General features: G+C 37.5%; 1 protein-coding gene across 2 annotated transcripts; it reads left to right on the top strand.

Moving 5' to 3' along the window:
* The first annotated feature begins 41,696 nt into the window (after positions 1-41,696).
* On the top strand, positions 41,697-110,052 carry MUC2 (mucin 2, oligomeric mucus/gel-forming). Of its 2 annotated transcripts, XM_039362291.1 has the most exons (50): positions 41,697-41,794; positions 42,889-43,153; positions 45,507-45,621; positions 46,433-46,523; positions 48,204-48,313; positions 48,531-48,747; positions 50,788-50,913; positions 51,732-51,849; positions 52,683-52,821; positions 54,576-54,686; positions 57,535-57,604; positions 58,047-58,184; positions 58,969-59,133; positions 59,736-59,830; positions 60,924-61,050; positions 61,811-62,066; positions 62,987-63,042; positions 64,464-64,564; positions 65,096-65,247; positions 65,410-65,548; positions 67,015-67,119; positions 67,691-67,873; positions 69,373-69,615; positions 70,540-70,696; positions 71,429-71,560; positions 72,286-72,436; positions 74,255-74,298; positions 76,706-76,903; positions 77,059-77,085; positions 77,190-77,210; positions 77,990-78,007; positions 79,757-82,690; positions 85,423-85,595; positions 87,554-87,734; positions 89,167-89,414; positions 93,580-93,763; positions 94,175-94,373; positions 95,113-95,291; positions 96,619-96,688; positions 97,305-97,405; positions 97,612-97,643; positions 98,391-98,571; positions 98,950-99,054; positions 99,968-100,008; positions 101,444-101,566; positions 103,015-103,113; positions 104,516-104,644; positions 105,994-106,033; positions 107,181-107,310; positions 109,387-110,052. In XM_039362291.1, the coding sequence occupies exons 1-50, from the start codon at positions 41,725-41,727 to the stop codon at positions 109,667-109,669; spliced, it is 9,372 nt and encodes a 3,123-aa protein (XP_039218225.1). In that variant the 5' UTR covers positions 41,697-41,724; the 3' UTR covers positions 109,670-110,052. The 2 variants fall into 2 exon arrangements, with proteins under 2 accessions (XP_039218225.1, XP_039218226.1); XM_039362292.1 differs by lacking the exon at positions 77,990-78,007.
* Positions 110,053-144,179: the final 34,127 nt, after the last annotated feature.

The raw sequence follows: 144,179 nt of genomic DNA, 5'->3' as shown, positions 1-144,179 counted from the left end.
AGGGGTGTGGGTCTACACATATGTTGTACGTAGTATGTTTTAGGTGTGTGTCATGTATGTTTTTCACTTTGAGAGTGGGCAACTAAATTTCATTTTTGATATGTGCCGTTGTGCCCACAGTAAAAAAAATGACAATAAAGGTTGTCTTGTCTTGTCTTGGTTTACTTTCTCATTTTTCTAAATGTTCAAATCTTTCAAAAGAATACTGCAGAAAAATGCACTTGGACATGCTTTTTCCACACGTAAACCTGGAAGTTGATTTTTTTCTAATATAATATGTTTCCAATGTTTTAACAAGATTTATCAATACAAAATGGGCAGAGATACAAGTAGGCAGCAAATGAATTAATTTTCCCTTCAGAACCATGATAGGTACACTATGACTTTTTACAACTGTCTGATACAGATTTCCAATGTATAGTCAAAGTACCGTTATACAGTTTAAACAAATACCAATGGTATATCATTTTATAAAAATTCTCTTTAAGATTATAACATAAAGTGAATTCTAATCCCTTTATCTACATATACTCCCATTGTTCCATTTGTATATTATACCCAAAGTTTTAGCCTGTTTATCATACATTCTTTCAGTTGTTCATCTTGTGTTTCAAATTTCAGTAAGCATTTTATTTATTTCCAGAAGCTTTAGTTTTGTACTCTTTCTAACTCAGCAGAATAAAAATGAAAATAAAATTATGTGAAGGGCGTTGGGACTCCATTTAGCTGTCACCATGATAACTCTCTAAACATTTAACAGAATAGGGCTGAATTTGAAATGATAGGAGAAGCCAGCAAATGAAATATTGCATTTGAAAATGGGGCAGATCTGGCTGATTTCTGAAGAGAAAAGACATGCATAGAAATGAAATTCCTGCTGTTGGGAGAGACAGTTGGGAGATGTCTCAAAATGTTGCCCACTGTTCCATTCAACGGCCTCCTCACTCCTGATCATGTGACCAGAGCAGAATTTATACAGTCCATTTCACAGTGCACATATACACAAATGCACATAGCGATTCAATGGAAGGAGAGATCAGAAACATAATATAGTATGAATGAACATGGCAACACCTGTGCAAATATTCCGGGGTTTTAACCAGAAATTTCAGAAAATGTGGTTAATCCTGGCTTTTTGATCAATTAAAAGGCGGGTCCCTTAGGGTTCTGATTTCATTAAAAACAAATGGGAATAGAGGTGTATAATATTAGGTTTTTGAGATTCATATTGACCAGACATTGGTTAGTATCAAGCCTCAGCCTTCTTAACTTCAATCTTAATTATACTAATCATTTGCTATCAATGTAATGGATATTTTTATTATTTTTTATTTACTAAGGTTCAAAGACCACAAATGATAAAAATCCAGAAAAATCTGTGACCTAGTTTAATTTTCAGAGAAAAGCAATTAGTTTACTATGAATTTGGAAACTTAGATACAGTAGAACCTTTTATACAGAAAAGAGAGATATCAACCAATTTGAAAGACTGCAAAGATTTTCAGAAGTACCAAAAAAAAAAAAAAAGAAAGAAAAGAAAAGATCATGAAAAGATATACTTAAGGAGCTGATAGTATGTGACAAATTTCTTCAAAGTACCACAAAATAGAGAGCTGGAAATTAAAAAAAAAAAACCCAGCCTTTTCTGTTTGTGCAGCAAAATGGATCTCTTTCATGAAAATAACCACACACACAAACACACACACACACACAAAACATTGGTGACAGTTTATTTTGCAGTTGCTACATGCCACAATGGTCAACAAATAGCAGTGTTGTATTACTTGTGTTCCTACCTTTTACTGATTCTTTATAATTTTGTATCTTAAGAAACCAATACCACAACTGAACAACAGAGTTTCAATGTTTGTGAAAGAAGGAGGTGTTTGGAAAACAAGACAACTATCTCCCAGAGGGCAGCAGGGGAAAATGCTGATAGTTGGTGTGGGAAAGGTCCTATGGCAATAATGTCAGAATTTGAATATTATTGGCTTTTCATTGGTAGAATCCTTGGTCTCATTCCATATTCCATCTCCTCATATTTTTTACCTCCTGTCAGATACATTGACATCATGCCACTTTGTCTTCACCCATTTTAAAATGTTCTAAGGGGCAAGTTTCAAGTCTCTCCTCACAGAGGGTGGCTGGGTTTTGTTTAAACCACTGGGAAACTAAACAAGCCATGCCGTGACTGTGAGGATGGGGTTGGGGATGCTGCCTTGAGGTCACACTTGTACTCTCCTACTTGCCCCTGTTCTTAGTTCAACCATAGATCCCTCCATAATTCTACTGCTGGGTATTCTCTTTTTGTGTTGATGAATGTGTCCATATGGTTTTAAGTCAGACTTAATTCTTATTGTCTGGCCCAAGAATACACAACTGACTTTATGCCAAAGGTAGGATTAGAATTCATACACTCCTGGTTTCTAGTCTGGTGCCTTAAACACAGCACCAAACTGACTCTTGGATATACCACTCTTCAATGCCTTGGTAAGGCCACACTTGGAATACTGCATCCAGTTTTGGTCACCACGATGTAAAAAAGATGTTGAGACTCTAGAAAGAGTACAGAGAAGAGCAACAAAGATGATTAGGGGACTGGAGGCTAAAACATATCAGGAACGGTTGCGAGAATTGGGTATGTCTAGTTTAACGAAGAGAAGGACAAGGGGGGACATGATAGCAGTATTCCAATATCTCAGGGGCTGCCATAAAGAAGAGGGAATTAAGCTATTTTCCAAAGCACCTGAAGGCAGGACAAGAAGCAACGGGTGGAAACTAATCAAGGAGAGAAGCAACCTAGAACTAAGGAGAAACTTCCTGACAGTGATAACAATTAATCAGTGGAACAGCTTGCCTCCAGAAGCAGTAAATGCTCCAACACTGGAAGTTTTTAAGAAGAGACTGGACAGCCATTTGTCCGAAATGGTGTAGGGTTTCCTGCCCGAGCAGGGGGTTGGACTAGATGACCTCCAAGGTCCCTTCCAACTTTACTATTATTATTATTATTATTACTACAATTTAATTTGTGAGGGCTTGAGAGGGATGTGAAATAATTCTTTTAACTCTAGCCATTCAGTTCCATAATCTTATTCCAGGGTTCCAGTTTTCATAAGGAGAAGGTATAGTAAAATCTCTAGAGCCAGCTTTTAGGCGTGCAGATGATTGTACATTATGCCACAAGATAATATAGAAGTACTATAATGTGGAAAATGCACACTGATCTACTTCAATCTTACACAAAGTTCTTTTCTTTAATAAAAAGGTTACATTTTTGTATCATGCCTGTTTTGACTATATTCAATGTATCTTAAACATTTAATATTTAATGTCAGTTCTCATCTACTTTAACTTTTTTTTAAAATCCCATCTCCCAAGATTATACACTGCTTATTGTGGACTGAAATACAATATATGAACCATGATTTTATAGAATTTAAGTTAAAAACCTCAGCAACAACTTGACATAATATAGACCCTTCTGCTGTGAAATGCTAGTTAAAATGAAACTCTTCATTTTTAATATAGCAATCTGGGTTACTAGTCCTTGAAGTAGCATTTCTCGTCTATATTTTTACCTATTCCCCACATGTTGGAAAAGAATACAATGAATCTTAAACTCATATAAAATATAATTCTGTAGCTGTAAAATCAGATAATTTTTTTTCCTTAAAAGAAGGAAGAGAGTTCTGAGGGAAGAGATTATCGTCAGCAAACCTATCATTTCAAATCTATTTCCTTTTATTTAAGAATGCAGGCAACTCAGGTAAAGGTCTTCTAACCGGAGCTTTATTCATCATCAACAGGACCTTGTGGTAAATTGAGAAAAAAAGGTCTGTGGTCCACACCCAGGCCACCTCACAAACACAGCAACATTTTTATCAGTTCATGACCAGCAGCTGTTACACATTTCATTGGAATCCTGAACATTTGTTTGTTCTTTTAAGAAAAAAAAAAAAACTAGAAATTGACATGGAAGAGCTATCTAACTCAATCTGTTTACATCCTGTCATAAATACCTGCAATAAAACTACTTTCTTTACCAATTGGCCATGAAATCCTTTTGCTTGCTCTCTTTCAAGGAAAACAGGCAAATTACAAGATGGTCAGAAATGAAAATATAAACTGCAAGTTTTTTCAGTCTCTGTTTCCTTGTCTCTTTCAAATGTGTCAGTCACTGCATTTATATTGTACTATAAGCATTGTCTCTGTATGTACATATGCGGTGCATTACACTTTTTCCAAATAAAGTGGGAAGGGATGATGCTGGGGAGCATCCTTTGTTTGCCTATTTTGAGCAAAATGTTGGGTAAAGCTGGATTCCATTTGTCTCTGTTTGGATTGGAACTTGTTCAGGGAAGTATAATGTCCCCGCCTGTAATTCTTAATCTGAGTTCCATCTAGGTAGTCTTTGAATTACCAGCATTTGTTTAGTGACTGTTCAAAATTACAACAGCACTGAAAAAAGGTCTGTGGTCCACACCCAGGCCACCTCACAAACACCGCAACATTTTTATCAGTTCATGACCAGCAGCTATTAAACATTTCATTGAAATCCTGAACATTTATTTTTTGTTCCTTTAAGAAAAAAAAAAACCTAGAAATTGTCATGGAAGAGCGTATCTAACTCCATCTGTTTACCTACATTCAAATAAAGAGGTACATGCTATTGATCTGCCCTTTTAATGAAAATATCATATCTTCATCAGAATTCTCTGAAAAGGGTTATCTCTGTTTGGATTGGAACTTGTTCAGGGAAGTATAATGTCCCCCGCCCATCATTGTTAATCTGAGTTCCATATAGGTAATCTTCGAATTACCAGCATTTGTTTAGTGACAATAGTACTGAATAAAGTGACTTATGGCCAGTTCTCACACTTATGACTTTTGCAGCATCCCCAGAGTCATGTGATCAAATTGCGGGCATTTGACAACTTTCATCAACCTGGGCTAATGTGGTCCCCATTTGTGACCTTCCTAACTGGCTTCCAACAAGCAAAATTCAGGGGGGGAATTGGATTAATTTAATAACCACACGATGCACTTAACTGCAGTGATTTGCTTAACAACTGTGGCAAAAAAAGGTTGTAAAATTGAGTGCAATTGACTTAGCAACAGAAGTTCTGGTCCCAGTTGTAAGTACTAGCAGCTGTAGCCAGCTTACCAAAATACAGTGGACAATAGATTCAATAGATTCAAGTTATGAGACAGATCAGATTAATTAATTTATTCCAGATAAGCATCATAATATAAATAATATTTACAATTTCCCTTGTGATGTAGCACTGGCTGTTTAGAATTCTAACAATAGTTATAATTGAGTAGAATTTGAAATATAAAAGGTATTTTACTTCAAAAGTAGATGGCAAAAAATGTTTCTAGCTCCATTTCTCAATAACTTGATGGATTATCAAAGGGATTGAAACACAAAGTCAACGTTGGTCAACATTAATCACATTCAGAAAGATGTTTAGCTTTCTACCGGTAGTAGGTTACAGGCTGAGAACTATTTTGATTCTGGGGTTCCAATTAATTCTTTAACAAGTACTTTGTTACAAACTATATCAATTCCATTTTGTTAAAAATTACTGAAACTAAAATATTTTCTGAAAATGTTATTATGGACTATCAAATAAAATCAGTCTTTACTATGGTCACAGTATAGGAGGATAGGGAACAATTATTTAGGAAGTATGAAGCAGTAGGTGTGAACTTAAATGGACTCCAGAAGATGGTAGAGGACAGGAAGACCTGGAGGAACGTTGTCCATGGGGTCGCGATGGGTCGGACATGACTTTGCAATTAACAACAACAACAAATACAAATAGATGTAAAACATAATATTTATAAATAGCAATGACCCCCCCACATACACCTATACAGATGTATGTTTATAGTTTGTGTTAAGTGTGTCCTTTTAAAAGAAATATATTCTGCTAAAAGCAATGAATATGTAGCACTATATGCTTTAACTGTTATCATTGGTTGCTTAGATTTAAGGTACTCTTTAATCATTCTTCTCAAAGTTAGAAAGAGTGTATTGAAAAATACTTAAAGTCAACTAAAATTGGCAGAAGCTATCCAGCACTTTGATATCTTTATTATCAGTTCTGAATCTGGTTGTTCTATCTGTTGTCATTAGTTTGATGTTTTATGTTGCAACAAGATTGTAAAGTTTTTATATCAGCTCCTGGCTTGGGCATCTCTCCCCTGATTCTCTCTTTCTGTAGTCACAGAAAACTTCCATCTAGACAGAGAGTCCTAAAGTATATGAAATCAGCCAGTCCCATAATATGCCACTATAGGACAAGAAGGTTTGATTGCACGTTGGACTTCAGCCAACACCATCAGAAGATATTTTACTTTTATTTTATGGGCCCTGTGATCAGAGTATATTAGCATTAGATATTTCTTAATAAATGACTTTTATGCAAATAGGTAGCATTCCCTGCAGTTAGTGTAAGTTAAAAAAAAATCAGATGCCCACAAGCTGAGTTTAATTGCTGATGATTATATGAAGAAGAATTTCCTTGGCAGTTGTACAAAAGTGGTTCCCATTGGCTTCTTCCAGAGTGTTTGTTTCACTTTCCAATTGAGGTTACAGTCCTGGAATTTTGAGGCAGCCCTCCATCCAAGTTCCAGTTATGACTGACCCTGATTAACTTCTGAGATCAGCCAAAGATAGCTAGAAGCTGCCATCAACTTTAGATACTTTGCACTATTAAGTATTGTTAATTACAGAATGTATACATCTAAATGTAATCATTTCTTCATGTATATTAAAGTTCCCATCATATTTTATCTCTGGTACTTTTCTGTTTATTCAGTAACTATTATCAAGTCATAATGTTTCAAATGAGGAAATCTACTAAACCATCCCTATTCAAATAAAATCCTTATTGATGACACATTTTCGTATGATTTAGACATTAACAATAAAGGTCATACTAAAAATGCAAATAGCAGCTGGAAAGCACATATGTAATTTAAAAATAGCTCAGTTATTAGGCGTTTTTCTCTTACACCCTCTTTGACTGTGCCTGTAAATTGCGAAATGACTTAGACAAACTATGTACACTTGAAGTGATAAATAAGCTTTTTATACATTGCAATAGAAATTCAAATAATAAAATACAGAATTGGAAAAATAATGTATGTGAGACAATTAATGTCTAGGATGTCTCAAATAAGAGTGCTGTTTTTATTTTACCAATGAACATTAAGAAAGGATAATTAATGTTTCTTAAATATTGAACTGAAAGCACTCTTGGGCAGGATCCTTATGGATTCAGTGGAGTTTCTGGCAAGCAGTCTGGGAAAATCTAGCTAGAAAAATCCCTTTCAGATCTGATGCTTGAGATGGATGTCTCATTCTGCCTCCTGCTAGGAATGGACTTGCCTAAAACAGTAGTGGTTGCAACAGCATTACAACTAGCAAAACAATCTTGAGTATAATATTCCCCAAAGACTGTAAAAAAACCTGATACATTTACTATTTGGATTATTTTCTCAGGCTAAGAAAGTGCATAGTGTAAACTATTTCCATAAACAAATCGATTGAAAAAATTCTGGAGAGGTTTAATATATTGAAATACAGGCTTGTTGAACATAATAGAGGAAACTGACTGATTGAGACAACAGTGCAAAAACCAAAATAATACCTACAAGCGTCCATGTAGAAAATCATTCTGAGTGGCAAAGAAATTAGCAGTATGATATAAACTGAATGGAAATGGTTTGTTTTGTTTCTAGTCGGAGAAAGGATATGTATTTCAAATGTTCTTTTGCAATAATACGTGAAAGTTATAAAATTCATCTATCCATATTTCAGATAGACCAGAAGAAGCAGAGGTAAAGTGAGGCAATATGAAGAATGAGATCTTAATATATGAAAGATAGGGACATACTACTTTCAATTGCAATGCTGCTGGATTCTGATTGGTAAACATCCCAAGAAACAGCTGGTCGAGGTCAAGAGGCAATCCTGATAAAATGATCTCTGACTGCTATACAGAAATGGATTTGGAGAAATAGAGAGGAGAAACTTCAGTGGAATTTTGATTTCAATCTTCTGATGCACATCCATGTCAAATCTTAGGGCTTTTAGGGCAGGAAGCATATATTCTCAAGCCGGGTTCAGGCTTTGACACCCACAGTGCATTTTTACTTATATAATATGTATCAGGTTTTTTTTGTGTAATATAGTCAGCTTCCACTCAGATAAAAGTGTATATAATAAACGTTGCAGATGATCCCACTCTTTCATCTGCAGTGGAAACTCCATGAGTGACAAATGAGTGGGACATTCAAATAAAGAGGTACACAGTATTGATTTGCCTTTTTAATGAAAATAACATGTCCTCATCAGAATTCTCTGAAAAGGGTTTTATTACATAAAATGGGCTGGGTAGGAGAAGGACATAATGCAATTTTATTTTATTTTTTAAAAAAGGTAAAATCTTTTTTGAAAAGACCCTCTTCCTCATGTATGTAACTATCCATACCCTAATCAGCCTGAAAACAATTGGTCCAAGCAATGTGCATTGCTGAGTTTACCTGGCTAAGAAGGAAAAATTTCCGCCTGATTTTTCAATACTGTTTATGTCTAAGCAGCTCAGAAATAAAGGACACCTGCAAACTGAACAGTAACCTGAGTCAGTTTTTAAACAATTGTGCTCACGAAAACGTATGTAAAAGCACTGGAACAACAGAGTTCCAATGTTTGTGAAAGAAGGAGGTGTTTGGAAAAAAGGAGAACTACTTCCAAGAGGGCAGCAGGGGAAAATAATAATAATAATAATAATAATAATAATAATAATAATAATAATAATAATAATAATAATAACCCCCAGTGAGGCACTACCTTGACGTGGTTGTGGGGCTTGTGTACTCTGAGGAAGATGAGAGCTATGCCAGAGGTTCAACCATACTGGACAGGTCTCATCAGAGGAGTCAGACAAAGAGTGTCTCTCCCATAAAAAATATGGTGAGACGTAAATTGCAGAATGCCATACCGACTCGGACGTCGCCCGGGTTAACAAGGTCCGCACTAGATATTGGAGTTCCTGGATATCTGGTGAAAAATGGGTTACAGGACTCAGGACTGTTGGCTGAGCAACCAGGGCCAGCAGCTGCAGAACTACTGGAAGAAAAGGTGTTTACCCGTCGCAGATACACAGTGATGGAAAACAAAGAATAATGATCTGTTACTACAGATCAAGTCCAACAAGAAGAGGATATCTAAAACGAATGCACCAGTTCTGGAAAGAACAACATCCAGAATCAGAAATAACAGAACAGAGACTAGCAGATCAACGCCGATTTATAACACGAAATAAAGTATTCACAGAAACAGAATTGGACGAACTGCAAAGGTTTACCCAGGGCAAAGAAATCAAAGCCTTACAAGAAGTAATTCAGAATGTAGAGGCAAACCAGGGGGAGTTGGCAGTGAAGGAATCCAGCAGAGATATACAACTGTTCTCATTTGGAAACTAGGCACCTCTTCCTCAGGAAGAACAAAACCCTCTAACTAAAGAAATAAAAGAATTGAAACAAAGAATAACTGAGCATCTAGAACAAGCACAAAAACAACAGAATAAGGCTACCTGCATTGAAGCTTGTTCCAAAGAAACAGCTAGCACAAGCATTAAAAGATGCAAATACTGCAATAGCAAGTATAAGCACCAATTCACTGCAAGAAACAAACCAATTAATGTACAGCACAGCTGCAGTTATAACAGAATACCTGGGATGTAAAATCAACAAAAAAGAAAAACAAACAAACAGTGCACCACAAAAATGGAAGGTTAGACTAGAAAATAAGATCAGCAAGTTAAGATCACATGCAAGCAAGCTAGAACAGATGAAAGAAAAGAAGCTGAAGAACAAGAAGACCAAAGAATACCTAATCAAGAAATACCACTTAGAAACAAGGAAGATCAAGGAAGCACTGGAAATAATAAAGCAACAAATAACAGCTATAGCCAGGAAAATCAGTAGATATGAAGCTCGAATTGCAAACTATAGGCAGAACCTCCAATTTCAATCCAATCAGAAACGTTTCTACCAATCCATCAATGGAGAAACTGCAAGGAATCAGTCAGTACCTGACAAGGAAGAAACAGTGCAATTCTGGAAGCAGATATGGGATAACCCAAAGAAATACAACAAGGATGCGGCTTGGTTAAAAGAGGTGGATGCAAATAAAACAGAAGTTGAAATGAAAGAACTAGTAATAACAACAAAAATGGTAGAAAAAAGAGCAAAGAAAATAAAAAATTGGTCAGCACCAGGTGAAGATGAACTGCATGGGTTTTGGTTGAAACATCTAACTGTTATACACCCACTCATTGCCAAGCAATTCAACAATATACTACAAGGAGGAGAAATTGAAAAGTGGCTAACAACTGGGAAAACCTACCTAATAATGAAAAATCCAGCAAGAGGGACAACACCAGGTAACTATAGGCCAATTACCTGCTTACCAACAACTTTCAAATTACTAACTGGTGTGGTAGCTGATGCAGTACAACAGCATCTAGTTGAAAACAATCTCTTTCCACCTGAGCAGAAAGGAAACCGCCCCAATAGCAGAGGAACAAAAGATCAACTCCTAATAGACAAAATGATCTTGGAAAACTGCAAGAGAAGGAAGACCAACCTGAATGTGGCATGGATTGACTACAAAAAGGCATTTGACTCTCTGCCACATGATTGGATAATCAAGTGCCTAGAAATAACAGGAGTCAGTAGAAACATCAGAAAATTTGTACAAAAATCGATGGCACAATGGAAGACACAGTTGCAGATCAATGGTGAAAGCTGGGAGAGGTTAATATCAAGAGAGGAATATTTCAAGGAGATTCATTATCACCATTACTATTTGTTATTGCACTGTTTCCTCTGTCAACAATACTGAATAACTCAGGACATGGCTATCAAACATCAAAAACATCTGCCAGACTATCCCACCTCCTTTACATGGATGATCTGAAGCTGTATGGAAAAACATCATCTGAAATAGAATCGCTGCTCAACACTGTCCGTATATATAGCCAAGATATTGTAATGGAGTTTGGCTTGGACAAATGTGCCACACTTACTATCAAACAAGGAAAAATAGTGAAAACTGAAGGAATCAAGATGCCCCACGAAAATAACATTAAGAGTCTGGATGAGGAAGAGTACTACAAATACTTGGGTATCCTTCAAGCTGACAACATCAAGCACACTGAAGTCAAGAAAAAGATTAGAGGTGAATACATCAAGAGAGTGAAGAAGATCTTAAAATCCAAATTCAATGGAGGAAATACCATAAAGGCAATCAACACCTGGGCAATCCCAGTCATTAGGTACACAGCTGGAATAGTGGACTGGACTCAAGCAGAACTAAAAGCAATGGATAGGCAGACCAGAAAAATAATGACAATGAATCATGCCCTTCATCCACGCAGTGACATTGATAGACTTTATCTACCAAGGCAAATAGGTGGGCGTGGAATGCTACAAGTACATCAGATGGTTGAAGAAGAAAAAATGGCTTTGGAAGAATATCTGAAGAACAATGATGAAGATGCACTGAAATTAGTATATCAGGAAGGCTTACTAACTACTGGAGAGACCAAACTGGCCTACAAGAAAGACCAAATGAAGAACAGAATAGAGGCATGGGAAGACAAAGCACTACATGGCCAATACATAAAAAAATAGCTGGGAAAGCAGATAATAATAAAACCTGGCAATGGCTAAGAGCAGGAAAATTGAAGAAAGAGACCGAGGGACTAATTCTGGCTGCACAAGACCAAGCCTTAAGGACAAATGCATACAAAGTCAAAATTGAGAAGACAGCAACAGACAGTAAGTGCCGCCTATGCAAAGAAGCTGAAGAAACAGTGGACCACTTGATAAGCTGTTGCAAGAAGATTGCACAGACTGATTACAAGCAGCGACATGACAAAGTAGCAACAATGGTGCATTGGAAGATCTGCAAAAAATATCATTTGCCTGTAAGCAAAAACTGGTGGGATCATAAAATAGAGAAAGTCATAGAAAATGATAAAATTAAACTGCTCTGGGACTTCAGAATTCAAACAGACAAGCACCTGCAACATAACACCCCAGACTTAACAATTGTCGATAAGAAAGACAAAAAAGTCTGGATAGTGGACGTGGCAGTGCCTGGAGACAGCAGAATAGAAGAGAAAGAACTGGAGAAGATAACAAAATACAAAGACCTACAAATAGAAATAGAAAGACTGTGGCAAAAGCAAGCAAGGGTAGTACCAATAGTCATAGGCTCCTTGGGTGCAATCCCAAAACAACTGGAGCACCACTTGAACACCATTGGCATTGACAAATTTGCTATTAGTCAATTGCAAAAGGCGGCCTTATTAGGAACTGCTTCCATCCTGCGACGATACCTGTAATACCATCAAACATCCACATCTGCCTATCCCAGGTCCTGGGTAAGGACTCGATAGGTAGACAAAATGCCAAATCCAGTCTGAACATCTGGCTGACTGTGCGATGATTGAGAATAATAATAATAATAATAATAATGGAGGAAATACCATAAAGGCAATCAACACCTGGGCAATCCCAGTCATTAGGTACACAGCTGGAATAATGGACTGGACTCAAGCAGAACTAAAACCAATGGATAGGAAGACCAGAAAAATAATGACAATGAATCATGCCCTTCATCCACGCAGTGACATTGACAGACTTTATCTACCAAAGCAAATAGGTGGGCATGGAATGCTACAAGTACATCAGATGGTTGAAGAAGAAAAAATGGCTTTGGAAGAGTATCTGAAGAACAATGTGAAGATGTACTGAAATTAGTATATCAGGAAGGTTTACTGACTACTGGAGAGACCAAACTGGCCTACAAGAAAGACCAAATGAAGAACAGAATAGAGGCATGGGAAGACAAAGCACTACATGGCCAATACATAAAAAAATAGCTGGGAAAGCAGATATTAACAAGACCTGGCAATGGCTAAGAACAGGAAAATTGAAGAAAGAGACCGAGGGACTAATTCTGGCTGCACAAGACCAAGCCTTAAGGACAAATGCATACAAAGTCAAAATTGAGAAGACAGCAAAAGACAGTAAGTGCCGCCTATGCAAAGAAGCTGACGAAACAGTGGACCACTTGGTAAGCTGTTGCAAGAAGATTGCACAAACTGATTACAAGCAGCGGCATGACAAAGTAGCAACAACGGTGCATTGGAAGATCTGCAAAAAATATCATTTGCCTGTAAGCAAAAACTGGTGGGATCATAAAATAGGGAAAGTCATAGAAAATGATAAAATTAAACTGCTCTGGGACTTCAGAATTCAAACAGACAAGCACTTGCAACATAACACCCCAGACTTAACAATTGTCGATAAGAAAGACAAAAAAGTTTGGATAGTGGACGTGGCAGTGCCTGGAGATAGCAGAATAGAAGAGAAAGAACTGGAGAAGATAACAAAATACAAAGACCTAAAAATAGAAATAGAAAGACTGTGGCAAAAGCAAGCAAGGGTAGTACCAATAGTCATAGGCTCCTTGGGTGCAATTCCAAAACAACTGGAGCACCACTTGAACACCATTGGCATTGAAAAATTCGCTATTAGTCAATTGCAAAAGGCAGCCTTATTAGGAACTGCTTCCATCCTTCGACGATATCTGTAATACCATCAAACATCCACATCTGCCTATCCCAGGTCCTGGGTAAGGACTCGATAGGTAGACAAAATGCCAAATCCAGTCTGAACATCTGGCTGACTATGCGATGATCCATAATAATGATAATGATAATGATAATGATAATAATAATAATAATAATAATAATAATAAAGTTGGAAGGGACCTTGGAGATCATCTAGTCCAACCCCCTGCTCAGGCAGGAAACCCTATACCATTTCAGACAAATGGCTGTCCAGTCTTTTCTTAAAAACTTCCAGTGTTGGAGCATTCATCACTTCTGGAGGCAGGTTGTTCCACTGGTTAATTGTTCTAACTGTCAGGAAGTTTCTCCTTAGTTCTAGGTTGCTTCTCTCCTTGATTAGTTTCCAAAATGCTGATAGTTGGTGTGGGAAAGGTCCTATGGTAATAATGTCAGAATCTGAATATTATTGGCTCTTCATTGGTAGAATCCTTGGTCTCATTCCATATTCCATCTCCTCACATTTTTCACCTCCTGTCAGATACATTGACATCATGCCACTTTGTCTTCACCCATTTTAAAATGTTCTAAGGAGCAAGTTTCAAGTCTCTCCTCACAGAGGGTGGCTGGGTTTTGTTTAAACCACTGGGAAACTAAACAAGCCATGCCGTGACTGTGAGGATGAGGTTGGGGATGCTGCCTTGAGGTCACACTTGTACTCTCCTACTTGCCCCTGTTCTTAGTTCAACCATAGATCCCTCCATAATTCTACTGCTGGGTATTCTCTTTTTGTGTTGATGAATGTGTCCATATGGTTTTAAGTCAGACTTGATTCTTATTGTCTGGCCCAAGAATACACAACTGACTTTATGCCAAAGGTAGGATTAGAATTCATACACTCCTGGTTTCTAGCCCGGTGCCTTAAACACAGCACCAAACTGACTCTTGAATATACTCATAGATTACTACAATTTAATTTGTGAGGGCTTGAGAGGGATGTGAAATAATTCTTTTAACTCTAGCCATTCAGTTCCATAATCTTATTCAGGGTTCCAGTTTTCATAAGGAGAAGGTATAGTAAAATCTCTAGAGCCAGCTTTTAGGCGTGCAGATGATTGTACATTATGCCACAAGATAATATAGAAGTACTATAATGTGGAAAATGCACACTGATCTACTTCAATCTTACACAAAGTTCTTTTCTTTAATAAAAAGGTTACATTTTTGTATCATGCCTGTTTTGACTATATTCAATGTATCTTAAACATTTAATATTTAATGTCAGTTCTCATCTACTTTAACTTTTTTAAAAATCCCTTCTCCCAAGATTATATGCTGCTTATTGTGGACTGAAATACAATATATGAACCATGATTTTATAGAATTTAAGTTAAAAATCTCAGCAACAACTTAACATAATATAGGCCCTTCTGCTGTGAAATGCTAGTTAAAATGAAACTCTTCATTTTTAATATAGCAATCTGGGTTACTAGTCCTTGAGGTAGCATTTCTCATCTATATTTTTACCTATTCCCCACAGGTTGGAAAAGAATACAGTGAATCTTAAACTCATATAAAATATAATTCTGTATTTGTAAAATCAGATATTTTTTTTCCTTAAAAGAAGGAAGAGAGTTCTGAGGGAAGAGATTATCATCAGCAAACCTATCATTTCAAATCTATTTCCTTTTATTTAAGAATACAGGCAGCTCAGGTAAAGGTCTTCTAACCGGAGCTTTATTCATCATCAACAGGACCTTGTCGTAAATTGAGAAAAAAAGGTCTGTGGTCCACACCCAGGCCACCTCACAAACATGGCAACATATTTATCAGTTCATATAAGCAGCTGTTACACATTTCATTGGAATCCTGAGCATTTATTTTTTGTTCCTTTAAGAAAAAAAAACCTAGAAATTGTCATGGAAGAGCGTAGCTAACTCCATCTGTTTACCTACATTCAAATAAAGAGGTACATGCTATTGATCTGCCCTTTTAATGAAAATATCATATCTTCATCAGAATTCACTGAAAAGGGTTATCTCTGTTTGGATTGGAACTTGTTCAGGGAAGTATAATGTCCCCCGCCCATCATTGTTAATCTGAGTTCCATATAGGTAATCTTCGAATTACCAGCATTTGTTTAGTGACAATAGTACTGAATAAAGTGACTTATGGCCAGTTCTCACACTTATGACTTTTGCAGCATCCCCAGAGTCATGTGATCAAATTGCAGGCATTTGACAACTTGGCATGGTTTTACAGTGGTTGCACCAACCTGGGCTAATGTGGTCCCCATTTGTGACCTTCCTAACTGGCTTCCAACAAGCAAAATTCAGGGGGGGAATTGGATTAATTTAATAACCACACGATGCACTTAACTGCAGTGATTTGCTTAACAACTGTGGCAAAAAAAGGTTGTAAAATTGAGTGCAATTGACTTAGCAACAGAAGTTCTGGTCCCAGTTATAAGTACTAGCAGCTGTAGCCAGCTTACCAAAATACAGTGGACAATAGATTCAATAGATTCAAGTTATGAGACAAATCAGATTAATTAATTTATTCCAGATAAGCATCATAATATAAATAATATTTACAATTTCTCTTGTGATGTAGCACTGGCTGTTTAGAATTCTAACAATGGTTATAATTGAGTAGAATTTGATATTTAAAAGGTATTTTACTTCAAAAGTAGATGGCAAAAAATGTTTCTAGCTCCATTTCTCAATAACTTGATGGATTATCAAAGGGATTGAAACACAAAGTCAACGTTGGTCAACATTAATCACATTCAGAAAGATGTTTAGCTTTCTACCGGTAGTGGGTTACAGAGTGAGAACTATTTTGATTCTGGGGTTCCAATTAATTCTTTAACAAGTACTTCATTACAAACTATATCAATTCCATTTTGTTAGAAATTACTAAAGCTGATTCCATTAAAATATTTTCTGAAATTTTTATTATGAACTATCAAATCAAATCGGTCTTTACTATGGTCAAAGATCAGTATAAGAGGATAGGGAACAATTATTTAGGAAGTATTATAAAAATAGATGTAAAGCATAATATTTATAAATAGCAATGACCCCCCCCACACACAAACACCCATACACATGTATGTTTATATGTTTGTCTTAAGTGTGTACTTTTAAAAGAAATATATTCTCCTAAAAGCAACAAATATGTAGCACTATTTGCTTTAACTGTTATCATTGGTTGCTTAGATTTAAGGTACTCTTTAATCATTCTTCTCAAAGTTAGAAAGAATGTATTGAAAAATGCTTAAGTCAACTAAAATTGGCAGAAGCTATCCAGCACTTTGATATCTTTATTATCAGTTCTGAATCTGGTTGTTCTATCTGTTGTCATTAGTTTGATGTTTTATGTTTCAACAAGATTGTAAAGTTTTTATATCAGCTCCTGGCTTGGGCATGTCTCCCCTGATTCTCTCTTTCTGTAGTCACAGAAAAATTCCATCTAGACAGAGAGTCCTAAAGCATATGAAATCAGCCAGTCCCATAATATGCCACTATAGGACAAGAAGGTTTGATTGCATGTTGGACTTCAGCCAACACCATCAGAAGATATTTTACTTTTATTTTATGGGCCCTGTGATCAGAGTACATTAGTGTTGTGTCCCAAGCCTGCAAAAGCAGGCTCGGGACGTTGCATTGGTCCCAGGCATTCCAAAAGCTGCTGGGGACCAGACTGAGCGGCGCCGGCCTTGTGCACATGCACAAGGCATGAAAATGCTCTGTTACTTGGTTGGCCATTTTGTCCGGGTCTCAGGTCACATAAAGAGGCCTGCGTGCCTGTTGCCTGTTGTTCGGATGTCGCTTAAGAGAATAAAGAACTGTTGAACTTAGCCATGGTTGTTCATCATTTGCAAGCGAATTGAGTATTTAACACTGGCGACGAGGATGGGATCCTTTGCAAACTAAGAGAAAGTTTTAAGTCCTGAAGAGGGAAGACGGCATCTGAATCAGCGTCCCAGCCTGCCAGTATAGCGTCGCTGGAGGGTGAGCACGGCTAAAGGATCCTTTCCCTAAATAGAAGTTTGCAGAGGAGTGAATGGTGAAGGTAGTAAAAGTAGTATGGTGAAGGTTGGTCGTTTGTCTGATTTTGATGTCTCACACCCAGAGAGATGGAAATCCTACATTGCAAGGGTGGAGAATTATTTCAGAGTAAATCAAATTAGAGAGGATGGCTTGAAGGCTGCAACCCTTTTGTTTGTCTGTGGACAGGAAGCTTTTGAAATCGCAGAGAATCTGGTGGCCCCTGCACCTCTGGAGTCAGTAACATATACTGCTTTGAAGAAAATGCTAAAGGAACACTTCCAGCCAAATGTGGTCTGTTATTGCTTGGAGGCACGCATTCGAGCAGAGAGACCAGAGGCTGGATGAATCTGCTATGGATTTTATTGAGGCCTTAAGGCAAGCAGCCAGACTATGTGAGTTCAAGGATCTGAAAGAGAAGCTGCAAGATCGCTTCGTATGTGGTTTAAGGAACAGAGACTTACAGCAGAAGAATTTTTGCAAAAGAAGATGTCTCTTTCCAAGATGAGAGATAACAGCTGAGGAAGCAGCAGGCAGGGCTGTGAAGACCCTATGGCCCATCAAGAGCCCTCCAGAGACAGCTACCGTCCATCAAGAGGATGTCAGAGAAGGATCGGAAGCGGATCCTGAAAAAGAGGTGGATAGACTTTACCAGCCAGCTGGAAGGAGGCAGAAGGAATGTCCGGACAAGGCCCCAGCATCTCTTCAATACTTCAGGTGCAGAGGATGCCACAAGCAGCTGACTGCAGATTCCAGTCTGCCATTTGCAGAGCTTGTGGCAGGCAAGGCCACATCGCATCCGTCTGTTTGGGTCGCCAGAAGGTCCAACCTTGTGAAGAATTTCATCTGAAAAGTACCAGGGTCCCCAGCCAACATAGGGTGGGTTTCTGCACATCGCACAGGAGTATTTTAAGGACAGGGACACATAAGCCCCTTAAGAAGAAGCTTTCCATCAACTTAAGGCTGCAAGGAGTTCCCTTATCAATGGAGTTGGACACTGGGTCCGCTCTCTCCATTATTTCTATTAACATATTCAAAAGGATATGCAGCTGCAGTGGCCTTTGAGTTAAACTCAGGCCATCCAATCTAATACTTACAGATTTTCAGAATTCTATGGTGTGTGTTAAGGGGGAGGCCACCCTTAGAGTACAGCATAAGGATTTTGAAGATCCCCTAGATGTAGTGGTTGTTGGGGGTGAATGTACGAGTCTTATTGGACTCGATTGGTTCGAGGCTCTGGGAATCCAGGTAACTGGGCTGCACCATTTGCAAACATTTAGTCTTGCAGAAGTCTGCAAGGAGTTTAGTTCAGAGCTAGGATCCTACAGGGGGCCCCAATTTCACTACGGTTAGACCCAACCATCACGACCATCAGGGTTAAGCCTAGGAGGGTACCTTTTGCCCCCAAAGGCAAGATTGATGCTGAGCTGGAAAAATTGCTCCAGCAGGGCATTTTAGAACCTGTAGATTCTAGTCCATGGGAGACCCCCATAGTAACACCTCTAAAGACTAATGGGGACATACGTATATGTGCAGACTACAAGTGCACACTGAATAAGGTGCTACAACAGCATGCTTATCCAGTGCCTGTGGTAAGTCACATTCTGGCCTCCCTCAAGGGGGGGCGCATTTTTGCGAAGCTTGACCTGGCACAGGCCTATCAACAGCTACCTGTTGATGAGGCAGCTGCTGAGGCCCAGATTATTGTAACTCACAGGGGGGCCTTCAAGGTCAAGAGACTGCAATTTGGGGTAAATGTAGCCTCTGGCATATTCCAAAGTGTCATGGAGAGCACACTTCGAGGTATTCCTGGGGTCTGTCCCTACTTTGATGATGTCCTCATTGCTGGGGAGTCATCTCAAAATTTAGCAGAGAGATTAAGGACTGTCTTGCTTTGTTTTCGAAAAGCAGGCCTGAAACTAAAGAAGAATAAATGTAAGATAGGAGTCACTTCTACTGACTTCTTAGGATTCAGGATAGATGCTCAAGGCATTCACCCTGCGGAAACTAAATTGCAAGCTATTCAACAGGCCCCAATCCCTAAGTCTAAGAGTGAGCTGCAAGCCTTCTTGGGGCTATTAAACTTTTACCATGCATTTCTCCCACATAAAGCTGCAGTAGCAGAGCCTTTACACAGGCTCTTAGACAAGCAGACCTTGTGGCAGTGGACCAAAGTCCATGAAAAGAGTTTCAATGAGGTTAAAGCCTTGCTCACTTCTAATGCTGTTTTAGCGCATTTCAATGAGCAACTGCCTGTTTGCATCACATGCGATGCATCTCCTTATGGGGTTGGAGCTGTACTCAGCCATGTGAAGGCTGATGGGACACAGGTCCCTGTGGCCTATTACTCAAGGACTCTGTCTTCTGCAGAGTGGAATTATGCTCAAATTGACAGAGAAGCCTTGGCCATAGTGGCTGGCATTAAGAAATTTCATGATTTCTTATATGGTCGCCATTTCATGGTCTATACTGACCATAAGCCTCTGCTGGGGTTGTTTACCACTAACAAACAGACCCCACATATCATTTCTCCTCGTATGCTGAGATGGTCCGTTTTCCTGTCAGCATATGACTATGCCTTAGTCCACAAACCAGGAAAAGAAATAGGCCATGCAGATGGCCTGAGCAGATTATCTTTGAACCAGTTAGAGCCAGATCCAGCTCCAGCCATTAATATTCTGTCCATTCAGGAATTACCTGAGTCTCCCCTCAATGCTAGGGATGTAGCTGCAGAAACTGCCACTGATCACATGCTTACATGCGTACTGACATGGGTGTTGTTAGGATGGCCTGACAAGTGCCCAGATACTGAGTTCCAAAGCTTCTGGCACAAGAAGCATGAGTTTTCCACTTTCAAGGGCTGCCTGTTATGGGGTAGCAGGGTAGTGATCCCAGGCTCATTGAGGTCTAAAATCTTGAGGGACATCCTGGAATTGTCAGGATGAAAGTGCTTGTGCGCAGCCATCTTTGGTGGCCTGGGCTTGATAAAGCCATCGAGGCCCAGGTGCATGGGTGCCAAGTGTGCCAACAGTCTGGGCCTGAAATGCCTCAGGCTCCAGTACATAGGTGAGAGGAAACTCAAACCCCATGGTCTAGGGTGCATATAGATTATGCTGGGTCCTTTCAGGGGCAATTCTTCCTGGTTGTTGTTCATAGCCATTCCAAATGGCTAGAGGTTGTTCCTGTTTCCTCCACTACTACTGCCAGGACCATCCAGGTGTTGAGAGGAATTTTTGCATCACACAGTCTTCCAGATATTCTGGTTTCAGATAATGGCCCTCAATTTACCTCTTCTGAATTCCAGGCTTTTCTTCAGGCCAATCTGATCTGGCATGCAAATTTGGCTCCCTTCCACCCTTCTCCAACGGACTGGCAGAGAGAATGGTGTGCACCACCAAAGATGCCCTCAAGAAACTGACTTACGGTAACTGGCATCACAGGTTAGCAGATTTCCTTCTTACACACAGCACCATACCATGCACTGCTACAGGGAAGAGCCCTGCTGAACTCCACTGGGGTCACTGCCTCTTCACTAAACTGGACAGGTTGCCCCCTGACCGGGTGGCTTCACAGGTGTCACAACCGCGGGCACCTAGGAGACTACAAGTGGGTGATCCAGTCTGGGCATGGAACTATGGGCCTGGTCATCTCTGGGTCACAGCTGTGGTCTGCAAGGTCTCTGGGCAGCTGTCCTACAAAGGTGCCTTGGGAGACGGCCGTATTCTTCATAGACACATCAACCAACTGCGTTGGAGACTGGACTCTCACCCTTCCGCCACTGGCTCTGCTCTGGGGGGGCAGGAGGACCATAACATGCATTCTGAGGTTCAGTTTCACAGGCCTAACAGGCCATCACTAGCCGCTATTGAGGCTATTTGGGAGTCATCCCAAGGTTCCACAAGTGCTCCTAACAGGAAATCGCTGGATAGGGGGTCATCCCACACATCCATAATCACTCCAGACAGGGAGTCACACCGGGGGTATCCACAGTATTCACATATGTCAGATAGTGCTCCAGACAGGGAGACTGACCGGGGGTATCCACACAAATCACGAACAGCAAGAGAACAAGAATTCCATCAGAGGCGCTGGTCCAATTCTGCAATTGCTCCCAGAAGGAGGTCAACAGCAAAGGGGGTTGCCATGGAGGCGACTCCTGACTCTGGCACCTTGGGCACGTGCTTGGGGGCCACAGAGTACTGGGGCACTTTCGCTATCCAGCACTCTTCATCTGCTGGCCTAGGGTTTGAGGGACAGTGTTCCAAGAAGGGTCCATTGCGGACCCGGGGACTTCCACCCCTCCAAAGTATGCTGGCTTGGACTTAGAGAGTCCAGCCAGCCAGCAGATGGGTGGGTCAACCGGGTATTTGGGGCAGCAAAGTCCTGGCCTGCCTAGCCTGGTAGGCAAGCAGGTAGGCTAGGCACCCTTACCGGGGTCCCCGGGAAATTTAAGGCAGCCACACACTGGCCTGCCTCACCTGGTAGGTGAGAAAGGGGGGCAGGCAATTTCTCATGGCCCTAGGAGGTTGCAGCAGGCCAAGTGCCCACCCAAACTTTTTAGAGAATTTATGCAGTTGCTGTCAAGTTCCAAGGGTTCTGTTCATAAGGGCTCTGAATTAGGGTAGATTATTTTGTATTATTTTTTGATTTTGGATACATTTAGGCTTAACAAAATTGAAGGGGTTTTGCCTGAGGGTAGCCTCGAGTATTCCACATTCCTTGCATTTGATTTGAGAAACTATATAACACTCTCCCATTGTATGATGTACCTGTGTGTGCACAGATATGTTCCATCTAGGGGGGAGGGGTATTGTGTCCTGAGCCTGCAAAAGCAGGCTTGGGATGTTGCATTCCAAAAGCTGCCTGCGATCATACTGAGCGGCGCCGGCCTTGCAAGCATGCGCAAGGCACAAAAACGCTCTGTTACTTTGTTGGCCATTTTGTTCGGGTCTCCGGTCACATAAAGAGGCCTGCTGCCTGTTGTTCGGGTGTCGCTTAAGAGAATAAAGAACTGTTGAACTTCTCCATGGCTGTTCACCATTCGCAAGCAAATGGAGTATTTAACAATTAGCATTAGATATTTCTTAATGAATGACTTTTTATGCAAATAGGTAGCATTCCCTGCAGTTAGTATAAGTAAAAAAAAATCAGATGCCCACAAGCTGAGTTCAATTGCTGATGGTTATATGAAGAAGAATTTCCTTGGCAGTTGTACAAAAGTGGTTCCCTTTGGCTTCTTCCAGAGTGTTTGTTTCACTTTCCAATTGAGGTTACAGTCCTGGAATTTTGAGGCAGCCCTCCATCCAAATTCCAGTTATGACTGCCCTGATTAACTTCTGAGATCAGCCAAATGGCTGAGATCAGCAATGTATGGCTGATCCTTATGTATGTAACTATCCATACCCTAATCAGCCTGAAAATGACTGGTCCAAGCAATGTGCATTGCTGAGTTTCCCTGGCTAAGAAGGAAAAATTTCCGCCTGATTTTTCAATACTGTTTATGTCACAGCAGCTCAGAAATAAAGGACACCTGCAAACTGAATAGTAACCTGAGTCAGTTTTTAACAATTGTGCTCACGAAAAGGTATGTAAAAGTGCTGGTTTCTGGCTGGAGCTCAAGGATCCTCTCCCTGTTTCAAATTGTGCCTTCTCCTTTTACTGCTTTTGTGCATAGACTGAAATTTTTAGTTGCAGAGGAAGCCACAGAGGCTTCTGGAAAAACCAGTGTCACCAGCAGGATTACAATACTCACATAGCAACAAACAAAAAAAGTGGCTTTCTCCCTCTCCCACATGTTTGAAATGCTACTCTAGGACCTCTGGCAAGGATTGTTAATCTACCTGGCATGTGTCCTCTTGTTTTAGGGCTGCCACAAACTGCCTCACCAACTTTCTCCAACCTCTAACTGCTGAGAAACAATAGTGCAATTTCAATTCCTCCCCCCACCCCCTGAATAAAAATAGCATATAAATCTTTTTTTAGGCTTAATACAGTGCACATTATACTCAGATCACCACTTTTCCATCTCTAAACCCCCCAAAATTCATTTCTCAAACTGGAATGATATATATTAGCTTCGAGTCTACGAAGTTTGCTTCTGCCTAGAGAGCTGCCAACATAAGCAGGACTCCTTAAAGCTGAAGCCATTGCATGGGTCAATATTGTTGAATTGTGGCTAAAACTTGTTAATTGTCCTGTAGGCTTATCTCCATATGAGTTAGAGGATCCTTCATTACGAAAAGGAAAAAGGGTTTAGGAGAAGCTATATTACTGCAGTCTTTCCCTTCATTCACTGATCACAATTAGGTGCAATTCAGCCAGATTTTTTTTTTTAAAAAAAATGTGTGTGTTTGATGAGGAAGAACAAACTAAGGATAGTTGGATCCCTCTGATGTCTATTTAGGTCTCAGGTTATCAGACATAACTCCACCATAGAGCTCAGTCAAATTACTATACCAAAACTGGGATGTGTGCTGACTCTTACATGTTGTAATGTCTTGCAAAGTATAATTTTAGAAAATTCCAGAACATCCCATACAATGAATGTCTTTGTCATTGTAAAAATGGAGCCCACTGAAACACGTGATCATTACTATCAGTCCTACCACAAAGCACATCACAAACTTTCTATATTTTTATTACATCCTTCTTGCACTACTTCCTTTTATCTCTGCTATCTTTTACCAGATCAGAGTGATGCACAGCCTTACAATGTGGCCTCATTTTGTCTAATAGCTGGCAAAATCCATCAGAATCTAGCTAGGAACAGTTCAAACTGATTCCATTCAATTTGACTCTAGATTCGTTTTAAACCATGTTTTCTGTTATTAACCATATTTCATTAATCTTATTCTGTTATGTTATTCCAATCTGGTCAGTGATTAAAATAAAACCATTGATGTTATAATGTTATGAAGTCATTATCTCATCTCCTGAGGCTTTGGTCTGGCCTCATTTTTTTATGGTATAGTTTTATTACAGTATAAATAAAGTGAATTTATGGGTTCAACAAAGAAAAAGAAAAATGTGTCCACCTACATAAGAGAAGTGTGTTTGAAGCCTTCTTTTTATTCCTGTCTAATTATGAAGCAAGTTTATTCAAACTGCTGGATCCAACCTAGAACTGCAATTGTTTTGATTGTTTCTGACACAAGAAAAATATGTTTTTATTGTTCTAGGTATTGTAATAAATTCATGTGTTGATCTTTTAAACATTGCCATTTGGGGAAAAAAAGTTACACAGCCTGTTGTTTGTACTGTTTTATTGTCACAATCTTGGGTGTTCTCAGAAAAATCTAAGCAGGGTTGTATCCAGTTAGAAATTTAACAGAAGCTACTGAAGCGAGTGGTGCAGCATGAACTACAATGGCGAAAATTGGCTGCTTGTCAGAATTCGACATCGCACATCCGGAATGATGGGAATCATACGTTGCAAGAGTAGAGAACTATTTTAGGGTTAACCAAGTTTGTGAAGATGGGCTGAAGGCTGCCACATTGTTGTGTGTATGCAGCCAAGAGACTTTTGAAATTGCTGAAAACCTCGTGGCTCCTGCTTCACTGGAAGGTGTAACACACACAGACTTAAAGAAACTTCTAAAGGAACATTTTCAGACCAAGCTGTCCGTCATTGCATGGAGGCACACGTTTGAACAAAGGGATCAGAGGGCAGGAGAATCTGCTAAGGACTTTATTGCAGCATTGAGGTGAGCAGCTAGATCGTGTGAATTTAAAGATTTAGAGGAAAGACTGCGTGATCGTTTTGTGTGTGGACTGAGAAATAGAGACTTACAGCAAAGGATCTTTGCAAAAGAAGACATTTCATTCCAAGATGCTCTACAAGAAGTTACAGCAGAGGAAGCAGCAGGTGGTAAAAAACATGTGGCCCACCAGAAGCTCTCCAGAGACTGTTGCTGTCCACCAGGAGAATGTGCAAGAAGATTTGGAAGAGGTTCCTGAAGATGAATAAACTCTACCAGGCAGCTGGAAGGAGACAGAGGGATCACACAGAAAAGGCTTCAATAACTCCACAATGCTTCGGATGCGGAGGACACCACAGAAGAGCAGACTGCCGGTTCCGGTTCGCCATTTGCAGGGCCTGTGGAAGGCAAGGCCACATTGCAGCTATATGTCTGAGTCGTCAGAAGGTACAACCTAAAGAAGAATTGCATCTGAAAGGTAACAGGGTCCTCAGCCAAAATAGGGTGGGTTTCTGCACAACACGCAGAAGTATTCTAAGGACAGGCACATATAAACCCCTAAAAAAGAAGTTGTCCCTTAAAGTAAAGTTGCAAGGGGTTCCCTTATCCATGGAATTCGACACTGGTTCCTCTTTCTTCATAATTTCCCTCAACACATTCAGGAAGATTTGCAGCAGCAGTGGCCTTCAAATGAAACTCAGGCCATCCACTGTGATACCTACAGACTTTCAGAATTCTAAGGTGTATGTTAAGGGGGAGGCCACCCTTAAGGTTCATTACAAGGATTTTGAGGGTCCTTTAGATGTGTTGGTTGTTGGGGATGAACGTTCGAGTCTTACTGGACTCGATTGGTTTGAGGCTCTGGGAATTCAGGTCACGGGGCTGCACTATTTGCAAACGTCTAGTCTTGCAGAAGTCTGCAGGGAATTTGCAGATGTGTTTAGCTCTGAGCTTGGAACCTACAAGGGGCCTCCAGTTGCATTACGATTAGATCCATCCATAGCACCCATTAGGGTCAAGCCTAGGAGAGTTCCATTTGCACTTAAAAACAAGATTGATGCTGAACTGGACAAACTGCTCCAGCAGGGCATTCTAGAGCCTGTAGATTCTAGTCCTTGGGAAAACCCCATAGTAACTCCTTTAAAGACTAATGGGGACATTTGTATTTGTGCGGACTACAAGTGCACACTAAACAAGGCACTACAGCAACACGCTTATCCAGTACCTGTAGTAAGTTACATTCTGGCTTCCCTAAAAGGGGGGAGGGTGGATTTTTGTGAAGCTTGACCTGGCACAGGCTTATCAACAGTTGCCTGTTGATGAGGCAACTGCTGAGGCTCAGACGATTGTGACTCATAGAGGAGCTTTCAAAGTGAAGAGATTGCAATTTGGGGTAAATGTAGCCCCTGGCATTTTCCAGAGTATTATGGAGAACACACTGAGGGGTATTCCAGGAGTCTGTCCATATTCTAATAATGTCCTCATTGCAGGAGAATCACCTCAAAACTTGGCTGAGAGATTAAGGGCTATCTTGCTTCGTTTTAGCGAAGCAGGTCTCAAGTTAAAAAAGGACAAGTGTAAGATAGGAGTCAATTCTACTGACTTTTTGGGATTTAGGATAGATGCTCAAGGTATCCACCCTTCTGAAGCTAAATTAAAGGCCATTCAGCAGGCCCCAATCCCTAACTCTAAAGGGGAACTACAAGCCTTTTTGGGGCTACTAAACTTTTACCATGCCTTTCTGCCAAACAAAGCTGCTATAGCTGAGCCATTGCACAGCCTCTTAGACAAATAAGCCTGTTGGCAGTGGACTAAGGTCCATGAAAAAAGTTTCAATGAGGTTAAGGCCTTGCTTACTTCTAATGCTGTACTGTCTCACTTCAATGAGCAGTTTCCTGTTTACATTGCCTGCAATGCTTCTCCATATGGAGTGGGGGCAGTTCTTAGCCATCTTTTGGCTGATAGGACGCAGGTCCCTGTAGTGTATTACTCCAGAACCTTGTCTTCTGCTGAGCGGAACTACGCTCAGATTGACAGGGAGGCGCTGGCCATTGTGGCTGCCATTAAGAAGTTTCATGATTTCATATATGGCCGCCATTTCACAGTCTACACTGACCATAAGCCACTGCTAGGGTTGTTCACCACGACCAAACAGACCCCACATATTCTTTCTCCTCGTATGCTGCATTGGTCCATTTTCCTGTCAGCATATGACTACTCTTTAATTCACAAGCCTGGAAAGGAAATGGGTCATGCTGATGCTCTGAGTAGATTACCCCTTCCAACACTGGAGCCTGATCCTGCTCCAGCCATTAATATTCTTTCCATTCAAGAGCTGCCTGAGTCTCCCCTCAATGCAAGGGATGTGGCTGCAGAAACTACCACTGACCACACGTTCACACTCGTTCTGTCATGGGTGTTGTCAAGATGGCCTGACAGATGCCCTGATACTGAATTTCAGAGTTTCTGACAAAGAAGACATGAGTTGTCCACTTTCAAGGGTTGTCTGCTATGGGGAAGTAGGGTAGTAAACCCTACCTCACTGAGGACTAGAGTGCTGCATTCTTTTTTTTTATTGAAAATTTTTAAAAACTTTTACAGAAACAGAAAAAAAAACAATAACAACAACAACACAAAAAATAAAAAAACAAAACAATACAACCCTCCCCCAACCCCTCCCACATCACCCCCTCCCTCCCCCCCGAGCTTCCCAGAGCAGAATATAGGCTTAATTAAAAGAAATTAACAAAATTATAAGATAATTAAGAACAAAGTATATATGAATACAGAATTATAAACCTTAAAAAGAAGAAGTATTTAAAAAAGAAAAACAAAGAAAAGAAAAAGAAAAAGTAGAGTTTTTATAGAAGTTATAAAAAAGCTAAATGGTATTTTTTCATATCCAATTTAAATTGTATAAAATTTATCCATTTTCCCATACAGCAAAAAATTTCTCTTGCGTTTGCTCTTTTAGGAAAGCTGAAATCTTTGCCATTTCCGCCAAATAAGATACTTTAAAAAACCACTCTTGCAAAGTAGGCAAAGATTCCTTCTTCCAATATTGACCTACTAACAGCCTTGCGGCTGTAATCAAATTCAACATCAATATAACCTCCTTAGCATCACAATCAGTAACAATACCAAGCAAAAACAGTTGTGGAGTAAATTTTACCCTCTTTCTAAAAATTCTCTGAATGTTCCACCATATCTTAATCCAAAAAGCTTTTATATTTTTACACGACCACCAAATATGATAATAAGTGGCATCCAAACAGCCACATCTCCAACATTTAGGCTGTAAGTCAGGATACATGAGAGACATCTTTTGTAGATCAAGGTGCCATCTGTAAAACATTTTATAAAAATTCTCCCTTAAATTCTGGGCTTGTGTAAATTTAACATTTCTCACCCAAATAGTTTCCCAGGTATCCAGTAGAACTGGTTCACCAAAATTCTGTGCCCATTTGATCATACAATCTTTAATTAATTCTGATTCTGAATCCAGTTCCACTAGCACCCCATAAATTCTTTTAATATGAGTTTGTCTTTGATCCTTTACTTGCTTAAAAAGATTTTGATCTTCTCTAAGCAGGCCTAGGTTACGATCCGTCTTCCATCTATCTACTAATTGTCTATATTGAAACCAAGAATAGGTAATATTTTCATATACCAAGTCTTCCAAAGATTTTAACTGCCAATTTTGGCCATCCCATCTAAGTAGTTGTGTATAAGACACCGTATCCATTTTAACACCTCTCTTTATCCCCTCTATCGCATGCCAAGGTATAGCCCATAATGGTATTTTTAAAATCACTTTTATAATATTTCCTCCAAACTCTAAGTAGAGAAATCCTTATAATATGAGATTTAAAAGCCCGATCCACTTTTTTATTAAATATTAAATAGGCATGCCAGCCAAAAAGTAAATCCCATCCCTCCAAATGGAGTATCTCTAAATTTGTTAAATTTACCCAATCACTAATTAATGTTAAAACCACAGCATCATAGTATAATTTCAAATTCGGTACCTTGAGTCCATCTCTCTCACGGAAGTCCTGCATAATTTTAAACTTTACCCTTGGTTTTTTCCCTGCCCAAATAAATTTATTAATACCTTTCTGCCATTCATTTAAATTAACCTCATTCTTTAAAATAGGTAACATTTGAAACAAGAAAAGAAATTTGGGCAGGACATTCATTTTGATCACTTCAATTCATCCCATGAGAGATAACTGTAACTTCTCCCAATTCCTCAAGTCCTTCTATACACTGGCCCACAGCCTTTCATAATTATTCTTAAACAATTTTGCATTAGAAACAGATAAAGTGACCCCCAGATATTTTATCTTATCAACAATTTCAAAACCAGTCAAATTAGCCAAAATCTGTTTATCATAAGTAGTCATATTTTTAGATAATATTTTAGTCTTATTATTATTAATTTTGAAACCCGAAACCAATCCGTATTGATATATCAGCTGTAATAACTTCACTACAGAATAAGTAGGTTGAGACAAAGTAACCACCAAGTCATCTGCAAAAGCTCTTAACTTATATTCTTTTTTGTTAACTTCTATTCCTCTTATTTCCTGCGACTCTCGAATTTTAATCAACAAAATTTCCAATGTTAAAACAAACAGCAACGGTGACAGAGGACATACCTGTCTAGTACCTTTTTCTATTGTAAAAACCTCTGACAAACCCCCATTAACAATAAGTTGTGCCGTTTGTTTTTGATATATAGCAGTAAAAGCTTGTAATATTTTTTCTCCAAAATTCATCTCCTCAATTGCTCTTAACATAAAATGCCAATTCAATTGATCAAAAGCTTTTTCAGCATCTAAAAATATCAGCCCTGCAGGGACTTGGTTGTTCTTATCTAAGTATTCTAATATATTAATAATTTGTCTAGCATTATTTTTCATATACCTGCCAGTTATAAAACCCGATTGATCCTTATGTATAAGCTGATGCACAACCTTCATAAGCCTATTAGCTAAAATTTTTGCAAAAATCTTATAATCTACATTTAAAAGAGATATAGGTCTATAATTCTTTGATAAAGTAAGATCTTGATCCTCTTTTGGAATCCAGGATATGAAAGCACTGCGCCATGACGGAGGGATCTCTGAACCCTGCAATATATTATTAAAAAGCTCACCTAAAGGTTGAATCATCTCTTCAGCTAAAGTTTTATAATAAATAGCTGTCAAACCATCCGTGCCTGGCGCTTTACCTAATTTTAATTGCTTAATAACCGTCACAATTTCCTCATTAGTAATTGCACCGTTAATTTCTTGCTTCTGATCTTCTGTCAATTTAGGAAAGTTAGCCTCCCTTAAATATTTATTTATATCTAAAATTTGTACATTAGTAGTCTTATATAATTTTTGATAATAATCTAAAAAAGATTTCTTAATCAATTCCTTCTGATACACTAATTTACCATTATAATTTATTTTATCTATTATTCTCTGTCTCTGTTTCTTTCTTAATTGATAGGCCAACCATCTCCCTGGTTTATTGGCATTACAAAATATATTTTGTTTCATAAACAAAAAATTAGTTGCAGATTGATCAGCCATCAACATGTTAAATTGTGTTCTTAAAAGCTTTATAGATTCCTTAACCTTTTCATCTGAAGGATTTAAAATCAAAAACTTTTCTTTTGATTTAATCTCCTCTTCAAGTTCCTTACGCTTCTGAGTCTGCTTTTGTCTATAAACATTGTTCATTTTTATCAGAATCCCACGCATAAAAGCTTTACCTGCATCCCATACCATTGATGTTGATGTCCCCTTATGCATATTCAAAACAAAATAGTCCTTTAAACACTCCTTTAACTTTTGAACATTCTTTTCTTGTCTAAATAAGTTCTCATTCACCCTCCAGGATCTTCTCTCCTCTTTTTCATGAATCAGCTCCATCCAGACTGGACTATGATCCATCAATGACCTAGGAAAATTTTTTACGTTCTTTACCCTATTATATAAGTCAGTTGTAATAAAAAAAAAGTCAATTCTTGAAAGAGATTGATGTCTATCTGAAAAAAAGGTAAAGTCTCTCTCCTCTTGGTTACGTTCGCGCCAATAGTCTCTCAGTTCCCAATCCTCTTTCAGATCAAAAAAGGCTTTAGGTAATTTAGCCTGTTTAGAAAGGGTAAAAGAACCTTTTTTGTCCCTCTGTGTATCTAAAACACCATTCCAATCCCCCATTAATATCACGGATCTATAGTCCAGCGAAATTATTTTCTGATGTAACAGTTTATAAAATTGTTCTTGTTGCTGATTTGGTGCATACAATCCCACTACAAGTATTTTCTTACCATATAAACCAAGTTCAATCATTACATATCTTCCTTGAGAATCTAATTCTACCAGACAAACTGGTAGATTTTGCTTAACATAAATAACCACTCCCCCTTTTTTCCCAGGAGCAGGAGATACAAAATGAGATCCCAAACGAACATTAGCTAAATATTTTTGATCTTTAAGTAAAATATGAGTTTCCTGCAGACAGATAATATCATTGTTATGTTGCTTTAAGTAATGAAAGATTTTCTTTCTTTTCTGGGGGGAGTTAAGGCTGTTAACATTCCAGGTCAGGAACTTTGCCATCTCCCTTAACCAGGAGCCTGGAGAAGACTGCCTGAAGATCTGCCATTGATGAATGTGTTGCAGAACTCTTGGGTCTTGCTCCTCCCACCGGCAATGAAGCACTTTCATAAGAAGATTCTTTAGCTTCTTTCTTCTGTTGTTCCTTTTCCTTGCGTCTGTGTGCTGCACGGGTCATCCTCTGCTCTTTAACCTCTGTTTGACGTTGCCATTCCGCTTGTGACTTCCCAGCAGAAATCAGACCTAATCCTTCAGATTGCTGTTCCACCTCTTTGCCGTCCAAAGATTTCTGGATCATAGATAAAGATGAGCCTGCTCCCAGGACTGTATTATAAAACTCTTTGGCTTTAACAACTGTGTTAAGCCTATAACGCATCCCCGCATGGCTCAAAACAATACCCATCGGAATCTCCCATCTGAATGACATCGATCTTGCTTTAAGTTCATTGGCTAAAAAAGCAAAGTCTTTCCTGTTTCTTAAAATTTTTGATGGAATTTCCTTTAAAATAATGACATCTTGGGTGGCAATCTGAAATCTCTTATTGTAATAAGCTTGTATGATTTCATTACGCAGAGACCTCTTTGAAAAATAAATCACCACATCTCTTGGCAAGTTCTTTTGTTTCGCAATCCAAGAATTAACTCTGTAAGCTTTTTCCACTTCTCTGCGTAATTCATCTTTATCCATATTCAAAACAAGAGCTAGATCATTAAGCACCATCTCTATTAAATCTTGATTCATATCTTGTTTCAAACCCCTGATTCTCAAAGCATGCTTCATTTCCCTATACTGGGACATAAGAATATCCTCTTGTGAAATTTCCACCTTTCTTTCCATATCCTGAAATTTATCTTCAATAAAATCAACTTTGTCTTCGACCTCCTCCACTCTGGAATCCAATTTCACAACCACAGAAGCCAGGCCTGATAAAGCTGATACTATATCTTGCCTCAAAATGGTGTTATTGTCCTCTAACAGCTGCTACATTTCCTCTTTACTTTCAGATTTAATCTGTTTAAGAAAATCCTTCATTTCCTCTTTGCTTTCAGATTTGCTCTGTTCAAGAAGTTGCTTCATTTCATCTCTAATTTGGGATACAGCATTTCCCATTATATCTTTAATCTCTTCTGCAGATAAGCCTGGCAAGGGAGGAGAGGGTGGAAGCAATACTGATGGTATAGCTTTAAGTTGTTGTTGTACAGTTAAAGTTGTAGGAGAGGAAACCACCTTAGAAAGTATAGAGGCCGGTTGCCTCTTTGAAGCCATTTTTCAAAGTGTTATCTCTCTCTTTCCTCTTAAAAGGAAAGAGGAAACAAAAAAAAAGGTACTAAAATTCTTAAAGTTTAAGAGAAAAAGCCAAGAAAAGTGCCCAAAACACGACCAGAAAATAAAGGAGAGAGTTAAAAGCAGTAAATGTATTCATTTAAGTCCATATTTTCTTTCCAGGGAAAAAAAAAGTAAAGAACAAAAGAACAAAGTACTTTCAAAACGCCATCTTACTTTCACTCTCCGTGCCAACAAAAAAGAAACAAGAGAAAAAGAATCAAAGTCAACTAGGAAAAAATTAAAATAAAATACTAAACTAAAAAAAATCCTTTAAACTGCTCTGTCCACTTTAAAAATTACTCACCAGGACACTTTAAACGCGGAGCTGGTAGAGAGTGCTGCATTCTTTACATGAGGGGCACCCTGGCATAGTCAGGATGAAGGTGCTTGCACGCACCATTTGTGGTGGCCTGGCCTTGATAAAGCCATTGAGGCTCAAGTGCATGGGTGCCATGTGGGCCAACAGTCCCGGCCTGAAATGCCTCAGGTCCCAGTTCATAGATGGGAGGAAACTCACACCCCTTGGTCCAGGGTACCTATAGATTACGCTGGGCCCTTTCGGGGTCAATTCTTCTTGGTTGATGTTGATAGCCATTCTAAGTGGGTAGAGGTTGTTTCTGTATCCTCCACTACTTCTGCCAAGACTATCCAGGTGCTGAGAAGTATTTTTGCAACTCATGGCCGTCCAGATGTTCTAGTTTCAGACAACGGTCCTCAATTTACCTCTTCTGAGTTCCAGGTTTTCCTCCAGGCCAACATGATCTGCCATGCAACTTCTGCTCCTTTCCACCCATCCACCATCAGAATGGCTGAACGTATGGTGTGCACCACCAAGGATGCCCTTAAGAGACTGACTTACAGTGACTGGCATCACAGGTTAGCAGACTTTCTTCTTGCACATCACACCACACCTTGCACTGCCACTGGAAAGAGCCTGGCTGAACTTCGTTGGGGTCGCCGGCTCATTATTAAGCTGGACAGACTGCACCCTGACCGGGTGGCATTTCAAAGGTCACATCCATGGCCACCAAGGTGTCTGAAAGTGGGTGCTCCTGTTTGGACCAGAAATTACGGGCCTGATCACCCATGGGTTCCTGCTGTCATTTGCAATGTCTGTGGACCTCTGTCTTATGAAGTGTCACTGGAAGATGGCTGCGTTCTGCGGCGGCACATAGATCAGCTGCATGTGTGGCTGGATTTGCACCCTTCTACTCCTGGTTCTGCACTAGGGGGGGGAGGAAGGTTATAGAATACATTCTGAGGATCAATGTCAGCAGCCAGTGCCGGCAGCTGAAGAGATCGTTGATCCTCCATCCCGAGATTCCGTAAGTGCTCCAAACAAGAATTCATGGGGCAGAGAACTACCCTACACACCAAGATGCACTCCAGCCAGGGAGTCACCCCGGGGGCATCCACATATTCCATATAGAAACAGTAACACTCCAGACAGGGAGGATAACCGGGGGTATCCACAGAACTCACAGAACATGCAAGAAATGGCAACCCAGCTAGGAAGCAGGTTCAATTCTGTAACTGCTTCCAAAAGGAGGTCCTATGTAAGGGGAGCAAGCAGAGAGGCCTCTCCTGACTCTGGCACCTCAGGCATGACCTTGGGGTACGCCAAATACTGGGGCCCCTTACACACACCTGTTTCACAGGGCACGTCTGAAAACGGTCGGTGGCTCGAGGACATAGGTTCTCAGGAACCATCCAGAGTAGTTCTGGAATCCTCAGCCAACTCATAAGGTTGGGAGAGTGCAGCTGCTCTCACAGAACCTGGGGGAAACTCTGGCATTTCTGTCGGTACGCCCTGTCAGGGGTCACCTGTAAAACCTGTGCATAAAAGTCCTGGTCTAGTGAGCCCATCAGACGGGCCGGTAGGCTAGGTGCCCTTAAGGTCAAGTCCTGGTCTGTCCAGTCAAGCAGGGGAGCTGTCAGGCCAGGCACCCTCCCTCATCCTGTGAAGGTCCCAACGGGTTAAGGCCCCCCCTAAACACCTAAATGAGTATGTAATGTTCTTGTCAGCATAAGAACAGTACAAGTCTATGGTGAGGAGATGGAACCTATGTGGGTAGCAATAGAACCCACGAAGCACACATTAGAGAGTGGCAAACAAGTTGTAGTAGAATGGAGTGTCTCTAGGATGAAAAAAAAATATTATTATTTTATATATTATTTTATATTCTTGTATGGATTGTAAGAACAAGTACTTTGTGTGTTCTAGCTAAGGGGGGAAGGGTGTTGTGTCCTGAGCCTGCAAATGCAGGCTCGGGACATTGCAAGGTTCCTAGGCAATTGCAAAAGCTGCCTGGGACCAGACTGAGTGGCGCCGGCCAAGCGCGCATGCACAACGCACGAAAAGTGCCTAGTGATGTGGCCATCTTGTCCGGGGAATTGGGACGTATAAAAGGAGGCCTGCGTGCCTTTGCTCATTGTTGTTGGAGTTTGAAATAAGCACAATAAAGAGCTGTTCCAGAAACATGTGTATTCTTTATTCGCCATCGCTCCCAGGATTTAACAAATTTAATCTGTGGAAACGTTAGTGCAATTTTTTTAACCCCTTTAGATTTGAAGAACAGACTTGAGATCATAAAGAGAAGAGTTTGAATAATGGATGGGGACTGCTATTAAGTTAACATGTTTTAATCTGGACCTGTTAATATTATATGTTATGTAATTTGATTATGATTTCTCAAAAGTGAGGATAAATATTCCCACAAACTCAAAGGGGATATGCAACAGCACCCATTCCACTTACCAGCAGTATCTTGTAAAATCTCACCATCAAATTAGCTCAGAAATTTTTTATCAAACTAATACAAAAAGCATCTTGAGAATAAGAAGGAAGCTATGAACATTTTGGTGGGGGAAGGAAAAAAAAGAGAATTGGCATCGTATTGCTTTTAATACAAATAAATAATAATGCAAATGAAGACACTAATGCTGCATTCCAAGGCAAATGTTCAGCTTAAAAACCCATTAGATTCAATTAATGTGTGGGCACTTAAACCAATTCTCTGGGAATTTCCCAGGGCTGTAGTAATAATTGACGCTAACTGAAATTTGAGTGCATGTAAAAAGAGGTTTAATTCAACTGCTGAATATTCTGTATTCATAAGAGAAAAATAATACGCCTCATTCTTCCTTGAATGAGGCAGCTCTTTGGCTGATTCCTTATGCAAGTCTGTATTATTATTATTATTACTAATAACTAAGATGCTTCCTTCTGGTTTTCTTTTAATAAACATAATAGGTTATTTGCTTAGCTCCAGACATTTTGTTCTGTAACAATAGTCACTGTAATGACAAAACTACAATAAGCACAATCTTAAGAATTAAGAGGAAATATTTGTAAAGGTCCTTATTAAATAAAGTGTGCTTGTTTAGTTGTCACTCTTTCCCCAACAAATAAAATGCAGTGATATTAAATGTCAACTACTACTGAATCATTAAAATGGGAAAAAAATATGACTGGCAAAACTTTCTTATTTGCCGGAAGGTAAGAAAAGAAGAAAATTCCACACTGTGAAAGTGCTTTCTTTTGAAAGAGACATTTACAGTGGCCTTTAAGAGGAAATACTGCAAGACACTGAATCCGCCATCTGATATCAGATTGCCAAAATGTGGTTACACCAAAACATTTATTGATGTAGTGAGGAATACAGCTAATGGTCTCAGTAACTTTTTGGCACTATAACATGATCCTCTCCTGTGTGAGATGTTACTGGATAATGGGCTGGTCTCCAATCTTTGCTTCTCTCTTCACCTCTGTGGCTCCCCACACTCTAAATCACTGGGTATGGGTCTCTATGGCCTGAAGTTCTTTTAGCTCATTTTCCTCTCTTTCACTGCCTTCATTTCTCACAGCTGCCTGTGATTAGGGTGACACTTGCCTCAAGCTCTGATAGATATTCCATTCCAATAAATTTTCTGAAGAAATTGAATGCCTTCAGAAATTCAATATGTCAGTCATTCTGGATTGCAAACTATTTATAAGGCTCAACAAAGGAAATAGTTAACTACTATAATATTAAACCTAGTCTAGTTCACAGATTTCCCCAATCCTATCAGATTCCCAAAATGTTGCTTTGGCTCTCTAAAATGTTATCTCATACACAGTGAGATGTGATGCTACTCATCTGTGCTTTGATGCATGTTTAATAACTCTTTGATAAGAAACCAAACCATACACATGTATTTGTGAATAAGAAAGAAGAATGGCATCCTATCAAAAGTACTCATGAGTCAACCCTCTTCCCAAAAGTCACCTAAAAAGTTGGTAACTGCTGCCTGGAAATACTGCAGAGATTTAAACAGGGATTCAGGGAAAACTCAGCATATTACAGACCAGTGTTTTTCAACTTTGGCAGCTTGAAAATGTGTGGAGAACGGCTGGGGAATTCTGGGGATTGAAGTCCAAACATCTTCAAGCAGTCAAGGTGAGAAACTCTGTTATAGTCCATTAGAATAGTGTCTGTTTCGGGCAAATTGATGCAAAAATATCTTCAACCTGTCTATGTTTTTAGAAGATGTGGATGTATAGAGAAAAAGAATGTGGAAGGAAATGATTCCGTTGATGCAGTTTGCTCGAAAAAAAGGCTGTGATGAAGTCCTTCATTAAAGACTCTGAAGTTAAGATTGTGATTATGGCATAAGGGGACTTGTTCTTTTAAGAACTGCTGAAGGCTATGAACAGGAAGCAAAGTGTAGAAATAAATTGACAGTTTCCTCAATGTGGACAAGAAAGAAGTGAAATCTCCCAAGCATCCCAAACTTGTTTATTAATGATTTTGATTTAGGGATAAATAATGAGCTAGCTAAGTCTGCATATGATATCAAACACACAAGCACACATCTTTTGTGGACCACTAGATAGCCAGTGCTCCATTGGATAATTGTTTCAGAGATATATATATATATATACACAGAGAAATAGAATGCTACATGTGGGCAAAAAAAGCAATGGGAGTAGGAGCAACTTCTGACTTCCTGCTAGCTTCCCCACTGAGTTTCTTGTGGGAGATTGGTAGAGACCATCAGAAATCTTCCTTCCTTCCTTCCTTCCTTCCTTCCTTCCTTCCTTCCTTCCTTCCTTCCTTCCTTCCTTCCTTCCTTCCTTCCTTCCTTCCTTCCTTCCTTCTTCCCCATTTACTTTGCTTATGGTAAGCTTGCCAGAAGAAAGTCAATGGAGAAGCCAGCAGGAAATTGCAGGTTCAAGACCAGCAGACAATAAATGGCTGCTACCTGGGAAAGGAAGTGAGGGAGTGTGCTGGATGCAAATCAGGAATTGTATATGGGGGTATGAAAGAGAGGCTGCATAGATTAGGAAGGGTGTGTGATGATGTTTGAAAGGGAAACCACATGGGTCAGGTAGGGTGTGTGAGAAGGGAGTGACATGGATCAAGATGGGTGCATGGAGATTGCTGGGAGGTTTGAGAGATGCCTTGTGAGTTAGGTATGGCATGTGGGGTGTGTGAATAGGGAAGGGTGCCTGGTGGTGTTTGGAAGTATATGAGAGATCCTTTGCAAGTCAGAGAAATTGTATGGGAATAGGATGATATGGTTTGGACAAAGGGGTGTGTGCAACAGGTGCCTGGGGGGTGTGCAACAGGTGCCACATGGCTCAAGAAAGACACACAGGGAATGAGTTGGAGACAGTGCATGGGGTGTATAAAAAATTTCATTTGGATTGGGAATTGCATGTACTGTAGTGGGGTAGCACGAATTGGGGGAGTGCATGGGGAGGAATGGGCCAGGAAAGAGATGCTGGGATTCCTTCCCCCTATTTTTCCCTTCCCTTCCCTCAGAAGGACTTAGAATTAACAAAATGAAATAATTCTGCACAATGAGTGTAATTAAACTCTAGAATTCATTTCCACAAGATGTGGCAATAGTCATTACCTTGAATGAAATTAAAAAGGGATTGGATGAATTCATGGAGGACCATTCTATTATGGCCTATTAGATTTGAAATTACAATATTGCCTCCGTGCCGGAAAAAGCAGCATTCCAAATACCACTTGCAGAAGAATAATGATGGGAGAAGAATATCTTCTACTGAGAAATTCCCCCAGACATATATATAGTTGCTTGTTGTGAAAAATAAAATAATGGATTGACATGGTCCTTAACCTGACCCAACAAGGCTGTGACATGTTATTATTTAAAAACAGAAAAATTAGAAGGGGCATGCTTGCCTACAAATTGAAATCAGAAGAAACTTTGATCAAGAGTGTGAAATTCTGGCACCAGTCTTATTTCAGCAATCTTGAGACCATAGAACTGCAGAGGATTCAAACAGATTTGGAGTATTATAAAGAATTAATACATTTGTTAAATGAATAGGAAAAAAAAACATACATCCCATAAATATTTTTTTTTAAAAAATTCTGTATCCATTATTGTATTCCTGTCCAGAACCAAATGCGTGTGTTGAGATAAGTCACTGGGCTTTATTTATTAATCTCACTTTGATACTAGGAGTAGATGGAACTGCTTTACTGAGAGTACCAAGTGTGGGAGCAGCAAAATCAACCCAGCATCAAATTACTGGACATGTTGGGGTTCAGTAATATTAATGGGTTCACTCTAGCATCTTCTTTTTTTTAAATTCCTCTTTACACAAATGGGGTTAGAGACCAGCTGATCTGACATGATAGTTTTTTTTAATGTTAAAATCATGCTTCTCAATTGCCATTAAACATTGACACAGAAAGTTGCTTCCCCTCCTCTAAAGGTTATTCAGCTCAATCTAAAATGACAGAGTTCAGCCCAATCTAAAATGACAGAGTTCAGCCTCTGTGAAAAGGAACAATAAAACCTTTAATTATGGACTGTGGAAATGCGTCAGGTAAACCACTAATTCTCTAGGTTTTTTAAAAGGCCACTGTAGATACCTTAGATAGCCTTATGTAAGTATACTCTATCAAATACTGTAAAAGAAAGTTGGATGCCCTCATAAATTCTGCCCCCTTTTCAGTGGTGGGATTCAGCCAGTTCGCACCACTTTGACAGAAGTGGTAGCTATTTTTTTGTTGCCCAGGCCCAGAATGGACTTCTGGAAGCGGCATCCACATAGAGAACCAGTTATTGATATATTTGAATCCCACCACTGCCCCTTTCTGTGGTTCTCCTTCCCTTCAACATTTCATTCTGTAAAATGGTAGGCAAACACTCTTTTGAAATGGAGATTAGTCTGCTTCTGATGGCTTTTACCACTACAAATCCTGATAATGCCAGATTCCAAATTGTGCAAGAAGGTTCTATGAGCAGAAGAGTCTCCCAAACTTATTTTTTAATTAAAAGAGACTATTCAGTCATGTGAGCCTCATCTTCTTCCATCTGAAATGATACAATTCCGATAGAGATCTATTAGCACAGCAAAGCTAGACCTATGAGTGTAATTCTGGAAATGCAGGGTCTAGTGGAGGCTCTCCTTGCCTTTTGGTTGTTCAAAACTTCTAGGAGAACTTGAGATAAATCTCTTGTATACTTTAACAAAGAGAAGAAAGATGTTACTTTGCCAGCATGAAAGTTGAGAATGTTCTTTTTTCATAGCTGCTGGCACAAAGTACATGATATCCTATTTAGAATTAAATCCTATTTTTCTTCAGCTCAGTGCCAGCATCATGTAGGAGCAAATCAAAAGACTTGAGTGCACAAATATAGTTTATTTCTTTGAAGGACATTCCACAGTGCCACTTTCAAACTTTCTGAGGCTCTCAAACAAGACTTTCCCCTAACGTGGAAGAAGAGGATTGTGCAAAGTGAGAATAATGGTCTTATGAGCATGGTGTTTTAATAGTAAATTAACCTTCTTTTCAGATGCATGGAACTAGTATATATTCTTTGGATCTACCATTGCATTAATATTGCTAATCAATAAACAATATCAGCATCTTAATTTTCTCATAACAACTACAATTAATCTTATTTCAAAGGCTAAGTCTTAGGATTTGAGGAATTCTAAATAGTTCCTATTCAGAAAAAAAAGTATTTCTAGGATCATGGGCTATTCTTAAATAAAATATTCCTACATTGAGCATCTACTGTTTATAGTTAAAATATACATTAAATTAAGCCTGGATGAAATGAAAGAAAGTCCAGCATCCTCTTGAGAAATAAAATATAAATGGGCTGTAAAAAGGGTCATTGCATGATAACTGAACCAATAAATAAAAAAATATTATTCTATTTCCTGAATGTTAGATTACAGCTATTACAATAAAAAAATTCAGGTCTGTTTGCTTTCTGAAAATAAACATTGTACAAACACTTGACCCCTCCTCTTCCTCCCTTCTGGTGGATGGATTGCACCAGTGGGCATTATATAAAGAAAGGCTGTAGACTTGCACTTGCCTTGCACTCGTAGCCACCATGGGGCCAAAGGTGACCAGCCTGTTGTTGCTAGGGCTGGTACTTTGCTATGCAAGTGAAATTAAAACAGGTAAGATGTTTAACAAATATGCTATAGAAATGGCCAATAGGGAAGCCTAAAGAGCACATGAGACAAGTTTTCAAGTCTTCCAATGATTACTCGGGGCTTTGAAAATATGGAAGGTACTGAGTGCTCCTCATCTCTGCTTGTAACAGAGAATATTCTAGATGATATGAATGAATATGTTGCCAATATTAAGGCATTGCAGATCTTGGCTTACGGTATTTGTCGCAGAGTTTATTGAATCTGTAGTCCAGTTGTATTGCATTTTTTAAGGATGCAAAGTGCATCTTATAACTCCTTATTTAACAAAGTATCTAAGCAAATCTCATTTATTCTATGTACAGCGGCTGTTATCTGGCCAGTATGATTCAGTTTCTATGAACATGGTCAATATTTGGTACAGTGTTTTATAAACCAGATGCCATTTGACTGCGTTAGTGATGTAAACTCTTTTGTTTTATTTTGTTCTATCTGCTGTTATCTTGTTGAATTATGGTCAGTGATCATAATAAACATAATATTAACAGTATTAATAGGGTGGTAACACTTTGCTGTACTATAATGTCCATTTCAGCACTGGGATACTGATTTTAATTTCTTCATTAATCTTCAAATGCTAAGGACCTGCAAACAGAGCAAGACATATCTAAATATCTCTACTGTTAATGAATATAACTTGAATCTTCAAGTTTCAATCAAAAATCACATCTTATTTGGTATAAGTGGTAGCAATTTTGTTTTAAATGCTTTAGTACCGCATTACCGTCACAGTAAATTACTAACTCACATTAACAGGTAACATTCTCCCTCTGCTTCCCATAGTGCAAAAATCTTGTTATACCAGAAAAAAAGGACAATATTTATGTCTCTTTTTCATGCTCTGTGCACATATTTCTTGAAATGATGGAATCAACAATGGTAATATAAAATGCTAACAATTTTAGTCAAACATTTGATACTGGCAAGCTTTCCCCATTCCAAGGCTGTTTAAATTGTTTATTTTGACTTAATTACTTAAGTTTTATTGATCTGGGGTTGTTGTTTTTTTGCTTCATAACAGTCCTTAATGGTTATTTGTCACCACATTTTTGTCTTTTCAGTAAGAAAATCTAACCACGGTCACTATGTCTGCAGTACTTGGGGGAACAACCATTTCAAAACCTTTGATGGAGATTTTTACCAATTTCCTGGGATCTGTGATTACAACTTTGCTTCAGACTGCCGAGATACTTATAAAGAGTTCTCTGTTCATATCCAGCGTGAGCAGAATGATGAACTGCACCCTAATATCCAATATGTTCTTGTTGCAATCAAAGATGTTGCTATTTACCTCACTCACAAGAGGGTTGTAGTAGATGGGCAAACGTAAGTTCCTCTGATATGATTAGGTTTTCAAGCATGCAACTTTTGAATTCTGAAAATCTTTTACCAAAATTTCACTGCAGAAGCTTTAATATCGCAGAAGCTATGGTCCAAAACTTTCAGAAGCTACACTGTGTAGAAACCCAAGCTACATTTTCAAAAGAAATGTAGCTTTGAGCAAAGTTTGATGTTGAAATTCTTCAGAAAACTTTCAAGAGAGGTACAAAATAAGTTAGAATAAGAGATGTGAAATGACTTTAGGGTGTCTATACATACACAGGTCATCACCAGTTTTCAACTAAAGCGAAATTTGGATTGAATTCAGGCATGATGATTCAGGAAAAACATCTGAGGTAAAATGAGTTTTAGTCACTATTCTTAAGGCTTGCACACTTCTGTTGCTATTAGACACTCAGTGTAGAGGCTAATAATGAAGCTGGCTCCTGGATTGTTGAACTTCAATATGCTATGATATTATTGTCAGCAATTTCATTCTCAGTCCAGAAGATAACAGTATTTTTCAACTTTTCATCTGGTCACATTTCACCCAATTGCATTCCACATGCGGTCACTCCTTTTATACTAGCTTCATTTTGTTGACTTTTAGAACAATGGTTAATTAAACATTATAATGTCAACTTATAAAAATACAACTGAAACTAAGAGAGAGGTTGTATTGAAAGCTGCCAAATAAAGTTATGTCCATGTTGATCCATTGGGTAGGTTCTCTTTAGATCAAACACTGGACTTCACTAGAATTCCTTCTATATCCTATGGGCAACAGCATAATGATCTTGATTTTCTATATGTTACAAACATCCCAATCTGACAATATCTACTGAGAAGATTTTCCTATATTATCAAGGGTTTTTGCTTAAAATTGAATAGTCATTACTAGAAACCCATCCACGTTCATGTTGAACATAAAGCATGAAGATTAGAAGGATCAGAAGACTATACTAGAAGGTTCAAATGGGGAAATGTCCCTTTTAGTCAGTAGGTACACTGGTTCTATATACTGGTATAGAAGCTTTAGTTGTTTTTCTCCATTAGCATAGGTGAGGTAACTGATGGTAGCTTTTCTTCTGTAATTAGCATTTTACATTCCTGACCAGAGTATTGAATTTTAAACCCATAGTAAATGTTGGGTAATTGGCTTAAGAAAACATATTCTTTCTCTTAATGAATGTTAATATTTCTTTTTTCCTGTAATGTGACCTGTTCCATTATTCTAGGATTCACTAACATTTTACTTTGCAGCAAATCTCGCAAATGAGTAAAAACCTGTATATAAGATCCTGCTCAGCATATCACAGGGAAAAATAAGTCTAAACAATCCCCTTGCTTTTTATTTCAGAAAAGGTTAAACGCAGATCATAAGCCCATCTCAGCCAAATATGATTGCTGCAGCCAGTGAAGTTATATTTATTTTGATAAATTCTGTAGCTTTGCATTCAAGTACTTTCCTCCTGATTTTTTTTCCTGCTGACTAGCCACATGTATAGGATGTTTCCAACTAATCTGTTGGTAGACTGAATAGAATGGAGTACAATTATTTCAGTGAACAAGGAAATATGTCTTAAAATATGCTAGTGGGAATCATACATAGAGACATTGCAGAAAGTCATTACTGGAATTAACCTGACTGAAACCAATTAAAATTTGGTGTCTTTTAATATCATATTTATTCCCTGTTACCAGATTTTCAGAGGTTTGTGGAAGAGGCTAGGGAAAGCAACCCGTTTTTCATTAAAGTGGGGTTCTTTTTCCCATTGCCTACGCTTGCCAAATATCTTCTAACTCTTGAGAGTATCAGTTTTACTGAAAAAGAGGACTGCTTCCAGCAAACAGTATATTTTTACTTGTTGGCTTGACTGAGCTATTAAGATTGCACAAATATGGAGCCAAACTCAGGTACAATTTGGAGGGATGGGGTGGGTTCAAATCAGGCAACAAACATTACAATTCTGAAAACAATTCTGTTTGGATGTAAAAATAGACCAGAGGTACAATGTAATCTGAGAAGGAAGGACTCACTGGAGAAGGGCCTAATGCTTGGAAAGATTGAGGGCAATAGAAGAAGGGGACGACAGAGAATGAGATGGCTGGATGGAGTCTCTGAAGCAGTAGGTGTGAACTTAAATGGACTCCAGAAGATGGTAGAGGACAGGAAGACCTGGAGGAACGTTGTCCATGGGGTCGCGATAGGTTGGACATGACTTCGCAATTAACAACAACAACAACAACAACAATGTAATCCCTTACTAATTATAGAAATATGATCGACTTCTAATGCTTGAGCTCTTCATTGCAATGGACACCAATGCATGTACTTTTCTGTCATCCCTCTTTACAGGGTAAAGACTCCATACTATAGTTCTGGTGTCCTGATTGAGAAGAATGATATATATACTAAACTCTATGCAAAACTGGGCCTAATTCTGATATGGAACCAGGCAGATGCTTTGATGGTATGATGTCAACTTCTGTCTGATATATAAATCACATAGGCAACTGATACTCTGTGGTTTTCTTTCTAGTACCTATGATAGGTTTTGGAATAATTCTATACCATTGGCTGAATACAACTTAAACCTGCATAGCTTGTAATGACGTTTTCATACATAGAATTATTCAGGTAAAAGTTTTAGCATTAGAAATATGTCCTGTAATATTGCAAAATATCCTTTTCTGTATCAGAGAATTGCTTTAGGAAATCACCATTCGACTTATGAGCCCAGAATTTATGTTTCTAAGTGAGAAATGTGTTAAGTGAGTTATCCTAATTTTGTGACTTTTCTTGCCACATTTGTTAAGTGAATCGCTACAGTTGTTAAATTAGTAATATGGTTGTTAAGTGAATCTGGCTTCCCCATTGACTTTGCTTGTCAAAACATCACAAAAGATGATCACACTGAAACCATCATAAATAGGAACCAGTTGTCAAGCATCCGAATGTAAATCACATGACTATGGGGATGTTGCAACGGTTGTAACTGTGAAAAATGGTCATAAGTTATTTTTTCCAGTGCTGTTTTAACTTTGAACAGTCACTAAATGAACTGTTGTAAGTCAGTTACAACTTCTTCTGATCCTGGTTGTCATCCTGGTCTTGAAACAATGGTAAAGCAGAGGTGCAACGGGTATCATTAATTATACTGTCCCAAGTAGAATTCCAGCATATCTTGTTAAAGGATCTCAGCATGTAAAAGAAGACATATCCTTGAGAAACTGAATCACCACCATCAATCAAAATATCCTGGTTTTATTTCTTCAATGTAGATTGAGCTCGACTCTAAATTCAACAATTTAACTTGTGGCCTTTGTGGAGATTATAATGGACAACAGATCTACAACGAATTTATCTCAGATGGTAAGTAGAGCAACACTACAGAAAGCATTCTACTATAAACTGGAGAACATGCTTTAAATGCAGAACTGACAGTCAAACAATAGTTTAAATCACATACGCAACACTTTAATTTTTTCCAGGCAAATTAGTTTGAATATGAGAATGCACAATGATTTACTGTATATATTTTAAATTTTAACTAAATTATGAGGTCATTAAACTAAGTTAGCAGAACTTGATTTACTATTTAATATAATACTGTCCACTGTATAATTAAATCTGTTTTTTTAATATAGTGAGGGGATATATATTTAGAGCAATATATTTAGAGCAATAGAATTCACTTTACCAACTGTATGTATTACTTCCACTCAACCCAAGTTAAATTCTGAGATTCGTGCAGGGATAGCCATTTGTCCGAAATGGTATAGGGTTTCCTGCCTGAGCAGGGGGTTGGACTAGATGACCTCCAAGGTCCCTTCCAACTTTATTATTATTATTATTATTATTATTATTATTATTATTATTATTATTATCGATCATCGCACAGTCAGCCAGATGTTCAGACTGGATTTGGCATTTTGTCTACCTATCGAGTCCTTACCCAGGACCTGGGATAGGCAGATGTGGATGTTTGATGGTATTACAGATATCGTCGCAGGATGGAAGCAGTTCCTAATAAGGCCGCCTTTTGCAATTGACTAATAGCGAATTTGTCAATGCCAATGGTGTTCAAGTGGTGCTCCAGTTGTTTTGGGATTGCACCTAAGGAGCCTATGACTATTGGTACTACCCTTGCTTGCTTTTGCCACAGTCTTTCTATTTCTATTTGTAGGTCTTTGTATTTTGTTATCTTCTCCAGTTCTTTCTCATCTATTCTGCTGTCTCCAGGCACTGCCACGTCCACTATCCAGACTTTTTTGTCTTTCTTATCGACAATTGTTAAGTCTGCCTCTATTCTGTTCTTCATTTAGTCTTTCTTGTAGGCCAGTTTGGTCTCTCCAGTAGTCAGTAAGCCTTCCTGATATACTAATTTCAGTGCATCTTCATTGTTCTTCAGATATTCTTCCAAAGCCATTTTTTCTTCTTCAACCATCTGATGTACTTGTAGCATTCCACGCCCACCTATTTGCCTTGGTAGATAAAGTCTGTCAATGTATTATTATTATTATTATTATTATTATTATTATTATTATTATTATTATTACTATTTTACCCTGCTGCCCTCTGGGAGGTAGTTCTCCTTTTTTCCAAACACCTCCTTTACAAACAGGTAATGAAGGTTACTTTACTACTACTACTACTACTGCTACTATTATTATATATTGAAATATTCAAACAAATCTTTAAGTATATGAACATCAACAATTAGAATAAAACTGTAAAAGATTTAAATAGTCCATTCTAGATGAATATATTGTAGAACAAGAAGCTGTGGTTTGCAAGCAAAACCAGATATAAGCAAAACAAGGATGTTTTGTTCCCTAGTTTACTAAATATATAGTATAGCATTTTTTTTCAGCATTTCTGTTGATCATCTGTCTTCCAGTTCTCAAAGTACATTGTTTGGTATCCATAACACAACAACGTGCACTCCTCCATATCTAGATGATTTATCACATATGGATATTTACACTTATCAGGATGCTGAGATAAGCTAAATATGAGATGGTTTAAATACACATTTATTGTTTCTAATAGGATTAAGCTACAACCCAATCACATTTGGAAACCTACAAAAAATTAATAACCTCCCAACAAAATGTGAAGATCCCGATGAGACAAAGCCTATTGAACTGTGCAACCAGCATGTAAGTTCTCAAACCCTTATGGATTATCAGAAATATGGAGATATCAGCCTCTAATTCTGTCTGGTTTTGCTCCGGCTCTTTTTATTGAGAGCAGTGGCCCATGTTTCACAGTCCCAAAACTTGAATGCACAATTTTGGTTTATAGGTTTAATCAATTATTTTTATTATTGGAAGGTAACATAAGGGAGACACCTTCTCTGTTTTCTTCTCTTTCAAGCGTGAAGAGTGTAAAACTCTCCTAACTTCGCCAGCATTTGCAGATTGCCAGAATCGCCTGAATCTAGAACTGTATATTCAAGCCTGCATGCATGACAGATGTGCTTGTAAGCATACTGAGGACTCTTTCTGCCTCTGCAGTTCCATCTCTGAGTATTCACGACAGTGTTCTCATGCGGGTGGCAAACCTCAGAACTGGAGGACCCATCAGCTCTGCCGTAAGTAACAAACTGGCTTAGATAATATTGATTGATTGAATGGATTTATAAGGCTGCCTAACTTAAACAGTGTGAGTCTTGGAGCATACAAGAACAAAATGAAGTTGAAAAAAATTAAGCAGGATGCAGATGTGGATACTAAAACTCTTTTACTTTGCATCAAAATGGTCCTGAAGATCCTCCATCTTTCATCCTGAATATGTTTCTCCTTAATCTCCTCCATCATTGATTATTTATTTCGGGCCATTCCCGTGGAGCATCAGTGTCTTGGGAACTAAGCTGACCTACAAAAAGTGTTAAAACAAAATAAGGAAAATTAAAACCCTTTGAAACTCAGGAGAATTCAATCAAAGGGGAATTGTCAACTGACTGTAGAAAGTGTTTTTTTTTTAAAAAAAAAAAAATGCAAGGCAGCCACCAGTGGTCTTATATTAACAACATTTAAAAACTTGGAAACTTTCACGAAGAATACCGATAGACTATTATTTTATCTGTCTGAATTTGAAGTTGGTTATCCATCCATCCATCCATCTATCAAACCCCACCATGGTATTTCTGGGCAAATTATTCAAAGCATGAGAAAAGGAACAAATAGTAATCAAAGAAAGTAATGGCATGAGAAAGGAAAGGAAAGGAAAGGAAAGGAAAGGAAAGGCAAGGCATACACGTATCTAGTTTATAGCAATGCATGTTGGCCATACCACTAAAGAATTAAATTCTTGCAAAAAAGCATTGCTTCCACCACACCCATAAAACATTAAATTAGTTATATTTTGTTATATAGAACTTTGTCCTTTTTCTATTTTAAATACAAATTTATCAATTCTCTGTCTTTTTACTATTTTGTCATCATTTTGTTTTGTGTTTTGATTCTCATTCATTTTCTTGATATGATCAAACCACTTTAATGAATTTCTTTCCTACTGGTCACTTAGTTTGTATTCAACCCACATTCATTTGCTTATTCTTTCACTCTCACTCTTGATCTTGTCTCTTTTGTTTTACCAAGCATGCTTAAGTCTCATTCCCACTCCATTCAATTTACTTTTATATCTTTCCTTATTTACCCAACAGACTTTCCTATAACTAAATGGGCAGAAGCAGGGTCTTATACATAGCCCATTTTGCTTCTGTCATTCCTCACAACAGACCAGATACCACCCACCACTTTTCTGCTAGAATTTGCACATTTTATTTTGCTACTTTTCCCATCTTTAGAAAAAAGCTTGCCAAGATACACAAATTCATCACCTTGCCAGAGGGTGGATTTTTTTTGCCATTTATGTATAACTAACAATTGCTTCCTTTATTTTTTTGTTTTATTGTTATCTGTTTATAATATAAAATACAAAAAATACAAAAGAAAATAGTGGGAAAGTAAGGGAGAGAGAAGGGAAGGAAAAATACAGGGCAAAGGGTAAAAAGAAAGAAAAGACATTGATTTTCAACTCCGTTTGGTGCAGTAGAATAAGACAATAACATCAAACCTCAACTTTTTACTTTTCCATGGTAATATAAATTAGCCATTTCTATAACAACAAACCTATCTAATCGGTAAAACCTAAAATCAAAGTTTCATTTTTTTTCATCTCAAGCACAAATTCCAGAAGCAGTTTCCAAGTAGAAACAAAAGTAATTGTGTTTTGTTTTTTGTTTTTGTTTTTAAAAATCAAAGCAGTCAATTTAGCCATCTCTGCTAGCTCCATCAACTTTTCCAGCCATGCATCCATTGTCAGAATGAAAGTGTCCTTCCATTTTTGTGCATAAAGTAATCTGTTGCTTCCTTGGTTTCTGTGGGAAGAACAACTACCTTGATCATTCATATCTTCATTTTCAAATCCATTCACAGTCCAAGATTCACTGCAGATCAATTGGATTCACAGTCAATAATACGGTATAATCAGCATACAATGATTTTAAAGAGTTTAGTTCCTCATAAATGCAATTCTCTTGTGTGCTTTTCCTCATAGTAAATGGATTTTTGTCCATTAAAAACAAAGTATGTTTCCTAATCATTGCCCAATTCTTTTATTCATTTAGCGAAGTCATGTCCCAAAAATATGATTTACCTGGAAAGTGGTTCTCCCTGTATGGACTCCTGTTCGCACCTGGAGATCAGCAAACTATGTGAAGAGCACTATATGGATGGCTGTTTTTGCCCCAAAGGTAACAATTTCAGTGTATAAAGAATTGGATGGGAAATTTAAGTTTAAATCCCTGCTCATTTGAATGGTTGAGGCCAAGTTGATTAGTCCCTTTTCATAGTTATTTAGGCTTAGTTTAATAGTAATTGAACTATTAGTGCTCAATGCAATAATAAGCACACCAGTAAGCAGTAGTCTTTAGTTGATTCACTGAGATTTATCTCTGAGAAAAAGGATGTAAAAAAAATGTAATTTCCCATCAAGAAATTTTGAGGTAGCAATATTAGAAATTAATAAAAAACATTTGCCAGTGTTAAGCAGAAAGGATGATCTCCCTTTAAAAGAAGCATCATCACTGCCATCTATCACAAGTTCAGAAAAGGAACAGGCAAACTTTCTTATTATAACTGAATGCCACATTTTCTTGGGGATAATCAGTCAGATGCCTGATGCAGTGGACTGGACTAGCATCAAAAATGAGAGGGGCTTTTTGACCCACCCCTCTTTTCTCTTTGGAAACTCTTTTCTTTTTTCTTTTTCTTTTTCAATTTGTTCTTGAACATGTCCTGAACTGAGTGTTTGCAGAAAACCTCTGAAATTAGGACCTCATGAAATTAGGCTAAGAAGATCCTACAAACATCCTTACAAAGCTTGTTCTCTTCTGCCAAGGATATATCATTCATACTCTGTATTCTTCAACTAAATGTAGTAATTAGCTAGAAATTTGTCCTAGTATAGATAATGTGCGTAGTATAGATAATTTAATGGAATTTCCAGTTTAGAACTTTAGTACCAGCTTTAGTTGTCATGCACTATTAATGCTTTTTTTTCACTTTGCAGGCACAGTATATGATGATGTCACAGGGAACGGTTGTGTGTTAACAAGCCAATGCCACTGTAAACTTCATGGAAAAACATTCTCCCCTGGTCAGAAAATTACCAATGAGTGTGAAAAGTGGTAAGAATGCCAACAGCTCATTATTAGCACTTATAGTAATTTTTTAGAGTAATCCATTCATTGTTATGTCAAAATGAAGACAGGGTTTCTATCATGTCAATAATGACAGAGTGATGCTATTTAGACACTTTATATTACTAGTACAGAAACACCCTGAGAGTAAGTGATGTTTGTTGAAATAATAACAATAACATCAAACAACAAGTAATGGGAATGTCATCAAAATAACTTCCTTGCCTTACCAATGACCCCCCCACTTTTATTCCAATATCATAGTATTATTTTATATTTAGTAAACGTGCCAAGTCAAATTAGGAAATTTTGCATTTGTGTGGTATCAAAAAAGGTAAAAAATACCCAGGATCAGCAAATAACCCAAAAGAAAAGTGAATGTATTTGTAGGAGATGACCAGGCTGAGCCCGAGGGAGGAGGGGTCAAATGCATCATCAGTGTTGAGTCTCTTCACCCCACAAGAGATCTAAGTCCACTGATTCTTATCTACCGCCAATTTGCTTTGACAGTAGTTCAGAATCTTATAGAAACTGTTAGCATGCAATAACCTGTATTCATTTGAACCACCTTGCTTCCTGATTTATTGCAGCTGACAATATTGCCTCTAAGTAATTTAATCTGTAACTGGAAAGACATCATCCAAGCTTTAATGGCTTAATCAGTCTATTAAAAAAAAGGGGGAGAAAGAAACAGGTTTGGTTATTTTGTAGGGAAAATACAAACAGACATACTTCCAAAAGGCACCTTCAGTGGGATATTCTAAATGCATGTATTTTCAGTGCAAACTCTTAGTTTGTATACTCCGTTTGTCTATTTGCAGCACTTGTCAGTCAGGGAGATGGATATGCCAGGAGTTACCCTGTCCAAGTACATGTGCTTTGGAGGGTGGATCCCACATAACCACTTTTGATGGGAAGAAATATACCTTCCATGGAGACTGCTACTATGTTTTGACCAAGGTATGTGTATGAAATACTGCTCTTTGGAGGTATACCTGGTATTTTGAACATTGCAAATATGCTTGTTTTGATAACTACGGGAGAAGTGGATGAATTACTACAGACATCCAAAGGATCTTATAATCATTAAACCTATTTAAATACCACTGAAAAGGTTATGTTAATTATGAATGCTCATTCTGCAGAAATGGCAACCCTCCCAACCTTTTATCTCAAAAACATAGAACATCTGCAATAAACTTGCTGTATTTTCTTCAGCTACAAAAGAAATCTTGGATATCATTAACAGTCACTGCAACAATATTTTAGTACAGAAATAACCAAGTGATTTATAGAATTGGAATAACTGGAATAAAATACAAAACAAACAGAAGCATTTAAAAATTAAATCACTGATATAAAACAATATAAAGCAATCATCAAAAGATATTTGGCACAACTCAAAAGGCCAACTGAAGAAATCTATAGAATTGATCAATGATCATTCAAAATTAACATAACTTTTTCAGTGGTATTTCAATGGGTTTAATGATTATAGAATCCTTTGGATGTATATAGCAAATGACGTAATTCACCCACCTCTCCCATAGCTATAAAAACAAATACATTTAGAAAGGGACAACTTTTTTTTAATGATAAAATACATAGATTTCTAGTCCATGCCCAATATGTTCTATTTCTGCATTAATATTTTTTTTGAACAAGACAAAATTAGGGTTTTAATCGTATTCAAACACAAATGTTCTAAACATATTCAAAAATAGCATGTCAGTGTGTAGTTTCTCTCAAAGTATGCATTTCCATATTCTATATTTTGATACATCTGGGACCAAGAACTCAACTGAAACATTTAGGAAGTGTGATAGTTGATTAGTTGACAACTAATTCTACTTTCCAGAGACACTTAGGTGATGTGGATCAGGTCTGTTGATCAAAAAGAAAAAAAATCACCAGGAATTTCTAAATTGTGTTATACCGTGGTTATGATACGGATAGCCAAAGTTTAATTTATTTCCTTTCTTTTCTTGGGATTCATACACAGTCTTTCACTTATGTATTGGGCAATTCAATATTATTATTAGTTCTGTCTGCTAGAATATCTGCAGAACTATGACTACAGGGATATTCTATGCATTGGCAAGTTTGCTCCATTTGTCACCTTCTTGTTGCACATCTAATACTAGCTATTTTTTTTGGGGGGGGGGGGACTGGCACTGCAGAATTGTCTCAGCCTCAGAGAATTCAGCACTAGACATTACAGGCAGTCTGACATCTGCTGACGGTATGCCCTACATTGTATAATGTAGGGCATACCGTCCAGTGCTGTGTAGCTTTGATGACTGCTGCTACTTTGAGGTAGGGAGAAGTACCAACACATAGCACATGTTTCCCATTGGGAAAGCAAGTCCTTTATACCACCTTATAAAATGCAGCAAAATTTACAACAAGGCTAAAAAAATTGCTATGAATGGGACATTGAATGTGATTTGGGATCGCCAATAGCAATAGATAGATAATGATAGATAGATAGATAGATAGATAGATAGATAGATAGATAGATAGACAGACAGACAGACAGACAAATAGATAGGATAGATGGAGAGAGAGAGAGAGAGAGAGAGAGAGAGAGAGAGAGAGAGAGATATGATAGCACTTTTTATTTAATAGATAATCTTACTTGTCTTGGGAAACAGTTTAATATACATAGGAAATGACTGACCACATTAATTGTATTTGTTCTTCCATATGTGCAGACCACTAAAAATGACACATATGTCCTTTTGGGAGAATTGGGTCCATGCAGTTCTTCAGACAAGCAGACATGCCTAAAGTCAGTAGTGCTACTAACAGACCAGAGGAAGAATGTAAGTTTAATGAAAATGATGATGGTATAATTATTTCATTTGATATCTGTTTCTCTTGGTCAGCCTAAAAAAAGCAGATGATGTTATACTTTTATTAGAAATTACAAATAGAAATTGTAATAAGTATTCACATTTATGATTGCTATTGCTGATTATATATAAAAATGTGGGATAGAGAACACCACTATCAAACGGATATGTAAGTGGCTGACAAATCGTACTCAGTGAGTAGTCCTCAATGGTACTACATCTAGATGGAGAGAAGTAAACAGTGAGGTACCACAAGGCACCGTCTTAGGCCCAGTACTCTTCAATATCTTTATAAATGACTTAAATGAGGGAATTGAAGGGGAACTCATCAAATTTTCAGATGACACCAAACTGACAAGAGTAGCCAATACCCCAGAAGACAAGCTCAGGATCCAAAAAGATCTTGACAGACTTGAACAATGGGCCCTCTCCAACAAAATGAGTTTTAATTGGAGAAAAGCAAAGTTTTACATTTAGGCAGGAAAAATCAAAGGTTTAAGTACAGATTAGGTGAGACCTGGCTCAAAAACAGTAACTGTGAGAGGGACCTTGGGAGTCCTAGTGGATGAACACTGGAATATGAGCCATCAGTGTACAGCAGCTGCCAAAAAAGCTAATACAATCCTGGATTGTATAAACAGAGGCATAGAATCAAGATCATGTGAAGTATTAGTACCACTTTATAAAATCCTAGTAAGACTACACCTGGAATACTGCAACCAATTTTGATCACCATACTATAAAAAAGATGTTGAGACCTTGGAAAAAGTTCAGAGAAGAGCAACTAAAATGATCAAAAGCCTGGAGACTAAAACATATGAAGAAAGGCTGCAGGACTTGGGTTTGGCTAGTCTAAAAAAAAGAAGAAACAGAGGCGATATGATAGCAATATTCCAGTATTTGAGGGGCTACCACAAAGATGAGGGGGTCAAATTATTCTTCAAAGCACCAGAGGGCAAGACTAGAAACAATGGTTGGAAACTGACCAGAGAGAGAAGCAACCTGGAATTAAGGAGGAACTTCCTAACAGTGAGGACAATTAACCAGTGAAACAACTTGCTTCCAGAAATCGTGGGCGCTCCATCACTGGAGGTTTTGAAGAAGAGACTAGACAGTCACATGTCTGAAATGCTATAGGTTCTCCTGCCTGAGCAGGGGGCTGACTAGAAGACCTCCAAGGTCCCTTCCAGCTCTATTCTATTCTATTCTATTCTATTCTATTCTATTCTATTCTATTCTATTCTATTCTATTCTAATATCACAATTGTGTTTGACTTACATTTATTTTGATGTTATTTATGCTATTACATTGATAATACGCTATGCATTCATAATATGTATTAACATTATAATTGCCCAACAAAATTTTAATATTAAATAGTACACTGAGAATTATTTTCAAAAAATATTTTTATTTTATTAATTTATTGCCCGCCCATCTTACTACAAGGTAATTCTGGACAGTTTATAATATTAAAAACAACTTTCTTCTTGATTCATTATATTTTTTTTATTTCATTGCATGTCTAAATAATATATACTGTTAACTCTTCAGTGGGGGATGGCAACCAAACTCCTTCTACAGGTTTTGGACTACAGTGTCCTTTTCAATTGGCTATGCAGTGGATAGCCTTTATTGGGAGTTCATAAATGTTGGTAAAAGATAATATAGAGCATTACAAGTTCCCCTTTCTTGCTCTAGAGCAGGGTTTCCTGATCTTTGCAACTTTTAGAGGCATGGACTTCAACTCCCAGAATTCTTAGCAACGACCATTTAGCTGGGGAAATCTGGATAATGAAGGTGACACTTCAGGAATTTACTATGGTTGGGAAACATTTCCCTGGAGGAAGCCTGTAAACAACACAAAACATTCTGGCCAGCCAGGAAAAGAAATCTCACAGAACATGTTTCTTTGCTCCTTCACTGAAAACACAGGAGAAGAAGGCATAAATATAGCTGCCCCTTGTCAAAATGAAATATAGTGATCCAAATCAATTTATTTAAATGTGAGATTTTACCTGTTTTCTTTCACAAGTTAATTGGATATGACATAAAGAAACTGACAATAATATGTGATGTTATTGATAAAATATAGAGCTTTTGATGTCATTCTAACATAATAAAACTCCCTTTTTACCATCCTGTAATTTGTTAATTTGGGATAGAATTGGGGCAACTGGATTGAGCTGAGTGTTTACTTGCTGGATGCCCTTCCTGATGCCTACGTGGAGTTCACAGCAGATATTTTTCTTTGTGCCCTAGGAGAATAAAAACTGCTGCTACCTAGGATTGAACTCTCAACCTTCTTAGTGGGAAGCAAGCAGTTTCACCACTAGGCTACCATGCCATTCATTTGCTATTAAGCCAACACCACTTATGTCATTCTAATATAATAAGTCTAGAAATTTGAATGTAAATTGGCATATAACCAACCAGAGCTATCAGCTCTCAGACAAATTCTGCTTTACTGTATATCATTCACGTACTTTAAAAATATGCTACTTTTGCCTCAGAGACTCAACTTGCAAAAATTGCCTTCCGATCTAAGAATGAATATATTTGCTCAGGTTCAGGTGTTCTGTTGCTCAGGTCTTACAATGCTGATTAAACTATTTCTCAAATTCTTCTAATCCATTGGATTGGATATCTGTAATCTATCTGAAGAATGCTATTGTTCCATTTCTATGGTTCTAAATACAGAAGAATGATTTTCTGTCAACACTACATAGATTATCCATGTTAATTTAAGATCATGTTCAGTTTTAAGGATCCTATAAAGTTGTACTGACATAACAGGCTGCATTTTCTCTCACACAGGTTGTAGTTTTCAAATCAGATGGTACTATATTACAGAATGAAATGGAGATTCATTTGCCATACAGAACAGGTAAAGAAGGGAGCCATTGATTCTACATACCCCAGCATTGCCTAGATTGGTCTAGACATCATTTTGTTTGGGCCTTAAGATATTAAACAAGTTAAGAACAAAAGGATCACTAACATATGGGATACCATCAAATAGAATGCGATAAAAAAGACTTTGAAAAGGGAGGTTGAGATGTATTTTCTGATAAATTCAGTAGGTACTTATCCTTGAGAGTAACGTGCTTAATAATGACTTATAATTCAAGACTCTTTCATTTTTCATTACATTTTCCCATCTACTTCCCCATAAGAAATAACATCAATGTACTAGTTAACTATTCTTACTCTCCTGGAGAAAGACACTTAAGTTGACTATTATTATTTTTTCTCCTTCACATTAAAGATAGAGGACCAATTGAATACAATTGACAGAAGATGACTAGACTTTCCCTTTGTTTTTCCAGGTAGTTTCTCAGTTTTCCAGCCATCATCGTTCTATACTATTGTGCACACAATATATGGGCTAAAGATGCAGATCCAGCTGTCTCCAGTGATGCAACTGTTTCTCATTGTGGAGCAGTCCATCAAGGGAACTATACATGGCAAGTCGAACTTTTATCTACCATTTTAATAAATGTAAAGATCATGAATGAATTTCTTCTATCCAACTTTTGAATAGTAAAGTGGAATATCAGCCAAGCTATTAAATTATTTTGAGACTTTTCCACCTTACAGTGCGTATCCCAATCTTTAGGATTTTTTGTTATTAAGTATGTCATTCAGTTTGATGTTTAATTTCTCTTTATCTGAAAAAATCTCACAATAATCTGTTTTCATATATAAATGAAGCTACTTTGGAATTTGTGATAGTGGTAAATATCTGTAGCTTGGGTATAGGATGAGAGTGGAGATTCATTCTCCGAGCTTGTGGGTTGGTTTCTGAATATTTCATTAACAGATTTGGTAACATTTGAAGATGTTACTGAGTTGGTTCAGAAACCAACCCATAAGGTCAGAGGACAAACCTCCCCCCTCATCCTACTTTGGAATTTTAATAGTGCTGATTCAAAATTAAGAGGCCTAAAAAATTCCATGTCATATACATTTTTCTCTGCCACCCTGACTCCCCTATTCCTTTATTTATAATTCTGACTAAAAAGGGTCACTTCAGAAGATAACATTCTTGATATAGTACAATCAGGAGCACTGACATAAGTAAGAATTGATGTAAAGCAAATCAAAATGTTAATATTACCTCATGATGTTCATGTTGGTTTGGAATTACTGTTTGATGTAATGGGAACCTAATAATTAAAAGACCTTATATAAGAACAACAAGTTTCAGTCACATAAGGCACATTTAGTTGCTATTGTTTTTATCAACAGGACTTTGTGGAGATTACAATGGAATAGAAGGTGATGATTTCAAAACATCAGGTGGCGTGGTTGAAGCAACAGGAGCTTCCTTTGCCAACTCCTGGAAAGCACAGGCTAGCTGTAGTGATATGGAAGATAAGCTGGAACACCCTTGCTCTCTGAGTCTTGAGAATGGTAAGGAATGAGTGGCTTTTACCGATACATTCCCAAATCCACTGGCATCAAGATAGTTAATAGCTATCTCCAAGTCTGGTCCTAAATTGCAAGCAGTAGTCCTGTATGTATTGCATATATCTGTGCTAACCCAAAAGCTTTCAACTGAATATTAGCAGCAGCTTTCAATCTCTCTTTTTAGAAGACTCAGGGAAAAAAATCATGCTGCTGACAATAGAGAAAATTTCCATTTTGCCAATTACTGTTATGAAAATGGATGCCAGCTTGGCTTAATACTTCTTAGAGAATATGCTTTTCTTCTGATGATGGTTTCTACTTCCAAACAATTAAAGACTAGGAGATAAACCTACAGAGGCAGTATAATCCTCTGATGATCTGGTATCTGGTAATATCCATTGTTTTATGCATTTCATTGCATAGAGTTGCACAGTTGCTTCAATATAGGAGCTATGTAAGTAATGCTTAAGGTGCCTAGTTTGCTTTGCTTTACGGTGGGGTGATCAAAATAATCTGAACACTAGAATGCTGCCATCAACATCACATGAGAAATAGAAAAGCATTAAATAGCGGGTAACCAAGTGTCATCGCTCTCTCTGGTATAGAAAAATACGCTGAATTCTGGTGCTCTTTATTGAAAAGTGCAACAAGTCCCTTTGCCAGATGTCATTCAGTGATTGATCCAGTGGATTATTATAAGGTATGAATTTTGAGATCTTGCTGATTATCCAATATTTTAGAATTAATTTAAACCACCTAAAACCTGAGGCTTTGTAGGTGGTTCACTAAGCATTTTTGTTTTGAGATTTTGGCTTCGGGCATACTTAAATGGCAATGGGTTTGTTTTTAGTGTTTATGCATGAATTTGAGCTCCAATATAGCACTGCAGTCTATTTCTAATCTTTAGCCAAGGCAGTAGCTTTCCTTTTGGTGGGTTGCCCCAGGAGCTGCAACACAGTCTATTTTCAGCTTAAAAAAAAAAAAACACTTTAAAAAATTAGAGTAGTACACTCCAGTATTTGAAAGAAAATGGGTAGAACTACTTTGATAGAGCTTAGATTTTGAAAGAAGGGGAAAAGGAATAATTCATGTACTCCAGACCTCTCTTATATAAACTCTCTAGATCAATGTTTCTTAATCTTAGCACCTTTACAATTGGTGTACTTCAGCTCCTAGGAATCTGGAAGTTGACATCTACCAATCTTAAAGCTGCCAAGGTTAAGAAGCATCGTTCTAGATGTGCCTTTAGTCCCACATTTTGGGAGCTGGAGTCTGAGCTCAGATGGAGAGCAACAGAGTGAGTGAGAAAACAGGTCAATCCTAATATGAGTTTCTCACTCTGTATTATTCTTCCATCACAATTTATACCATTCCTAATGTGGGTCTTGTTGGGTCCTGAGCCTGCAAAAGCATGCTCGGGACGTTGCATTGGTCCCGGGCATTCCAAAAGCTGCCCAGGACCAGACAGAGTGGTGTCGGTGCAAAAATGCTCTGTTTGGGCTTCTGTCACTGTCCGGGCTTCTGGCCATATAAAAAGGCCTGCGAGCCTTTTGCTTTTGCTTGGTTGTTGTAGAAGGAGAATAAAGTGTTTGTTCAGCATCGCCATGTGTCTTCATCATTCGCATGCGAACGAAGTATACAACAGGTCTCTTATTGTGTCACTGCACTTCCATTGCAGTTGTGGGAATAGAGTGCTACATTCTACCCATGGCTATTCTCAAGTGCCAGTTCTTCATCCATTAACTCTTCTCATTAACCAAGGCTGACTATCACCTGATTACTATTTGTTTCAGCGTTGCAAGTATGATACTTGCAATTGTAACTCCAATGAAGAATGTTTGTGTGCTGCCCTGTCATCTTATGCAAGAGCCTGTGCTTTCAAAGGAGTCATGTTGTGGGGTTGGAGAAATGTAATCTGCAGTAAGTAACTCCAATTTCATTTTGATTGTGAATGACAAACATGTTTGGGTTTTTTTCTTAATCCCTTGATACCAGCATCTCTCTCTCTCTCTCTCTCTCTCTCTCTCTCTCTCTCAAAACAGGGCAGCCCTGGGTTAACCATTAAGTGAAATAAGCATGTGCTTAGGGCTCCAAGGGAAGCCCACATAATTTCTTCCCCTCGGTATCATGCCTTTAACTCTTCCATTGCCATACTTGATTTTAATTTTCAGCACTTATTGAATCTTAGTGATTTGTTTGGTTAAGCAATGGAAAGGGCAAGGGGAAACACTGAGGGGTTGTGTTTAGGGCCTCAGTTGGCCTTCATCTAGTCCTGAAATATGGTATATCTGGATAAATTGGATTTGAGGGGAAAAATACTAAGATATACTATTTGTAGCAACAGGGAAGTTCATAGAATTATGCCTAACACATTCAGAAGAACTGGACCGTAAAGCTTTAGATCACAGAATCCATTTTTAAACATTCTCTGTCTTTATATGTTCATGTGATGCTTTTATTAGTAGTCAGTATTTTATTTATCTATTTATTTATTCAATTTCTATAGCTGCCTTACTCTACCAAGTGATTCTGAATGGCTTACAATAATGATGCAATTAGCCTTAACTGTTGCTTCAGAAACAGTGGTAGATGGAAAACTAGCCTAAAAGAATGCAGAAGCCATATCCGATGGACCTTGGATACTTATTTATGAATGTATTGTTTTCTCCCTTAAATTCAGACAAAGAAGTAAATTCTTGCCCAGCCAACCAGGTTTTCCGCTACAATCTAACCATGTGCCAACAGTCCTGCCGTTCTCTTTCTAATGGAAATAAGTACTGCTTGGAAGGTTTCACTCCAGTCGATGGCTGTGGCTGCCCTGACAATAGCTACGTGAATGAGAAAGGCATCTGCGTGCCTATGGCTGCCTGCTCCTGTCATTATAAAGGTTTATATGTGCAACCTGGAGATAATATCATGAAGGGCGACAAGCGCTGGTACGTTGTGATGACTGATTCCTCTGTTCCAGTTTGATGAGAAGATGGGCACTCAGCACAAGAGAACTTTAAGTTGCTGAGTTACATTTGCAGATTAAACCTGGATAGAGAACTCAGCAGCACATTCCAGGGAACTGAATCAATCATTTGGTACAGTTCAGTAGGATGTTCTTTCTTCAAATTGTCAAAAGATAGAACTAATTACTATATATAGTACATGCTGAGAAGCACTACACTTTGCAGTGCTTTAGAAATCCTTCATTAAGGACAGTGATGAAACACATATTGTATATTGAGAGTGCAGCCTTATATATATATATATATATATATATATATATATATATATATATATATATATATGAAATGTTCATTTAAAAGTATGTCCTTTACTATAGTATTTCAGTGAAATATGCTTCTAGAGAAGAGGAGATAGAATTCAAGGTTCAGAATGCTTGAATTCTTGAGATGACTTTAAAGGGTAACACCATAGGTACAGTATTAATTATATTAATTAATATAATTAATTATGGCACCTAGTGTGTTGATAACCACTGGAACCATAATGATTGATTTATGCCATAATTAATATTAATTAATTAATTCATCCACCATTTATTTTGAATGGTTGATCTGTTAAAATGAAGGAACGTTGGCAGGAATGTTGTGCCTTTAAAACATTTAGGATACATTATCATAAATATATGAAAGCATGTGGCGGTCTTTATCAAATCACTGACACTTGTAGTTTGGCTGCTTGTATTGTGTATTAGTAGTATACCATTCAGGGATTCAAGAAATCATAGTAATAAAATACACTTTCATTAAAAGTATATGAACTGGAATTTATTTGCTGCAAAATTCTTATTGCTACTGTTTTTATAATTTTATTTATTTACCTATTATTTTTTTGCTATTCCTAGTGTTTGCAAAGATGGAAGATTTCAGTGTGTAATAGTGGATAAACGCCCCCCTCCTGGTAGGTATCAACCTTCATATTTTAATAATACATTTTCTCAATTTGAGCTATGTGTTAAACTACTCATTGTTTTGGAAATTTTCTTTTGACATGGCTTTACCATAAAGCCACTTCCTCCTAAGCATATTAGCTTTATTATGATTATGATTATTATCTATTCACAACCATGTGAAGTCACAGCTTTCAGTTCTTTAGCTTGTGTTGGCCTTTATACACTTTAGGCCAGTGATGGTGAACCTTTTAGAGACTGAGTGCCCAAAATGCAACCCAAAACCCACTTATGCATCGTAGAGTGCCAGGTGGGTGTGGTCCATTGGGTGGGCATGGCTGCGGTGGTAATGGCAGACTGGGTGGGACTAAAAAGTTTAATCAATCAATTCCAACTTTGCAAGACCCCCCTTTTCCCGCAAAAAGTTGAAATTGACTGATTGAACCTCTTTTTTTTTTTTTTGCACACGGCAGCGGAGGCCTAAAGCGAAAAGGTTTTATAAAACCTAGCTGAAGGCCTAGGACTGGGGCAATGGTGGCGTGCCCACAGAGAGAGCTCTGAGTGCCACCTCTGGCACCCGTGCCATAGGTTCGCCACCACTGATGTAGATTCTTCCCAAGAACAGAGGATGTTGTGATGTATTGGGATAATATATGTGTGGATCCAAGCAGAAGGAAATTTTATCAATGCACAGGTTTTTTTAGGTGCCATCCAAGATGTTTTGGTATGGCACCTAGTGTGTTGATAACCACTGGAACCATAATGACTGATTTATGTCATAATCTTTCAATTTTGAATGCCAGATCTTAATACTTTGTGATCTTCTCCAATACTTTGTCTTCTATTCTATTATCCTCTGATATTGCCACATCAATTCTCCACGCTTTCTTCTTTTCAACCACAGTTATACCTGGTGTGTTATGAGCCAAGCCTTTATTGGTCTGTATTAGTATAATAATAAAGATTTCCATCTGTAAGTCTGAAACATATTTTCTTCACAGGGACATAGAGCATTTCCAAATGAATTGAATAATCTGCTGTCAGAATGTTTTGTCTATTGTCTGTTCCGACAATACCCAAGTTATCTAACCAGATTATAGCTGGGGGAAAAAATCCTGCGAGTTCTACACTGTCCTCATTATTCTAATGTTCCAAACTAGAGTCAGCCTCCTTCAATTCATGGTGTTGGTTTGTTTTCTATGGAATAGTTTGTTCAGGCATTGCAGGGCAATTTTATCTTCAAGTGATTTCGAAGAATTTTGATATGAGCATTTTCTATGTATATGGCATTCAATTTGCAATGTGATACATTAAAAGAGCAAACCATTCCAGATTCCTTAGGGGTTTTTTTTTTTTTGAGTTTTCATTTCTCTATTACTGTGAAACTAAATTCAAGAGATTTTTTTTTCAATGTTCTTTATTTCCTTTGCAGAATGTCCATCCAATAAGATATATTTTAACTGCACCGACTTTGACTCTTGGTCTTCCCAAACTCCAGTACAACTTAGCTGTCAAACGCTGGGTACCGATTACGTATGTCTTTCTTCTGTTCTGGCTTTTTTACGCCTGTATTCAAAAAGTGATGTAATTTTGATAGTGATTTATGCTAGGAAGCCATTATCTTTAGTGAATTCCACTGAGAGAATACTGAGATGATCCAAGCCACTGCTTAAAGTGCCAACATAGCATTCTGATTGTTAACATTTTGATACAAGAAATAAAATCACTGGCCATTTCATATTTAAAAGCACCCTACCAAACATATACTGTATAGAATTCTTCCATTTTTTTTTTGCATGGGGATGAATATTTCCCTGTAGAAATGGGAAAGCAATTTCTTCCCAAGCATGTTTCAAACATTTGACATATTCTGAGACACAATTCCAAATCTAATCTTAGCCCATATTGATTCCATGTTGGCGGTGCACTTTAAATAATGCACTTGTGTGTGATTTGTCTTTCCAAAAATATATGAACAAAAACAAGGCACGCAAACTTTAATTGGCTAGATCATATTAAGGATGTTATTGATAGTCATGTGGGTATTATCCTTGTTTCCCATAGGTCCAGACCGAATGTATTTCAGGATGTTTTTGCCCTGAGGGCTTGATTGATGACGGCCAAGGGGGATGTGTAGTAGAAGATGACTGCCCATGTATTCATAACCAGGTGTATTATTCCAATGGAGAAAAAATAAACGTTGACTGCAACACATGGTAGGATATGCTATATACAAAGTAGAAATAGAAAATGATAATCATGTCTTATTACAACAAAGCACATATTTTGCTTTGCACTTTTAAAGCATTACATTGAGACTCAGCTCTGATCTTAGCATCTCTCTCCCTTCCTTCCTCTCTCTATTTAATATTCTCTAGTACCTGCCAAAAAGGAAACTGGAATTGCACCACCATGGTGTGTCATGGGACATGTACCATTTATGGCAGTGGCCATTACATCACCTTTGATGGAAAATTCTATGACTTTGTTGGTAACTGCGAATACGTGGCTTCTCAGGTAATATTCAGTTACTACTACCAAGTTTTGCAGTCATCCAAATTATACAGTATTTGACTGTCAATTTTATTCCACGAACATCTATTAGAATTTCATTCCACAGAATCTTCTTACCCAGCAGGCAACTAAGTCATTGCTTAAGATGATTTCTTTTTTTTGTGTGTGTACCTAATTATTTTACTAAACTTCAAAAAATCTGGCTTGTATTGAACGCCGTGAAACTGGATTAAAATATTAACAATTTAGCAACTCTTTGGATGATTTTGAAATTTATTTCTTTCAGTGTTGACAATATCTTTACTGGTAACAGGTACCCTTCCTCAATGCACTTGCAAAAGAAAAGGGATTTTGCCAACCTTACTTTTTAAAACAGGAATTCCTAATGGGTAAGATAGGCTGGCTTAATCCATCTATGTCTGTCAAATCCTGATCCTAACAGGCTAACTTCTTTAATGTTATGTCCACTTGATTTCCTGATAAGAATGTCATTACATTTAAGTGAAACTAAATTGCAATTAAAATAATTTGACTCAAATCTATTCTGTTGTTTCAACTGAATCACAAAATATTTTGGAGAATTGGCACTGTAGTGTTGGTGTTCTAAAAGATGGACTAGTTCCTTTGCAATGAATGTTTGGGGTTTTATTTTACAACCTTCATGTTTATTGATTTTATCCTCTGACAATTTCAAATGTTATGCCACAATAAAGTGTTTCCTGGATTACAATTCCTTGTTATGAACCTTATTTGAATGGTTCATCAATTATCTTGCCTTATTCATGCCCATGACTATGACCACATTATGACATTATATGACCACCTTGGTCTAGATCAGTGGTTCTCAACCTTTTTAATGCCGCGACCCCCAACCGGTTGTAAGTCGAGGACTACTCAACCGGTCGTAAGTCGAGGACTACTCAACTGGTGCAGCACCATTTGCAGAATGGGACTTTTCGCGGGCTCAGCAGGGCAGAGACAGCCTGGACAATTCCTATTGGCTTTGGAAAGCCAATAGAATTAGACTCTATTCAAGAGAGTCTCTTCTATTGGCTTTCAAAAGCCAATAGAATAAAAGGGAGTAGCACAGCTAAGCAAAAGGGGGAAAAAATGGCGGACTGCATTGTTTGGCGACCCCCGTGAAATGGTTGTTTGACCCCAAATGGGGTCCCGACCCACAGGTTGAAAACCACTGGTCTAAATCATATTAAAGTGCATTCAATAATTTTCAGCAAAATATGCTACTTTTAAAAATAGATCATTAAATTTTGGAGGTGTGTGTGTGTGTGTGTGTGTGTGTGTGTGTGGGAGGGAGGGAGTTGGTTAGTAAGTGGTTTGAGGCATGAATGTTCTCATAAACATAAAGGAATGATTAACACCGCCCAGAGTGGGTCCGTGGGAGAAATGTGAAGCATTGTTTTCTTTTATTTCATTTAATCTTGATAATCTTTCTTTTCTATGTCCACTAGGATTACTGTGGCAACCAGCAAGGAATGTTTAGTGTGATCACAGAGAATGTTCTCTGTGGAACGACAGGCGTTACCTGCACCAAGGCCATTAAATTGTTTCTAGGGGTATGTATCGAGCACAGAAAAAAATATGCCTGAGAAGGATTGGTTGAAAGCCATCTTTCCTATCCAAAGAAATCAAAGAATGCTTTGAAGTCTTGAACAAATTGGACTCAATTGTATTTTTTTCAAGACTGACATTATGTAATGTGCCACGCGATTTAAATCTGCTAAATTGACCACTCAGTTGAAAGTTGAGGATTGATCATGTTACGTTATTAATTAAAAAACAACAACAAAGCATTACAGCAAATTCAGATCTAAGTTTTTTATTCCGCCAATATTATTTTTATAATCAATAAACTTTTGTCTAATATAGCACATTTGTTCCGATATAGGATGGATTATTCTGATGACTGCTTTTTAGGGAATGGTCCTTTCTTTTTGATTGTACCTCATCCATGGGCTGAAAAGGATTGCATTCCCAAAAGTGTAAACCTAAAAAAAAAACCCATATTAAATGTGTTAATCCACCATGTTAATCCACTGTTTGTTGAGTGTACTGAGTAGAAGGGACTATTTAAAATTCCAGCTACTCTTTTCATCACATAGCCTCCATTGTATTTCTGCCTTTTAGACCACAGAGTTAAAGCTGCAAGAAAAACACATTGAAAAAATTGAGTGGACTAACAACAGCTCTGTAACATATTGGATTCAAGGAACAGTTGGGCTGTATACGGTAATTGAAGCCAGCAATGGACTGATGGTCATCTGGGATAAGAAGACAACAATTTTCATCAAGCTGTTGCCCTATCATAAAGTCAGTGCTTCTAGAACACTTTCCACATAACATTTTTAATGTTACTAATGGATGAATATATTAAAAATATTTTCTAATAGTGTTTATATCTTAATACATACTATCTATCTCTATGTATATTATGACTTTGCAATGGATGCCACCATTATTTCATGATAAATGTTGATTAATACAACATGGACATCAAGTTATTGAACCCATCAGAGAGAACTTGTTGAATAATGTTTAGATAGGATTTCAATATATAGAATAAATGGGAGGAGTGGACAAATATTTTCCTGGAGAGGAAAATATTAGCTAAGCAAACCTTGGGAAAATAGAACAAAACGTTCACTGCATCCAGCCCAAGGCAAACATCTAAAATGCTTAATGCTGTTTTACTTAATGATTTTCATTTAAACTCTTTTCCCATGCTAGTGATACCTACATGCTTGTGATTATTTTAGTGTGTGGTGTAAAGATATTGCTGTTTACTTGGTAATTATTATTTTAAATAACTATAACGTGGAATACAATGAATTTTCTAAATTGAATCTAGTTTAATTTCAAAAATAAACAAACCAATTCTATCCCTCTTCACACATTTATGTTTGCTTTCTTTTTGTATATGGAAAGTTACAGTAGGTATACAAAACTCTGTCATTTGGAAAAATATATGCAAAGGAAGAAGCAGGCTGTGTCCCAGTTTCCTTACATATAGTTTTGTTCTTTTATTCTGGAACTCTAGACCCTATATAGGTAATTCTAGACCAGGGGTAGGCAACCTTAGCTCTTTTATGACTTGTGGACTTCACCTCCCAGAATTCCTGAGCCAGCCATGCTGGCTCAGGAATTCTGGGAGTTGAAGTCCACGAATCATAAACGAGCCAAGGTTACCTACCCCTGGTCGAGACTTAGTATCACAACTGAGAACAAAATTTCCTCTGCTAAGCAAGACAGTTGTTAAATGATTTTTGCCCGACTTTATAATCTTTCTTGCCACAGTTTTTAAGCGAATCACTGTAACTGTTAAGATAGTAATATGGTTATAAAGTGAACCTGGCTTCCCAATTTGCTCGTCAGAAGGTCGCCAAAGGTACCATAACCCTGGCACACTGCGAACATCATAAATACATGCCAGCTGCCAAATGTTCAAATTTTGATTTCATGACCGTGGGGAAATGCTGCAACTGTTGAAAATGTGAAAAACAGTCACGCCACTTTTTTCAGTGCTGTGCAGACTTTGAACAGCCACTAAATCAGGAGTCTTCAAACTTGGCAACTTTAAGACTTGTGGACTTCAACTCCCAGAATTCCTCAGCCAGGCTGGCTGAGGAATTCTGGGAGTTGAAGTCCACAAGTTTTAAAGTTGCCAAGTTTGAAGACCCCTGCACTAAATGAATGGCTGTAAGTCAAGTATTACCTGTATTTTCATCACTGGTAATGGTAGAAATATGAACTAGGTCAGTAAATTATTCAAATTTCTTTTACCTTTGATGGAGTGCTTTTCTTACTTGTAGGGGAAAGTCTGTGGTTTGTGTGGTAACTTTGATGGCAAAGCCAGCAATGACTTTACAACAAGGAGTATGGCTCAAGACACGGTCAGTGCCTTGACATTTGGAAATTCATGGAAAAAGGATCCAGCTTGTCCTGATGTAGGGGGAATCATTGAGCCCTGTGAGCTAAAGCCTCATCGAAAAACTTGGGCAGAGAAAGAGTGCAGCCTCATCAAAAGTGAAGTTTTTAAAATATGTCATCACAAGGTTAGTAGTTTTGGTTTGGTTTGGTTTTGAGTTATTATGGCACTGGTTTTCAACCTTGGCAACTTTAAGATGTGTGGACTTCAACTCCCAGAATCCCCAGAACGCTAGTCAAGGAATTCTGGATATTGAAGTCCACACATTGTAAAATTGCCAATGTTGAAAAACACTGTATTAAGGAATGTTTTGAGGCAGTGGTCTTTAAAATAAAATAAACCACTCTCATAGGGGAACCTCAGACTTTGGCCATAGGTGTTGCTGTATGTCTGAACAATAGCTGCTGTATATCAATTTTGGAAACGTTGATTTCTGAATCTTTTCCTTCATGCTTTCACATTAATTTGCAATATTTCTTTTTTAAAAATGTCATTTAAATGCATATTTAAGTGTGTATCTGAACATTTCCACAAAATACAAATTTAGAGATGTAATGACATTCCAGATATATATTTTCTAATATATTGTCATTTTAAACATTCATTTTTAATTGCATTACGGTAACCATTATTGAACTATGATATTTAAGGAAAGGAAAATTATGATGCTTAGTTTTATTCCAGTCTATTGGTGCAGGAATTATGAATCAAGTAATTCTATATTAGGTGCCACGTAGATTGCTTTGCTTAAATACATCTAATCCAGAATGCAATGTTTAGCTATATAAGGCAAGCAAACTTTAGTAAATATAGTTTACTTGCCCTAAGAATGGAGAGAAATGTTCAACAAAATTAAACTTTGAAGGCCCTGAAGCACCTTGGTGCTTCCAACGTGAACAGGATGGGACCCCATTCATCCACTACATGTAGACTTCTCTTGGATAATTGAATGATCATTTTGCTTAGTCAGTTTGCTGAACTCTTCTGGTGTTCAGAGGAAGATGCAGTCATACAAGCAAACAAATTCTGTGGTTCTGCAATTTTTCAATAGGTGGATCCACAGCCATACTATGAAGCCTGTGTACATGATGCCTGTTCCTGTGATACTGGGGGGGACTGTGAATGCTTCTGTACTGCAGTCGCTACATATGCACATGAATGCATCAAAGCTGAAGCATGCATCCACTGGAGAACTCCAGATATATGCCGTAAGCATTCCAGATAAACATTTGAAGTTCCAGGATAAGCATACAATATCCAGATATCCCAAAAGACGATGAGCTAGAAACATTAGACTATAATCTTTCATAGGTCTAGTTAATTCTAACTTTGATAAGGCTTATTCTCTGAGACATTTTATGCTAGAATACTTTAGCTTTATGATAAGGAATCATAAAGCCAGCTACTACCAAATGTTAAACATGGTTTGGATAAACATATATATTTATCATCTGACAAAAATTAATAAATAATAACAATCATATAAAATTAAATAATAAAAACATTAATTAATTAAAAAGAAAACAAAAGCAAATAAACAAAACCTCAAAAGGCAGACTTGATTGACTACTGGACTATTTTCTGCTATTAGATTTCAGTGTTTCTATGTTATAGACCACTCAATTTAGATTAAAAACATTGATGCATGGAATGGTATCTGCATAATCGCCTTTAAAGCCACAATTCTGCTACAGAATTTACAAATATCCATGTACTTTTTATTAGATATTCCCCAAAGAACATAGATAATAGGGATTACTGCTAGCATCAAAGATAGGCAGCATAGGATACCTACATAGGATACCTTAGCTAATATAGGATAGGATACCTGTCGCATTATTCATTAGTTCCACAAGATGTCACATAAAGATATCTTACATAGGAATTGGAACAAAATATTTTTTCTGCTTCTTTTCTAATGAGTAACTTTCTTTTTAAAGCAATCTTTTGTGAATACTACAATCCTAGTGAAGATATATGTGAGTGGCATTATGAACCTTGTGGACGTGAGATTTTAACTTGCAAGATTGTCATTCAAGGCAGCAGCAACTTTTCAGTCCCATTCTTAGAAGGTAAATTTGTGGTGGTTTTGTTCTTCAAGGATTATTTGTTAGTCCAATATGGGGGGGGGGATGTGGTTGGCTTATTTGGTTGGGTGGCCAATAAAGTTAAACAAACATGAAATAAAATTCATTCAGTGAGCTGATCCACTTTTGTAGGAAAACTATACCACTTGTTTAATTTTGGACCCAAAATGAGATGGTGCCATTGAGGTCCATCCTGGCATTTGGGCTGGAGTTCAGGAAACATTCTTGTGTCTGATCTCAGTTTTTGCTTCATCAGAATGAAGACTGTTAAATGCCTAAGGACATGATTTTTCTTTCTAATTGGCCATTTTACTTCTGTGTTTAGTCTACTAGAATGGCTCTTTAAAAAACAGTTCCAAAGCTGTCGACCTAAATTTTATCATAGGTAAAACGTGACATGAGTGTTTCTTTAGCTACCAAAGTCTTGACTATCAGTCTTTAATGAAAAGGGGATTCTACTTTTTTGCCCCTTTTCTCCTGATTCCTTAGAGTTATTATTCCAAGGGAAATATTAGGATAAACATATATAGAAGAAGTGCAGAACTGTGTCTGTCCCTTAGAAATGGCATCCAGCCAACTGGCATTTTCTTCTGATATATTAATTGAAGGGTTTTTTTTAATCTTTGGAGCATGTCTCTTTCATGCAATGCTTCTATGGCATGGACAGTTAATAGCTGCCCTTTTTCAAAATGCATCTTTCTGGGCAATAGGTTGCTATCCACGATGTTCTCCAGATTATCCAATCTACGACGAGGAGACTAAATCATGTGTGGACAAGTGTGGTTGTTACTTTAATGGTACTTACTACCTACCTGGAAGTTTAATCCCCAACTATGAACCCCGAGAACCGTGCCACAATTGGTATGTGAAAATATAAAGTGAATGGAGTAAGAACTGAAAGAAAGTATTTGTACAAATATTGTTACCAAAACTATTCATTTTCAAACTGTTGGGTTTGTGCTTGAGTGCATGAGGAGAACAGCATTCTAAAGTAGAAAGCACTTTTAGGATAGAATACATTGAAAAGGGTGAAAAGCTAGAAGTGATGAGAATGCAACATTGTGTACTCTCTCTTCCAGCTGCTATTCCTCCAGTAAACTCATTTTTATGAATTCTCTGATAGAAGAAAACGAGCTTGTCAAATAATCATCACCTTGTGATTTTTTTATAAGCTCCATAATGCATCCTTTATTTCTTAGGATGACCCAATAAATTAGGCAAGAATACCATACTATGCATAAAGCAGTAGTGGAAAAAGGTCTTTTGACTACCAAAGGGAACTGGTGTCCAGTGAATTGGAACCAACCTACATGGAGAACAAGAATAGTAGCAAGTGATGTCCATCGTTCCTTACCTCCCAACTGCCACAACCACTTTGTATGCTGTTCTAAATCAGTGGTTCTCGACCTTTTTAATGTCGCGACCCCCCAACCGGTCGTAAGTCGAGGACTACTCAACAGGTCGTAAGTCGAGGACTACTCAACTGGTGCAGCACCATTTGCAGAATGGGACTTTTGGCGGGCTCAGCAGAGCAGAGACAGCCTGGACAACTCCTATTGGCTTTTGAAAGCCAATAGAATTAGACTCTGTTCAAGAGAGTCTATTCTATTGGTTTTCAAAAGCCAATAGAATAAAAGGGAGTAGCACAGCTAAGGAAAAGGGGGGGGGGGGGAATGGCGGACTGTGTTGTTTGGTGACCCCCATGAAATGGTCGTTCGACCCCAAATGGGGTCCCGACCCACAGGTTGAGAACCACTGTTCTAAATGGTCCTGATCTTTCTAGAAGAGATTGTTAGGAACATTGGGAGTAGCAGTACAAAGAGACAATGAGGCTTCCCCTACTGGAGTCATTCAATTCATGAAGCTGTCTTCCACAGACCTCTATATGTGGAGAAATGTGTTAAAGTTAAAGAATAGTATCTTTCAATTTCTTAATTGCTTCCTCACTATGTGGGAATTCAACTTTATCATCCCCATTAAAATGTCATTGTTCGTGATACAAATGCTATACAAAGCAATGTACATGCAAGACTTTCTTTTCTACAAAAAGAAAATTTCAGGAAGCAATCTCCTTTTCCTTCTTTCCTTTTAAAGAGAAAATACTGGCAAAGTGAAGGACCTTAATTGTAAAGGAACTATCCAGTTTTTGCCATTTTGTTTCTCACATGGTAAAAAATATATGAAGTGGTGGGAACCAAAAACAAGCCCTATGCTGCAGTGTATCCTAACTTTGACTTTGACTTTGACTACCATATTTCCCTAGCCAGCATAGCCATTGCTGAGATATCTGGGTGTTGAATTCCACATACCTAGAAGTAGCCAAGCTTGGGAAACATTGCTCATACATCTCAAAATAAAGGATCAGAAATGACGAAGTTTGGCATTATTTTGGTACTAGGTCTGGTATTTCCATTTGCGGATGGATTCTGAGAATATGGGCTTCATAGAAGTCATAGATATGTGGAATTCACCTACTGAGGACTTGACTCCATTCTATTTTCATATCTATTCCTGCCAGCATTAACTTCCTGTCCTGTGAAATTATGTGAACAAATTACATTTATTATTATGAATCTAAGGCACTGCAAGAGCAATTTCAGGTTGAATATAGTCAGGATACAAGAACTTAATAGATAAAACTTAAAATATTTTGTTTCTGTATTTTTTTTAAACTTTCAGCTACTGCCAGTCATCAGGAAATGTGATGTGTAAACTTGAAAAAGGTATGTTTTTTCTGTATGAAACCCAAGCAGTTTCTTCATATTTCTCTTGAAAGAGCAAATCATGATTTGGAGTGTTTGCTATACAGTGTTAAAGTTTCAATTATTGAGAAAAATATCAATTTTCTTTTGTAACTTTTTTCAACACATGGTATATTTAAGGTAATGAAATCCCAATAGCTATACATTTAGGCACAGGTATTTATTTGTTTTTGTTTTTTTTTAAAAAAAATACCAGCAATCCTACAGTTCTAATCCTTCAGAGTACAATGTTTAGTACAGTTCTCTGCAGATTTCCACCACCATAATGGTTCCTTGAGTTACAGGGGAACTTTTGATAATGACCTGAGATGATTTAAAATTGGATATACAAATTGAATTCAATAAGATACACAATAGAGCTTATTGTTAGGTCCACTCTGAACAATGCTGGCAGCTATAAATTATATTTTTCAACCTGCAAACTGATTGTTTAGAACAAGGGTTCTCAACCTTGGCAACTTTAAGACTTGTGGCTGAGGAATTCTGGGAGTTGAAGTCCACAAGTCTTAAAGTTGCCAAGGTTGAGAACCCCTGGTTTAGAATCTTGTGAAGATGTGTAGAACTTCTTGAGGCTTATCTAGCAACTGAAATAACAGATTTGGGAGCATTTTGCCAAGGTTTTCCAGATAATGTCTCTCATGTCTTTTGTAATATGGATTCTACCATTCCAGTGTCAAATGAGATGATAATAGTTATCTCTCATCCATTATTATGAGATCCTATTTAGTTTATTATACCAGAGAATGAAGATGGAACTCTTGAAAGATCAAAGCCAACCACCGGTGTGTTTGAACCTTGCCAAACTACTTTAGCCAAAACAGTAACAACGGCCAGAGTATTTTCATCCTGCCTGAAGCAAGCAGTAGTTCATGCTTTGATGAAAAAGCCTTTTCAAAATGTGACAGGTTGATAATACTTATAATAGTTTAACAGTACACCAGACCCCCAAGGAGATGGTCAGCTCCTGTTTACTGGATGCTTAAATAGAGGCTAGGCAGCATCACTTGGGTATGCTTTGAAATTAAATTCCTGAACTTGAGCACTGAGGAAGTTAGACTGTATGACCTCTTCCAACTTTAGGATTCTGAATTCTATGTCTCAAATTCCCATTTTGGGCTAGGTGACAGAATGATTCATAGCACAAGAATTAAAGTTTCTAGAGGAAACTGATTAACTGGGACAATTTCAGATGAGATTCAGAACTTACTTTAGTCCTGAAACAGCTTAAGTCACTTTAACATTTTTGTTGAAGAATCCAGGTAGGCAGAATAATTGGTTCTCGTGACTCTCTCAGGAGCTTGCACTGTTATTCATTGTGGGTTGCCTATTTGATGTGACTATTCAGATCCAACCTCACAGATAAGTCTCAGAATGTAGACATGAAAGAGCCTGTTCAATGTTATTGATGCTTTATGTAGTTTGCTAAAGGTCCATGAGATTTTTACACTGGTTAACATTTATGTGAAATTGCTGGGAGAAGTAATCCAGAGCTATAAAGTAAGATGTCTGTAGGTAGATGATGTTCAGTTGGGCATCTCATTCTGAACCTCACCTGGTGTGGCTACTCATATCCTGAAATGATGTCTGAAAGCTGTAGAATTTGATGTTACAAACTGAGATTAAATTTGGATAAGAAGAAGTATTCTTTCTGAAGAATAAGGATCCCCCACCAGCCTATAGGATTACATTTCTCTGAAGGAATGGCTATATAATTTAGAAAACATGCCTCCATCCAGCTTTGCTACTTATTGCTCAGGTCATATCTATATGCGAGAAACCTTTTTTTAAAAAAATTTGGATGATATATCATTATGAATAGTTCTGCAACATTTTGATGCAACCCAAATTTTGTCACATTGATTTCATTATCATAATCCTCCTCACATAGATTTGCCTTTAAAAAATTCTTTGGAAACTATAGTTGGTCAAAATATGGCAACCCAGATGGTAACTGGCCCTAAAACAGGGGTTCTCAACCTTGGCAACTTTAAGACTTGTGGACTTCAATTTCCAGAATTCCTCAGCCAGCAAAGCTGGCTGAGGAATTCTGGGAGTTGAAGTCCACAAGTCTTAAAGTTGCCAAGGTTGAGAACCCCTGCCCTAAAAGGTCAGGGCATAAAATAGCACTGGGCTGGTTACCAGTTCACTTCTTGATGTAATTAAAAATATAAGTGAAGACATTTAAGACTTTAAAGGTTTTGGATCAAAGCCCCTAAGAATCTGGCTGACCTGTTAAAAAACTATGAGAGTTTCGTTTCTGAACTCATTCCTTCTGAAGTGAAGCAAACGTAAAGCAAGGAAACAGGGGTTCAGCTCTCATGTTGTGAAATTCCTTCTGTCTGAACTTTGTTAATATCTTTTTACACAGAGTGTTGTGTTTATGATGGCAAAGAGTATGAAGTGAATGAGACGGTTGTTGACAAAACTAACGAATGTTTGGAGCTAATATGCACACTAAATGGTACCATGGAAATTAAATCTAATAGATGCACTTCAACTATATCTCCCTCTACTATTCCAACAACCACTTCCAGCACTACTACTATCACCACTACTATGTATCCAAGTAAGCTTCTTACATTAATAATTTTTATATAAATGTTTATAGAAATTTGGTTGATAATGCTATATTGATGTTCAGTGTGGAAACATTGCCAATTTTCTCTAAAACTCTTAAGATGATCGAACCAAGACTTACTATTCTTTTTTTTTTCATTTCAGCCTCTACTACAACAGTTTCTACTACAGGTAAGTAATAAAAGGAATGTGGGAAAGGTTCAAAGTCTAACAGGGTAAAGCACAATCTTTCATTAAAAGGGACTTATGTACTATTCTTTTTTTCCTCATTTCAGGCACTTCTACAATAGTTTCAAGTAAGTAATACAAAATATGTGGGGAAGATTCAAAGCGTAACAATGTAAAACACAATCCTCTCATCCCAAAGCACCATTATCAGTTTACAGACCAGGGTTTCTCAACCTTGTCAATGTTAAGAGCTAAATGGACTAGGGATGGGATTGGGGAACAGGCAGATTCATGATCAGAAATAAATCCCCCATTCTGATAATGACAATAAAGTTAACAGTACAGTAAACATTGCTTAAAGCAAACCAGCCAATGTATGATACAAGCAATCCTGGATGAGTTTTTAATTACATCAACAGTCACTTGGCATTTTTCCACCTATTACAAACATACAGATGGCTTGGATGATAAGAAATAGGCTGAAAAAAAACTAGGCAACCATCCTATGGCAGCATACCTTGGATCTTACTCCAACCTTTTGCTCCCATCTAGTAGTCATCTGGATTGCTGCTGCTCATATCTTGTAACCTTACAAGTAGCTGTTAACTGTGGTTGTCAGAAACAGACATTCCCTGTGTTGGTGCAAACCTATTGTCTATGAACCCTAAGTAGGAATGCTCGTTGCAGGCAAGCTCATACTGCAATGGTTATCAATGGGTCTTAGAAAATGAGTGCAGCATGTTTTACCTTGATATAGGATGTGACAATTTAACTCACAATAAATAATACTGCACACCATTAGAATATACAGTATTATCATGTATTTATCCATATTTAATATTTTATTAACATTAATTATATTTTCATATCTCCTTCTCTCTCTCTTTTACACTGGTGTTATCACCAGTGGAAGCAGGTCACACAAGTAAGTACAAAACATGTTTAGTTCAAGGCATATTTGTTTTTGTTTTAAAGGAACAGGTCAGGAAATACTCAGATAATGATGCTGAGAATTTGTGGGGACTGTTAGCAAAGGGAATTAAAGGAAATAAACATCCTGTTTATTTACTATTTTGAAGTCATGGAGATTTTAAGAAAGAAAAACATATAATTGTAAATATTTGTATTAGTATACGGATAATATATTGTAAGTCTTTAAGCTAAATTAAAATGCTCCATGCTTACTATCTATGATACTATCAGACTATCAGATTGGGACACCCTCTGTTTGTGTGTGTGTTCAAGATACATATAAAAAAGTGGAGTATCCATTATGCAGGTGCAGCTATCATGTTGACTTCTTCAGACACCTGTCTCAGGTGGATACCCCTGAAAGCAATTTAATGTTAGATATTGAGTAATCTAAGTTTGAGCAAGATTTTATACTGCTGCTTGATTTAGAGACATCAGGCATGTTTTAGAGCACTTAAGGTGATTGTAGAATTAATGGTGGCTCTAGCATCAACAGACTGAGCAAAGCTAACACGGCACACATTGAATGTTGTTGATGCCACCAGATGAAACAAGACAATGATCAGGGTTATTGTAGAAAATTTACCCCAGTGCTGAGGCCTTGTCAACATAAATGCATTCAGTCAAAGAAAATTATTCTATGTTCAAGAATGAATGCGTTATTTAAGGAAAAACGTTTTCTCTACTTCTATGATAGCATAAGGCTAATACTTTTTCCATATTAGAAAATGTAAGCACAACTTCAACTTTTGTAGCCACCTTTTCCCATTCTAATTGCTCTTGTAACACCAACATTTTAGCCTTTCCACTTCCACCAACACATCTACACTAAAGAATATAAGACTATTATTCCACAAGAATATTATACACTACTCTTTCCTTTTTGCCTCCCAATAACTCTAAGTTTTTTTGGAGTGTTCACATAACCAACCAATTAGTCACCCTCCCAATAAACAACAACAAACAAACAAACAAAAAACAATGGCTGTGAATTGGGAGGACAACTACTATTTAATTTACAGAGTGAGGGGTTTGAGAAATGGTACATGTAAACAGACTAATTTCTGTCACTTACACTATCTGTCATTTGGGTTGATATCCTACTAAAATTGAGTAGTAATCTTTACTGAAAGAGAATACAGTAGACCAAAACTGGATTCAGATGTGGAGAAATTTCTATTTTAAGAAAAAACATTCTAGAGGACCAGAACAGAAAAACAAGTATGAACAATACAATTCCACATCTGGGGTGATAAATAATTCTAGGACTAATTAGGTTTGAGCTGCAGAAAACCAGACAACCATGAATTGTAGCAAAGCATTTTCTTGGGATTGCCATCTATTGATTGACTCAATTTTTGAAGGCCAGGACTTATAGCCCTAAAGCAAGGGTGGGGAACCATGGTTCTTTTATGATTTGTGGACTTCAACTCCCAGAATTCCTGAGCCAGCTGGGTCAAGAATTCTGGGACTTGAAGTCCACAAGTCATACAAGAGCCTTGATTTCCCACCCTTGCCCTGAAGGATATTCACAAGCAAATGTATTAATGAGCAAAGAAAGAAATCCTGATCCATATGAAAGCATTCGTTAATTCTAACTTTTTGTTATTTTATAAGAGCATATCATACTGTAGCTTGAACCATTGTTCCAGTATTGTTCTCACAATAGGCAATTTCTGTTTCTGTCATTCTTTCCTGACAGCACCTTGTTTAAACCCAATTTGTGAGTGGTTTGGATGGATTTCTGTGAGTATTCCAGAAATTGGTATTACAAAAGGCGACAATGAAACTTATGAAAACATCAGACTGCACAACATAACAATCTGTGAGAAGCCAGAAAACATATCATGCCGATCGAAGAAATTTCCTGAGGTGTCATTAGAGGACTTGCAACAGACAGTGACATGTAATGTTTCCACTGGGCTTATTTGCAAAAACGAAGATCAGGTTCCTGGAATTGTAATTCCTGCACCAGTCTGTCTCGACTATGAAATCAACGTCCTCTGCTGTGTGTGTCCTCCCAATGTCGAAAGCACTACCACCAGAATTACCACCACTCCATCTACTCCCACACCCACGCCTACTCCTACCAGCACTTCCACTACCGAAAGCCCTACTACCACAATTACCACCACTCCAACTACTCCCACTCCTACTCCCACTACCACCTCCACTACTGAAAGCCCTACAACCACAATTACCACCACTCCATCTACTCCCACACCCACGCCTACTCCTACCAGCACTTCCACTACCGAAAGCCCTACTACTACAATTACCACCACTCCAACTACTCCCACTCCAACTCCTACTCCTACCATTACCTCCACTACCGAAAGCCCTACTACCACAATTACCACCACTTCATCTACTCCCACTCCAACCCCTACCCCTACCACTACCTCCACTACTGAAAGCCCTACCACCACAATTACCACCACTCCAACTACTCCCACTCCTACTCCCACTACCACCTCCACTACTGAAAGCCCTACTACCACAATCACCACCACTTCATCTACTCCCACTCCAACTCCTACCATTACCTCCACTACTGAAAGCCCTACTACCACAATCACCACCACTTCATCTACTCCCACTCCAACTCCTACTCCTACCATTACCTCCACTACCGAAAGCCCTACAACCACAATTACCACCACTCCATCTACTCCAACTCCTACTCCTACCATTACCTCCACTACTGAAAGCCCTACTACCACAATCACCACCACTTCATCTACTCCCACTCCAACTCCTACTCCTACCATTACCTCCACTACCGAAAGCCCTACAACCACAATTACCACCACTCCATCTACTCCAACTCCTACTCCTACCATTACCTCCACTACTGAAAGCCCTACTACCACAATTACCACTACTTCATCTACTCCCACTCCAACCCCTACCATAACCTCCACTACTGAAAGCCCTACTACCACAATTACCACCACTCCATCTACTCCCACTCCAACTCCTACTCCTACCATTACCTCCACTACCGAAAGCCCTACAACCACAATTACCACCACGCCATCTACTCCAACTCCTACTCCTACCATTACCTCCACTACCGAAAGCCCTACAACCACAATTACCACCACTCCAACTACTCCCACTCCTACTCCCACTATCACCTCCACTACTGAAAGCCCTACTACCACAATTACCACCACTCCATCTACTCCCACTCCAACTCCTACTCCTACCATTACCTCCACTACTGAAAGCCCTACAACCACAATTACCACCACTCCAACTACTCCCACTCCTACTCCCACTACCACCTCCACTACCGAAAGCCCTACAACCACAATTACCACCACTCCATCTACTCCCACTCCAACTCCTACTCCTACCATTACCTCCACTACCGAAAGCCCTACTACCACAATCACCACCACTTCATCTACTCCCACTCCAACCCCTACCCCTACCATTACCTCCACTACTGAAAGTCCTACTACCACAATTACCACCACTCCTACTCCCACTCCTACTCCCATTACCACCTCCACTACTGAAAGCCCTACTCCCACAATTACCACTACTCCATCTACTCCCACTCCAACTCCTACTACCATTACCTCCACTACTGAAAGCCCTACTACCACAATCACCACCACTTCATCTACTCCCACTCCAACCCCTACCCCTACCCCTACCATTACCTCCACTACTGAAAGCCCTACTCCCACAATTACCACCACTCCTACTCCCACTCCTACTTCCACTACCACCTCCACTACTGAAAGCCCTACTACCACAATTACTACCACTCCATCTACTCCCACTCCAACTCCTACTCCTACCATTACCTCCACTACTGAAAGCCCTACTACCACAATTACCACCACTCCATCTTCTCCCACTCCAACCCCTACCTCTACCATTACCTCCACTACCGAAAGCCCTACAACCACAATTACCACCACTCCCACTCCCACGCTTACTCCCACTACCACCTCCACTACTGAAAGCCCTACTACCACTACTTCATCTACTCCCACTCCAACCCCTACCATTACCTCCACTACTGAAAGCCCTACTACCACAATTACCACCACTCCATTTACTCCCACTCCAACCCCTACTCCTACCATTACCTCCACTACCGAAAGCCCTACAACCACAATTACCACCACTCCCACTCCCACGCCTACTCCCACTACCACCTCCACTACTGAAAGCCCTACTACCACTACTTCATCTACTCCCACTCCAACCCCTACCATTACCTCCACTACTGAAAGCCCTACTACCACAATTACCACCACTCCATTTACTCCCACTCCAACCCCTACTCCTACCATTACCTCCACTACCGAAAGCCCTACAACCACAATTACCACCACTCCCACTCCCACGCCTACTCCCACTACCACCTCCACTACTGAAAGCCCTACTACCACTACTTCATCTACTCCCACTCCAAACCCTACCATTACCTCCACTACTGAAAGCCCTACTACCACAATTACCACCACTCCATCTACTCCCACCCCAACTCCTACTCCTACCATTACCTCCACTACCGAAAGCCCTACAACCACAATTACCACCACTCCATCTACTCCTACTCCAAGTTCAACACCTTGCTATTGTGTTGTGAACGGTGTTATATATTATCCAGGTAATTATCTGAATTCTTTTTTGCTTAAATTATTGCTGTATTTTCCTGACACTAATTGGTAGCATATTTATGCCTAGATTCTCTAACCATTATATTTCCTTTTAACTTGGCTGATAATTTAGCTTTCTCTATTTTAACATTACTACAGTGCATTGCAACATCTTCAATTCTCTTTAAGACAATGGAAATGCTAGCAAACTGCTTTTTGAACTATTAGGAACGGTAAATAAGTTCTGAATCCATCATCTTGAATATTTATTCTATAGCAAAATAAGTTATTCCCCCAAAGCTTATTACAATCCTCAGTAACAGAGGGCAGTTTCTAAATTGAGGTGTTTCTACTAGTTGCTATGCTCCTTTTCCCTCTGGTCCTTTTTTTTGTTGTTGTTCTCATCCCTACAGAAAAAAAAGCTGCTGAATTTCAACAATTCCAGGCCATATTTTTTAAAGAAATAAAATCAGAAAGAATGAGTGGGCATAGACAGATGTACAGTTCGTATATTTCTTGACTTCAGATCAATTTTAAAATTGTTGTCATTCCCCTTGTCAGAAAGTAAATGGAGGGTTCAGGGCTGTATATGAGTCAGCCAACGCTGCTTCTAAAGCCCCTAAGATCATTCTTGGAATGGGAGGGCCCAAGATTTTTAACCTAATTTTTTGGAGGTGTAAGAAGTTTTAGGAAATTGACTGGAAGTCTTACCTTAAAGAATTAATTGATGGGATTAACAAGAAGTTCTGCTGACTTAGTGCCAAAGTTAGCATTAGTTTTATACTTGGAATCCATAGAATTTTTAGCATGTACATATAAAGCCTACATCAACTACACAATACAGGTAATCCTTGTTATTTACACATTCTCTATTTGCACATTCACTTATTTGTGAAAATGTGGATTTTTTCGTTACCCTTATAATCAGTAGTCATGGTGCTGTTGCACTTATTTGTGGACATGCAGAGCAGCAAAACATTGAAATAGCCCAATGCACATGCCCTCAGCATTGCAGCATTTTCACAGAAAACAACTTCCCTGAATAATGAGAATTACCTGTACATATTGATTTGGTCTTATTAGACATTCTATTTAAGACCATTTATCAGTCAGTAGTATTTCTAAGTATTTCAACATTGACTGACTTTTGTAGTTGATAATGATACACACACACATACTAAAGAGGCATGGTAGCATGGTGGTTAGAATGCAATATTGCAGGCTAATTCTGCCAACTGCCAGCAGTTTGATTGTCATCGACTCAAGGTTGACTCAGCCTTCCATCTTTCTGAGGTTAGTAAAATGAAGACCCAGATTGTTGGGGGCAGTATGCTGACTCTGTAAAACATTTAGAGAGGGCTGTAAAACACCGTGAAGCAGTATGTAAGTCTAAGTGCTATTGCTACTACTACACTCACATACATCCTGATTGCAAAAGGTCAGGCAGCTACTGGATGGGAGCAAAGAGATACAGAAAAATCTAACTCTTTGCGGCCATTGAATAGCCATCCCGGTATTTCTGGCTCAAATCTGGTGGTTTTAACATACATACAATTTATTAAAATTATTTTAATTAGATTATTACAACAATTACAATTGTTATAATGTAACATTTTTACAAACATCTGTGCAGGATATCCAATCCAAGACATTATGGTAGTGTTCCTAAACAACATAAATAGAATTGTCTCTGTGGGTCTCAGCACCATATTTCTGAATTAATTAATTTAGGGGTTTAACAAACCACCACCACCAAAACCAACAACAACAAACTTTCTAGGCAGTGTAGCATGCAATGGAGGAAAGTTGATACAGTAATTGCATAGAATACCCCTAAATGTTGGTCTCCCTTTCTATTGTTATTTAACAAAGAGGAGAATTTAGAATGTGTTGGGCTGATTCCAAGATGACAGACACATTTAAATAAGAAGAAAAGAAATATAGTTTGTTACACAGAAAACCACTGCCCTTTAGCTTGCAAGGAAGAATCCATGGGAATCTTGTAAAAAAAAGGTTATATTTTGACATGGTTCAGTCCTAATGATTGATACATTTCAGCTGAATTTTATAGGTTGGTCATAGTTACATAACTAAACCCCTTGTTCTCTCTCATTCTTACTATTTTTACATTATGACCATCTGTCTTATACATTTACAATCACAGATGGCCATTTAGTCTTTGCTCTGAAGATGTTAATAACCTGTTCCCAACTGTATTACTATTTTAATTCTAATAATTGTTTTATGTTATATATTCTTATGACAGTAATTATAGTATTATTTTAATAATTAAAATGTATTCAGTTTGCTATGAAGAAGTAATGAAGTCTGCTAATCCATCAGCATTTCTGTAGAAACCAATTGAGTTGTATAATATTTTGAATTTAAGGTCCTTTGGACCACACTGAGGCATAAATGTAGCCCCAGCCTGCAACTTTTGAAAGATGCAGCTGCTTTAAAGAGTTGCAGGCAGATGGTATATTTCTTAATCTGGGGCACTCTGCAGTACCTTTTTGGAATCAAATCCCAAATGCTGTGCATCCAACTCTAAAAGCCCAGGAATTTGGGAAGCAGAACATTGTAAAGAAAATTGCACACAAACATGTGTTTGATTTATTTGTTTGTTTGTTTATTAAATTTACATGCTGCCCATCTCACTCTACAAAGTGACTCTGGGCTGCTTACAATTAAAAATAAAAACTTTTGTTTTGTTTTACTTATAGTATGTATCTTTCAAATCCAGGTGAAACAATAACAAGTAGCAATGCTGGAGGCATGTGCAGCGTCACCAGTTGCTCCTTTGAATGCCAAGTGGTGACTCACAATTGGCCATGTTCAACAACTGCAACCACAACAGTAACATCCACAGCTCCTACAAGTACAACTCAACCACCCTGTGAAATAGGAGATCATATTGTTAGTAATTCTTATTCTGTTTATTTACATATTTAAAATTAAGCATGGAACTTGGAGTGTGTTTATGTCTGTCATGCTCAGATGTCAGCTATGCTTGCTAAATATCATTGGATGCATAAAAGGCAGAATTTATACAAAAGTTATTGAAACAGAAAATTATCTCCAAAATGTGCCTCAGAAAGTTACCTATTCAAAATTTCTGGGTAAGTCAGAATTAATTTTGTACGTGAATTTTTACTTATACTCGCTCATCTTCATATTTCAATAGAAATATATTGCATAAGACCTGGACTTTTCAAATGAAGCGAAATGTACAAAATTAATTATGATGATACAAACATAAACATATGATGGCTTAGGCCCATTTTATTGTATATTGGAAAAATATAGCTAAAACTATGCTATATAAATATAAACTATATTTATATCCCACTATTTTATTTAGGAGGCAGGATATAGCGGGATGTGGTTCAAGGTGACATACACAGCACTGTCTCTGGTTTTTATCCTCCCATCAATAACTCTGGGAGATTGCACTGAGAAAATTCAACTGGTCCCAAATCATCTAGTGAACTTGTCCCAAAGGTTCTTTTTCAAAAGGCAACTGCACTTTGTTTTTCCTTGAAGAAGTTTCGCTTCTCATCCAAGAAGCTTCTTCAGTTCTGAATGGAGGAGGATGGAAGGATTTATATTCCTTGCAGTCATCTGGTCTTTAGCACTCTTTCTGAGTCACTGAAGCCTCTTGGACCACCTGAATAGTTCAAAGGGATGTGGAACCTTCTTGGCACTGCTGAAAGGACTGTGTTGTAAACAGGAGATAGGTGGTGTTGTATCCCTCCCCCTCTGTTGAGAGAGGGCTGTTCAATCTTAATCTAGACAGCCTCTTTGACCTCTCTTTCAAACCATGACATGGATAACTCTCCATAGACATCCAGTGAACTTCCATGCCAGGTTTCTTCACTCCTAGCCCAGCATCTGATGTGCATTCATTCCCCCAGATTGGAGAGGGCCAAATTATTTCCCTTGACTGATTATTACATTAACCAAAAAAGAAAAAATGCTTTGGTCAAATGAACTGATTCCAATTTCCTGTATGGTCTCAGTTTAATCATAGTCCTATCTAATGTCATATGCAAAGCCATTGTGTCTAGTACTGTATTTCAGATTGAGCACATTAAAACAAATTCAAGATACTAGTGCATAGCTTTGAGATCTGTAATTTAAATTGGCATGCGGTACAATTTGAATTGGTATGTAATACAATGGAAGATAGTTTTCAATCCATTGGCATTATTTTACTTGATAACCACAAGGGCAGGTGTTGACTGGGAATAAGAATAACTAATCAGTGAAATAGCTTGCCTCCAGAAGTTGTGGATGCTCCAACACTGGAGGTTTTTAAGAAGAGACTGGACAACCATTTGTCTGAAATGGTATAGGATTTCCTGCTTGAGCAGGGGGTTGGACTAGAAGACCTCCAAAGTCCCTTCCAACTCTGTTTTTCTGTTAATTTAGTTCTTCTAATCCATTCATTTATTGCAGTGGTTCTCAACCTTTTTAATGTCGCAACCCCCAACCGGTCGTAAGTCGAGGACTACTCAACCGGTCATAAGTCGAGGACTACTCAACTGGTGCAGCACCGTTTGCAGAATGGGACTTTTGGCGGGCTCAGCAGGGCAGAGACAGCCTGGACAATTCCTATTGGCTTTTGAAAGCCAATAGAATTAGACTCTATTCAAGAGAGTCTATTCTATTGGCTTTCAAAAGCCAATAGAATAAAAGGGAGTAGCACAGCTAAGGAAAAGGGGAAAAAAAGGTGGACTGCATTGTTTGGTGACCCCCGTGAAATGGTCGTTCGACCCCAAATGGGGTCCCGACCCACAGGTTGAGAACCACTGATTTATTGCATGTTTGACCAGGATTATAAAGTGTGATACATTTTCTCTTTGTTGTCTCAGATACTGCCAGGAGAAAGTGGAGGCATATGTAATTGCACAGAGTTACGGTGTGTTACAGGTAACTTATGGAAGAGGTTTCCTGTAGAGTGTGAACCTTCAATAAAGCCCAAGTGTGCCAATGGGCTTGCTCCTGTAGAAGTATTGGATGAAAACGGATGCTGCCCGCATTGGGAATGTGACTGTGAGTGCATATATTTATATAAACAACTTTGATGTTCTCTTGAAGGATCCCTCAAGTTATTGGACTGAAAAAGCTGCTTATTCCTATAAATTAAGCTTGGAGTGAAGAGATTCAGGGATCAGTCTCAGGAGACGTTGTGAAGAAAATATAAAGAAAGGCATTTTCTTAAAAAAAGCAAGAAAATACATTGACCCATGCTCAGACAATAAGAAATCAACACTTAAGCCTTTGACATTAAGAATGTTTCCTGGTTATAGAAAATTAGCATGCAGAAACATTGGAAAGCTGAAATCCTATTTGGTAGATAATTAAAATGAAGGAAACTAAATGCTATACTAATGAAAACAACAGTTTGCATAGTGCTTAAGCCGCTAGGCAGGAGTTCTAATCCTGTCTGAGGCACAAATCCAGCTGAGTGACTTTGGGCCATTCATCCTCTTTCAGCCCTAAGAAGAAGGCAATGGCAAACCACTTCTAAAATCTTGCCAAGAAAACTTCAAGATCTTGTCCAGGCAATCACCCAGAGTCACCACTGACTCAAAGGCACTCCAAAATAAATAGCTAAAGTAATACTTTGAAAAAATACTAATGATATTTTCAGACACCATTTCAAGCATGCTATTACTGTTGGGAGCAATTTCTCATGTGATGGATGAAACAGATACAATTAATAAAATAACATATAAAGTACCTAATTCATGAAGAAGTTCTTATGAATCAATACTAGTTACTTCCTTCTACAAAAGGAAGGAAAAAAATTATATTACTGACTGGATATATTGGCATTTCTGTATAAAACAAATAAACAGTCTTTTAAAGAACAAATGCAGACAGATTTATTCTTGTGAAAGAATACGTGCAAATAAATAAATAGATAGATAGATAGATAGATAGATAGATAGATAGATAGATAGATAGACAGACAGATAGATAGATAGATAATAAATTTAATCTAACAAAACCTTAGATATGAAAATCTAATCAATTCAATCAAATAAATAAAAATATTCTCTCCCATCATATTCTTATTATCTAGCAATTACTTAAAATATTGAGCAAAATCAAAATTTAAAATTTGAAAGGAAGAAAAGAACTGCTTCCAGCATGCTTTTCCTACTGAAATCCTTCTGTCTCTGCTTAGGGAGAATTCTGTAATTGGAAAGCAATGTGAGAATTTCTTTTTCTTATGGGGAAATTTCAAAGAATTGTCTATTCAGGGTTTTTTGCCCCCAAATTTGTCAGACAATTTCAATATCCCTTTTGTGCTCATCTCCTAAATGAGAGTGACAATGTTTTATTCTAATCACAGTTTTCCTGACAATTCTTTTTAGATTTTCTAATTTATTCCCCAAATCCATTAGGAACCCCTGCCATTTCTTTTAGTTATTTATATGAGTTCCAGCAAATAATCAACTCTATTGTCTTTCTGAAGGCTATTGCACTGGTTGGGGAGATCCACATTATATGACATTTGATGGCCACTACTACAGTTACCAAGGTAATTGTACCTATGTCCTAATGGAAGAGATTAATCACACCATCTACAACTTTGGAGTGTACATTGATAACTACCACTGTGATCCAGCACAATCTGTCTCTTGCACCCGTACTCTCACCATAAAGCATGAGTCCCAGGAAGTGCGCCTCAAAACGGTCAAACTTATTCCTATGAAAGTAGAGGTATGTGTAAAATGGCTTACATTTCAGTACAAAATTGTAAATAATGATATGACAATAACAAATCTTTACTTATCCAGATTCAACTGAGAATTTATTATACTAACCTCACAAATGACCAGTAGTTTTCACCTCTGAGGCAGATATCATGCAGAGTAAAAATTACAATACTTCTCACCATTACTTCACAACAACCTTTTGAATAGATAATTTACAGATTATTCATATTAATGCTCCAGTTTTCACTTCAGGTGAAAAAAACTGAGTTTAAAAAAAATCTAATCTTTAAGGACATATATGGAAAAGCTTTCATCCATTGACTCTAACATTAATAGTGATCATATATTCTTACAGTTCTCCAGTATCTATGTGGTAAATATCTGTGTTGTTTTTGGTCAAGTAGCCATATGCCTAGTTTGAAAGGAGGGAAGGTGGTTGAAAGCAGCCACATTTTTCTCATTCTTCAAAAACTGCTTCCGTTTAGCTTTTCTCTCCTATCTCTTTCAGGCAACTCTGTGGTTTTTTTTTTTTTTCTTGTTCCTTTCACTAAATCCCTGCTTGCTGGCATAATTCAGACAATGTCTACCAAGCACCTTCATGGATTTCATTACAATAGAGTTTTCATTACAATAGAATTTTGAAATGTACTTTCATTTAAAACAGAGAGAGGAGGGCTGTGCAAAGGAGAACACAACAAACTTTCAAACTGTCTAATGTGTAGCAAAGAACCTATGCAATGTCCTTCTTCAACTTAAAAAAAATGGCTTCAAAACTTAATAAATAAGCAAAATGGATTAGCAGCACCCAAGTAAATACCAGTAATTATCCCATTTCAAGATAATAACCATCCATTCACTCAGGCACATTTGAGAAAAGCTTCTTGTTAACCTTTTGGACCTGATGTTTTGAAATTCAAACCAGCCCCAAGCTAGAAACCCAAGGATTGAATGATTTTTGCAGGCAAGCATGGATCCTTGGGAAGATGCAATTTCCAGGATACTCAAACTAAGCCTTAATAGTATATATGTCCACTGTTTATTTCCTTGACTGACACACTATAACTGTAGCTGTTTATAGGAAGGTGACAGATGCCCAGTTACAAGTCTCAGTGCAACATAAACTTAACAGTTGTAGCTTGCTGACAATCTTTCTTTCCTTTCTGAGATGACATATTTGCCCAGTAAAATAAGTTGTTCTGCTCTGTTCCATTTTTACAAATAAAGAAAACTTATGGCTCCCTTATTCCCACAAACTTGTGGAGTTTGACCTCAAATGACCTATTATTCCCACAAACAGTAAAACCAGCTTTTCAGCCTTGACCTAATGTTAGTCATGTCATATGGGATCAATTGGCCTAATGTTAGCTATGGTCCACGGTACCATTTTAAGTTGCTGATGTTAGCTCAGTGGGCTTTGCATATATGCACATCTGTAAGGAAAATCTGCTTGCAGCACATCTATACTTGACACAATTATTGATTGAGTTATGGCTAGCTAGATCTCCTTGTAGTAAAATGCCCATATCACAGTGTTAGAGAGGTAAAATACTTCACATCCTACTCACCCCATCTAGTCCCAGTCCTCCAAAACCAGTTTCAGCCACAATTTGCTTGGAGTCTGATCTATCAAAATTAGAAATGTTGCCAAAATCTTTTATTTTGATGGGCCTTTGTGAAGCTGGTTTAGGCATTTATTTCTTCTGCAGAATTGTAGTGTTGTTTGTGTATGTATGTATGTATGTATGTATGCCAACAAAAGTACGCATAGTCCAAGCCATGGTTTTCCCAGTTGCAATGTATGGCTGTGAAAGTTGGACCATAAGAAAGGCTGAGCGCAAAAGAATTGAGGCCTTTGAACTGTGGTGCTGGAGAAGACTCCTGCGAGTCCCTTGGACTGCAAGGCGTTCAAACCGGTCGGTCCTAGAAGAGATCAACCCCGACTGCTCTTTAGAAGGCCAGATCCTGAAGTTGAAACTCAAGTACTTTGGCCACCTAATGAGAAGGAAGGATTCACTGGAGAAGAGCCTAATGCTGGGAAAGATTGAGGGCAATAGAAGAAGGGGACGACAGAGAATGAGATGGCTGGATGGAGTCACTGAAGCAGTAGATGTGAATTTAAATGGACTCCAGAAGATGGTAGAGGACAGGAAGACCTGGAGGAATGTTGTCCATGGGGTCGCGATGGGTCGGACACGACTTCGCAATTAACAACAACAACAACAATGTATGTATGTATGTATGTATGTATGTATGTATGTATGTATGTAGATCTTTGGTTATTCGGGTTTTCTCCCATGTAAAATTGGAAGTGTCTTGGCGACATTTCGACAAAGTCCCATTTGTCATCTTCAGGCTGGTGTTTTCAGCTTCAGTTTGCTTAATGTATGGATTGGAGGGGTTTAAAGTGGCTAATGATGCCATTATGGTCTGGCTTCTGGTTTGTGGTCGTGCCTCATCATCGGTGTAGGTTTGGGTTTGCTTTTTGCGTGGATGTGTGGTGGTGACATCCTGTGTGGTTTTCGTGAGTGTGGGTCTGGTGTCAGTCTTTGTGTTAGGGACTCGTTTGTCAATAAGGGTGGGTTTCCAAATGGCTGGTAGGCGGGAGGTATCATCTCATTTGTTCATGCTGTGTGGCCATTTTTCTATCTCGATGGCTTCTCTGATTTTTCTGTTATTAAAGTGTTCAGTTTTGGCAGTAGTTCTGGTCTTTTAAAAGTCAATTTCATGTCCTATGGCTTTATGGTGTTGGACCAGAGAAGAAGTTGATTCCTCTTTTTTGACTGAGTTCTTGTGTTCTTCAATGCATGCACTTATTCTTCTGTTGGTTTGTCCAATGTATGTGATGGGGCAATATATATATATATATATATATATATATATATATATATATATATATATATATATATATATATATATGAATGATTGCATCAATGCATGTGTTCTATTCAGGTTACTGAGGCTATTGTACTTCAGTTATGATCTTAAATTAGATTGTGTCAGCTATTTTAATTCTGATGTAGTATTTTATTGTTTTGTACTGTGCTTATTTATAGCCACCTTAAAAATAAAAACTACTACTCTTGCTGTTACTATATTATTATGATTTTATTAATATTTATTACTCTTGCTGTTACTATATTATTATGCTGTTATTATGATTTCATTATTTCCAGAAAGAAACCAGTTTTAAGTTATGGCCTAACAATAATCAAATCTACAGCACCTCCTTATTCTTTAATGGAATAAAGCAGGCTTCCCATTTCAAAGCATCATTGTTTTTGCCTTTTTAAAATACTTTTCTTCTGCCCCAACTTTAGCTTCTTAAAAGAAAGCATGACCTTAGTAATCACAGTTACAAGCCAGTCATGGTTCATACCTTAATACACCTTTAGTGCCAACCAGTGGTGGGATTCAAATATGTGAACAACCAGTTCTCTGTGTAGATGATACTTCAGGAAGTTTATTCTGGGCCCGGCAACAAAAAATTAGCTACTGGTTCTGCTGAAGTGGTGCGAACTGGCTGAATCCCACCACTGGTGGCAACTCATTCCAACAATTCACTCAATGTTAAGAATTTTATAGCTATTTCAGGCAAAGCAAATAAACATTTTTTTCTAATTCTATCATTCAGTTTTAAAAAGCACATTGAGCTTTCTTTTTTTTCAATTTCTGCTGAAGAAAATCCTAATTTGACCTGATAGCCTGCCCATGTGCCCCAAAAAGAGCGAATTTTTATATGGTCAGGTTTCTCCCATTTCATGGATTCAACCTGGGAAATTTCTTGCTTACAGTTGGATTCATATCTTGCATCAAACAGATCTCCCTGTACCTCCTAAGATTTACATCAAGTTTACTTAAGACTGTGACATCAATTTGGTAACATTGTTGGAATGACAGCTTTAGACAACAGATGTTTCAAGAACATTTTTATTTTGTGCACTCAACCATCATGTAACTAATAGGCTCAGTTCTATTATGGGATCCCCAGGCTAGTTGACAAAACCATGTTTTGAGGATCTTCCAGAGTCACTTTGCCTGCCTGCCTGCCTGTATATAAAATCTTCTTGGGTCTATCATAATAAAAAGATATGTGGGGACAGGGGAGAAATTATTTCATTTTAACCATAGTTCCTATTTAATTATATTTTTTCTGGCTTCTTGAACATTAGGTGACTGTGAATCATGAGCAAGTGGGTTTACCTTATGAAAAATATAGCTTGAAGGTTTACAAGTCTGGTATAAACTACGTGGTGGAACTATTTAGATTGAAAATGAACGTAACATACAATGGCATGGCCTTCACAATCAGGCTTCCCTATGCAACATTTGCCAACAATACCCAGGGACAATGTGGTAAGAATGACTATAATGAACCTTGTAAAGTAGATGATTGCAAAACTATCTGGAACATACAAGGTAGATATTGTAAAACAATATCCAAATAATCAATTCTAACATATAAATTATGTAATCATAATTTTGCATGTCAGTGATTTTTTTCCAACTGTGAGGATTTTTGACATATGATATAAAAAGCAAGCACGTATATGGAATGTACAAAAGCTTTTGTTATCAGCTGTGTGACATTGTCTGTTTTTCCCTTCTCTTTATTTTCAGTATTGCTACTGGCAGTGTTAAGGTTATTGCCAACTGCTGCCTGTTACTGTTATTACAAATTTAGATAGCATATTATTTTTCATCAAACAGTATGATGGAAATATAAGTATGATTTTTTTGTGTGGTTCCTTTGCCATTCCAATTTAGGAAAATGTAACAACAATATCCAAGATGACTGTATGTTACGGAATGAGACTGTTATACCTTCTTGTGAAATAATGGCAGATGACTGGGTTATTAATGATCCAGAAAAACCACATTGTGGACATATGCCCCCACCTGTGAAACCTCAACGTCCTGATATCTGTCCTACCCCATCTCAGTTGTGTGAGCTTCTAAAAGGAAGGTAAATAGTCTGTACATTACTTTCACATTTGGTTTTTTTCCCTGTTTTTAATTCATGACATATGCTTACGATTTGATTTTTCTCCAGTAGCCTGCTGTACTGAGTAATCTTATTTAACCAATTGATAGTGTGCCTATATATGTCATTCTTGGCTTGTATGAATTTGTACCACTTGCACTTTTTCACAACACACTTTAGACCCCATTAAAAACTTTCCAGTTTGATCTGGTAACGTTGCCCTCATCACAGTCTCAACTCATTCATGAAATGCTCTTGTCATCATCTGTCCTGAAATAAAAACAATATTTCCCCCCTTAAGTTGACACCATCCTATCATAGTGTCATGGAGTGGAATATCTAGAGCTTTTTGTCAGCCATTTAATGGTCAACCGACCTGTTATGGGTATCAGTAGAGATTCATTTGAAAGTGTTTGATTTTTTAAGACTAATTAATTATGACTACCAAAATCTCAGCTGCAAAAGTTTAGCCATTATTAAATGACTGCAGGTGATTAAAAAAATTCTAACGCTTTGCTACATTCTACGTTGCCCAGAATTTTACAACTCTAACTGGGTAGTTTTTAAATCTAGCCATAAAAGCTTATATTGCTTCCCCTGGTAGCTTAGAAGAATGTTCACTCACTTCAGGTAAAGTATCTGGTGGATGAACATTTTCCTTGAAGAAATGCTCTTTTACCATTAATGACCTTATACTTATTATATATATATATTTATTCAGTATATTTCAGAAGTGTCATGCCGTCGTTAATGTTACAAGCTACTATGAGGCCTGCATATTTGATAGCTGCAGAATGCCCAATGAATCAATGGAATGTGCAAGTCTTCAAATTTATGCAGCAACCTGTGCAGATCAGGGGGTTTGCATTGACTGGAGGGGACATACCAAGGGAGCATGTCGTAAGTCTCCATTTCTAAAATTTGTCTGAAACTGAATAAAGAACAACAGGACATGCCTTTCCACACAACCTCTCCCACTTCAGTGGGAGAGCATCGGTGAAAGTGTGTACAGTAACTTGAAACATGCTACTTTATTTAGGCGATTGAATTTTCTATTGATGGAAACTATTCTTCTTTTTCTTAAATGATGGTAAATTTGTCAATGAATATGCTCTGGAGACAAGAGAGGTGTAGAAGGTGTATCAATATTTGGAAGGTGCATGTTAACAGTGAAGAAATAGCAGATGAATGAAAAGTGGGATATGGAGAATGGGGACAGGTCACTCTCCATTTCTCTCTCTCTCTTTTTTGCTAGCATCTCTTGGGTTTTTCCCAATATGCTCAGTTACTCATTTTCCTAATGGGGATAGCCTATGCAGGATAAATTAGATCACTTCATATACCCAGAAATGGTGTCCAATGTGAAATGCTCATCCCATCAAGAGAAGATGAGGTGCAAAAAAAAAAAAAAAGGATAATAGAAAAAATGAGGAGTCTTTAGTGGTCTCTGAGCTTGCTTGTTTTCTTGCAGATGTTTCATTACAGAAACTAGGTAATATCATCAGTTCCAGTCAAAGCATTGATGATGTTGCCTAATTTGGATAATGGAACGTCTGCAAGGAAACAAGCAAGCTCAGAGAGCACCAAGGACCCCTCATGTCAAACCTGAGCTACAAATATTCTCCTTTATTAGAAAAAAAGTGAGCTTTTTCTATAATCACAGAGTAGAAGATAACTTTGTAATCAGACTTGCAAATGAAATCAGAAGCTTCTTTCTATTTCTTTGTATCCCTTTCTCTTCATTTTTTTCTTTCTCTCTTTCTTCGTTCTCTAGTTTATTCTGTATCAATTTATGTTAGTTTTTATGTTCTCTTTAAAACTTTTAATTAAAAAAAAGGAATATAAAAAAGAGAGAGGAGTCGAAAGAGGTCCAGGAAGGAAGAAGAATATGCCAATTAATCTCTTTCTACCACCTTCCCCTTTTTCCTGCTTCTAAGGGTTTGTGCCTATTTGTGTTTCATCATAGCCCCACTGCACCTAACAGAGTGTACCTTCCTTCTTAAGGCATTACCTTAATCTTATCTCCTAGCTCATGAATGAATCTTGAGTTGTTATTCGATGCATGAGCATAAGAGTTATATTTTTCCCCAAATGTGGTATCCAAAGGCAGTCCCAAATAATGTAAAAAATAATGTAAAATGTAAGCTTTGCCAAACTTTATTTTGGAGGGTGTTATCATTCATCCATTGTATCATCTTCATCCTCATCTCTTGTTTTTATTTTCCAGCCGTTATCTGCCTACCCCATAAAGTGTACAAAGCCTGTGGTCCTACTATAGAAGAAACTTGCAAATCAGGGTAATCCATTTTCTGACATTCCAGATTCAGAATTATTTAAATGTGATTATTTTTGCAGTGTTGTTGTTTAATATAGCATGCCTGTGTTTCAGAAGGATACGGTTCCTATCCTTTTAAAAGAAATCCAGAATTCAGTTTTTGAATGAGATGGGCAGCCATATAAATGTGATAAATAACTAAATGAAAACTCTTAAAACTCTGGATCTGGCTTAGAAAGCTGAAATGTATAAGCTATGAACATATAACATGCAATTTACGCATTTGTTGGGACAGTCCTTTAGTATATATAGTGAATGAAGAAACAAATTCCTTCCTGCACTCTGAATTGTTATAATATCAGGGGTAGTCAACCTTGGTTCTTTTATGACTCATGGACTTCAACTCCCAGAATTCCTGAGCCAGCTAAGGTAAGCTGGCTCAGGAATTCTGGGAACTGAAGTCCACGAGTCATAAAAGAGCCAAGGTTGACTACCCCTGTGTTATATGATTCTGCGAAGCAACACAACTGCTTGTCCTCCTGTCTGTCCTCAAATGCCTTTAATTAAAGCTGCACGCATTTGCCAGATATGTGAACAATTGTTGATTTTTTAAAAAAAACCCTCATCTTTTATTGTAGATTAATAGAACAAAACCAGACACGACAAATGGAAGGGTGTTTCTGTCCTGAAGGAACCAAACTTTATGACACTGCTAAAGATGTATGCGTGGAAACCTGTGGTAAGTTTGGTTTTCTGACTGCTTTTTCTCAAACATACTTAGGATTTGGTCCAATATATGCTTGCATCTGGGAGTAAATCTCATTGAACTCAGTGGAGTTTACTTCTCATGCATGCATGCATAAAGTTATATTTTTACTGTTCTCAGTAATAAAATATAAATAATGGAAATTATCTTAACATTAATGGAGATACTTTTGTTTTTAGGATGTGTTGGACCAGACAATATTCCCAGAAAGGTAAACAACGTGTCTGTTTCTTTTGTGTTAGTCTGACAATTAACTATACATTTTCTGGAATAGGTTTGCTTTATGATAGAATTCTGATCTTTTTTTCCTATCGGCTTGATTTTATATTTTACTTTCATCTATTTGCAGAACTTATCCATTCTAATAAAGCTAGATAATGAAGAATTTGGGGAGAGTAGCTTGATCAGGGGTGCACAGACCTTTGCTTAGCAGAAAGTCACTGCCTAATATGAAAGTCACCAGCATTATATGAGCGGCAAGACTTTGAAACAATAAAAAATATTCTATTAATGATGACAGCTATGACAATAATATATTAAGGTTTATCATAAATATTACAGGAATTTCAATGAGTCAACAGATGAGATTATTAGATTACTCAACTCAGGATGGTGGTTGCAATTGTATGCAATTTATATGTTGCTCAAAGTCACCTTGGGTAGTGAGATGGGTGGCATATAAATATAATAAATAAATAATATGAAACTCCACCCCTTTTTATGCGCATTGCATACAAAATGAACCTGAGCTTCAGTATTATGTGAATGGAGTTGCCATTTTTAGTTTTTTACCTGCCAATGCCCCTACCCAATGAGTTGAGTAATCCCTTCTGTTAACTCCTAGAAATTCCTGTAACATTTATGATAATCCTTCAACGATGCACGTAGGTGGGATCAGATTCATTCTGTTTAATATTCTGTATTATGCTATTAAGCAGTTACTCTTTCCTATTGATAGTTTGGGGAGAACTTTCAGTTTGACTGCCAAAACTGTATTTGCATGGAAGGTGGAAGTGGCATTATCTGTGAACCCTACACGTGTCCAATACCAGATGATGAAATACAGTGTGAAGGAGAAGGATATCAGAAGAGCACTAAAATTAATCCTAATGACAAATGCTGTTCAGACATTGTATGTGGTGAGTATGTCCATATGGATACCATATATCAACGATAGTGATACTGTGTGACCTACACAATTCTATACATTTATTTCTTAATGTCATCTCTCTCAGGCAGCCAGGCTAGAATCTTTGGAAAACCACTCTCAGTATAGAAAATATGATGGTATTTCAAGTGATGTGCATTCATGGCCCAACTCATTTATAAAGCATTATTACAAAGAAAGTTAACTTAATAAGATTTTCTCATTACAGTTTTTTTTCAATATACAGAAGAGTCTCTAAACTTAAAGAAATTCCAAGAATACAGTTGCTTTATTCTGCAATAGATTATGCTTAAAAAAAAATGGATGATTTGCCAATGTGGAAGATGAATTTTTCCTTTCTTCTTCATAGTGTGCAACACCACTCAATGTACAACCAAGCCTCCTCAGTGTGATCCAGGATTCATAGCTGTTGCTAACAACACTGAAGAACACTGTTGTCCTTCTTATCAATGCAGTAAGTTTCTTTTAATTAACTCTGGAAGGATGAATATAAGGCTTTGGTAAATTCAGCTTGACACTTTGATCCTAAATGTGTTACATTAGTATTATGTCTAGTTATCATCAATTGAAATTGCTTCCACAAAATACTTATTTCATCATCTAGCACATATCAGCTGAATGCAAATCAACTTTAGACTACAGGCAGTGGTGGGATTCAAATATGCGAATAACCGGTTCTCTGTGTGGATGTCGCTTCCGGAAGTCCATTCTGGGCCTGGGCAACAAAAAATTAGGTACCAGTTCTGCTGAAGTGGTGCAAATTGGCTGAATCCCACCACTGACTACAAATATTTTGCAATGAACAGCATGATATCCTGCTCACAGATTTTTTTTTAATTTCCTTCCATATCTATAAATTTGTCCTTTTTCTTGCCCATCTGTAATATACCTGATTTATAAATACTTGTTTCTATTCATTAATCTGAATAGTACGTAATAGAGATCTATAATTCTTACCCATCTTGCATTCATGTGAGCTTTGGTAGAACGTTCTATGGGAATGATTGATAATTAGGAATGAAGACATTGGTTCACTTACATTTCCCCAAATCTCCCACTGCAACTGGCCACATTGGGTTCACTGGTGATTTTAAAACAAACTATTTGGATAACCATAGATTCCCCTTCCATAAGCACTGCACAGTTCAGAATTGTTTAGATAAATTAAAAAATTAAATGAATGACAATATCTTTAGTGGGCATCTGTAAATGCAATAATTGGGGAGAAAAGGGGAGAAAATGTGTTGTTACTTTATTTATCATTCTATAGCAGAGAATGAATATCAACAAGCTGCATAATATACAGTTACTTTTAAGCAAAGGGCCTAAAGTACTGACAAAAACTTTTAAACAATTCTTTTCTCCAGATCCTAAAGAAGTGTGTGTGAAGGATGGTAATGAATATAAGGTAAAGTTTTCCTTTCTTCCTAAGACGTAATTTTTTTTTTACTCAATCTCATACTCTACCTCTTAACAGAATTGCAATTTTAGAAGGCTTATTTATAAAGGTAAATAACAAGCATGAGTTACAACTGAGAGTTAGTGAGCATCATGTCAGGGAAAATAGTAAAACCAAGGAAAGAGTTGTAGAAGACCGACCTTCGGGAACATGTCTACTAAATCCACCCTGTCCCAAGGCATTCTGGGATAACCAGGATTTCAGCACATAGACAGTTAACCTGCTTTTAGAACCAATTCACTTATCCAATTTTGTTACTGTGCTTAGATCTTTTAGAATGCACAAAGTTCATACACAAAGTAAAAAAGATGTTGAGACTCTAGAAAGAGTACAGAGAAGAGCAACAAAGATGATTAGGGGACTGGAGGCTAAAACATATAAGGAACGGTTGCTAGAATTGGGTATGTCTAGTTTAACGAAGAGAAGGATAAGGGGGGACATGATAGCAGTATTCCAATATCTCAGGGCTGCCATAAAGAAGAGGGAGTCAAGCTATTTTCCAAAGCACCTGAAGGCAGGACAAGAAGCAATGGGTGGAAACTAATCAAGGAGAGAAGCAACCTAGAACTAAGGAGAAACTTCCTGACAGTGAGAACAATTAATCAGTGGAACAGCCTGTCTCCAGAAGCAGTAAATGCTCCAACACTGGAAGTTTTTAAGAAGAGACTGGACAGCCATTTGTCCGAAATGGTGTAGGGTTTCCTGCCTGAGCAGGGGGTTGGACTAGATGACCTCCAAGGTCCGTTCCAACTTTACTATTATTATTATTATTATTATTATTATTATTATTATTATTATTACTATTATTATTACTATTATCTATTATTATCTACTTAAAAATAAGTTCTATTGAAATTGATACTATAGAAAATCCTATGCATGTTTATAATCAAATAGACCCCATTGAGAATAGCAGGATTTGTTTCTGATTAGACCAAAACTTGTGGGTCTGTGGCCCGTAGACTGGGAAAGTCTCCTCAACAGATCGTGCTGGAACTATTGTGGTGGTCAGCTGGGAGAAGCTGCAGTGGTGCAGTGTTATTTTTAAGTACATGTTGTCCTTGATTTATGACCACAATTAAGCCACTGGGGGCTCCTGCCTCTCTTGTCTGATCATTTCCCAGACAATATCTCTTTCCCCATCCTGAAGGTCATTCTCAAATACCATTACAAGGGAATAGCAAAGTGGACAAATAGCAACAATAGAAAGAAAGAGTTAGAAGTTTAAGAATCCATGTAATAAATTCCAAAATTGTAGTAAATTCTCTAATCCCTGGTGGCCTTTCTCATAACAGAGTTACAGTAATTTTGTAAGAAATATATTGGATCAGATCTGGTTTGCCTTAATCTTAGCTAATGAATGAATTTTCCTGTTTTGTTCCAGCCTGGTTCAGAAGTCTTAGGAGGTCAGTGCGAAGAGTGCACATGCACAAATCAACAAAACAGCACCACTCTTCTGAATATCATAGAGTGTAAGGAAATCCCATGTAATGTGAAGTGCCAGGAGGTAAGCAGTCCCACTTATATAAGCAAACAAAGAAACATGAGGGAAAACAAGTAGACAAGCAGGATTATGGAAGAACAGCTTCCTGTAACCTAATTAGTGACATTCACAAGCTTGAGGATAAGCTTCACTATTAGGTAGAGTGAAGCAGCCACTATTCAAGCAAGATTAAATTTTTCAAAACAATTAGCTTATGTATAGAACTGGGATGGAAAGATTTTCATCCTTTGCCTCTAGCACGAAAAGTATCTTGGGTCAAGTAAGAAGAGCTAAATATCATTAAGGAAGGGGGGGGGAACCCCAAGGTGGGAAGAGAAAGCCAAAATAGTTCAACAAATAGAACTGAACATTGTTAATAGGCCCCAAATTATGAGAAAGAGAAAGATTTCAAAATAGACAATAGCTGGTTCTAACAATAATTTGTCAAACTGGTGGAATCATAGTGGCCATTCTAGGCAAAATATTTTGCCATGCTGGCTAGGAGTGATGAATAGTGGGCTGAGCTATCCTAACAATCAGGGCTATTGCTTCTGAAGTGACAATGAATGCATTTGGGAACAGACCAGCTCAAGGACAATAAGCTTTTTTAATGACTTCTTTCACCCAAGAACTGAGCAATGGGTTCATCCTAGCAGAAACTTCATATCATACCCAGCAATGCTGCCTTGCCAGGAACCCAATCCCTTTAATCTCAATGCCAGTCACATGAATAGAAACTCTGGGCAGAGCAAAATTGTGTTTAATAGGGATTTGCCTATCACTGCCTTGGAACAGAAATACTATGTCATTCTTTACCCATCCTGCTGGCTGCTCTTTCATAGGTTGCCCTCCCCAACCAAGATTATACAGTAGATCTTGTTGAAACCACCAGAAGTTCATGTTAGCCTGATAATCTCAAGGCTGACTCCCAAGGCTACAGCATCAAAAATAAGCCCAGCATTTACCTGGGCTTCTTTGGCCCAGATGCAAAGACCCTACAACACCCTATAGAAAAGCACTAGAGAGGTTCCCTTGCTGGTAAGAACCACATATGACATGGTATCCATGGACAAGAAGTTCACTGAAAATTCCATTTCCCTCCAGGTAGGAGGTATCTTCTGCTCTCAGAGGACCAGTTGTCTCCTTGATTAGCCCTGTATTTCTACCTTTTATGGCATTCTTAGACAAAGATATTGAGAAAATAAGTCACTACCTGCTTTCCAGGCTGGAGGTAGTTTGACCTGCTCTATTTCTGCCAGTCTTGAAGGCACCGCAGAACAACTGAACAACCAGTTGGCATTAACTGGATCATTCTAGCTAGTTAACAGCTCCAGGACCAGATTGCCTACCTCAGAACAGAGCACTGAATAAAGGACGGCTGTCTGGAATTTGAATAGGGATACTTGTTTCTATTAATTTTTTTTAAAGTCCTATTTGAACATCATCACAATTGTGTATCTCTTTCTCTGTAGGGCTATTCTCCTGTTCGATTACCTGGCGACTGCTGTCCAAAATGCATGCAGACAAGTTGCGTTATAAGAACAATAGAAAATGAGATTCTTATCTTAACTGTAAGTTTATTTTTTTTTCATAATTATCTTCAGGTAGTAATGCTTTTCTTGGCATTAAAAACATTTGCTACAAGATAGAATGTGAAAAAAGTGAAAAAAAAAAAGAATTGGAAATTTGTCACTGCATCAGCACCTTCTCATGATTTTCCTTAATCCACTATCCTCACAATATCTAGGTGTCATGTGAAATTTCTCCAGAGGATATGCATTCAGATTAAGCACAAATGAAAAAGATAACTAATGCATTTCCATTCAGTTTGTAGTTGTTGTAATACAAAATGAATGCAAAAGTGAAATAAGAAATGAATGTGGGCATATTCGTATCTATTTTTTCCACTTAGAAGAAATGGGTTTGGGCATATTCACACCTAGTTTTTCCAATTTATTTTGTCTAGTTCACTATTACAGGTTGAAGGGATGAGGTCCTGAATGGGTTGTTCAATTGTGCCTACAAGCATCAACAGGGTTAGTCTTGATGGAAATTGCAAGAAAAATAATGGAGACTTGAGGCACATAAATCTCAAATAAATGAGGGTGAGGGAAATTGAGTAAAGGTTAGAATGGAAATAAGATAAAACGAATGTAGCTTGTAAATCAAAAGTTGAAAAACTTCATTCCTTTACATATTTTTTAATTTCTCTATTTTCTCTGTATTCCATCTTTCTGCTACTGACAAAGCAGCTTCCTTGCTTGGTCTCTTCTCTGCACTCGTTCTAGAGTCCCAACAACTTTTTTCTATTGTGGCGACCAAAATTGGATGCAATATTCCAAGTGTGGCATTATAAAGTGGTACTTGACTCTGTGCCTCTGTTAATGCAGCGTAGAACTGCATTGGCCTTTTAACAGCTGCAGCCCACTGCTGGCTCATATTTAAGTGATTGTCCACTAGGGCTCCTTCTCACAGTTATTACTATTGAGCCAGGTACCTCCTATTCTATATCTGTGCACTTGGTATTTCTTGCCTAAATGTAGAACCTTACTTTACTTACCATTGAATTTCATTTTGTTAAATAAGGCCCAGCGTTCAGATCTGTCAAGCTCCTTCTGTATCTTGAGCCTATCCTCTGGATTGTAGGCTATTCCTGCCAGCTTGGTGTTGTCTGCAAATTTCAGGAGTTCCACTTCTATCTCCTCACCTCACAGCCCTATTGGTTTGGCCCTCCATACCAGTCTCAGTTTTTCATGTTGGCCTTGGGAAAATTAATTGTCCACCCCTGCTCTACAGCCTCCCAGGTCTTGAATATGAGTGGGGAAAGAATTTATCATGCCAGTTAATTTTCTTTAAGAGGATGCCTCCATTTAATGTCTATTCTGCTCTTTGTGAGAAGAAAGGGTTTTTTGTTTTTTTTTTTAACAAATAGGAACCTATTTAGTCTTAAACTTGTTTGCTTCTTTCAAACAGCCTGGTGAAAGTCAGAATGATCCCAAAGACAACTGTACTCTTTACACCTGTACAAGGATTCATAGGCAGCTGATTTCTTCTACGTCTGTGATTACCTGCCCATCATTTGATGAGAAGAGATGCCAACCTGTGAGTTAAAAGTTGAATCTACACATAGGATACCATGAAAAAGCATTAATTTGATTCAGATTGAGTAGGGTAGAAGCAAGAGCTGAAGTAAATTTTATGTGGGATGCTGGAACACTGTCACATTTAATACTGAAAAATAAGCAAAGATGCTTCAGACTGGAAAAGTTTATCGTTTAAATACAACAATTAATTACTATTAAACATGTCTTATTCACACTGAGGTATCCCAGTACATCCCATAAGATGAAAGGTCAGAGTTTCAAGAGTTCATTCTCAGAAGCCCTCTGAATCTATAACTCCTGACCTGCCCTTTGGCAGGGGAGTGGCTTGCAGCTTCTCCTGTCACCACCTGTCTTCCAAAGAGTGCCTCACCTGGTATGTTCCCCTCAGCCCAGTGTGTAAAATAAGACATCCAGTACCTATAATTTCCAGTGAAAGGGAAAAAATGAGAGGGAAAGTGAAATAATTCTCCTAGAATTGCAGTATAAAGGTATGTAATGAAAGCTTTTAGGCCTTTCTTCTCCTTTGAGAAACACATCCATCTCACAAGAGATATTAAATATTAAACGTTTGGGTATATTTTTTAAGAAGGAAACTATAAATGTTCTTTTATACTTTAAATAGATGCAATAGAATGTGAGAATGACCTTGGGAGATAGAAAGAACACCTACAGCCTAGCCAGAGGGTCTCCAAGGTCATCCCCACATATTGCCAGAATGCCGCAAACAGTCATTTTTCAATGCTGATGATGTTGAAAGAAATAGATATAATTTGAAGAAAAATATATTAACCAACAATCAAATATTATACCAAAAGGATATTATTATTGTTGTTGCTATTATTATTATTATTATTATTATTATTATTATTATTATTATTATTATTATACTTCTGGAACATTTCAGACATATATCATCCATTTTTGCTCTTCAAAAATGGATCATGACCTGTACTGGTAACAAGGGAACTGAGCAATGTGGATATGAACTGAGCAATGTGGATAGGCTGCAGAGTAGTCCCAGTAGGATCAATAGAGAATAAACAAATATAAACACATGGCTGTATTTCCACTATGGGTGGAATTTTTCCTTCTAAGAACTAGCAGAGTAACAGAATCTACAGCATGCTCATGTTTGAGATTAGCATATTCTTCATCTAAGAAATAAGGTAGAGGGAAAGATTGTTCTCCTCCCTATCTGTCCCTTGAAATATCATAAACTACAAATCCCATAATTCTGAGGAAGCATGGCGGGTATTATACTGCAGAACATCAGAGCAATCATTTTAGTACAATTTGCAGTTCTAGTAGGTGGTTATACATGTTTTGTTATTATTATTTTGTTTGTAGGGCACCCTTGTATACTTGCCTAATGGCTGTTGTAAGACATGTAAGTATTATAAAACTACATATACTTTCATTCTAAAGGAATTATATATCTGTATATAATGAGAAAGGCTGAGGGGCAATTAAATTATATACATCATCATTTATTTGAGGTAGGTTCACCCACTTGTACTCTATTAAATTATTACTTTTCTATTGAAGAAAAGCAATAATTTGATAGAGTACAAGTGATGCTCATTCTATTGATGCTCAGCTTATACATATTTGCTTGATTAATGAACCATGTTAAAAAGAACAATTAGCAAACATGAAAATATCCCTAGTTAAGAAGGTTGTGTTTGTGTGATTTAAAGAATCACTTGGCTCTAGGTAATAAAGGTTTAGAACTTTATTCCTAGGAACATAGTCCCTTCAAAGAAACTAAATTGAAAGGTATTTGCAAATGTTGCAAAATGACATTCTTAATTGATAGGTTTATTAAGGATCTCCCTTAATTTTCCTTGATGTTTTGGGAGAGATGAAAATCCCACTGAAAATGTTGAGGAAACAGAACACATTCCTGGTTCCTATTTCTGCAGGAATATGCCTGGAAGAATGGAAGCTATTATCTACCTGCTGGATTATAGGATTGTACACCTGACAGAGGAAATGGGATGACTTCTTATTTTAACAAAGTCAAACTATTTTTTTCAATGAGCTTGGTGACTGGATAGCAATGTACAGATGCTAGGCTAATGGTGCCCACTAATATAATTTTTATTTCAGTTATTTGTGCAGATGTTTTAACTATTTTTAATAATGTGGCATTTTTGTTCAGATAATGCACGGGAAAATCCTCTCTCTTTGTTTACATCTTTTTATATATGCTCAGCTTAAAGCCAATGGAAGCGTCCCCATTTGCACTCTGTTGACAAATTCTGTGCAAAATTTAATTTTCAAAAAAGACTCATTCATTTCATCAGAAAGATTGATAATGGTTTAATTTTCCTATCTAAAATATCTGGTTTTATAAATTTCATGTGCATTCTTTCCCTTTCAGACACCCAACCAAATTACATTTAGCTAGGTATTTGATACAAATGTCTGAGAGAAAATTATTGACTATGCTGAACACTCCATCCAGGAGAGCTAAAGCTTGAAACTTATGCTTGCATTTGAATGCCAGTCTTTTTATACCTTTTGTTTGATAGGTATATTGATGCCAGGTGGCTCATCATGCTCGCCCACACAAACAATGGACTATATCAATTACAATGGCTGCCGTTCAGAGGAACAAGTCCCTGTGACTCAGTGTGAAGGAAGATGTGGAACTTTTTCACTGTATGTAAAATGCTGAAATCCACTGATATGCTTGTGTGCAAGACAACTCCAGATTTCTAACTTTGTTCAAAGTTATTGTATTATTTTTTTTTTTTTTTTGTTCCCAGCTGTGAAAGAGGGTGCAGTATAGAGTTGGGGATCTGATGATTTGGATAAATGAAATAGGGTAATGAATGGATTCCACATGGAAGAATGATAGGCCAATGGATTATAATAGAGTTTATAGGCAAATTCTAATTTATAAATTATAATGTGCAATTGAAAACCTTGAAAATATTAAAAGTTAATTGTAGGGAATAAGTTTATGGCTGCTGCCAAAGCAACATGATTTAGTTTTCCATAGAAAAACAAATTGGAGATAGATTGTAGGAAAATTTTTAAAAAGAAAATTTAGATATTAAAAAAAATGGATTAAGTTGAATATGTTTAAACTGAGATCTTCATCCTGAGAAACTGTCTTAAGTCTTAGTTGTCAAAGGTATAACTACTATTGTTATACCTATTTATGAATTGCATTAATTATTTAATAATACAGACTATTTAAAGATTCCATTTTCTTACTGGACCTTCCAAACTAAGAAAGATAAATTTTGGAAGATTTACTGAAGGAGGATTCAGAAGACTTAGGGATGAAGATGTCTTCTCAGAGAAGATGCTTCTGCTAGAATTTCTCAATGTCCCTTTCTCTTTACCTCAGTCTCTTGACCCAGCCCATCTGTTCAGCAGAATCACCTGCTATTTGGAGGAACATCTTCATAAAGTCTTATGCTCCTAGGGAAAGAGAAAACATAAAGTACTAGTCTTCCATATATTCACTTCAACATGGACATGTTTTTTAAAAAGGTGTTGCAGTTGGTAGGAATATAATTAGATAATCTTGCAAAGTAGGCCAAATAGTGAAGACTAATGTTGTAGATACAGAGAGACATTGTGCAAACCATGTTTGTACATTGCAGAAATCCTATATCCAACTTAGCATTTGCAAATATCCACAGAGGAGTAAAAACAAAATCAATACAAATTTGGAATTGCATTTTTTTATCTTTATTTGCATAAAATTGATTGTCTTTGTTAAATCTCCAAGAAACAGAGATTGGGTTTTTTTGTTGCCTATTTTTGTCAGTGGGGAATTTTATAGAAATATGGAAAAGTTCCCCATGATGAATTGGGAAAATGTCATTTTCCAGATACTCTGAAGTAAAGCCAAATGCATGCTTCGAAATAAGTAAATCTGACAATAAAAACCAATTTTAAAAAAGAAAATTTAGATATTAAAAAAATGGATTAAGTTGAATATGTTTAAATTGAGATCTTCATCCTGAGAAACTGTCTTAAGTCTTAGTTGTCAAAGGTATAGCTACTATTGTTATACCTATTAATGAATTGCATTAATTATTTAATAATACAGACTATAATAATACAGATCACAGTTAAGGAGGAATAAGGACAATTATTATTATTATTATTATTATTATTATTATTAATAGCAGCCCTTTTTAGTGTACAAATATAGTCACCACCGAGTAATTCCTTTACTAGAAACCAAACTAAATACTATTTTAGACTCTGCAAACTTTAACGTTTCCATCAATGAAGAACTTTTAGATCAATCTCTCTCACACTCATGACCAGCATGACTATTTATATCATATATATCCATTTATAATCTTTAGAACTTCCAAGAAGAAATGGCTACCGTTCACCTAGTGAATTCATGATAGAGGCACAATTCAATCTGTGAACTTTGTTTATCAGTTACTCGGTCTTTCAACTAGTTTACTCCAAGCTCAGCCAGATTGGGATATTTGGATTTTTTAAATTCTCCTTTAAAAAAAAATCCCAGGTTTTGGGTTTTTTTTTGCTACCTTTACAATATTTAAAAGACATCATATCTTGGCTGGATATTATGGAGGACATAGTTTAAGTACCTGGCAAATAAATAGTGGAATTTTTTCTTTTCTTATGGTAGAGGTTCTGTAATATTACCTCCCCAGTCCAAAATAAAAGCACAATTTTTAAAATCACACATAACCCGAGCAAATGTAACACTTTCTTCATTTTGCATTATAAAAACAGATACTCTCCTGAAGCTAATTCCATGACACATAAGTGCAGCTGCTGCAGAGAGTCAAAGACATCCCGGAAAGAAATCATGCTGATGTGTCCTGGTGGGATCAGAAAGAAACACCGTTATATTCACGTGGACCGCTGTGAGTGCCTGAACACTGAATGTGGTGATGAACAAAGCTCCTCAGAAGAATCCAGGGAAATAAAAAAACTCACAACGCAACAGCCCCAGGAAGAAAAGGTGATGGAACGGGTCAAGAAAGCTCTGAGGCATGCCGCAAAGAGAAGTTAAAAAAAGGAAAGCTTTGGAATGAAATAAGATAACTGTTTTTAAATATGAAGAAATATACTGTGACCACACATATTATTATAATCTATCACTTTGCCTTACTTTCTACAGAAGGGATGTCCAAACTGGAAACTTTAAGACTTGTGGTCTTTAACTCTCAGAATTCTGCTGACTGAGGAATTCTGGGAGTTGAAGTCCAGAAATCTTAAAAAGTTATTAAGGCTAGACATACCTATTCTACAGCCTTTTGGACTTTACTGTGCTCACTTATTTATTTGCACTAAAAAGAAAAATATTTTCTCCTATGTATAAAAAATGAAGGATATATGACTTGGACTTTTGAATCAGCTTCTTTTGCTTTGGTTAATTAAAGGCATATTTCAAAAGTGAGGTCTCCATTTCTGGTTTTGTTGACACGTTTCTGAGTTTCTTAAATCTTGTGCTTCTACTCTTATAAAATTTATGCTTCAGAAGTAATGCTGCTGATTGAGAAGGGAAATGCCAGAAACGTGCTGAGTTTCCAGAGGAGTTTTGCTGGATTTTTGTTTTCTGATATTTTTTCCATGGTCTTATATTGAACCCAATACATATTGAAGCCCAATACATAATCCAGGACTGTTTTTGATGCCATCTGATTGCCTGTCTTCCAAATATGTGGCACGGTGCAATCTCAGATGATATGCCCAAGACTGAACTGCTCATATTTCCTCCCAAACTAATTTGTTTTTGATTCCTATATTCTGTATGTGTTGAGAATTGCGTTGACTGTGCTGCCAAAAGCAAAGAGTATTGCTGAAAAGTCAGTAGAAAAAGATGAAGAGAGGATGGAGAAAATGCACAACCTTCAAGTCCATTTGTTCTAATACCATGCAAACTTTCATCATAGATTTATGTACAATTTGATTTTCAAATTTAAATTATAGTTTCAGATTTTTCTAAGTACTACACGTCTATGGATGCATAGATGGAAAAAAATCTGTCTCATTTTTAATAGGATATACATGAGATTGTGTCTTCTCCATCCTGTACTTTTTCCATGTGCATCATAGATTTCAATAAAATTATATTTTCAGCACTGCAAGCTTTAAACCAGTTTGGTAGTGCCATCAATTTTCTGTGAAAAGATTTGAAACTCCCCATTTATTAAGTCACTTAATTTGAAACTCCCCATTTATCATTCTCTTCTAGATGTGCAAGTTTTAAGGGTTTTTCTTTCTTTCTGTGTATTGTAAACTGCCCCAAATCTTTTGGGGGATGGCCATCTCCCAAATGAATAAGTGAGGGGAGGACGGGAGGGAGAGAGAAGGAGAGAGAGAGGGGGAAAAATGAATTAAATTTTCTAATGCCACTTCCAGGCTCTGTAGTCAATGGTAAAGAATATAAAAATATATAACTATTCAAATGGGACATTTTCAAAGAATCTTTTATAGGAAAAAAAAGAATATATACTTTATATACAGAGTGTAAAAGTCTTTGGCAGATCATAAAATAACACTGACTTACTTCTGTTAAGAAACAACTCTTCAGTAAAGCAATTTCAAGTGGCAAAAATGTTCCACACTAAGCTTGTGCAGAATCAAACACACAGTCAAAATAACAATTTTATAACATTCCTAGCTAAACTTATTACTTATTTCTTAGGATGACCAGGCGCTTAAAGCCCTTTATTTGTTTTTCTTGTATGATTTTTCCCCAGCTTCTTGTAGATGATAACTTTTTACTAGAGGTTCAGGAATAATACTTCCTAGCCGTAGTATCCCTTTCAGGTAAATCTGAGTATTAATATGAAGTAAATGTTACTTTATGGCAAATGATCCATGAAGAATTCTCTCCCAAAAGCCATAGATCGGGAACTTACTTTTGAAGACTGACATATCAATACACTAGGGAAATATATAAGCTGCAATAGTATCAGCTTACTGCTATAATGTCTATCAGATACAGCTATTACGTGTCATGGTGTCAATAAATACAATGCCTCCTCACCCTCATCCCACACCCCATGCAATGCTATGCAACAATGCACGTTTTCACTTAAAATAGCAGAATCGTAAAAAGCAACTTGTGTCTATGCAATCACCAGAATTCATGAGTCAAAGTCATAAAATGAATGAATGAATTCAATAGTTATTATGGTTCTTATTTTAATTAATTCTTGCTGCCAGCTGTTTTTGACGGAGAGGGAGAAAGAAAGGCAGATCATCTGTTATTTCAACCATCTCTGATTACTCCTGCACTTCTGATACCCATTCCTCTGTAGGTTTTATAGCTTCATTCAGCTTCTTGCCATGCGGGAATCTATCTTCTGTAACCTGTTCTCATAGACAGGGAAAAACTGAGTTTATCTTACTCTTACTGATTAAATGCATTTACTGTAAAGTTCACCAGATAATTCAAATCTTTTAGGGTTTTATCTAATATTCTAAAGGCTGCATCATCTTAGTCCACTCTATCACATTCCATAAGCATCAGACTGGCCACTGGGAGAAACAAAATCCTGAGTTAGTATAGGCATTGGCATTCAACAAGCTTCATTAACATGCTTTTATATTCTAATATATACTCTAGTTGAGCCTCATAGGTGACTTACACTGAGAACCTCTAGTGCAGGTATGTCAAACTGCTGGTCCACGGGCTGGATGTGTCATGCTGAAACTGTGCCCACCCCATTGCCGGCAATGGAAAAAAAGTTGCGATGTGTTGCGAACGTCACGTGACGTTGCGAGTTTCACACCCCTGCTCTAGTGTACATAAGCGCCCCTAACAACTAGAAGAAGCAAATTCTGAGGTCAGGTCACATTGATGGTGATTATGACAACACACATACACACACACACACACACACACACACACACACACACAGAGAGAGAGAGAGAGAGAGAGAGAGAGAGAGAGAGAGAGACATACCTGTTTCTCTCCCATCACAGAAACATATACTGACCTAGACTTTTCTTTAATGTTCTTTTTTCAATCAGCAGAGATTTCCTTGTTCATTTACATAATGTGGAGGGGATTGGTGTATTATAAGCTCCAACTGCAGGATATAGTCTGCCATCCCATCCTAGATGTGAAAACTGGGTTCAAAGTTCAGTGCAATGGAGGTGAAAGAAAGGGGGGGGGGAAATCCATCCCTTCAAAGCAATTCATGGCTTTGGAAGTTTCCTTCCACCAGGATAAATATTTTGATGTCAGAGTCCATGATAGTTGAGCGCATGGCTCTGTGCATCCAGCAAATTCTCTTGAGAATAAGGCCTGTTCCAACATACTTGGGTGGGGAACTAGTGGAGTGTTTGGAAAAAGATCAAGAACCAAACATTTCATTTGCTTTTCTAGATGTCTTGGCATTTGACTGGGGGTGGGAACATTTCCAAACATGAACAAACTTAGCCAAATCAAAGATTAAATTCAAGAGCATAGAGATAGAATTTTGGCTCATATTAAATGTAACTTGGCATCAATTTACAATTTGCATTAAATTGAATATCACTTTATTCTAAGGTGACCAACTTTTTTACAATGAGAAGGAGGACACAAATAAACTGAAGGAAAAAAAAGTCTAATGCATGCACGTGTGCCGTGTCATGTTTCGGTAAGAAGTAAATAAAGCCACTTGCGTGTGGCGCACTCTTGCGCATGGCGCACTCTCTCAAAACAATTATCCTGTGCAGAGCGCATGTGTCTCATAATCACGTCTCGCCGCACTGTACCGAGCCTTGGCAAATCGTCATGTCAAATACAAATACATCACATCACACGCAACAGATCAGATCAGCATGGATCGAATATGGAGATTTACAGATTAGTCTCCAAATATCAAAAAGGAGGACATGTAGGAGGACATCTTTTGAGAGAGGACATAACTTACAAAAGGAGGACTGTCCTCCCTAAAGGAGGACCGTTGGCCACCTTATTTAGTCAAACTCACATTAATTGCACCTTACCTGGACATGTTATCATCTGGTAGAATGCTAAGGTATAATGTGCTGTTATTGATATAAACATTTACTCTGTTGATTTTCTGGCTCATATCAGTGTAGGTTATTTTTAAGCTCAGCCTTAACAAGAGCTCTTCAGATGCAGAGGCCATACTGGCTGATAATATTGAAAATGAAATCCTATATATAAGGGGGAGGGGGACCAGTTTGGAGTAGGATGCAATACTCCATATGACTTACTATAGATATCTGTTGCCAGCTAATGTTGGCTATATCATAAGAATTACTTTCAAGGCACATTTTGCCCATTGCATTTCATCCCTGGAGACCATAGAGATACCCTGATGTTGAGGCCAAAGTTCATAGCCAGTATAATGAATACTCTTATCTATAGCCCTGCCATTTACTACTTATCATTTTTTACTTAGTCTTGGCAGCAAAGATTTTTTTGGTTTGTAATGTAACATACATGAAAATATTTTCTTTTACTCTGAAGCTGCAAATCAAGTCTGATAGATTTTTGTATATTTCTCTGAATGGTGCACAGTGTTTTCCCTTCATTTTTCCTTTCCAGTGTGGAAACCCAAAGGAGGATTAATTGTTTGGCTCCTATATTTTGTACTGCTAACAGATCTATCTTCTTTTGTATGTTTAAAAATTACAGTTCCAATTAGCTCATTGAAGATAAACCACAGCCAACTAAAACCCCAAAACCAAATTGTACACTTTGTGATTCATTGATGTGAATGGGTTTTCATAAGTATTTGTGGCATAAATGTTTTAGATTATTAAGGAAAGCAGTCACTGTAGCCAAAGAAGTTATTTACTGATAACACTATTGTTTTTGATGCTTTCAAGTTAGTCTAGATAACTGCCTAAACAAGACTCTGAAGTTTTCTTGGCAAGATTTCCCAAATAATTGGCCCTTGCCTGCCTCATAGAGCTGAGAGAGAATGACTGGCTCAAGGTCAGGCAGCTGGTTTTCATACCTACAGCAGGACTATAACTCATGGTCTCCCAGCAATTTGTAGACTGGTGCCTTAACCACTATATGAAACTTGATATAGTTCATAGATAACCTGGTACATAGAAATTAAATATAACTAGGTATAGGCTATCACCCCCCAAAAAAGACACTGAATAACACTACTGGGAGGGTGTGCACATGCAGCAACCCCCACCTCACTTGCACTGATGATGTTGGCTAATAAAAAATTGGAAGCAAACCAGCATGCTCAGAGAGCACCAAGTCATCTGTAGAGATAAGTAGACTCCTTTGTCAGTTAGTAGATAAGATGTGCAGTCTGAAAATTCTGCAAGCTGCCAGACCCTGCCAGAAGATCAATTCACACCCACAGTTGAGGAGGCAGATCTACCATCTGTTGTTCTGTTCTGTTCTATTATTCATTCATTCATTCACTCATTCATTCAGACATTTCTCTCCTGATGTATCCCTACTGAAGACAGCATGATTGTGAACAGATCATATAGATGTACAAATTATCTGCACAGATACCATACAACACAAAAATGATAACCTGTCCTCTTATAGCCCAGGTTGAAATCTTCTCAGGAGATCTATATTCTTTCTGTTTTGTGGTTGCTGGATTCTTCTTCTTCTTCTTCTTCTTCTTCTTCTTCTTCTTCTTCTTCTTCTTCTTCTTCTTCTTCTTCTTCTTCTTCTTCTTCTTCTTCTTCTTCTTCTTCTTCTTCTTCTTCTTCTTCTTCTTCTTCTTCTTCTTCTTCTTCTTCTTCTTCTTCTTCTTCTTCTTCTTCTTCTTCTTCTTCTTCTTCTTCACAATAGCTGATTTATACAGCAGCAAATGAAGAATGCAGTTATCAAGACAGGTGCACATACACACCTAGCTGCAATGCATACTTCTGTCCTTTCAGCCAACATGGCAACATTTATTAACTATAAGAAGTTGCCTTCTTTCTGTAGCTGATTCATAGCAATTTACCAGAGTGAAATCAACAATGCCATCCTTTTATTTTCATTGTATTTGAGGACATTGCTGTAAAGAGGAGAACAAGGGAAAATACAATTTACACTAAGCAAAAGGCATGGGCAGATGCCATTTAGTTAATGATGTTTGTGGCATTGGGGGAAATAATTGTAAATGTTTCATTTGTGTTTTTTAACCTCTCCCATTCAAACATTCTTTTGTCACTCATGAAATTAAGCACAGAGGCAAATGTTGCCAAGCTACAAAATACCATAAAGAGAGAGTGAATCTCATTTGAACAGAAGAAAACAAATAGAGATTACATATCTCCATAAAATGAGTGGATCTGCTCAGAGATGCCCCGGATAAAGCCGTGAATCAAAAGCATCATAAAATGTCTTCAATTTAATGTTCATCTGGAAACAAGATTAATTTGTATATGCATGTGATATGCTCCTTCCCCAGTGAAGTGAGATGTCTAGGATTTGATTTTAAAAGTCATTCCACGCTGCAATTTGGGGCATTTCCTCATTAGTGATTTACAGTATGTTAGAGTATCATTCAGGCATTGCTGTTGCAATAAATCACTAATGATGACAGCCTTTATATCATCAGTGTGATGGTTGGGTGACACTATAAGACATTATCACTCACCAGGCTTGACTCCTATTTTGAATGCTCCTGGAAATTAATGACAAAAATAACAAGACACTCCCCCAATTTGATATTTGTTGAATAAACTCTATTTTCAGGTTCTCTTGCTCTCTTTTGAAGTAAGTTTACTATACTAAGCTTTTTTCATGTTTAAAAGATGCTACTTCTCCCCAAAATTGTGGGTGATGATGGGGGACAGAACTGGTTATGCACAATTTTTAAAAAACTGTTTGAAAATGTCTTCCTATGCAAGATGACCAAACAAATAATGTTTTTTTTTAGGAGGGCTAAAAGGCTGAGGAAATAATTCTAAAATGATTCTGGAAATTTAGAAAATAATTGCAACTATGCCGTTTTAATGAAAAAACATTACTGTACGCATAAGCAAAATGTTCTACCTTTTCCCATTTCTTCTCGAACATAATTAGAGCTCAGGGCCAAATGGACTGTTAGGAGAGAGTTTGGAGGTTTAGCAAAGGATCTGTTTGGCAGTCTGGCTGAAACTTTATCTGTAGCCTGGAATGGGAAAAGAGGCGGAAGCCTTATGCTCTCTCCTGGTGCTCATCTTGGGATGATCTGGAGAAACTACAGGTAGTCCTCAACTTACAATCATTCATTTAGTGACCATTCAAAGTGACAGTGGCACTGAAAAAGTGACTTATGACCATTTTTCAAACTTATGACCATTTCTGTCTGATAGTTTTGATCATGTGATCAAAATTCAGGTACTTGGCAACTGGCCTGTATTTATGACAGTTGCACCGTCCTGGGTCATATGATCACCATTTGTAACTTCCCAGTCAGCTTCTGACAAGCAAAGTCAGTGGGGGAAGCCAGATTCACTTAATAACTGCAGTGATTCAATTAACAACTGTGGCAAAAAAAGGTCATTAAAATAGGGCAAAACTCACTTAACTGCCTCATTTAGCAATGGAAATTTTGGACTCAGATAAGCCTACATGTAGATGAAACTACTTTTCCAGCATCAGAAAGACTGGACTTACAATTACAAGGGTCTGCCAGAGCATCTTAGGAGGCAAAAGCCTTCAGTATTAATGGATTACGGCAGGGTTGTTCAAACTTGGCCCTTTTATGACTTGTGGACTTCAACTCTCAGAATTCCTCAGCCAGGCATGCTGGCTAAGGAATTCTGGGAGATGAACTCCACAAGTCATAAAAGAGCCAAGTTTGAAGAACCCTGGATTAAGGTCTTGTCAATTTTAGGCAGCAATTAGGTCAGGAAGGGAACTAATCAACTAATTAAGTCTACAAAACAAAGCTTGTTAACTAGCGGTTAGCACTTATTAACACTGTGAAGAAAATCAGGTAAGAGACAAGAGATGAGCTCGTTAAAGCTCAAAAAAACCCTGCCTATAATTTATTTTGAGGCTGTGCCTGCTGGACTGTAACTAAGAGGATAAGCTTTCCTTAAATTAAATGTTTCAATATATATTAAAATGAATTTGCCTAAAAATCTTCCGTTTTTTTTTTCTTTTGGCCAGATAACTGTTTTGTGTGCATGTTTCTTATTGCTGGAATTATTTATCATTTATTAAATTTTTTTTCTTCTAATATATGTTAGAACATAAATCAATAGAGTTGGAAGGGACCTCAGAGGTCTTCTAGTCCAACCCTCTGCTCAAGCAGGAGACCCTATACCATTTCAGACAAATGGTTGCCCAGTATCTTTTTGAAAGCCTCCAGTGGTGTGGCACCCACAACTTTTGAAGGCAAGCTATTCAGAAATATAAGCTGCTTTTGTTATACTCATTTGCTAGAATGTTGTCCTACTTTTGGATTTAAAATAGATTGCCCTTCTGTTATTTACAGTAGAGACTCAAAGGACAGGCCTTCAATAGCAGGAAATGCAAATCTTATAAAATACTCCAAAGGCAGCACTTTGCATTCAGTGACCAAAAAAAAAAAAAAAAAATGTTATTAGCCACAAATATATGGGATTCTTGTTTCTTCTTTCATACTGAAAAAGAAACAAATATTTCCTGCATCCATCCAGCACTTTTAAGTTCATAGGTAAAAATGCCACCACCTACTGTTATTAGTTTGTTACAACCTCTTGTAAGTGCATGCACTACTCGCTGAAATTCAGGGAACCTATAATTTCTTCTCTTTTATACAAAAGCAAAGGTATCATATGGATTGGTCCTAACAAAGAGAGAATGGCCAGTTTCTTTATTTAGGATAAAAAACAAAACTAAGCAGCAGAACCAGAATGCTGACAAAACGTAAGAAACAAATACAAACAAAATCAGAAATTGACTAAGTCAGGCCAGATACAAAGGACATTAAAAGAAAGTAAAATTAAATGTATTATAACAATTATTTCAGCAACTTATCTTAAAACTGAATATTTTTAAAGTTAAGTCCTCCAAATCATCCTCAAAGTTCTCCTGCATCCTAACAGAGATTGCTTTGAAGTGTAGAAGATGGATTCACACTTACTCCATTATTCAGGAGAACATCTGATTTCCAAGTATTTCTAACAAGACTATCCAATTCTGTAATAGCTTTGTTCCCTATGCCATCCATCTGGTAAACTCGCAAGATTCGTTTTTCTCGCCACGCACTTGTATACTTAATCGGAACTAGACTATGTTGTTTCTGTGTCATACGATACATGTGGGTATGTGCATAATTCTATTTATTTATTTATTTTTGTCATATTTATGTAGTGCATATTGGAGGTGGTGACCCTTTGAGGGCTGAATGCACCAAAAATTCATTTTAATGTATGGTGATTGGTATACATTTAAAACAATAAAGTTATTATTCCATTCCATTCCATTCCATTCTATTCTATTCTATTCTATTCTATTCTATTCTATTCTATTCTATTCTATTCTATTCTATTCTATTCTATTCTATTCTATTCTATTCATCTCCTCATTAACTAAGCTTCTATCCTCTGAGTCTCAAGGAGCAAATCTGAGAAGATCTTAAAGAACGGGACACTTCCATTCTATTTTAGATTCTCAAGAGTAATTTACTCTTTGTAAGATTCCCTTCCAGATAGATATAACAATAAACAAGCAAATAATTACACAATTACCATTGAATCCCCTTCAGACAAAATGAGGGTTGTCAGATGTATGCTGCAAAACTTCAAATGACCACCAGGTGACAGGTAAGAGTCATCTAGATGTTTTCAGCTCAAATCAGAGCCCTGCAGAAAATGGTGAAGTAGCATGGGCAGAGACTTATTTTGCACACCCTGTTCTTTTGTTATCGTCTTGATAGCTATACCTTTGCCCTTGGACTTGTCAGAAACAGGTGATGTATTATCAGGGCTTGTCATACAATCAACCAAATAGTTTAGACTGGATTTTTTCTATTTCTTGAGTCCTTCTCAAGGACCTGAGAGAGGCAGATACTGATTGATTGTGTTAAAAGTATCATCACAGGATGTAATCTGTTCAAAGAAATTGACTGAGGTGATTTTCTCAATGCCAGTGGTATTCAAGTCGTGCACCAGATGTTTTGGCATTGCACCCATTACTATTGGTACTATGTTTGCTTCCTTTTTCCATACTTCTACTTGTATTTGCATCTCTTTGTATTTCAATTTTCTCCAGTTCTCTCACCTGATGCAATTTTAGGTGCTTGGCAACTGGCATGCATTTATGAGCATTGCAGCATCCCAAAGTCATGCGATCAACATTTTCAAATTTCCTGGTCAACTTCCAACAAGTCAAGTCAATGGCAGAAGCTGGATTTGCTTAACAAGCACATGTTTCACTCAAGAACTGCAGTGATTCGTTTAACAACTGTGGCAAAAAAAGGTTGTCAAATTGCATATGACTCACTTAACAACTGCCTTGCTTACTAATGGAAATTATGGTCCCAACTGTGGTCATAAGTTGAGGATCACCTGTAAGATCATTAAGACTGCAACATCACCTTTAAATATGTACCTCACTAATCTAATTGATACATGGCTAGAATTCCAGAAGAAGTAGACAAGGGCCAATCTGTTCTCTTTAAGATAGATCAGAAGATGATCAGTTAAATAACTAGAGCAGGGGTGTCAAACTGCCGGCCCATGGGCCAGACGCGTCACCAGGAAACCCCGCCCACCCCATTGCCGGCAATGGGGGAAAAGCTCCAATACATCGCGCGACATGATATCATGAGTTTGACGTGTCTGAACTAGAGGCTCAGCTCATTGCAAGTTCTTTTTTCTGAACACCTGATAAGAAACAATGGTTGGAAACTGAACAAAGAGAGAAGCAACCTAGAATTAAGGAGAAACTTCCTGACAGTGAGGACAATTAACCAGTGGAACAGCTTGCTTCCAGAAATCATGGGCGCTCCATCACTGGAGATTTTAAAGAAGAAGCTAGACAGTCACTTGCTTGAGATGGTATAGGTTCTCCTGCTTAAGTGGGGGCTGGACTAGAAGACCTCTAAGGTCCCTTCCAGCTCTAGTCTATTATTTATTGTGAAGTTTCTCAGAATTCCCGTGAAGGACAATCTATTAACAAGGAGTACTTTTTGCTAGAGCAACTAATTGGAGGAAAAAGATATCCACATTATCTTCTGTCTAAGAAAGTCCAAGAACATAGAAAGAGGTTTGTTTCACTTACAAGTGTGACTCATGAGACAAACCTTCAAGATTTTATGAGATTTGCCATCCATTTTTTTATACTCCTGAGAAAATCAGAACAAATGCCAATTTGGTCAAGCTGTTTGTTTATTATACATTTTTCCCGGTCCTTTTTTCTGTTGTTATTTGATGTTAAGGTACAATCACATTAATAATGAATATGTGTGTGTGTTCTTTTGTTGGCTGATATAATATTTTTTTAAAAATACATAGCACAAAAGCAGAGATAATAATGACCTCACTTAATCATCCTGATAGCATCAGAATGAAATCTTCATAGCCACTTTCTCTCCTTCAGGCAAGCAATATCACCATGAGATCAATATGCCCATCATTCTTCATTAGGGAGGCAAGATTAGTAAGCTGTGAGAATAGCTAATATTTCTCAAGATAACCAGAAGCTATAATTGCCAAATTCTCTTCCTTAGGCAGATGTTACATTGGAGAGCTTGTCTCTCTTTAAAAAAAAGCAGTAACACTGGGCAGGAACATATCTCCCAGATATAATGCTGAAGGAGACAAAATTGGGTGGACCCCATTCTTTCTTTTACTGAGATGAGCATTTACAAGAATATGTGAACAGAATTAAATCATCATAAAGGCTGGCACTAATGAACAATATTTTTCTCCCTATAACTAGCCTACTCTTGAACAGCATTGTCAGATAAGCTATTTGAGACCAATTTGGTATACTGCAGTGGTTCTCACCTCTTGGTCTGCGAACCCCTTGGGGGCTGTGATGTCATCACAGGTGGTCTATAAAGCCTTGAATAAATGTTATGATTTAAATCTTGAGTTATGTTTTGGTGGTATATGGCAATGGTCCATGGCAATGGTCCATGGCCACAAAAGGTATTTAAAGAGGGTCCATGGTGAAGAAAATGCTGAGAGCCACTGGTATACTGTACTATCAGAATATCCTGTTTTTCAAGCTCTTATTTGAGTTTGATTTCCCATCAATATTTGGAATATCTTTGTCAGCTATGATTTTCTCAAAATTAGTTATATTTGTGTAGCTAAGAATTTCATTTATATAAGCCATCCTAGTGTTTTCATATTTCCCATATCAAAAGGTGCTATTCTAATTATAAATCATATCTTTCTTATTGTAAAAGTCTATTTATAGCTAAGGGTTATCTATTCTTTTAACCATATTCAAACAGATATTTAATCGTATAATGCCCCCTCTGGTAAGTTAGATCTTCTGTTTTTTAAGTCTAATTATAGCTTTCTTCCTTTGCCAAATAGCTTTTCAGGCCAAGGCAATTAAATCGCCAAAGAATTTTTCCTCTATTTTTATTGATGTTGCTTGAAATGGGAAAGACAATTTAAGTAAGGTATTTTTGAGGGGGAATTCCACCCATATACATACCTTAAACAGCTCCCACTTTTCTTCTCCCTTGACTTCTCTTTTCACTTTTTGTCTTCCATTTTCTGGCATTTCCCCTAACAGCTCTGTAGTCCATTTTTAAGATCTTCTTCCTTGTCCTCAGGTGTATTTTGAAGACCTAAGGGGTAGAGTGCCTTTTCCATTTCCATTATTGTAGTTAACTCTTGCAGGGTTTTATTTGTCTGTGCCAATTTGTATTCCCCTTCTTTTATATCTTCTGTCTTTGAATCCATTTCCTCTGATTCATCTTCTGTTTTCTGAGTTATTTGTTCATACTTTGTGGTTATTTTCTGGGAACGTTCTAGTTGTAGGTTTAAATTAGAGATTTTCTCATTTATGTTAACTAAATTGTTCTTAATCTTATCATAGTTTCTTCTTGTGTCTTCTTTATGTGAAACTAAATTGTTCTTAATCTTATCATAGTTTCTTCTTGTGTCTTCTTTATGTGAAACAATTGTTTGGTGAATTGATTGTAGCATAAAATATATTTCCTTCTGGAAAATATTTGTTTTTTCTTGAGGCATCACTCCTGCAGATCCTTGATAAATCTAGCTGGGGGCTTCAAATGGAAGTGAAGCATCCATTCCCCCCCTCCAGATATTCTGTCAAAACTGTTGTGATCCCCAAGTACTAATCTTATCTAATATTACCAATCTTAATGTCAATAGAACAAGTTCTTTAGTTCTTCTGGTCTTTATGTATAGCCTTTATAATCCAATAGGTTCCAGGATATAAGTCCAACACTAAAATCAATGTTTTGTAACAGTCATTCTGCTCAGGCATCCAAAATTGTCAGGCAGGCAAAGTTTGCAATCCACAATGTTCAAAGTGTTCAAAATTTGTTTATTTATTTATTTTATTTATGAGACTTATATACCACTTTAAGTGCAAGCACTCTCTAAGCGGTGTACACCAGTTAGCAATGTATATATATTTACATTGCCCCCAACAATGTTCAACTACCCTAAAAACAATCCAAAAGTCCCTCCAAGACAAATGTAGCCAAAAGTCAAATTTTTCTTTCTGTCCAAATAATTCTTAAGATTAAAAGTCAAAGCTCAGTAGATGTTTATAGTCCAAGAAGGTCAGGGTAGTAAGTATGCCAAAATATTTTTTTTTTCTGTTGCCAGCTGTTCTCTGTTAAGCTAAGAATCACCGAACACTATTTCTAGGCTTCTTGCCAGGTCAGTGTCCGTCATTGTAGTTGTAGTGTTATACTCTAATCCACCACTAGATGTCAGTCAATATCCATTTTCCAACTCTTAAAACAGAAGGTTGATTTCTTGCATTTCACCCCAATATTCTTTCAAATAGAAAATCTTAACAGTTTTCTCAATTCTCAAATTTGTCAAACCTATAGCTTTATATTACTTCCACTTCAGTATTATATATTTCTGTCCCCCATACAAAAATTAAAACATCGCTTCTGTTCCTGTGGGAGGGTGGGGCTGCAGTCCCCTTCCTTCTCACGTTCGGAGGTTTTAGCTTCTTGGGAACCTTTTCCAGGAAATCCAGTTGTAAAATAGTAAAAAAAGGATCAATATTGTCACCCAGTTCCAAACACACTGTTTATGATCTGCTAATTAGTGCTTTGTTTCTTCGACTGTCAGTAGCTGGAGGCTGGCCACAGGAATGCAGCCAATCTTTCCCCTGTCAGTTTGGAGGGCTTTCCTCAGATCAAACAGATCGACTGCCATCTCTCCGTGATCTATGAGGGATCTCTCCTTCTTTGTCACCTCTTCAGGGCAATTTTAGGGCCTTTTAGGGCCCCCAGCAGGGCAAAATCGGATGCAGAAAGCAGAGCCCTGCCTTCCTGCATCTGTATCGTTATGACACCAAACTGGAATTGAAATTGAAATATAAACTGGTTAGAAAAGAGGTTACAAAGTGATAATATTGTTATTTGTATAACAGTAGAAAAATATGATAAGGATGTGTATATCTAATTTTGTATGTATTAATAGTAGCAAGAACTGTATTTGCATAGTGTTGGGAAAATGAAAATAACATGGGAAGAAAGGAGGATCAGGAAAAAAACACTGGATTGTGTAATATTGAACAGACTTGTATCGAAGACGCTAAGATGTAATATTGAGTAACAAATGGACCCGGACATTATGTTGTTTACTAAGCACTTATGTTTTGTAATAATAAAAAATGAATAAAACATTAAAATAAAAAAGAAGAGGTAATTTGATAGACAGTTGGGAATGAGAAAAATTCATGGATTGTTGCTGTTTGTCCACCAACCATGTAAGTTCTCCCTGTTCTAGCTTACTACCACGACATATTACATTATCAGGTAATCTTTGACTTACGACCATAATTGGACCCAAAATTTATGTTGCTTAACAAAACAGTTTTTAAGTGAGTTTTGCCCCATTTTACAATTTTTCTTGCCACAGTTGTTAAGTGAATCACTGCAGTTGTTAAGTTAGTAATACAGTTGTAAAGTGAATCTGGCTTGAGTTTCCTTGTCAGAAGGTTGCAAAAGGTGATCACATGAACCCAGGAAAATGCAACCATCATAAATATGAGTCAGTTGGCAAGGATCCAAGATTTGATCATGTGACCATGGGGATGGTACAATGGTCATAAGTGTGAAAAAATGGTCATAAGTCACTTTTTTTTCTAACTTTGAATGATCACTGAACGAATGATTTTAATTCAGAACTACCTGTACATCTTTCCCATGCTTCACATAGATCCAGATTCATGAAACATATTACACAAGTATAGGGCATCATGATAATACAATCAGAACTATTACTGCTAGGGTTACAAGCAACAGAAATGGTCAAACTATGTGCAGTGTTTCTAGTTTGAAGGTTTGAGTATGTATCCAATCAACTGATAGGAACATAGGCCATCTCTGATGGAGTAGATCCCTTAGCTAGCCCATCTAGCCCAGCAGTCTGTGCTCATGGAAGCCAACCAATTGCACAACGAAGCCTACTAGTCTCCTAACAAAGGGCCTTCAGAGAAAGGCTAATAGCCAAGGGATTAAACCAAATGAATGTACTCTTTTGATGTCAGATATGTGATATTCAAATGAAAGATATGGTGGTACACTAACTAGTATATAATGGTGCATTGTGCATTGATGCAGAAGTGTATTTCAGGAATAAATTAGATGTGTCCATCTGCTCCAATTGAAGAAAAAGCTGAGTAAGTGATTTAGGAAGAAGTAGCTTTATATGACATGCATCTATTCAAGATATCGGGGTCCTCTCAACACCTACTGAAGCAACGGGTGGAAACTAATCAAGGAGAGAAGCAACCTAGAACTAAGGAGAAACTTCCTGACAGTGAGAACAATTAATCAGTGGAACAGCTTGCCTCCAGAAGCAGTAAATGCTCCAACACTGGAAGTTTTTAAGAAGAGACTGGACAGCTATTTGTCCAAAATGGTGTAGGGTTTCCTGCCCGAGCAGGGGGTTGGACTAGATGACCTCCAAGGTCCCTTCCAACTTTACTACTATTACTATATTTACAGAGAGCTAGAGTTTACATTAGAATGGCTTTACATCTTTTATTTTCTGATAGTCATATTTTGAGAAACTGTTGGAGATTATGATTTCCATGAGACTGGTTGAATCTTCAAATTATTTGTTTCCTAGTCACCTGGAAAAATTATAAATAATTTTATTACTGAATTTTTACCATCATAAAAATCTATTCCTTCGAGGATTATCCAAAAGCTTGGGTTTGTTTCTACCTTTTCCCAAAGTACTTCTATAAAATAATTTCTGTTTAGGAGATGGAATGTAGGGCAATGATAAAAGATTTGATTACTGGAGCTTCCGGTGGGAGGCGACGGCGATGGCGGCTAGCTTTTAGCCGTCCAGCTGGGGAAGTGTTAGAGCCGCGGAGCGCAGCGCGCATCAGCTGGCCCGCGGCTCGGAAATCCCTTCCCGGGCAAAGGGAAGGGATAGAGAACGCAAGAGTAGAGGTAGAACCCCTGAACCCCCTCTGGATTTATTTCTAGAGGGGGTGAAAGGAGTGTTCCCTCGGAGCTCTTGCTGATCTCCGCCTCCCAGCTGTTTTTGCTTCCTTGGAAGCAAAAGAAACCGCCGCTTCTATCTCCGTGTTTACAGCATTTTGGTGAGTAATTTTTAAACGGACGGAGCAGTTTAAAGGACTTTTTCTTATATTTTAGGTGTTTATTTTTTTATCTTTTGATTTTTACTATTTTTCCTCCTTTTCTTTGTTATACTAGTGAAAGGACTTAAGATGGCGTTTTGAAAGTGTCGGAGTTTTTTTTTCCTTTCTCTTTTGTTTTACTTTCCCTTTTTAAGGATTGTTTTTTGCTTTTGCTTTTGCTTTTGGCTTAGAAAATTTTTTTTTTTGAATTGTTTGCTCTTTTATTACTTATTCTTGGGATTTATTCTGGACTTTTAATGATTATAGTTTGTCTCTTTTTAAAAATTCTTTTTTTCTTTTTTTCCTCCTCCCTTTTTGGCTGGAGGGGAAAGGGAAGTGACAATTGTGCTTTTTAAAATGGCTTCAAAGAGGCAGCAGCCTTCCTCAGTACCCAAGGTTATTTCTTCTCCTATAACTTCCACTGCACAGCTACAACAACAATCTAAACATGCACCACCGGCTCAGCCACCACCCTCCCCTCCTCTACCTGGACTTTCAGTGCAAGAGGTTAGAGGCATAATGGGAGAGATTGTAGTTCAAATGAGAGAGGAAATGACTCAATTTGTTTCACAGATTAAATCAGAAATTAAATCTGATCTCAAAGAAGAGATAACGGGGATAAAGTCTAAATTGCAAGAAAATAATAATGAATTACGACAAGATATACTGGCAGCTGTTTCAGGTTTGGCTACTGTGGTGGTTAAGCTCGATGCAAGGCTTGAGGAAGTGGAAGACAAAGTTGACTCTTTAGATGACAAAATTCAAGACGTGGAAAGGAAGGTGGACTCCTCACAAGAAGATATTTTGATGTTTCAATACAGACAAATGGAGTATGCTCTGAGGATTAGAGGCCTCAAGGAAGATATGAATCAAGATTTGATGGAGGTGGTTCTTAGTGATCTGGCGCTGGCTTTGGATATGGATAAAGGAGAATTACAGAGAGAAGTAGAAAAAATTTATAGACTCAACTCCTGGATTGCTAAGCAGAAGAATTTGCCCAGAGATGTGGTGATTTACTTTACAAAGAAGTCCCTGCGGAATGAGATTATACAAGCTTTTTACAACAAAAGATTTCAGATTGCCGCCCAAGATGTCATCATTCTAAAGGAAATCCCATCTAAAATTTTAAGAAGTAGGAAAGACTTTGCTTTTTTAACCAATGAGCTTAAAGCTAGATCGATGCCATTCAGATGGGAAATTCCGATGGGTATCGTTTTGAGCCATGCTGGGACACGTTACAGATTGAACACAGTTGACAAAGCTAGAGATTTCTATACTTCGGTCCTGAGTGCAGGCTCAATTTCATCTGGTCGGAAATCTTTGAGTGCTAAGGAACCTGAGCAGCAATCTGAGGCATTAGATTTGGTTTCCGCAGGGATGATAGAAGTGGCAAAGCAACGCCAAACGGAGGCTAAAGAGCAGAGGATGACTCGTGCAGCTTATAAGCGTAAAGAGAAAGAGCAACGTAAAAAAGAGCCCAAAGAGAATTCTCCTGGAAGTGCATCACCGCCGGTGGGAGGAGCAAGACCCAAGAGTTATGCAACACACGCAGCTCTGTCAGAGTTTGATGGTGTCTTCTCCAGGCTGCGTGCCAAGGGAGATGGCAAAGTTTTTGACCTGGAATGTTAATGGATTGAATTCTCCTCAGAAACGGAAAAAAATCTTTTATTATTTGAAACAACATACCAATGATGTTATTTGTTTACAGGAAACTCATATTCTACTTAAAGATCAGAAATATTTAGTTAATGCTCGTTTGGGATCTCATTTTATATCTCCTGCACCTGGGAAGAAAGGGGGAGTTGTTATATATGTCAAACAAAACCTGCCAGCTTGTCTGGTAGAATCAGATCCCCAGGGGAGATATGTGATGATTGAACTTGGTATTTATGGTAAGAAAGTACTTATAGTTGGACTTTATGCTCCAAATCAACAACAGGAACAATTTTATAAACAGTTACACCAAAAAATAACTTTGCTTGATTATAGATCGGTGGTATTAATGGGTGATTGGAATGGTGTCTTAGATACACAAAGGGATAAGAAAGGTTCCTCTCCTTTTCTTAAACAAGCAAGGCTACCTAAAGCCTTTTTTGATATGAAAGAAGACTGGGAATTAAGGGACTATTGGCGGGAACGTAATCAAGAGGAGAGAGACTTTACTTTTTTTTCTGACAGACACCAATCTTTTTCAAGAATTGACTTTTTCTTGATTACCACGGATTTGTATAATAAAGTAAAGAATGTAAAGATTTTTCCTAGATTACTGACGGATCATAGTCCAGTTTGGATGGAGTTGATTCAAGAGAAAGAGGAAAGAAGATCCTGGAGAGTTAATGAAAATTTGTTTAGACAAGAGAAGAATGTTCAAAAACTAAAGGAGTGTTTAAAGGACTATTTTGCTTTGAATATGTATAAGGGGACTTCAATGTCAATGGTATGGGATGCAGGTAAAGCATTTATGCGCGGTGTTTTGATAAAAATGAATAATTTTTATAAGCGAAATCAGACTCAGAAACGTAGAGAACTTGAAGATGAAATTAAACTAAAAGAAAGGGCTTTGATTCTAAATCCTTCTGATGAAAGTACTAAAGAATCTGTAAAGTTATTAAGGTCACAATTTAATATGTTGATAGCAGATCAAGCTGCAACCAATTTATTATTTATGAAACAAAATACATTTTGTAATGCTAATAAGCCGGGGAGATGGTTGGCTTATCAATTAAGAAAGAAACAGAGACTGAGAATAATAGAGAAAATAAATTATAAGGGTAAACTAGTTTCTCAGAAGGAATTAATTAAAAAAATCTTTTTTGGATTATTATCAAAACCTTTACAAATCTACTAATGTACAACTGTTAGATATAAATAAATATTTAGCTGAGGCAAGTTTTCCTAAACTGACTGAGGATCAGAAATATGAAATTAATGGTTTAATTACTAAGGAGGAAATTGCCTCAGCAATTCAACAATTGAAATTAGGGAAAGCACCGGGTACGGATGGGTTAACAGCTGTTTATTATAAAGCTTTAATGGAGGAGATGATTCAACCATTAAATGATCTTTTTAATGGTATCTTACAGGGTTTAGAGATTCCTCCTTCATGGCGTAGTGCTTTTATATCATTGATTCCAAAGGAGGATCAAGATCTTACTTTACCAAAAAACTATAGGCCTATATCTCTTTTAAACGTGGATTATAAGATATTTGTAAAAATTTTGGTAAATAGGCTTATGAGGGTGGTGCATCATCTTGTGCATAAAGATCAATCAGGGTTTATAACAGGAAGGTATATGAAAAACAATGTTAGACAAATTATTAACTTATTAGAATACTTAGATAAGAACAACCAAGTTCCTGCAGGGCTCATATTTTTAGATGCTGAAAAAGCATTTGACCAACTGAATTGGCATTTTATGCTAAGAGTAATGGAAGAAATGAATTTTGGTGAAAACATATTACAAGCCCTTAAGGTAATATATCAAAAACAAACAGCACAACTTATTGTTAATGGAGGTTTGTCGGAGGTTTTCACAATAGAGAAAGGTACTAGACAGGGGTGTCCTTTATCGCCATTGTTGTTTGTTTTAACATTGGAAATATTATTGATTAAAATTCGAGAGTCTCAGGAAATTAAAGGAATATATGTTAATAAAAAAGAATATAAGTTGAGAGCTTTTGCGGATGACTTGGTTGTTACTTTGTCGCAACCTGATTATTCTGTAGTAAACTTATTACAGTTGATTCACCATTATGGTTTGGTCTCGGGTTTTAAGATTAATGTAAATAAGACTAAAATTTTACCTAAAAATTTGTCGAGTCAGGAGAAGCAGATTTTGGTTAACTCGACGGGTTTTGAGATTGTTAATAAGGTAAAATATTTGGGGGTGATGCTGTCTGTTTCTAATGCAAAACTATTTAAAAATAATTATGAAAGGTTGTGGGTCGGGGTACAGAAAGACTTGAAGAATTGGGAAAAGCTGCAATTATCCCTCATGGGAAGAATTGCAGTGATAAAAATGAATATTCTACCCAAGTTTCTTTTTTTGTTTCAAATGTTACCAATTTTGAAAAATGAGATTAATTTAAATGAGTGGCAGAAGGGTCTCAATAAATTTATTTGGGCAGGGAAAAAACCAAGGGTTAAGTTCAAAATTATGCAAGACTTCCGTGAGAGGGGTGGACTCAAGGTACCAAATTTGAAATTATATTATGATGCGGTGGTTTTAACATTAATTAGTGACTGGGTAAATTTGACAAACTCTGAGATACTTTATCTAGAGGGATGGGATTTACTTTATGGGTGGCATGCCTATTTAATATTTAATAAAAAAATAGATTGGGCTTTTAAATCTCATATTTTAAGAATTTCTTTACTTAGGATTTGGAGAAAATATTATAAAAGTGATTTTAAAGTACCATTATGGGCTATACCTTGGCATGCGATAGAAGGAATAAAAAGAGGGGTTAAAATGGATATGGTGTCTTACAGACAGTTACTTAAATGGGATGGACAAAACTGGCAATTAAAATCACGGGAAGAATTAGCACAAGAAAATTTTACTTATTCTTGGTTTCAATATAGGCAACTACTAGATAGATGGAAGATGGATTGTAAGGTGGGTTTCCTTAGAGAAGATGAAAATCTTATTAAGCAACTGAAGGATCAAAGACAAACCCACATTAAGAGAATTTATGGGGTTTTAGTTGAATTGGACTCAGAAACGGAACTAATTAAAGATTGTATGATTAGATGGGCGCAGAACTTTGGTGAGCCAGTTTCATTGGACACCTGGGAAATTATTTGGGTGAGAAATGTCAAATTTACTCAAGCACAGAATTTAAGGGAGAATTTTTATAAAATGTTTTATAGATGGCACCTTGATCCACAAAAAATGTCTTACATGTACCCTGACGTGCAACCTAAATGCTGGAGATGTGGTTATAAGGAGGCTTCCTATTATCATATTTGGTGGTCATGCAGAGAGATAAAAGCATTTTGGATCAAAATATGGTGGAATATCCAGAGAATTTTTAGAAGGAGGGTAAAATTTACTCCGCAATTATTTTTGTTAGGTATTGTTACAGATTGTGATACAAAGGAGGTTGTATTGATGTTAAATTTGATCACAGCCGCGAGGCTGTTAGTTGGACAATATTGGAAGAAGGAATCTTTGCCTACATTGCAGGAATGGTTTTTTAAAGTAGCTTATCTGGCGGAAATGGCAAAGATTTCGGCTTTCTTAAAGCAACAAACGCAAGAGAAGTTTTTTGCTATCTGGGACAAATGGATAAAATTTATACAATTTAGATTGGGTATACAAAAATATCATATAGCTTTTTCATAAGTTTTATTTTTATATATATTATAGATATCTTTTTTGTATATATAAATATAAAGTTTTTAATTTAATTTTTATTTTTTTTTATTGCTTAAGCCTATATTCTGCTCTGGGAAGCTCAGGGGGGGGGGAAGGGAGGGTTTTTGGGAGGGGTGTGGGGTGGGGTTTTTTTTTTTTATATGTATTGTTTAATTTTCTTTTTCTTCTGTATATGTTGTTTTTTGTTTTGTATTGTTCTTGTTTTTCTTGTAAAATTTATAAAACTTTTTAAAAAAAAAAAAAAAAAGATTTGATTACTACCATGTTCTTTTAGATGCTTGAGAATTAGGATCTTATTTCAATTGCTGGTTTAGAAAAAGGCACAAGCCCAGTGACCTGGAATAATTATTGTTGGTAAAGTTATTTAATAACTATAAAAGCTGATGAATGAAATCCACAGTGCTCAAAACAAATTACTTCCTCATACTCTGGATGTAAGTCACATTTTTTGTAAAGGTAATCAGAAAAATCTTTAAAATCTTGATTCTACATAATCTCAACACAAGAACTGTGCAACACTAAATTACTTGATTAAATCATGTAACTCACTCCCTGTTCTCTTTTTTCAGTTATTGCTATCTATTGCAGTTAATTGAGAATCTACAGGTGTCAATTTTGTTCCTTGTGAGAAAAAAAATCTTGTTTATCCCGTTTGCCATTTCATAATGAATTGACAATATATTTATTTCATAATATCCATCTTTGGAAGGGAAGAACCTCAGCTAATTTTGGATCCTCTAGTATTATAATGACTTATATAAAGGAACAAGGAGTACAGATAAGAAATTGATTTTGCTTATAATGTGTAAAATCATAAGCCCATTTCTTTACATAGGTTCTTCTACTACAGCCAGTGTGTAGTAGAATACTAAAATTAATTTATATTCTCCACAAGTCATGAACAAATGACAAATTGCCTTTGACCTGTTATGGCATCTTCTATCCTGATGACCTCTAATATATCTAAACTGGTCAAATGATGTGCTGGATGTTTGTCACTCAACGACTGTTATAGGGTTTGTTCTTTCACACAATATGGGTCGTCTTTGACTTACAACATTTATTCGGTGACCATTGAAAGTTACAATAGTGCCAAACAAAAGCACTTATTGCAGTGCCTCTGTGGTCACATGATCAAAATTTGTTGACAACCCACCCTCACTTATGACCTCAAGGTCACTGCAATTAACCTCACTCATCCCTCTGTCCTCATCTATCCCTTTTGGGCCCTTGGGCACTAGAAAATAGAATAGAATAGAATAGAATAGAATAGAATAGAATAGAATAGAATAGAATAGAATAGAATAGAATAGAATAGAATAGAGCTGGAAGGGACCTTAGAAGTCTTCTAGTCCAGCCCCTTGCTCAAGCAGGAGAACCTATACCATTTCAGATAAGTGACTGTCTAGCTTCTTCTTAAAAATCTCCAGTGATGGAGTACCCACGATTTCTGAAGGCAAGTTATTCCACTAGTTAATTGTCCTCACTGTTAGGAACTTTCTCCTCACTGTTAGGTTGCTTCTCTCTTTGGTCAGTTTCCAACCATTGTTTCTTGTCCTGCCCTCTGGTGCTTTGGAAAATATTTTGACCCCCTCTTCTTTGTGGCAGCCGCTCAAATACTGGAATACTGCTTTCATGTCACCCCTATTTCTTCTTTTCTTTAGACTAGTCAAATCCAAGTCCTGCAGCCATTCTTCATATGTTTTACTCTCCAGGCCTTTGATAATTTTAGCTGCTCTTCTCTAAACTTTTTCCAAGGTCTCAGCATCTTTTCTGTAGTATGATGACCAAAATTGGTTGCAGTATTCCAGGTGTGGTCTCACTAAGGTTTTATTAAGTGGTACTAATACTTTGCGTGATATTCCTTTGCCATCATCTTCTTGTTCCGCTGCTGACAGGATGTGCCCCGCATGGCTGCTGGGCTGTATGGGTTGTCTTTGCACAGTGAAGAGGGGGGGGGAGCACAAAGCAGCCCTTCCCTGAGCCAGAGTATGCCAAAACAACCTTTTGTACTATGGAGCTGGACCACATGGGGCCGATTTTTGCACTGCAAAACAGGAAAAGCGGGTTGAAAGCAAACTTTTTTCCTCTCTTTTTTGGGAGTCCAACCTTACCCCCAACCCCAGCCAGGAACTCTTTGCAGAGAAATGTGACTGCAGGGCTCCTACGGGGACCGGCTATAAGTACCACTCATTCAGCACACCCATTAAGCATCATCCTAAGTTCCAAAGGTGGTTAAATAAGTGGTTGTTAAATGAGGACTACCTGCATTGCTTCCTTAGTTGTTGATTGTATCTACAAAAGATCAGCCTGCCTCTGATACCTTCATTCTATATTTTACAAACATCATAGACTTCTTTTTAATAAAAGCAAGTAAAAAAATGTTAAAGGTAAGTACATTTAAAAGCATCCATTTGGATTTCCTCCAATGAAATTAATGAGAGTTAAAAACAGTGCCTTCTGGCTGGATCATGGCTGTTGTGTCTGAACACCTTTCACTAAACAGGTGTTGAAACAAAATTGTGATGCTTTCTTGAACATTTAATCTACATGTCTTCTAGTTCCCATTCCCATTTACCGTTTTAGTTACACAGCTGGGAAAATATATGAGGTTATCTGAGCAGAACGTTTTATATGCACGGACTTCAGGAATCACAGAAATGTAGACTATCTCTAAATTATTCAGGGGATAGGGCAACTGATTCGATGCCAAATTCAGGGCAAGATCTGGAAAAGCAACATGTGTAGTCTCTCTAGTCCATCATGAGAAAAACTCATATCTGTAATGTTGCATTACTTTTAAGCACAAAGAGATTAAATGTACAGGTAAACCTGCATGTTATAAATGATAATATTGTCTAATTTTTTAGAAATCAATTCAAGGAAGTTGCTTTAAAAAAATACAGAGCCTATAATTTTATTTCAGAACAATGTGATAACATTTGCAATGAAAAAAAAAATATCTACAGTGAAGAATACCCATGCCAAAATTCAGAGAAGGACTGCGAAAGGATTTTGTGCAAAGGGAAGGGGTAGAAGGTTACCCTGATAATTACCCAAATATTATAGATAAAAAACAATCCCAGTGAACACAAGATGATCCTCTAATTTTATAATTAATTTATTAGGGGAAATCTAGTCTGACATTCTGAATAATATAGTTTCCTAAAATTATCTGTTTGATTGATTCACCCAGTTTTATTGTGTATTTATTTATTTAAAAGTTACTCTCACTGTATTATGTCAGAATGACTAAGCTAAAACACACTATAATTTGTACTAAATGCTGCAAGTGGGGATGAATGCAGCATTTGTGCGATTCTGCAAGACAGCTGCTCAAAAAGTCTCTTAAAGGTAGAAAATGTGAAAAGCACCTGCCAATCTGGGAGGTACATTCTAACCCTATCTTTAGAAAACTAATCCTAATCATATTTGGCTGGAAGAATGTAGCGCTGCTGGTGCCGACTCAAATAAAAAGTACTATCAACATTGAAATATTTTTGTGAGGAGCCACCCATCTATTAATCTGTAATCTCTTGTTTATCATCTGTAGCAAATTGCAAACCACAGTGCCCAAATTTGAGAAAGCCATAAATCAATACTTTTGAGCAGGAGGGCACAATGAGGACTTTCATGGGAAGGAAAGATCTTTTCATTTCTGCATTGCAACCCTTGCCCCCCAGAACTTCCAATCTTGTACAAATTCTTTCAAAGCACACTTCAAAATAAAGTTCACACTCACTTCCTTCTGCTTTCTCTGTGGTTTATCAAAAAAGTTTATGAGGCCTGGGTTACAGTTGTTTAAATATTTTCTGCAATAGGGTCTGGTATATAGAAAGGCTAAAAGGTGCATAAATATTTATGTAAAAAAAAAAGCGGGGCTGAATTGGATTCAACCGCCTTTGACCACAGTTGGCAGAATACTTGAAAAATATCTTTAGGCAACTTTGTTTTTGTTTTGCTTTTAATTAATGCCTTGATCCATCTTAATCCTTCTATAGCAGAAGTCCCCAACCCCCTTTCTGTGGATCGGTACCGGGCTGCAGCATGCCAGCAACTGGGCCACACAAACAAGCAAAGCCACATCTGCGGGATGCAGGCAGCACACAAACCCACGCACCCTCCAGTCCGTGGAAAAACCTCTCTCCACAGAACTGGTCCCTAGTGCTCAAAAGGCTGGGGACCTCTGTTCTATAGGTAGTTTCAACTTTCAACTATTCATTTAGTGACTATTCATTTAGTCAATGATTCAATAGTGACTGTTATGTCAGCACCAAAAGAAGTGCCCCACAACTGGTCCTTGCACTTATGACTGTCACAGATCCCCTGTGGACATGTGATTGTGATCCAAGGGCTTGGCAACTGGCTCACATTTACAACAATTGCAGCATTGCAGAGTCACATGATTACCATCTGTGATCTTCACAGCCGGCTTCCATCAAGCAAAAGTAATGGAGAAGCTGGCTAGGGAGGTCACAAGGCATTGTCATGTGAAGGCTTGCTTAATGATTGTGGCAAAAAATAACTTAAAATTAGGTGCAGTCACATGGTGTCTAGCTTAATGACTGTACTTTTGAATGACAAGTTTTATAGTCCTAATTGTGGTTGTAAGTCAAGGACTATCTATACTGGGATAATCTATGACCAACACAATTCAATAGGAAGTCCTCCAGTTCATGAGGTATTCCTTTCTTTTTCCATTGTTCCTTTTCTTTATTATAAACATACAGTAACAAAATCTTCTAGACTGAATGCTTTCCCCCTCCTTTTATCTTCATGAGAGCTAGGGAAGGTCATGTCTGAAATACTTACTAGAAGTATATTCCTGCCCCAAACTCAGTCCTCTTTTATCTGACCATTGTCTTGGTTGCAGCTCTTCCTTCTATTCCTCAGTATTACTTCTTCTCCCCATTACGTCAATCCTATCATGGACATTCCGAGAACTGAGAGCATGTGTGCTTCTTAGCTTTTTCTGGTATACCTGGAATTAGGTGTCACTTAGCCAACTTTTGTGAGTTATATATTTTTACTACAGTTCAATGTTGGTTAAGAAGTTAGGTGAAAAACTCATTTCATGCTTTGAGTTTTTTTATGGCCACAATACAGTTAATTTGATTATTGAGATGTTTAGTCTGGCAATCAATCCAAAGTCCGGCATCTTTGAAGACTTCAGGCTATACTATGGTTTACTTTGCCCAACAGTATTAAAGAGATCAATGGTCTGATGACATGTGATGGCCCCGTTGGATCCCAGTTCAGAATAGGAGGAGGAGTTGGAACCAGGACCATCTGACAGGGATGTCACGGAGAGTCCAGGGGCTGAGGATGATGCAGTCCCAGGCCATCAGGCATTGGGAGGGGCAGCCAACAGGATGGGGAGCTGCCTGATGGAGAGGATCAGCTGCAGAGGGCCAGCAGTGACAACAGGCTACAGAGCATCACAATGAGGAACAACTGCTGCTTCTGTCCAATCCTTGGGTGTGGAGAGCGGAGCAGAAGGAGGCACAAAGGAGGTTGGTGAGGTTGCTCATGAGGAAGCAGCACCAACACTCATCACAATGAACCCCTGGGACATTGTGATTTAGCTGGACACTGGGGAAAAGATATGTTTGTCAGGAACATCTGATTGCTTTGATACGCACCTTCCCAGCTTTCATGGACACTGCCTTGTGAATCTTGGATTATGTTTCTTGGCTCTGAACTTTGGACTTTGTAGTCTTTGTACTTGGTTCTCTGACTTCGGACTCTTGGATCATGCTTTGATTTTTGGAACCGTGGACGTGTTGCAGACTTGGTGTTTGTGGATATTGTGACTACCCTCTTTGCCTCATGGGTCAGCTAGGAAATAGTTCATGGAACCAGGGAGTTTGGTCTGAGGGAAAACTGCAGGTCGAATGGAGCTTCACTGGTACCATTGGTCGATCGTTTGGTGCTATGTTACACATGCAATAAACAGACTCTACTTAACCTCTGCCTTGTCAACATGACTCAGGTCAGAACGTGATATGAAAAACAAAAAGAAAGGTCCAGCAGAGAGTTTGGATGTCAGTTCTTGGATTGTGAAGGCATTTCTGACAACTAGTGAGAGTTGGACTAAGCGAGTTTCAGCAGCAGTTCTTTTAAGGCATCCCTGATGACAACTCTGCCCCAAGGCAAATGTTAAGGAAGTGGTTCCATTTAACTTACTGATATTCAAAGAACAAATATTTGCTTGATAATGTGTCCCATGACCACAATTCAAGGTGATTGTATCCTGAAAAGCTGTTATCGTACTACTTACGCAGGCTGCTGAAGGACAGAGTTAAAGTTCCCGGGGCAACTTTCAGAGCACTTTTCCCTGTTTCTAAAGTCTTTGGTCTAATGTGTTGTTAGCTCTGTCCTCTGTGGTTACTATCATTTGTATGCAAATGCAGAGGAACAATAATATTCCAGCATCTATTTATATCTGAAACGAGGATCTATGTTTTCATGTTTTATTTCCCTGAAGAAGGTGCTTACCCATGAAAGGCCTCTGGTACCCTGTGACCTGATATAAATAACCTTAATAACTATCACCTTGGCATTTTTTTTAAGTTGCAAATTACAAATATCCTGTAGATGTATAATGGGTAGTAAAACAAATATAGCAAATTCAAAAACTGAAATGAATTTGATTCAATGAAATATGTAATCAGTGAAGTCAAAATTAAAATGAAAACATTAAAATTATTCTTATCATATGAGGCTGGCAAACAGTAAAAATAGCCTCTATATATAGACTGTGTAGGGGAACTTATTTTTCCAATTTTAATAACAGAAACAAAACATTAGGCATATTAATAGATTTCAGACATCGCTGAACCTTGTGTTGAACAATTATTTTTGAATGCTTCTGAGAATTCTAAGAGAATTCTAATTCTAATTCTAAGATTTGATGTGGCCCTGGTATTTAAAAAAGTGCAGAAAACAGTTTTTTTTTTTTTTTAAAGATCTGTTGACTTGTAGGAAAAATCAACAGAACTTTGGGACTGAATTTCTCTGTGGCCCCTCACACCTTTTTCTCCTTCCCTGTTTCCTTGCTACCTACACTCTTGAAAGGTAAATAGGAACCAATTTTTGGCTAAGAATTCAAAAGTTCATGAATGGGCTTGAACTCTCCGGAGAGGTAATCCTTAGAGTAGTTTGCATGAAATTCTTCCAACTTCCTTTTCCATCTTTAGAAAAAGTTTTGGATTCTAACGCTACATTGTTCGACACTTTTCCCATATTATTTCTTTCTTTTTCTTTTCTTTTCTTTTTTGATCTATGAATATGCCTTCAAATGTTAACTCTTGGTGATTGCCTTGAGTCATTCTTGAAGGTTTTGTCGTAGAACTCCCAGAATGGAGTTCCTGCACCTTTTTTGGATGGAACCTTGTAGAGTAGGCAAGGTGGGTTGTGTGACATGTGTGAGTTCCGGCACCTTTTTTTTTTTTTTTTTACAAAAAAAAGCACTGGTTAAGAGAGAGTGTCTGGTCCCAAGTCACTCAACTAGCTTCATGTCTTAGGCAGGACTAGAACTCGCAGTCTTCCATTTTCTAGTCTGGTGCCTTGAACACCATACCAAACTGACTCTCTGTTGGTTCTCTTAGTATCTGAGATAAGATCTGAGTCAGCCCAAAATGAATGACATCTATTGGGTTCTCAGCAGATCCCTGTGAAATGATTTCTTTACTTTGACATCTACCAAGCTGCTAGTTCATTCTGAGGAGCTTAGTGAGGATCATTGTCCATTGAATTGCTGTCTGACGCTTTTATGTTTAGATTAATGCAATTTATTTGTATTTATTTATTTTAAAATCCTGTTTGCTAACCGCTTATAATTATTATGGTATATCATTTGATGGATCATTCAACTATTTACAAAACTGTGCAAAAAAGGTGTAACATCCATTAGCATCTCGTTTCAGAGAGGTTTGTAAGGAGACAGGTATAAATTTAAACAAACAGACATTTTGTTTCACTGACATTGACAAAAATCCCTTTTATTTGTTTTGGCTATTCCTTCACCCTCAGGATATCTTTTACTGCGTGTTGTACTAAATGTAATTTTTAAGCCAGAACTAACTGCATTTGTATTAGTTAGAGAAGGTTTGTTCTCATGTAAAATCTGTAACAGAATTGCCGTGAGGAAATTTGCAAAGAAATGTTCATTGTTCAATACAGGTAGTCCTAGATTTACAGCCACAATTGAGCCCAAAATTTCTCTTGCTAAGCGAGACAGTTGTTAAGTGAATTTTGTTCCATTTTACAATCTTTCTTGCCACCGTTGTTAAGTGAATCACTGCAGTTGTTAAGTTAGTAACATGGTTGTTAAGTGAATCTGGCTTCCCCATTGACTTTGCTTGTCAGAAGGGAGCAAAAAGTGATCACATGACCATGGGACACTGTAACCCTTGTTAAATATGGGTCAGTTGCCAAGCGTCTGAATTTTGATCACATGTACCTGGGGACGCTGCAACGGCCATAAGTGTGAAAAATGATCATAAGACACTTTTTTCAGTGCTGTTGTAAGTTCGAACGATCACTAAGTGAACTGTTGTAAGTTCAGGACTACCTGTACATCTGTCACTTTCTACAATGGAAAACTTTCTGAATTCTTTTGGCAAATCGCTCCACCTTTCCATTTTTTCTCATTCTATGGAACATTGGAATAAAATTATGTAAAGTGGCTCAGAACTCTCTTTTTCTTTGTTTCTACACAGGATAATGCCCCCAAACCAACACTGAGACCCAATTCAGTGCGGAAGGAAAAGCCAAGGAAAAAAAAGTAGAGTTCAAAAATGATCCAGATCTGCAGAGGAAAATAAATCAGGACATTTTCTACAATTCACCCCTCTTGGAGAAACAGCAGGACTCAGAATGCTGCCAAATGTTCCATTCTTAAGTCCCTTTTCCAGTCTCATGATTCAAGGCAAAGTTGCTTTTAAGGGCTGGACAAGATTTCAGAAGCCTACCTGCAAACTTTCCGTATGTATGTACGTACGTACGTACGTACGTATGTATGTATGTATGTATTGGCTGGAGCACCCGATCTACCCAGTATAGGATAAATCAGTCTATTCTGCATTTCACTCCAATCTAGGAGCACGTTTTGCAGGCAGACATCACATACTGTGAACACTGTAAATTCAAAATTTTTGTATAATATATAGTCTGACTAATACATACATACATACATACATACATACTGATGAAGAAATAAAATGAACACCAGGGTAATAAAAACTGAAAAGTTTTTAATTAATTAAAACTATAAAAGTTTAATTAAAAGCGCCAAGCTTTCGCCGTCACCTGCCGGCATCTTCAGGGCTAGCGCGCCAGAGAATGAGGAAGTCCTTTATAGGCGTGTCAAGGTTTGCGCCCGGCTCCTTAATCTTGTTATCAGGCCTGATTGATTCAATTGCATACGGTTAACCTGTTTTTCCTTTCTCTTTTTGGTTACATTTCTATCTTCATCCATCCTTATTTCTCTCAACCTTGGGGTGGTTGGGTGGCAACTCCAGTTGTTTCGGTTGTCTTTGCATTCTGACCTCCCCCCAGGTTCAGGTGGTAGTGCACATTCCACGTTCCTTTCACAGCCATGTCCTACCCAATTGTTCCTTTTAAAGTAACTTTCCTTTTTAGTCCCAATACTTTCATTTTTGGTGCGCCCGTCATCCGGATGGTCTTGCGAGCTGTTACGAGTCAAATACGGCGTGGGGGGGTGTTCAGCAGGGTGGAGGGGTCATTTCCTGGTCATCGCCATACCCAGCTGTCCTGCGCGCGTCCTGCTTCGGGTACTCGGTCCGGGGGGTGTGTGTGTGGTAGTCGAATCACGCTCCTTCTGGCTGTCATAACGTTCCTCTTCAGCTCTCCCCCTTTCTGCACTGTTGGTGTTCGTGTGCATTCCATGGGAGTCCTCGGGATCGTCGGGTAGGGGGCATGACGACTCAATCCCTATCAGATGCCGGCAGGTGACGGCGAAAGCTTGGCGCTTTTAATTAAACTTTTATAGTTTTAATTAATTAAAAACTTTTACAGTTTTTATTACCCTGGTGTTCATTTTATTTCTTCACCATGTATACCCCCCGGGGTTCATATTTTTAACCTTTTTAACCATACATACTATATATATATATATATATATATATATATATATATATATATATATATATATATATATATTAGTCAGACTTACTTAATTCTTAGCTAGGTAGAACTAAGAGGGCAACACATGAATATTCTGAAAATATTTACACGAAAGACCATTTTAGTTTCTGTGAGCATTGAAATCAGTTCATCTTTATTTTGTATTCATGAACCTAATTCCTTTTGTACAATTACTTTTTAAATGGCCCAAAGTATTGCTATTAGCATGGGAGGTGAAGTTCAGAGCGGTTCATTACAGAAGTTCCAAAAAAGTTAATTAAGTAGCCTTAGCTTTTTGGGAGAAATTTCACTGCTAACTTGGATGCTTAGAATTGCAGGGAAGCAAACTGTTCCTATGGATTAACTGTAGACTGAGCAGCAGAAGCATTAACTTGTGTTGTTGAGGTTGAACTCCAGTACTGCATGCCAAGCAACAATGAACACGCCAATGTGCTTTTCTTCCCGTTGTCAAGTTTTTAAAAACTGTATCTATAAATTTTATCTAGTGCAATAGAGAATTTCATCACTTATGGCCAGACAGATTAGGAAATTAACCAATCTCTTGACAATATAGGGGCCTTGTCTGGCATACACACAGCTTTGCACAGACAGAGTGTACTTAATAAAATTCTCAGACAAATATTGTTTTCAACAGAACATTAAGTCTCACTCGCTGAAGTGTTCTGTGTGTTCTTTTAAGGCATGGGAAATGTGTTACATTTGGAAAGGATTCAGAGCGATAAGAGAAAGTCACCAGTTGTTGTTTTTTTTTCCCTTAAAAGAAGCCTTCTTTGACTTTTCAGGAAGTCTAATCTGTCTGTCAGCATCAGTGCAGTTTTGGGGATCACCCAGAAAAGTAGATGTCAAGAGGAAGAATTCTTCTGCTTGACAAATTCTTTTTTTTTTACTTTTTAAAAAATTCCATGCAGCAACTATTACAATAAGCAGTAGGTCCTATGTAACTAAAACACACCCCTTCAGGTCAAAGGCTGATATAACTCCTTGGATATCTTGCAGAACCTATGACAAGCTTTCATTTTCCCATGAAAGAAGGCAAATATATGTGCCCAGGCAAATATATGTATCCCTGTTTCAGGATCCAGTCTGGATCAGTCACCAGGACTAGACTCGTATGTCCTCCGAGCTTATTTTGGAGAAAAAACAAATGTATGTTTAATGACATGGTTCATAGTGGGTTTTGTTGTCTTATGGTGAGAATAGCATACAGAGGTAATGCTTTCTGAAATTTGCTAATGACTTTTCCCCAACATTTTGCAGTGGCATTTTTTTCTAATATCAGTATAATCATTTCAGGACTTGTAGTTGGTGAGTGTCCTAGATTCAGTTCTGAATGTGATTGAATTTTTAAAATTCATTTATTTAATTTATCTGGCCACCCATCTCACTGCTGTAACTCCAAATGGCTTGCAAAGTAAAAAAAATCCAAAAAAATACTAAAACAAGGAATCAAAGTAATTCCTATTTAATTCAGTTTGGATGATCCAACCTTTGCAGAAGAAAATCAAGACCAGAATGTGGTAAAAATGGTTTTTTTTTATTATATCTCCATCTACTTTCACTCCAGAAATGAATTTCAGCCCATTCTGTAAACAAAAAGACACAGAATCAAGAGCAGAAGAAAATGTCGAGGAAACAGAGCCTGGAAGCAGCAATTAAAAAGTAAAAAGAAGAAAAATCACAGGCATGTAAAACAATTAACCTGCATGTGAAGGGAATCAATCGATCCATCGACAATAAGTAAAAACCACACCCACCAAAATAAATCTTCGCTATTCAATATGTTGCCCTTGGTAACCTAACATTAATACCATTAATATGGACTTTTCTGACTCACTTTGGGTCACTGAATGTTTACTTTAAGATAAAGTGCAGTGACAGTCATGCCTATGCCATATTAATTGCCACTGACAATGTGACCAAAGGTGAAGCCAGCTCTTAAATTCACTGAGCAGTGACATAATTTGGAGATTTATATTCAATTCTTACAAGAGAAAAATAAACCATTGGTATTATATATCTGTATGTGTAGTGTGTGCTGTTGGTGCGTACAGTATGACCATGCTCTATACACCAATAGCATGCAGTTTATTCACATTATAATTATACAAGGCTAATTCCATTATCCCCAATCCATCACACCACTCATTAAACAAGTTGGTAGTGGTAACTAAGGGCACAGCCATAAGGCTGTGTTGAGATAATTTCGTACAAACTCTTAGTTAAATTGCACTTAGTTAAATTGCACTGGGTAAATTGCACTGTTCTCATCACTG

Source organism: Crotalus tigris, unplaced genomic scaffold, assembly GCF_016545835.1.
Source record: "Crotalus tigris isolate CLP2741 ecotype Arizona unplaced genomic scaffold, ASM1654583v1 scf7180000019415.609845, whole genome shotgun sequence".
In the NCBI taxonomy this organism is placed as follows: domain Eukaryota; kingdom Metazoa; phylum Chordata; class Lepidosauria; order Squamata; family Viperidae; genus Crotalus; species Crotalus tigris.
Note: the sequence above shows the minus strand (reverse complement) of the source record. Positions and strands in the feature narration are given on the sequence as shown.

Excerpts from the sequence above, each read along its gene's own strand:
- MUC2 (XM_039362291.1), top strand. The coding sequence starts at position 41,725 with ATGGGGCCAAAGGTGACCAGCCTGTTGTTGCTAGGGCTGGTACTTTGC. Across the intron at positions 48,748-50,787 it reads GAGGACCCATCAGCTCTGCC|CGAAGTCATGTCCCAAAAAT; the intron begins GTAAGTAACAAA and ends TTATTCATTTAG. Across the intron at positions 70,697-71,428 it reads GAGAACTCCAGATATATGCC|CAATCTTTTGTGAATACTAC; the intron begins GTAAGCATTCCA and ends TTCTTTTTAAAG.